The 141,752-nt window shown below is 42.3% G+C and overlaps 5 protein-coding genes, 3 long non-coding RNA genes and 1 other non-coding gene across 24 annotated transcripts in view; 5 read left to right on the forward strand and 4 right to left on the reverse strand.

Moving 5' to 3' along the window:
- Positions 1-1,148: 1,148 nt before the first annotated feature.
- CCDC160 (coiled-coil domain containing 160) lies at positions 1,149-10,738 on the forward strand. Its single transcript, XM_068697256.1, is given in 4 exon segments — positions 1,149-2,210; positions 2,212-2,553; positions 6,588-6,776; positions 7,657-10,738. Coding segments are annotated over 2 exon segments (768 nt in total). The 5' UTR covers positions 1,149-1,583; the 3' UTR covers positions 2,353-2,553; positions 6,588-6,776; positions 7,657-10,738.
- A 1,221-nt stretch (positions 10,739-11,959) lies between these two features.
- PHF6 (PHD finger protein 6) lies at positions 11,960-38,357 on the forward strand. Of its 4 annotated transcripts, none has more exons than XM_068697251.1 (11): positions 11,960-12,267; positions 17,113-17,292; positions 17,499-17,600; positions 20,995-21,128; positions 21,445-21,488; positions 30,847-31,013; positions 31,196-31,339; positions 32,558-32,662; positions 33,095-33,228; positions 33,841-33,970; positions 35,584-38,357. In XM_068697251.1, exons 2-10 carry the CDS (start codon positions 17,155-17,157, stop codon positions 33,968-33,970), a joined length of 1,098 nt encoding a protein of 365 aa, XP_068553352.1. In that variant the 5' UTR covers positions 11,960-12,267; positions 17,113-17,154; the 3' UTR covers positions 35,584-38,357. The 4 variants fall into 4 exon arrangements, with proteins under 4 accessions (XP_068553352.1, XP_068553353.1, XP_068553351.1 ...); XM_068697252.1 differs by having other exon boundaries at positions 11,961-12,267; positions 37,239-38,357; XM_068697250.1 differs by having other exon boundaries at positions 11,962-12,267; positions 34,263-38,357.
- An 8,711-nt stretch (positions 38,358-47,068) lies between these two features.
- HPRT1 (hypoxanthine phosphoribosyltransferase 1) lies at positions 47,069-67,577 on the forward strand. The gene is made up of 9 exons (XM_068697254.1): positions 47,069-47,225; positions 49,176-49,282; positions 50,743-50,926; positions 56,258-56,323; positions 57,308-57,325; positions 59,262-59,344; positions 61,492-61,538; positions 63,558-63,634; positions 64,277-67,577. The coding sequence occupies exons 1-9, from the start codon at positions 47,199-47,201 to the stop codon at positions 64,322-64,324; spliced, it is 657 nt and encodes a 218-aa protein (XP_068553355.1). The 5' UTR covers positions 47,069-47,198; the 3' UTR covers positions 64,325-67,577.
- Positions 67,578-71,881: 4,304 nt separating this feature from the next.
- LOC137863806 (uncharacterized) lies at positions 71,882-78,592 on the reverse strand. Its single transcript, XR_011101156.1, has 2 exons — positions 78,121-78,592; positions 71,882-76,609 (listed from the first exon to the last, which is right to left on the reverse strand). It is a non-coding gene; the product is annotated as an uncharacterized lncRNA (long non-coding RNA).
- A 7,639-nt stretch (positions 78,593-86,231) lies between these two features.
- Positions 86,232-89,762, forward strand: LOC137863524 (uncharacterized). The gene is made up of 2 exons (XR_011100947.1): positions 86,232-87,446; positions 87,820-89,762. It is a non-coding gene; the product is annotated as an uncharacterized lncRNA (long non-coding RNA).
- A 7,125-nt stretch (positions 89,763-96,887) lies between these two features.
- LOC137863522 (uncharacterized) lies at positions 96,888-110,689 on the reverse strand. Of its 10 annotated transcripts, none has more exons than XR_011100936.1 (5): positions 109,363-110,689; positions 108,304-108,436; positions 107,674-107,903; positions 101,456-107,190; positions 96,888-99,158 (listed from the first exon to the last, which is right to left on the reverse strand). It is a non-coding gene; the product is annotated as an uncharacterized lncRNA (long non-coding RNA). The 10 variants fall into 10 exon arrangements; XR_011100937.1 differs by having other exon boundaries at positions 101,456-106,968; positions 107,055-107,903; XR_011100939.1 differs by having other exon boundaries at positions 101,456-104,583; positions 105,800-107,903.
- A 4,253-nt stretch (positions 110,690-114,942) lies between these two features.
- LOC137863518 (P2R1A-PPP2R2A-interacting phosphatase regulator 1-like) lies at positions 114,943-126,296 on the reverse strand. 3 transcript variants are annotated; one of them, XM_068696701.1, is made up of 10 exons: positions 125,694-126,296; positions 125,422-125,500; positions 124,044-124,100; positions 123,627-123,670; positions 123,494-123,548; positions 123,167-123,268; positions 121,898-121,986; positions 121,301-121,362; positions 118,574-118,670; positions 114,943-117,484 (listed from the first exon to the last, which is right to left on the reverse strand). In XM_068696701.1, the coding sequence occupies exons 1-10, from the start codon at positions 125,807-125,809 to the stop codon at positions 117,334-117,336; spliced, it is 852 nt and encodes a 283-aa protein (XP_068552802.1). In that variant the 5' UTR covers positions 125,810-126,296; the 3' UTR covers positions 114,943-117,333. The 3 variants fall into 3 exon arrangements, with proteins under 3 accessions (XP_068552802.1, XP_068552801.1, XP_068552803.1); XM_068696700.1 differs by having other exon boundaries at positions 121,301-121,365; positions 125,694-126,287; XM_068696702.1 differs by lacking the exon at positions 114,943-117,484 and having other exon boundaries at positions 118,570-118,670; positions 121,301-121,365; positions 125,694-126,294.
- LOC137863993 (small nucleolar RNA U109) lies at positions 117,571-117,717 on the reverse strand. Its single transcript, XR_011101253.1, has one exon. It is a non-coding gene; the product is annotated as a small nucleolar RNA U109 (small nucleolar RNA).
- Positions 126,297-128,520: 2,224 nt separating the features above from the next.
- Positions 128,521-141,752, forward strand: part of LOC137863519 (P2R1A-PPP2R2A-interacting phosphatase regulator 1) — a 17,422-nt gene continuing 4,190 nt past the window's right edge. The window contains exons 1-8 of one of the 2 annotated variants that reach the window (XM_068696705.1): positions 128,521-129,027; positions 132,143-132,221; positions 137,237-137,293; positions 139,265-139,308; positions 139,388-139,442; positions 139,873-139,965; positions 140,490-140,578; positions 141,279-141,340. In XM_068696705.1, the coding sequence (XP_068552806.1) occupies positions 128,912-129,027; positions 132,143-132,221; positions 137,237-137,293; positions 139,265-139,308; positions 139,388-139,442; positions 139,873-139,965; positions 140,490-140,578; positions 141,279-141,340 (595 nt within the window). In that variant the 5' untranslated portion in view covers positions 128,521-128,911. Of the gene's footprint in view, positions 129,028-132,142; positions 132,222-137,236; positions 137,294-139,264; positions 139,309-139,387; positions 139,443-139,872; positions 139,966-140,489; positions 140,579-141,275; positions 141,341-141,752 lie in introns of both variants that reach the window. The other variant, XM_068696704.1, reaches the window with a different exon arrangement.

Here is a 141,752-nt window from a genome sequence, read left to right on the forward strand (position 1 = left end):
AGTTGCTGACCCCATCATAGCGACAAGCTCTAAGATGGTTGTTCACTGGAATCTAGACTGAAACTACTGTACTGCTGTCTAGCAGCGGCTAGATTAGGAAGATCAAAACCACATGGTAGGGGAAAATAGGTTCCATGATTATTAATCCTCACTCAATGGGGACAGAAGTTTAGGACTTCAAATTTCCTTCAATTTATGCTGACCCCCATCTAATGTCAGTGGAAAGTTTACATGGAAACCAAAGTAGAAGACATCCTCTCTGCAGCATTTGGTTTTCAATTCATTTGTACTCATAACATATTCTATTCATCCTTGACATATAATAAAGCATCTCTGAACTCATTACTGCACAATTGCTTGATTTCAGTTAAATGAAATATTACAGCTTTTATTATCATTTAATTACCTTTCTTCATCTACAAACATAAACCCTGTATCAAAGATCTTGTTCACATCTATTTTACACTGATTATAAAATTTTAAATGATGCTTAGATTATCCAATTTTGAGAACAAACTTTTACCATAATCCTTTGTCAACATATTTCACCCCATGCTGTTGTTCTTATGGGACTTTAATGTAGATCCAGATAAAATTTGCTAGATTTTTAACAGCAAGTAAACTGGGTTTCATCTTCTCGATTCAGAAGTTACGGTGCAATGAAACATAGCTGAACAAGTGGTCCTGAGTAAATGAGATACTTGAAATTTCACACAGACTTTGACACTTGTTCTGATGTTGGTGTTAGTGATACGCATTAGGAGATACCGTCAAAGTTCCTACAGATATTTGCTTCTCTTGGAAAACTTAAATGATTCTGCATAACTGTGTGTCTGCTCAGTTTGTATGCGAAGAAAGGACTATGACTGGAATATCAGGAATCTTGTAGGTCAGCATTAAAGGGCAATTGTCAGTTACCAGAAGCAGCATATATTGCCTATTTATACTATGTGTAGCTTTTTAGTAATGCACCATAATAAGGTCTGACACCTCCACAGTTTTTAAATAACACTGAGCACCTATACCACAGCAGAGTTTCAGATAGTCAGATCCCAGCACAAATGTTAAAACAAAGAGCCTTTGAAGAGGTTGAGTGGTGATGAGATTACATGAAGAAGAGAGTTTAGAGCAAACATAGTTTGTAGTCCTCTGTCCATAAATGTAAACATTTTAAATAAAGGTTGTATAAAGCTTACTTTATTCAAAAACTAAGTTTGCTTAATGCATGACTTAAATACACATTTTTGGGGTCTTAAAAACATGTAATTCTAAAATGTTTCCTCCAACAAACTAGTAACATATCAACAGCTTTAATATCACAGCAACAGCTAAAATATAGCTAAGCTCCTGTCTAGTTTAGTTAGCATGAGCTAACATTGCTAATACACTTACTAAAATTGAATACAACCACTTTGGTGGTGCGAGTTTCCTACTGCAGGCTTATATGAAAACTGCAAAGAAAGGTATTCAAATACAATAAAAATAATTATTCAAATCAGAGTGTAAAGATGGTAGGTTTTTTGTTGTTGTTGTTTGTTTGTTTTGTTTTGTTTTGTTTATTTGGTAGGAAACAAATTCCAGGAATGGACAGAAAACACAGGGAGGAGTTTATTTCTCCTAATTGCAATGCACTGGACTTTTTTAGTCGAGCCAATCAATCTGAATCACTGACGGTTGAAAAATTGGCTTTAGAGAGAGCAAAGAGAGGGGGGGAAATCTACAATATGGCAATTACAAGAATTCTAGAAGAAAGAAAAAAAAGTTTCAAAAGGAAAGAATGGTTTTCCAAACTCATTGTTCAAGAATATGAACCTCAGTTAGTAGGTGCAAAGATAAACATTTCAAAGGAGGAAACAGACAGGGATTCTGCCTGCTGTGGAGCTGGTAATTTAGATGTTGGAGCTGAAGAAAGCTTAAAAGAAACAGAGGGTCATTGTGCCTGGAATGCAAGGGAATTAGCAACAAGAAACGCAGCAGACCGGCTGGGAAGAAGTCTCCGAAACTCCTCCGTGCTGCTCAGTGTAGCGCTGTTGCAACTCAAAACTATGCGTCAAAACCTACAAATAGGCTTTGAAAATGCTGAGCAGGAACAGCTAATTGCCAAAAAAAAAAAAAAAAAAAAAAAAAAAAAAAAAAAAAAGGAGAAGAAGAAAGGTTCACTGCAAAACTGCCCAGTTAAAGCAGGGTCAAAGGACAAGCTTTGAAAAAGATCTCAAGCTTCAAGGCTGAAAACAAGACTTACGTGAAAAATCAGGAAACTTAAGAAGATTTAATGAAGAGTTGCTCCAGGCAAAAGGAGAAACTATTAATTTAAATGCAAAGAGCAAAGATTTACAACAAGACTCTAAGTAAAGTTAAAGCAGCAACATGAGCTCAGAAATAAGACCAGCACAGAAAAAGCGAAAACACAGGAAAATAAGGAGCGAGGTGGAAGTCGCTACAAGCAAACTAAAAGCCGCAAAGCTCCTGCATGCCTGGAATCCTAAAGCCTTCGAACTGCTTGCAAAACATCTGCCGGCCCCGCCGCGGGGCGATGCACTCGGTGCCTTCGGGGTAAATATTTTGGGAAGCGAGGGGCTGCGAGGGACCCCTTAGGGGCAGCCCCCACCGGTGGCGGCCCCGCGGTGCTGCGGGAGCCCGGCAGGGGGCGCTGGGGGCGCGGGGCACGGCCGGGAGCAGCCGGGCCGGGGTCCCAGCTCCGAGGGGGTTTCGTGCTGCAAAGGCGGGGGCTGCGAGTGCTGAGGAAGGGGTGGAGAAGCCGTCCGTTTGGCTCTTCAGAGACAAATTCTCTCTGCAGCACGGCCTGGGTTGTGTAGGAAAAGATTTTAAAAGGCAGCTTGTTCGAAAAGTCTCCTGTAAGAGACTTCTCTGCGGGTTTAGCAGCGAGTTAAGCGTAAGCAGCAAGCTGCTCCTCTAATAAACACCACAAGCACCCTACAAGCTACTGCTAGGCTTGTGCAGGATGGGGGGAAGTTCAGTTTATGGCTGTTCTCACGTCCAGCAGTTTGTGCATCCCCTTTGTGCAGCTGGGTGCCCAATGGAGACGCGAGGGTTTTGCAGCTTCCCTCCCCAGGTCCTGGCTCTCCCAGGGCTGCCAGCAGGACAGGCGGGGAAGCGGAGAGCTTGGGGGCTCGCTCCCTGTAACCACCCCAAGTGCAGTCATCGGGGAGTCACCGCGGCCCCATGCGCTTGAACCGCCCGTGCTGCCCCGGCCTTGCGCCCTGTGCAGAGGTGGGTGCCTTAAAACCCGCCCCGAGCCCCAGCAATTCATATTTACATGGGGGGGGGGGGGAGGGAGGGAAGCGAGGGGTGGGATACATTTAAAAATTACTCATTTCAAAGGTATTGGCTGGTCTTTGCCTGTCTGTCAGATCTGAGTGAGTGGATTTTCATGGAGGAATTTCATGGAAATTAAATCTCTACTGGAGCAATCCATTCAACTCCTAAAGCTTCAGCCCAGTTTTGTATCCTGGCTGAATGCCCTGCTGAATAGCTTGGTGGGGATGCAAAAAGCCACCTTAAACTAGGGATTTTTTTTTTCTGCTAAATTGACTTCAAAGTAGTAATTAAACAATAGCTAGCTTAAAGAAAATCAAGTTATAAGAAGCTACAGGACCAAACTACGTTATAAGTTATAAGGGTATGTTTTAGGGGAGGGGGGCGGGGGATGTGATGTTCAGACTTGCGAAGGAACTGGGAAGAGTCAAACTGAGAGAACCAAAAATGGGTACAAGAAAGTAAAATGAATCGCACATATTCAAACATTTGTTTCCAGCTGTACTACAGTCAAGTCCAGAACTGAGTAAATGGCTGCACAAGGAGACGGCCGAATGGTTTGGGATACTCTAAGCAAAAGCATCCAGTTCAGATGCCAAAGCAGCTTTCTCTGGCCTTTGTCCTGTCCTGTGTTTGAGGCTCGTCTTCCCCATGCTGCTCTGCATAGAGCTGAGCGCCGCACTGCTCAGTATTCATCACTTCTTTTGTAAAGCAAAACTGTGTTTGTGGCCAAGAGCATCCTTACAGCCAGTCTTCTCCCTTTTCCTTTGCCTCCCAAAAACGCAGTCACGACTGCAGTCATGCCTGTGTATTGTACTGATGATTTAGAAGCACATTTGACTTGAAGCTAAGACAAATGGAAACTAATCTTCTGTCTGACTTCTTTGGTAAATACTGCCGAATTCTCTCTTCCCTCTGCACTGAAACTATTTAACTTGCCTCCTTTGCTTGGCCATTTACTCATTTCAGTCCTTGGGGTCCTTGTTACCACATGCAGAATTTTTCCTGCGCTTAATGTTCTTCCATCATGCCTGCTCTGGAAGGAGAAACCTGCAAGATTGTAACCTAATTTCATTTTAAACCTCTTTGGAGTGATTGATTTGAGGGCTTTCCTTGGTTGCTTAAATACTTTTGTGGCTTTATTTCCAGCTATGTAGAGGTTGTCACCGAATTAGCTAACAGAAAAAAGTGAGATAAACACATATTTGGCACTACCACAGTTGCTAGATTGTTAGTGTTTACGGTAAAGCTCACTATTTTAAAGTGAAATGTCCAGTATTGCACTTAATCTAATAAATCTGTATTTTTCATACTTCATAGGGAATTTTCGATAATCCGTGGTCAGGTCCAGTCCCTGGGAGGATGGCAGTGTGCACTAGCAGAGAATCTGATCCATGAGTCTTTAAAATAGTGTCCATCTTTGAGTTGTGTCAAATGACACCATGTTAAATGGCACTTGAGATAATGACTTTATAGTCTTACTAACACTTACTGCAGTCCTTAGGCTAGACTATCAAATATTCTCAGTGTCCCAGATGTCATACTGTTACTGTGATAGTTACTGCTAGAAGAAAGCTCATAAAATATAATATGCAATTGTTACATTGCTTTTCAACTATCTGTCACCATTTATTTGCACTGAGAATTGCCTTTCATTTTTAAACCTGAATTTAATAGGTTGCAGAGAACTACAGCATAGCATCCCTATGAAATGATAAACTAAAAACTGGCCAAAACTGTTTGATGCCAACTGTAAAATCCTGGTGAGATTTAGCCCCCCCACAGACACTGTCATTGTTATAGGCCTTTGCTATACCTCTGTCAGAAGGCTGGTTCCTGCCATGCAGTAGTTCATGTGATAATTAAGTTTTATCCTAAGATGATACAAGAATATGAAGGCAACCCATTAGCGTTTGACAACTCTTCCTAAGTACTGAAATGGGAAAGCACTTTGGACAATACTTAGGTGCTTCCATGCTGTTGGCCATGTGTTTAATGGCAACACATAATGACTGTTCAGTAGTGCTAGTGTAATTCATAGAAAGTCCACAATTTCAGTTCAGAAAACCATAGATGCTACAATAAAACACAATAGCAGAGCATGTGTTTAGTTTACAGCTTTTCTGTCTAGCTGTTATACATCATTCAAACAGCCAATGTTGCTGGAGTGTAAAGTAATTGAGAGCTATGCAGGGTGATTTATATCAGCTGAGCTCGAGGCCAGCAGCATCAGTGACAAGATCTGGCAACAAGTCAGTCACATCTCCTTGTTGTGTGGGATACTAGCGTGTTGATCACTGTTACTTTCTGAATAATCAGGCATCTCATCTTTCTCAAGGGGAGAACTTTGGGATCTCAGAATGCTACCTTGTAGGGCCAGGTGGGTTTCCAAGCAACAGACTGTCCTGGTTTGTAAACCAACATTTTCTTACTGCACTTCAAAAAATAGCCTGAAAAAGTGCCCTCCTGCAGTCATGTCACACTCAGTTTGGACTGGCTGCTGGTGAAAGACAGTTCCCTCCTGGCAGCACGTTCATCTTTCCGTGGCTCTGGCAGTAGTTCTGTTCTGAAATGAGTCAGCTCAGGTTGATGATCTGGCTGAAAATTAAAATCTAATCTTCCCTCCCCTCTAGTTAATAAAGACACAGGTGATGGTGCAACTGCACTTCCTCTGGCAGTCAGAAGGACGTAAATTCTTTGTAGGAAATCACATTAACTATGCACATGCAAGAGCCATCTCCCAGACCTTACACACAGTACATCTACCTCTTTTGAACAAAACTGTGGACTGTTCTTTGACTGTCATAACTCTGAATGTCATTCTAACACCCACATTTTACATAAATTTTGCAGTTTTACTTGCCTAGTGCTGGTATTCACAGAAGGCAATCTTGAAAGCTGTTGCTGGTACTCACAAGCCAGTGCTTCTAGTTACCAGATGAACAGTGATTCCTAATGTGGAGACAAAATTATCAATACTTAAAATGTGAGAGGTCTAGGTAACAAGCCTATGCTAACCAAAAGAACATTCCTTTCAAGCAAAAGCTAAAATTGTGCAACTGTCTCTTAAATCCCCACCTCTGAGCCAAGGTAACACTGGGTGTCCCAATCCTATAGATTCTACCAAGAGCCATCTCTCCATATGTTCACACTATTTACTGGTTGATTCCTTCTTGGAATTGTGGCAGTTAGCAAGTTCCATGGAGCCTGTCTCTAGGATCCCTAGCAGGGATGGATACCTGATTTTGTTGACATTGTTTTTTCTCAACTTTTTTTTTTTTTTTTTTTTTTTCTGCTGAAACAATCTATAGGCTGGCTCTCTGCAATCACTTGGCAGACAACAGGGGAGCAGAGGGGAAGCTGCTGTCTGAAATGTTCTTTCACTAGGATCACAGCTGATGATGTTTCTGTCTGACCTGTCCTGAATGGTACCTGCATTACTACACACTTGGAGTCACCGGATCTCTGATACGAAGAGGTGAACTGTATTGGTTTGTCCAGTAAGTTTTGGAACGTGTGGCCTGTTATCTTTAGTGTCCAGCTGTAGAAAACATATTCTAGACAGTTCTAGCACCTCAAAAAACACTAGAGAATATTAAATCCATAGCTGCAAAATCCCTCTCTAGATGGAAAACTGAAGTCTACAGTCTAAGATTTGTTTATTTATTTTTAGGAAGTGGTGATGGTTTTAATGATATATTGAATACAAAATAAGGAGAAGATATTTTCCATCAGCCACAGATGGCTTGAAACAATAGCTCTGACAATAGCTCCAATATTCACACAGTGAACTTTGCTGGTTTAATTCATAAACTTAAAGATGGTTATTTAAATTAGAGTATCATTAGCTATTTCAATTTTAGTGTGTTTTTCGCATTTAAAAAAAAAAAAAATCTAGTTAAAATACTAGAACATAAGTGGTTCTAATGTCTTTCACTGATCATTAAATTTATCTTACCTCTAGCCTCAACAGCTTGTATGTTCCAGTTACTGATTGTAACCACAAACATCTGTTGTGTATTTAAAACAAGAGTGCAGTCTGAATTAACTACACCATAAATCAAAACAAGTATGATTTGTATTAATCCTCTTCAGATGTATTTTGTTTGAAATTGTTCTATTACTCCTGGAAATAAAATCATATCAAATCCAGCCTTCTAGATATTAGAACTGATGTCCACCTTGCTAAGCCACATGCAGGATATTTATGTTTAGTGCAGTCCTCTCCTCAAAAAGAAGAATCTGAACAATGATTTATTGTTTGATTTACTATTTATTTTTTATTACACTTCCTAAATGATGTAAAACCTTTACTACTTGATGGCCTTTTATCTTTTTAGTTGTAACATAACTGATTGGTAATGCTCATCTCCTTTTAAGAATCAGTTTGTGAATTCTATGGGAGCAGGAACATCTCAGTTTTTTGTATAATCCACAAGGCATCATAACACAGGTAAGAAATCTGGTAGTTAGTATGCAAAAATATTTTCTCTTAAATACTTGTACAACATAGCAGCTAGAGGCCCTAGAAAATATCAGGATGCTATCCTAATAGGCACTGTACAAACACATGGAAAGAAATTGCTCCAGGTATTAAACCTTTGCCGTCTGTATGGACAAGACAGAGAGAAGCAGGGAGATGAAGGGACATTCTTCTTGAAGAGATGTTTGGCAATGACTTGCAGCATGAGATTCCAAATATGGGTACAATACTACGTGAAACCTCAAGATACATAACGTTTTATTGATCCCCACAAAGACAGACCTGGACTTAGGTCAGTAGAAAGCCCCTGTTTATGTCTGAAGGGAGCACTTGCCGCTGTTTTGTCCCAGAATCACCAGAGAGCAGTACAAATGTGGCATAGAGAAAATGCATATATGGAGGTGACTGAACACAAAAATAGCATCCTTATGGATATACACCGTAGTGCACACCTCTTAGACCTCTAATGCCAGTTAGAGCTAACACACTGCTATATGGGAGTGTTGTGTAAAGCCGTGTGCTTTTAACTCAATATAAATTGAGTAAGGAACCCCTATACTTTGTAATCCTGGGAGATGAGAGCGCTACTTCAGGATTGTGGACACACTACCTTATACCTATCTTTACACTAAAATAATGAGTGGTAAAATGGTTAAGGCTTTAGTCACTGTTGGCAACATTTGCTCTTTTGAAGGGCATTTATGGGGGCTTGTTTTGTTTCACTTAAAGTTTAAAGCCTGGAACCTTTGTGGCTGTTTAGAAAATGAGAGAAAAGATTAACAACCTTGTACAAAACAAACAAACAAACAAACAAAAACCCACACAAATGCAATGAAGTATCTATCGGCTAAGACTTATTCCAGGGTTTAAAACTGTGCTGCTCTTTTATAGTAAAAGCACAGAGGAGACTTGTCTGCCTGTGGTGTTTTGGGGTAGATCTCAAGGCTTGTTAGACACCAGTCTAAAAAGACACTTGTGTCTTAGCACAGGTCTTTGAAATCCATATATGGCTACCAACTAGGGTGTATGGTCAACATTACTCATCATTTTTAAATTATATTTTAATTGCCTTTAATTTAAGAACTTTTTTTTTTTTTTTTTTTTCCTGGTAAACTAGAAATGGTGGTACCTGCAGCATGGCTAAGCAATTCGGTATTCTCTTTTACCAGGACATCTTCCATTCATTATCTTTATGCTTTATTTAGATTTCTATCCTGAATCCTTGCAATCACTTTTTGTGGATCTGCTAAAGCAAAGCTGGCAGTGTTTGTCTTGAAATCTCATCCTGTAAACACATTGCCTTTGTAATAACGTTTAAACTACTGTCCAAGTACAAAGAATATGAGGATTATTTGGACAAGTGGCTGGGGTTTTGGTTGAACTCTTGGAAGCCGTGAGCACTGAAGAGAGAATATGGGTCTCACCTTGTTTTATTTTCATTACACCTTGTACGTAAAGCCAGATGCAGAAAGAGCTAAGATTTGACTTACTGCACGTGTTCGGACTATACTTAAATCACAGAGCAGAAATACAGCAGCTCAAGACATTTTTTTTAGAGGATTCAACACGTTTCTATAAAACGACTTTTCCAAAATAGCTCCCTCCGGTATATTCTTACAGAGCTCACACAATGTTTGGGTTTTATTTTAATCAGGCGCTGCTCTGTGGGAAATAAATGAGGTTTTATTTCCCATCATTTTAACTAAAAAAATTAGCTGCACACACTGAAGTCACTGTAAAATGTACTCCACTACAGCTGGGCTATAGAAAATCAAAAAAACTGATCATGTCTTTGATGAAAGATGAATGGTTTCTATATAACTCTGAGGTCTGTAAAGCAACTGGATTAATGCTGTATCTGTGAACAAATGACAAGCTCTGTTGTGTAATTTCAGTCTTTTTAGATTCTTATTATGACATTTCTTGTTCTCTTGAAATGGAAGAAAGTAAATAATTGAGTTTGTGGGTGATGAGCCTGCCAAACACAAGGCAGTAAGAAGTTCTGTAAGCTCCTGTAGTGGTTAATGCCTGCTGGGCTCCTTGCCAACATGGTCAAAATATTTTAACATAAAGTTGAAATCTCCTTATGCTGTCATTTGGCCACTGCAATCGACTGGCTGGCGATAACCTGGCATTAGTCATTAAAAACACAACTGCAATACTGCTACACGTGACCATTATTCATGGAATCTCTGGCTGTAAAAAAACATGATGATAAAACATTAAGTCAGCTGGATACGCGGTTTCTAAAACTCATTAATTCATTTGCCTTGCTGAGCCTCTCAGTGAAACTAAGTATGTCAGAATTCAGTATTCATGTGAGATACAGCATCCCTAGAGTGCTCTTAAATGCCGTGCTATAAGAGAATAAAGCAACTGGCTATGTTAATTTTAAGTCCCTTTAGAAAGAAAAGAAAATAGACTAGTGCTTGGAAAATCAGAAATAACATTTGACTAAACATCTTTATCTGAGAATGCCCACAAAATAGAGCCTTTTCCTCCCTCGTGCACTCCACACCTTTGGTTCTCTGCCTTTCACTGGAGCACAGAATCAGTAGGGTCCTCCACAGAAAGCTTTTCTGCTTAGCTCTGCAGGTGCTGGAGCTATACAGCAACATGCTGCATTGCATATATTTCAACAGGAGCCAAATCAAACCATGATCACAGTTATCTTTATTATTGTATTTTTAAATTTTACCCTCTAAAACTCCTTCACTCAAAGACAGACAAAAAATAATGCCAGAGGGAAGCAAAAACAATTGGCCTGGGAAGGAAGTACTCACTGAAAGAATGTTTTTTCAGCCAACAAAACAGAACAATTTTTTTTCTTCCCCCAATAGCTGATTTTCAATGAACATTCACTGAAGAGTAAAAAAGAAAGAACGCAAAAGAGAAAAGAAAGCTTTTCCTCAAGACCTGCAGTGCCTCTGTTTTCTGGAACTCAATGAAGAGACAACTCCTTATTAATAAACTGCAAAATAGAACAAAATAACAAGATGGCAGAATAGTTTCTGTAGTGATAGGAGTGTAAATAATCTACGTATAATGATGTAAAATAGTGGTACCTTGAATATTTAAATGTGTGTCAGTATTTGAGTCTCCCACCAGTGTGATGCTCATTGGGTCAACACATTCAGTATGACAACGGATGCATGGGGAAACAAAGTGCCGTTTTTGTTACTTATATTTGGGAAAATGGGTGATCTCCTGCAATCTGATTCCTGCCTCATATTTTCTATTTAATTATTATAACAACTATTAGCTTTTTAAAAAACAAAACTAAAAAGACTTTCGATATTTTAGCATCAGTAAAAGTCTGTTACCAGTTTGATTTCTTACACAAGGATATTCTTGGGGTGGCTGCAACTTTTCCACTGACACTCAGCACAATAATGGTGCTTTAAGACCACTACTCTGAAAGCCCAACAAATCGTATCAGAGAGGCAGTTTTGCTGCTACAACCACCTCCAAGGTGTTTTTTTTTCCACATAGAAGTTATCATTACCACACATTATGTTTCTCTGTACAGTTGTGTAAGGTGTATATGTATACAGTGAGTGTTACTCTGTGGGATGCACTTACAGCTCGGATCTTTTGAGTGATTTTTTTTCACCTCACATCAGCTCAGAGCCAAGATGCGCTTTCCACAAGCACACTGCACGATGGGCTACCACAGCCGTGAGTTTGTCCGAGGTGAGCGGCTGGAGGCGCCCCCCCGCTGCTTTCGGCCCACCTCCCGCAGGTCCTGCGGGCAGGCACAGACCCGGGCGTTCCCTCACGGCGTCCCTGCAGCGGGCTACGACTAAAAAGCGGTGCAGAGAGCGTTATGGGGCCGTTATAGGGCTGTTATGGGCCCACCACCCCCTGAGGGGCAGCCCCGCACCGCGCCGCCCGCCGCCTCACGGCCCCTCCACCTCAGCCTCCTCAGAAGCCCCCCCACAGGCGGCTCTGCGCATGCGCAGCCCCCCGCGCGCGCTGCGGCCCCGCCGCTCTGCGCACGCGCCGCCCGCTTGCCGCGCGCCCGCGGCGCCCTTCCGCCTGCCAACGGCCGCGGGTGAGCTCTGCGCAGGCGCGGAGCGCCCGGCCCCGCCCCCTGCCGCCCGCCGCCTCGCTCGGCCCCGGGCCTGGCGCGGGAACGGGAGGAAGCGGGAAAGGAAAAGGGGGGGGGAGAGGAGGAGGAGGAGGGCGCGTGCGCAGAAGGCGCGGCGGAGCCGGCGTGCTCCCGCCTGGCGCGCCAATCGGGCGCCGCCCCGCAGCGTCGCGGCGTCGCAGCCCCAGCGCGCCGCGCGTGCGTGCGTGCGTCCGTGCGTGCGTCCTCCCGCTCGTGCGTGCGTGCGTGCGTGCTTGCGCTCGGCGGCGGCGGCGGCGGCGGCAGCGGCAGCGGCGTCCCCTGCCCCGAATGAAAGGGCCGGTCCCGGCCACGCAGCGGCCCTGAGCCACCGGCGGCCGCGGGGGGCGGGCCGCGCCCAGCCGCTGCTCTCAGCCCCGCCGCCACGCCCGCCGCACGGGTGAGTGACCGAGGGGGGCTGCCCGCCCGCCTCACGGGCTGCCCGCCCGCCTTCCTGCCCGCGCTGCCGCCGCTTTGCCGCGCTCCCCCCCCCCTCCCCTCCCCTCCCCTCCCGGCCCGCCTCACCCGGCCCTGCCCCGCCCGGCCGGGCCCCAGCCCCAGCTGCCCTTCCCGGAGAGTCCCCCCCCATCCTCATCCCCATCCCGGGGCCGTTTTCCCCATCCCGTTGGCAGCCCCCTCCTGGCCCGGCCCCGCGCTCTCCTTCCCCGGCATCCGCCCCCCCGGGCCGCGAGTCCCGTTTCCCTCAAACTTTCCCCCAAATTTTGGGGGAGGAAGGTTGGGGGCGCCCCCCTCCCCGAGGGCTGGGTCCTGCCGAGCCCCCCCAGCCGCAGGGCAGCACCCCCGGGGCAGTGGCCCCCCCCCTGGGGGGAGCAGTCCGGTGGGAGCAGCGCCCGCTCCCCGCGCAAACTTTCCCGGAGCTCGCTCGGTGCTGCCCCATCTCCCTCACCCCGGGCTGTCCCCGTGGAACTTCGGGTTCCCTGTGCTGTTAGTGTGCAGGATGTCCAGACCTGGGCCTTACCCCCTCCTCCCCCCCAACCCCTTTGGTACCCTTTTTGGAGGAAGTTTCAGGGAGGAGTTCTTAGCCTGCTTCTGGTGGTGTCCGTAGGATGCTCTGGGAACATAACTTTTGCCTAAAGATTTCCATGGGACTCGTGACTTTCGGTTCTCAACTACAGACGCCTCCAGGATGCGTCTCTCCTCCCCGTTTTCATTCCTGGCCACAAAATAATGCCCCCAGGGATGAGCGATTGACCCTAGAAAGTAGAAAGCACGTGAAAGTTTCTTCAACAGAGAATCTGGTATCCAGTGAGCATCTTGCAAAACCCTATGGCAGTGTTTTCTGCAGATTTTCCTGGCAGACAAAATCGCTTTATCGTGCCTGGTGATTTTTTTTAAGCCTATGTATTTCTCTTGTAGGTTTGCCTTGGATGTCTGATATTTTTTGGCATACAAATTCAAATCCTAAATATATATATATTTTTGTTATTTTGTAGTCATAGAGGCCATGCAGCAAAACAAAGTTTATATGAGAAAGTACAGCATCTAGATCCCGTCCTTTGGTGGAAGTACAAGCGGGGGCTTGACTTCTGAAAATGTGTGATAGCTCTTGAAGCATATTCAGGCAATAAATAGAAATTAGAATCCAGGTTACTTTCTGTTCTTTGGTATTGAGCAATGTCTCGTACACCGAGAAGCCTCCTCCTTGAACTTGCACTTTCTTTTGTGTTCCAAAACCTGTTGTTTGCAAGAACTCAGTAAAACAGTATGCGAGCTGTAAGAGTTCGTGAAACTTGCTTCCTTAAAGATTAAATAAAGATGCTATCGGGAGAAGCATCGTGTTGAATACATTAAGAAACATGAATGCAAATGAAGCAAAATTGTTGAGTGAAAAAATCAGTGAATAGGTTTCTTTTTTCTCGTGATTTTAGAGTAGGTGTAACGTCTCCTTTTTAGACCAAGTCTGTGGACAGCGTGCCTCTATGTAATAATCGATGTTCTGTGGTACTTGTCCCATTTTGGTAGAGATAATGTGTGATCTTCCCAGTCAGTGATTCCATGGTGCGTGGCTTTCTGCGAGCCAGCCTACAAAACTTTCTCTGACAAAGCTGACAACCACGATTTCTGTCAGGAGTATACGTAAGCACCATTGTAAGTCTTATTCACTAGGTTTTTGTTTGTTTGTTTGTTTGTTTTGTTTTTTAATGTAGAAAATAGAAATATTGAGGTGTTTTAAAGTTGCATTATTTTTCACGTTGCTATGAAATGCATCTTGATGGTTGACAAATTAGATCCAACAAATTGGATTAGTTGTTTTGGAGTGATTTAGCTCAGGAGATGAAAACAAAATTTTGGGTGCTTGCTTTTAGAATTCTTGGTCTGTAGTATAGCTGTGTAATTTTTAATCTTTATCAGTTTTTTTTTTTTTAATGGACAAGATAAATGCACTTTGGCACAAAGGAAGGTAACCCCAGGAGCAGTATTTTCTGATGTTTCTGAAAAAGTCCATAAATAAGCCCATAAATTAGGGAGAGATCTACAAATAAAATGCTTCTGAAATATTTCTCATACTCATTTTTTCCTGCAGTCTTTCTGAAGATCATGTTAATGTGTAGTGATCCAGAAAATACAAGTGCAAATAATGCAGTATTGTGAAGAAAACTCGTAGATACCTTTGTGAAATGCTTTCAGGTTGCTGTAATCTAATAGTGAAAAGAATGCGTGTTTCCTTTCTGGCCTATCCTGGTGCTTGTTGGTCTGCTTGTGTTTTGAATATTTTTCAAGTGTTATTTGTAATTGAGTAATTATTTCAAACCATAATATTTGTTGATTAACAAGTAAATCTTAGCATTATTTTTAACCTCACTGTGAGCCTTAAAAATCTAATTCTGCAGAAGTACTTGAAGTTTGGCTGCGTCAGGTTGTAGAAGTGCTGTAAAGATGTGTTGCCCCACGCCTGTTACTCACTGCAAGGCGTGAAGCTGGGGGCAGTTGGTTGCAGTGAGCCCTGAGAAACTTCTTTTATAATCTCATTTCATGGAAAATTTCTATTCTTATAAATTGAAGATGATGAGAGCGACTTGGAATTTTTTGAATTTGTTTTATAAATTATTTCCATTTTCTAAAATGTGATAGCTATTATTTATAGTAGTAATTCTTACTAGAAGAGAAAGTTTCTGTTAGTCAGTAGAACCCATACACGTGTTCAAGGAAATTTCTCATCTTCTTGCTAAGAACTACTACTGTCGCTGTCAATGCAGCGATAATATAATCCAAATATAAAGTGAAACAGATACAGTCGTGTAGGTCTATCAGGTTATTTATATAAAAGCAGAACTTCTTGCATTTTAAATTACTTTAATGTATTTCTAACTCATCACTGCGTGATTTATGTTGAGCTATTGAATGTGATGAGAAAACAAACGTTTTTTTGAGATAGATATTGTTTCATCCTTGTCTTCTGCGGGTCTTTTTCTTGCTTCCAAGTATTTTAAGATTTTTAAAAAAAAGGTAAAATGTTCTGAAGTCTGTGTTTCCTTCCTTCAGAAACCATTCCTTCTTTCTGCTCAAAAAGGGATTACAGAATTGTCTTGTCTTGTTTTTTTTCTTTAGAAGAATACAGTATAGTAATTCTTTTGTGTTAACACTTAAGGACTCTCTATTGCCGCTGCAGAAGGGTGTGACTAGTTTATCCAGATTGGCACATTTTTTGTGCAAATCAGCAAGATCTGAAATCTATGCATTCTTCTTATGAGTATGCGTCACCAGCTAGTAAACTGCTTTCCAATTATAAAAGAAAGCAAATGAAGCTGTTGATAAAGCAAAGGGATAGATCCAACACAGCCGCTACCTTTTGATGTATGAATTTTGTAGTAAACATTGCTTGGCAAGCACTTAAAATTCAGTCTCTGAAAATCGATGAAAATGGAAGAATGAGACTCTAAAATGATAGTCCTTTACGAATAGTACGTGCCAACAGAAACTTAATAATATTCCTCTGCTTTCAGTTGTAAAAGTAGCGAGCGCTGCTTGCATTACGAGTGTCTGACAGCACTGCGAAGCTGGCAGGTTTGGCTATGCAAATTTCAAAAAAAAAAAAAAAAGTCGCACATTTTCATGCAGATAGCCATTATAGCATTGTCCAGATGTATTGCAGATCTGCTGTTCTGGCTAGTTTTTCTTCCCCCCCCCACCAAAAAATACCAAACTATGTGACGGCTTTTCTTATTAAGATGAGAGGGATGTGGACAAAAGCCGAAGAGGAAACCTTTGCTGCAGTTGTGCCAATTCTGGCAGTAAGGCTCCAATCTCCAAAATAAAAGGGCGCAAACGAGTCTATTTGAAGAGGACACAGGATTTTATTTCTTGAAAGATGTAAAAGCAAATGAACTAATTAATCCTGGGCCGAGAAGCATGTATGTTTGTTAGGTGTTTTCACTTTTGAACTTGCAGTGCCTGCCTCGGGGGACTGGGACTGTAATGATATATTTCAAAGTACGTTGCTGGTAGCACTGTGAGAAGTTTGAGGTTCATGTTGAATTTAATCTGAAGTTGCTTTTCTTAGATGATGATAACAGCTCTCATGTGGTTACTGAGAACTAGTATGATGCTGCTAATTTAACTGCGGGTCTTGAAAAGGTTTCCATTGCAGCCTGTTAGTCATAGATCCTCTAAAATTTTGTCCTTAATGCTGTTTGATTAGCCGCAATGTGATCTATGTAATACCTAAAATGGTAACGCTTTATCATCTCATCACTACCCTTTGCTAAGGGTAGGTGTTACGCTACTTCGTGAGCTTTTAAACTCAAAACCAGTTCCGGGTGCTGAGCTGGACTCAGAGTTTTATTTTGGTTCTGTGTTTGTTTTGTGGCATGAATTTTATTGCATGTGCAGGTAGTAAGTATGTTTTCTACAAATTGCTTTACTGTAATAAATAAAAGAATGGGATTAAAAAGTTGTGGTTACTTTTTCCCCCAGAGTCCTTATGATTGGTGTTGTTATATTTTCCATTTATCTCATATTCCCCTAAGGTTTTTACATGTCCAGAATTTTATATTGATGTTCAAACTTTTTGCTTGAAGGACTAATTCTGCTTCCTGATACAGTTCTATAAAAAGTAGCCAACTACAGCATCTGCTGGGTGTATGCTTGTTTGATTATATTGTAGTAAACTGAGAGGTAAGGCAGGAAAGATCATTTTCAAACAACCAATATTGTATTTATGAAGCTGTAAGCTAAATTGCCCTTTGCTGACGTTAACATGCTGATTGCACTTTTTTTTCTGTAGCATTGATAGGAGTGAAGTGGCATTCTAAGGACATTTAAAATCATGACAAGCTCGGTTGGACAGAAAAAAGTCTCTTCAAGACAAAGGAAGTGTGGTTTTTGTAGATCTAATAAAGATAATGAATGTGGACAATTATTGATGTCAGAAAACCAGAAGGTGGCAGCACATCACAAATGTATGGTAAGTAACCCATAGGAAAAGGAAAATGAATGTAGTGAACTAGTGGAAGATGACGACCAAATATATAAAAAATAAAATAAAATAAATAACCTGTGGCATTGGTAAAATGATTAATTGTTCTAATTTGAAATTATAGTGGTTTTCAAATGGGTAAATGTTTTATATTGTATATATTTTAAAATTAACGTTTGGTTTTATAATTTTAGCTGTTTTCATCTGCACTGGTATCTTCACACACTGATAATGAGAGTCTTGGTGGATTCTCTATTGAGGATATTCAGAAAGAAATAAAGAGAGGCACTAAATTGGTAAGTCTCTGTTTTTTAGACCTTGAAAACGAAAGACAGTACTTTCTTATCTTCTAGAAAGTTTATTGTGAAAGTGTTCAGTAATATATTTTTTGTTTTTTAAAATATTACGTTTATGTGAGCTCTGAGGTAAAGGACAGAAGATGATGATGAAGAAAAGTCAGTCTTAGGTTTAACAAAAAATATAATTGGATATGATTACACTAATGAAATGAAATTTAAATGTCAGTTAACCAACCCTTGAAGCATCATGGAATTATTCAAAAATAAATCAAAAATTACTATTTTTACAATCACTTTTTTCTTACTGGCAAATGTAGATGGTTGTAGCAGATGTGTTTTTTTTCTAAGCTAATATGAAAACTTTCTTTCAGGGTATGCCTGTTTTTCCTTTTAATGGGCTGCATATAAAAATAGCACTTACTAAATTTATGCTTCTAATCCAGTAATTTCTATTTATATTTTCATTCTAGATTTCAGAATGAAAACCACGCTCTAGGGATCTGGCAAGGGTAATACTGTACCTTTACCAGTATTTGGCTTTGCTACCAAATTGTGATTTTAACTACCAAGGAGGCTATTGCTTCCTTTTATATTGATTTAAAAGTGGAGCTTGTGAATATTGATATCCTATGAGGTACATGGGTACAATAGTGATTATAGCACTACCAAATTGATGAGAATTGGGCAGAAATTACTCTTTTTATTCCCCAGAATCTAAGCTAATTCATTGCTTGTTTTTCATTTTCTATTTTCAATATGATGGGGGCCTTTTCAAAATATTTTTTAACAGATTATCAATTCACTCCTCACACTAACTATTTTCAGCTTAATTATTTGTCAGTCTTACATATTTTATAGTCTTTTGACTGAGAGTAGTCGTGTTTTTGTGGAACTACAATTAAGTAACAGCAGTCTGATATTTCATCCATTATATCATTTATATCTTTTCCAGAACCTACAACTTGATTTGCTCTAGTTAGATGAAGCATAAAGAAATAACTGTTCACAGATAATTCACTTCATGATTAGGGACTTTGAAAGAATATGGTAATAAATGGAAGTACAGATCACGAAGAAACTTTTTGATTCTTGGGTCTCCTAAATGTTTTCTTTAAGGTTATTTATTTTTATGTCATTGGTGATTTCTTTCTATGTGTTTCTGAGTCTCTCTCTGTTCTTTCACTGATGCAACATCTGAATAAGTTCTTTGAATTCACTTTTTGCAGAAAATCTGGATCTGGTTAAAGCTGAAAAACTTAGATCCTCTATTTGGAGGGAATTTACAGGATTCTTTTGTATAATAACGTGGGTGTTGAAGTAACTGTGCTTTATCTCTGTCTGTAGACATCAGTAAACTACTGCTCTGTCACTCCACCCCACAAAAAAAAAAAAAAAAAAAAAACACTTTGATTTGTATAGGAAGTTGAAAAAGCTAATTGTTTATAGCTAGCCTAAATGTGCTGCCACAGTCTGCTTTCTGTTCTAGACTTTTTTTGGTGGGGAGACTAATTGAGCAAAAATAGCCCAGTGTGTTGCACTGATTTACTAATTTATATTGGTAGCTTGCACTAAATTTGTCTGCAGACAGATTTCGTATAGTTGCCCTCCTTCAGTAGATGCTGCTGCTGACCAGGTATGCACTGAAAATTGACGCCTGTTCATTATTGAAGTGATAATGACTGATACATAGTGTTTCTATGGTAATAAATTTGTCTAAGAAAAGTTTGTAGGCTCAAACCTTAATAGGCCAGTCTTACAAACCTGTTAACATTGGGGAATACAATCCGCTGATGTTTTTATTATTTCTGCTAGCCATGCACGGACGGATTTTTTTTAGAGATTGTTTTGCAGCTTGTCAGACTTCATATATACCTGATATAAATAACTTGGGAATTAATTAATCTGTTGACGGTGACCATTTGGACAGCTGGACTTGTACCAATGCAATAAATATTTCATTACTCCCAGGAAATACAGACCAATAAATCAATATAAAAATTCCTGTGGTCTGTTTGGTTCTTACAGATACATCTTGGCATTCTTGAAAAGAAAGTTCAAATTTTGTCTATTTTCTGTTTAAAAATACTGCACTACTGACTGAAATTGATTGGATCAGTGTAACTTGAACTTGGGCTTTTTTTTTAAAAAAAAAAAAAAGCTTTGATCAACCATTATCATGTATTAAACTGAAAAGATAAAATACCCATCTATATTAGATACGAACTAGGGAGCAGTGTATGACTACGCAATTTAAGAGGTTGGAGAGGAGTAAATGGAGATAACCCAAGGCTTTGACGTATTTATTGTTCAGTTAACTTTGTTAAAATTGGAAAAATAGAATGGTGATACATACCTTTGATATATTTATTTTACATTTTTAGACTAACAAGAGCTTAGCTAGTGTGATGGACAGAAACCACATTCTACAAAAGTAGATGGTGGGAGTATCTTACATTGCACGTTTATGCTTAAGAATTTGGAATTAGCTGTAATCTAATGGGAAGGAATGGGAGGACATGCAGGATACAAGCACAAAGCTTCACTTGTCTAGGGAGAGGAGTTCAATGGGAAATTCTGACATTCTGGAGCAATATTATGTCAGTAGAAAATAATATAGAGAAAAAATTGCTATAACATCAATTATTCTTTTCGTAACATAATATGAGAAAGTTAGTGAACAATTTAGATGGTGTATTCTCAACGGTAAAAAGTCTAGTGTGAGATCTAATTACTGGGAAAGAAGAGTAAAGTATCAGGATTCCATTTAACCCTTTTTGCAATAAAAATATAGCAAAAGTTGGTATAAGTGAAAGTTTTATTGTATTTAACATTTTACTAAATTTGGTGTTTTAGAAGTAATATAAAGAAATAACTATGTAAAAACGAGGAAAAGTTAGCTGCTGCATCAGTATTTCATAGTCTGCAAAGTTCATTGCCAAAGACGTTTCCTCTTTCTACCGTTTTTCTATGCTACCTTGAGAATGTAATTCAGAATTAAACAGCTAGAATTTGTGATTTTACCTTTTCTCAAATGGTTGGTACAAACATTGGGGTTGGAGATTTAGGTGACTGTCACTTCTATGAAACACGTCGTATTCTACAAATCATTTGTTTTCCTCTTTGAATTGGTAATGAATGTATTTTGAACACTGTACTGTTGCATAATTGTAAGAAATTTCTCCTTGATTTTAAAATAAATGAAGAAAAACACCAGGGAGCAGGAGGAGCGGCAAGAACAGTTCATTACTTAGCAGTTAGCATAACAATATTCCTGTCTGTAACTGCTTTTGTTTTGTTACTGGGAGTGACACTGGAAGTATCTATATTATTTTTGAACTCGGACATATCAAGTCAACAGTAATATGAATTGTGCTTTCTTTTTTCTTTACAGATGTGTTCTTTATGCCATTGTCCTGGAGCAACCATTGGTTGTGATGTGAAAACGTGTCACAAGACATATCACTACTACTGTGCTTTGCATGATAAAGCTCAGATAAGAGAGAAACCCTCACAAGGCATTTACATGTAACTATTATTTATTTACTATGTTTACTTTTGTATATATATTTCATGTTCTTTGTTTTTTTTTAAAAAGAAAAAAAAAAACACAATACCCTTTGAATCTAACCAAAACTGTTACAAAAATTCTAATGATTGTGGCATTCAAAATAGTGATGTGCTAAAAAAAAAAAAAAAATAAGGCACGTTCTTCACTGCAAGTTCTATGTATCAGTGAGTCTTACAAGTGGGAGAAAAATGTACTGGCATTTAAATTTAAAAGATGAGTAATTAATCTGTGAATCGTAACTGACTTGACAGTTTTCAACTACTTTGTTTATAGGATTTTATGTCGAAAACACAAGAAAACTACGCATAACTCTGAAGGTAAAATTATTCAATATAAATTTTTCCCATTGTAGAAAGATATTTTGGTTAAATTTATTTTTTTCTGGAGAATATAAATGTTTTCAGTAAAAATTAGAACGATATATTTTTGAGAAATAGTGAGTTTGGAAGCCCATCTGTTTTCTGTATTTTCTCTAAAAAAAAATAAAAAATAGTGAGGTAGAGAAAAACCCTAAAACTAAATTTTAGTCTGTTCTAAAGATAGCATGTTCCGTCAAAACATATTATGGGTAGAAGTAATGCATTCTTTTCTAGGAAGAAGCTGGCTTATATTTTTAGCTAAATATTCATAGTATTTACATCTAAAATTCATGAAATTTGTCAGGTAGCAGTTGATTTTTGCCACTTCTAGCATTCCTAAGCATACACCATTTTGTTGAACAATTAAATACAGTTTAACTCTTCAAATAAGAAGGATCCAACATTAAATAAATGTGCTTATGATCAGATCGCTTAGATATATTGCTGAATAATTTTGATTAAAAAAAAAAGCTGTATGCATACATTGATTAAAAGCTATGCATCTCTGCAGAGGAGAGTAGTGAAATGCACAAGGGGTGATATGCCACAAAAGTTGGTAAATCGTGTGGTCTGACAAAATTCCAAACTAATTTTCAGTTTTGTATTTATGCATTTTTTTTTCCTTGTTAACTACCATATCTGAATCTGGGTAAGCAAGCATTTGTTAGCTTACTTTTGCATTACTTTCACTTCAAATGTTGCAGATTTGGCTAGTGAGGACTGCATTTAGCGATAATAAAGTTTCGTAAATTGTCTCTTTCTGCAACTACATGCTTATGGTAATGCATTACTTATGCTATGGGTAGTGTTAATGGTAAGGTTTGGGTGTTACTTCAGTGTTCAAAAGGATATTGAAGGCAGTAGAAAATCCCAAAGTAAATCTTTTGGTTTAGTCTATTTATATATTCTAGCATGCTTTGTATAAAACATTCTGTTGTGGTTTTGCTGTTAGTAGATTGAAGCAAGGAAAGCAGTAAGCATGTTAATATGGCCCTATCTCTTTGAAGAATTGTAGTTTGGGAATTTGTTTTAGGATTTGTTTTGCTTGTTACCAGAAACAAAAGACATTTGAGTCCAAAGACAGAGACACTGATCTCTTAAACTGATACTTAAACATGATATTTTATACTTACTGAGAAATGGCTTATGCTGGCATCTATTGAAAAATGCCACCATTTCTACAGGGAGTCCAATGCCAACAGATTTATTTTTTTCCTGCTTGGAACTCCTTGCAGGATCTGAACTTGTGCTTTTCTTTGAGTTTTCAGAAATTATTTAATTGTACAATGTTATCCTCCAAGAGTAGGGGCTTTTAAATTTTACATGGATCTATTTGTATGAGAAGACGTGGGAAAAATTGCTGCAGTAGGATATTGTTTTCTTACATGTTGATGACTGTAGCTTTTTAAGCATTAAATAAGGTTCATCCAAAGAAACTCAGACTAAGAGGAAGATGAGGAGGAAAAACCATCAATCAGATGAGGCCAGAGAACCCAATACATACTATCTTACATAGAATTCAACTTTGCGTTGCACTTATTTTTTTGCTTAAAATACCTAGTTCTGGTATGTGTTATGCTTCTAGAAATATGGGTAGCTGTACATGACATTTTTATTTTCTGTTTTCATTTAGTATTTGTCTGAGACTGTAGCCTGGCGCTCTTCTCTGAAGAGTCAACTCTCTTTTTAGATGATACAATTTCAGGAACTTACTATACTGTACCTGTAAAATATTATTACTTATGATCTGCGATTTGATAATGCCAGAATCAAGGGCTCTTTTATGCTGGACCTCCTGTAAACCACAGGAAGTAAAAATACATATTGCATCTGTCTTAAGGAAATGACTTACAGAATAGTATAGCAATGATACTGTGCTATGTTGAAAAATGATCAGCTTTTGAAGATAGAGAAATCTACAGGATGGTTTTCAGAGTTCAAGAAGAGACTTGAGAGACTTTGTTTCTCGATAATTAAATACTGAAGTTTGTTCAGTGAAGTGGTAACTGGAAGATGCAGGATGGTGAGATTAGTCAGAGATGAGCTTTGTGTATGTATTTTGTTGGTTTGTTTCTTGAAGGAAATGCGTCTCAAAAGGGAATTTAAATGTGAAAGAATGGTGGTTTGTGAAACCAGAGAAGACTTGCAGAGAAGAAACTAGCCAAGGATGCTGGATGCTAACATAGCACTTTTCAGTTTCATGAATCCTTGCTTACAGCAGAGTTTTCATAACAGAATAGTTAAAGCAAATCACTGGTTACGTCACTCAGTGTAGATGCATGGGGCATTGGAATTGTAAGTCTCTTTTAATGGAAACTTACTGCTTCTGCTTTGGAATGTTTGTGTGTTTTTCCTTGGTCAGTGTAGAATGTCTGGATTTCTGTCCTCTGCTCTGTATCTAGGTTTAATTGTTGTAGTCCAAGTATTTTTTTCTTATGTCACTTGTGTTAGTGGATGTCGGTAGAGTTTTTAGGAGTGTTTGGTTTGATGTCCTCTAGAACAGTATTGGTTTTGGATTTTTTTTTTCCTGTAGGTAGTACTACTGTCTAATAGTGGGATTTTTCCTTCCCTTCCTTCAAAAACAGGTGCTTTTTTAGCATCCTGGCTCAAGTCTGAGATGTGGTTGATCTAAGTTTTGTTAGAAGCTCTAGTTCTTCTCAGTAAATTAATAAAAATCTGCTAACAATTTAGTACCAGTTAAGGAAAAAATGGTTGAAGGACCTATGTAGGAATTAAGTTACCAATGTAAAACTTAATGAAAAAAGACCTCTTAAATGTTGTTTTTTGCTGTCATGAAGTTCAAGTGGAGCAAGAATTCATCAGACTAAGTATCTCCTGACTCATCAAGACAAAATTAATGAGCAATGGGAGTTCATTTCCCTTTAATTGACAGCAGTTGAACTACCTTCTGTTTTGTTTGAATAGGAAAAAAGGAAACACAATAACAAAGTAATCTGCTCTTAGATTCATTATCTGTCTTGACAGATTGTTGGTTTTGTCTAATTTATCTGAATGGCCTAGCCTTCAGGTGATGTAGAACAGGAAAAATGCATTTCACCTATTTTTTTTGTTATATTTCAGTGTAATTCATTTGTGCTTTGTTCCCATTAGCTGGTAAAAAGAACAGTAAAGTCAAGGTACTCACACTTTTTTTCTTGGCTTTGGCTATGATGCTGACAAATTTGAAGTAACCTGCTCAGAGGAGCAGACCAAGGTGCGGAAGTTTCATGTCTGCATTTTTGTCTTGCTGCGTATAAATGTAACTGTTTTGACCTGAACTTCAAGTAATAGTTTAAATCTTAATCTCAACAAGCCCTCGTAAGTATTCAGTACCTTACAAGTTACAGAAATTGGTACCAGTGCTTTCAGACTAGCACAGCTAACTATTAGTTGAGTTACTGTTCAGTTTGATAACAATTGCATTTATTCCTTTTGAAGAGTAAAGCATTGTTGAACTAAGGCTTTGGGCCTGTTTATTGGAATTTATTTCTATGTACTAGAAATAATCATTGAAAACTTAACAAATTTGTTATCTTCTATTCAGTTACCTACAGGTGGGCCTGCCCTGGCCCTTCTGTATTTAAAACATTCAGCTGATCCAGAACAGTTTATAATAAACTAAGATAAGAATATTTCATTCTGTTACATAGTAATAATAAAATGAAGAATAAAGATAACTGCCATGTGATTATTTAATGTCTAAAACAGAAGATGCTTGGGACTATTGAGTCAGAAAATAGTGTACATAATTCCTATCGTATCTGTACCCAAAGCCTTGGGGAATTATGTTTCAACAATAGAAATAAGGACACTTTGTGTCTCAGTATCCTTTTTATCTTATTCTACAGATCAAACCTGAAATCTGTGCGTTTCTCTTTGCTCAGTAAGTGGAGTCAGGATAAGATTCCTCTATGAGAGAATTACGGACTGCAAGCTGTAACAAACAGATCACTTTTTCAAAGCATGGTTTAAGCCAGAAGTTGATAGCAAAACCGTCCAAGACGTTTTTGGCATTATGACTAGTTAAGATTCTGATTCATTTTAAGGTGCTTCAATCTGTCTGTGTTTCATAGTTATGTTTTCTTTAACAATGTTCACAGCATAAACTTGCCTACCGTTGTATGTGCTAATGCAGTCAGGTGTGAAAGTTTCTGTAGTGTTGCAGTTCAGTCATTTCAATTTTGGTGGTGGATGGTTTCAAATTCCTTGTAAGCTCTGCTAACTCAGCCTTCTTGTCTGTATTATGGAGAAAGCTGCTCTGAGTATGGCATCAAATGTATGTATAGTGTTACAACAAGAACGGGTGCTCCAGGTAAAAGGAGAAAATCTAAAAGTAATGTGGTGAGTGATACATACCATCTGAGAAGCTGTCCTGTGATGTTTATGTTTTAATTTTGTTTTCTATCTTGGCAAGACCATATTCAAATAGGAACTTGGTCAGTTAACTAATATTTAAAAGGTTTATCAGACCAGTTGTCATAAGCCTTCTGATTATGCAGATAAGCTGAACATATTGTCTGTCTTCAGTGTCTGCCAACAATTGTTCACCCGAGAAAGTGTTTAGATTGTGTGGTTAAGGAGTATTTAATTCATTTTCTATGTTAAATGTTCTTAATTGAAGAAACAATCTTAAGTATTTCATAACGTAGATAATATTCGGTCAAAAGTATTTTTTGGACAAGAAGCATCAGTTCCTTGAAGGTATCTGGTACTTCTGAAAACAAATTATTGGCTAGACTTAAGGGATAATTTGGCTTTTTCCCCTCCACTCTTATTTCCTCCAATTTAGATACATGTAATCTAGTCTTTTTCTATTTTCAAAAAGAAAATACATAAGAATTATATTCAGTATTTTGATGCTTTATTTCACATCATTTTCTGATGTAAGCTACAGCTATTTCACAACCTGTTCACTTGAACCTGTATTTGCTTGCAAATGTTTTTAAGCAAATCTGTTTTTTATTAATACTTAAAAATGCATTTACACTTCCATTATTAACTACTAGGACAATAAGGATTTTGGATTTTGTGACATTTCTTTTTAAAATAATTATGTTGTCGCATGAGGTTCATTGTTTTCAGCCATATTTCTAAGGACATCTTACTTTAATATGCTACATTACTTTTTCTGATATTCTATTTCTCTTCTAAAATTCTGTGAAGTTGACTTTTGTTCTTTGTAATTTAAGAGCTTCTCTTTTGTTCTAAGTGCACTATGAAACTTAAAAAGCATACGCTTGTTTTCAGATTTACATAACAGCATATCTAAGACACTTTGTATTCTACATTTTGGCTACTTTTTATGTACAGTCCTACTTACAAATGTATATTTCCCATCAGTTTTGTTTATCTTTCTTGTACAGATGTATACCTTTTGCTTCTGGCTCAGTCATTGTTTAAGATAATGTAGCAAGTAGAGTAGTATTAGCTTTTACTGAACACATCCTCCTTTTATTTGTTGTTTCACAACCATTAAATCACTTAATTCTTTGCATTAGTTTGCTTTAACATAGCTTTTGGAAAAGGGTGGTTCCTGGTGTATTTCAAGCTCAAGTAATAAAGAATAGATCAGTGATATCTTAACTTCTGTGTCAAGCTTTGTTTTAAGCAGCAACATATCTTCATCCTTTTTCCTTCTAGTCATGATCAAAAGAGAATTCATAGAATTCTCTCTGAAGCCGTCTTTGTGTTAACAGTTTATAAAATACAGAATTTTGTTCGTCTTCTTTTTGTGGTACTTTGTACTGCTCATAGATTGCTAAAATGCAAATGTGGGGCTTGTTGCTCATCTTTCTGCTCATCCAAATTTACAATATCATTTTCTTAGGTGCTTTTGAAAATGTAGAATGTTTCCTCTTAATAACACTCCCCCCCCCTTCTGAGATCATATTGCATATTAAGCTTGTTTTTTTTTAGATGTATTGTTCAGGGACTTCTGCAGAAAGCTCATAAGATAACTCCTTTGAAGAGTTCAGATAAAGTTGTGTTGAGAATATTGTGATGGTTTTAAAAATCAATGCAGTAGCGGGATACGGGATGGGGGCAGTTGAAAGTATGTTTAGGGAATCTCAGGGGATTCAGAGTATGGGTGATATCCATGATAAAACTTCATCTGGTCAGGGAGGAGTTGAACAACTTTTTGTGTTTTCCTTAGTTCAAGCTGACATGAGAAGTTGGAAACACCCAACCATCAGATGCCAGGGAAACAGGGTAAGCTGGCAGTGGGCTTGAGGGGAGGGATAGGGCACGAACCAAACTGTATATTAAACAGTAAAGACCATCCAAGGCAGGTATATTTTAAAGCTGGTTACTATTCTTTCTCCTTGAACTGTTGCACTTATTCATAGTGCTTTTAAAATAGATAGAAACCTTAATGTTTTGAGGTATTCATCTTGCAGGTAGACGTGGTAGTGTAGGTTCTCACATTTCGGGCGTGTTAATCCATAGGCTCATGTGTCTTATAGTGTGGAGAAATAAATCTGCAAGGAATCTTAGTTACTTTAATGGAGGGGTCATGTAGTGTCTAGATTTCAGTGAGCTCTGAACTTTTTTGAAAGTACAAGATTTGAGGGCAGGAAAGGGGTTCTCCTTTGAGGAAAGCTGTGCAATCCTGATGCTTTTTTGTATTATACCAGAAACATCTTTAAGAAATGCAAGGTTTACATTTCATATCTTAAATATTCTGATTATAGATTAAAAATAGCACTTAATTTGCTCTAAAAGGAAGCTGTAACAAAAAATTGGCTTTGGCATGTGCTTGGTTTTTACAGTTAAGCTCCATCTCCAGTTTTGAAAGTATGACTACAGAGGGTTTGGGATATGCTTTAATGCTTAGAAAATAAGGGTGGACAAAGGTGGAAAGCAGCATGGTTGACAGGATAGGTAATGAATTGGGGGAGAAAACAGAGAATGTTTTGGTGAATGGACTTCGTTCTGCTTTATGAAATACAGCAGGAAAATCCATGGAATGATTTTGGAGGGAGTATTTGTCTTACAGACTGTTATTTAAAGGGTCATCATTTTAATAGTCACTTTTTTCTAAGACTTTTTTTCTTTTTAGTAGAAGAGCCATCTATGGTTTCTTTAAATGTAGAAGTATTTATGAAGATTGACAGGTTTTTTTTAATATATTGGGGGAAGTTCATGTATATGATGAGGGACAAGATAAAATGTAATTATTTTCTTTGAAAGAGCTTTTCAGGTTGTAATAAAACTTTCTATATGCAGTCTGAGAGGTATGATATCTAAATTGCATAATCTTGCTTTGGGAATTTAGCAACTTATGTTAAATGAGAAATAAATTTAGATAGTAAATTATGAAAAGGAAATGTAAAATGTATTGTTTCATTAGATAATCCCTGTCATCATGTGTTTTATTATACTCTGTTTTGAGTAGAGTAAATTGTGGTACTCCTGTCATCTCATTAGAAAAGCGTAGGATGCATAGTGAAGCATAAGAAAGTTGTGGTAGATACAGTTACGTAGATGTAGTTTAGTGGTGACTTGTGAATATGTGTATATAGCTGATCTGTCAATTTAAGTGAAAATAATTTGCAGATTTGTATGAATTTCTTCTCAAATTTTTGCCTCCTTACCACACATCTGTGTAGAGCTTTGGGGAGAATTAAATTTCAGTCTAATATGTTGTGATATGTTTGGATTAGTTTTTTCTTCTTTATTAATAAATGTGCAAGAAGCTGAAGTTATTTCAGGGATTAGCAGCAGATGTGATAGACTAAGTTTAATAATACACTTGTATGCAAGGCCCTCAGGCCTGTAGTTCACTTTACTGCAACTAAAAGTTTGTGGCTGTGGAATATATTCAGGGCTTTGATTTCAAACTTCTGTGTAGTTGATTCATTGTTAATCGGGAGATAGAATGAGTGATTTGATTTGTATGCAATAATGGATAAGAAAGATGAGCTCTGAGAAGCAACTCTTAGTCTCAAAGTAAGATGTCCTGTCTGAATTTGAGACAAAGATATAATGGTGATAAGTGCCCTGGTGGTATTTCATAATAATAACACAACGGTGAAGTGTCCCATTAATGTACAAGCATAGTTGTTCTGGATCGCCTATTAGGATTTTGTTCTGGTTTGGGGGCTCATTTCGATGTTTATTGCTTGGAATTTGAGACTTACGTAGCAGTATGCATGCATGTTTCATTAAACAAGTCTGCTGAAATAACTTTGCAGTTTGAGCAGGGGTAGATTTTGCATATTAGAAGAAAAAAGACTGCTCCTGTGAGCTTTGGGTGATCAGGAAAGTTGTTAGTGATCAAGTAGAGCTGGTTATTAATTATTTATAGTCATAGTGGAAATAAATTCTGCTAACTTCTTGAAGTTATCTTTATTAACTGTATGCTTTTGATTAATCGAAAGAACACTGCTATAATCATAGAATATTTAAGGTTAGAAGGGACCTCTGGAGATCATCTGGTCCAACCCCCCTGCTCAAGCAGGATCATCTAGAACGTGTTGCGCAGGATCACCTCCAGGCGGTTTTTGAGTATCTCCATAGAAGGGGCTCATACTGGACTACAGTTCTGTGTAGCAATTCAGCAGCTGGCCTGGCATTTTCAAAGGAATTTGTCAGACCTCTTCAGTATACTTGTAGTAAAAATATGCTTTCTCATATTCCTAATGGTCTATAAACGCTCCATCTGGGATTTTGTCAGTGTGAATGATTTTCTGTAAACTAGCTCCCTGCTTTTAGCTTTAGATGTAAAAATAGGCTGTAACTAAAATGAAATTTTAGGTTTCTTTCATGGAAGCAAAATACATTTCAATTGTTGTAAAACTTCTTAAAATTATAGCCAAAATGGGTGATTTCTTTTTTTTTAAAAAAGTCAAAAGACATCAATAAAGCAAGGTGAGAGGAGTTATTTAGAAAACATTGGCATAATATCAAGTGCAATTTACACCGGATGCATGCATCTTAAAAAAAATAATAATAATAATAATAATAATAATAATAATAAATTATTTTGTGGTTGAAAACATTTGTTGGGTGTATTTTAAGTGAAGGTGAATATATTTATCTGAGGCCATATTTTGGTCCTGAAAGTAGCAGTTGTAAGAAAGGTTAAACCTTCATATATTATGTTATAAAGATGCAAAGCTGTGTGATGTGTATAAAGAAGTAAATGTTTTCAGGAACTTGAATGGTTGTAACAAATGTGAAAAAGCTACCATTTTAATTTCTGACTGTTTTATTTCTGAAAAATACAGAAAATACAGGTTTTTTCTTGTTTTTGGTTTTGTTTTGCGTAAAATTTTTGAGAATGTTATTTGATGATGTTTTCTAACTCCTAAAGCAGATTTAGAAGAAAGTATCAATGAACATGAGTTGGAGCCTTCACCTCCCAAAGGAAAAAGGAGGGGTCGTAAGGGAAAGCCAAGAAAAACAAATTTAAAAGGGCAATCAGAAGACACTAGATCTACGTCCTCACATGGCACAGACGAAATAGAAAGCAGTTCCTATGTAAGCAGTAAATATGCTAAACTTCTTAGAAGACAGAATTGCATATTTCTTCTCTGCAAATATATATTTTTTTTATTAAAATCTGTGTTTGTCTGAGCCTCCAGCTGGTGGCCACAGGCTTTTAAAATTGCAACCTTATTTGTAACCCAGCAGTATGTTTTAGTAAAATGTTTTTCTTTCAGAGAGACAGGTCTCCCCACAGAAGCAGCCCCAGTGATACAAAACCTAAATGTGGATTCTGTCATGCAGGTGAAGAAGAAAATGAAGCTAGAGGAAAGCTTCATATATTTAATGCCAAAAAGGCTGCAGCACACTATAAGTGCATGGTGAGTAACAGTATTGTTGTTAATCAGTTGATTATGAATTTTGACTGAACTGCTATTTTAGGTTTTAATACGGTACCCTTATATGTAGTTATGCATGAATATTGTCTTTGAGTTGATGATCTCTTTAAGTGTTGAAGTGTTTTGAAGTGAGCAATTCATTGATTTTTTTCACTGCAGGCAATATGTGCATAAAAGTTGGTTACGTGTTAAGAGATGTAGGATGTAGTTCAGGGAGACTCTTTACCATTTAAAAAAAGTTCCCTTAGCATCTAAATGCATACACAGTGTTGAAAAATGAGTGAGAAAATAATTTTAACTGAAAGAATCCACTCCAAAAAATAAAATACAAGTACCTTTACAGGCATTGAGACAGAATCCTGGAAGCATCAATGCAATGAACTTCATTAATTTTCTGACCAGTGGATTCAGGTTGTGACACAGTTAGAGTGTGGGACATAGGAGTTCTAGAAAACCCTTGCCAACTGTCAGATTGAAAAGAATCTGCTAATTTCAATGACCTTGTGCAAATAGTACTGTCTTTATGTAACCAATTCTATGAATGAAGTAGTGCTCTGAATAGCAACCACAGTATTTTCTGCTGTACCTTGGAAGGAATAAGTAGTCCAGACAATGTATGCAATATTAATGGTCCTACTACAGCTGGCATAACTAAGCAGAGATCTGGTGTGTGCCAGCAGCCTTGAGCATTATTCTTTGCTGTTTTGTGTACCTGAGCTTCAGATTTAAGACTGTTTAAGTTGACTATACAAGAATGGTGATAGTAGGGATGATGCTTATGTATTCCATTGTCATACCTCAGGGTTTTTTGGGCACGTTGACATTCTGTGCCATGAATGTGCTGATTTACCTAAACGGCACAGAGAAGAAACTGGAATATTCCTGAGAAGTTCACTAGTATAATTAATAATATTGATAATTTATTACTTTGTATTTTCAGCATTGTAGTCATTTTTTGTCTACTCCTTTTTCATTTAAAATACCTCTCTCCAAGATAACAAATGTAATTAAAGCAGTCAGGTGGGTATCAGAAAGAACACTCATCATACTAATCTCTACGCAGCATGGTATTTCATCCTCATTTGTTGGTAGAGCTCAGTCTGAGACAACTGAATACAGAACACTCCTTTCTGTGATTCCTGCACATAACTTCTTCAATGTTGGTGATCTGAAATTATTTTGTATTTGCTTGTTTTACAGTTATTCTCTTCTGGCACTGTCCAGCTAACAACAACATCAAGGGCAGAGTTTGGTGATTTTGATATCAAAACTGTTCTTCAAGAAATCAAGAGAGGAAAAAGAATGGTATGTATCTGCAGAATGTAATGAATGTGTCACTGAGTCTACTAAGGAGTATATAGGTCTGTCTGTTTGCTTTTGTGAAACAATCTTTTCCATCTACTTATGACAAAATTTAAATGTATTGCTACTTTGGGGATAGCTAGGCAGATAGGAGTCACCTTTAAAATACCATGTGCCCAAACAAATATGTGCAATAATATGTGATATTTTACAGCAGATTTCAGTGCAAAGGATAGGAACCTGGGAGTTAATGTTTTTAATAGGTTTGTGTTAAATGGTTTCTGGTTTTACAGTATTGTTGATTAACTTTTTATTGGAAGGGTGATGTGCCAGAGAAATTACTGTATTCCAAAAAGAGAGCCATAAACATGAGGAACACCAAACTGAACAGAGACTGAAAGGTTGAACCGTGCCACTCTTCTTTCTCTTTAACAGAAATGCACGCTTTGCAGCCAGCCTGGTGCTACTATTGGGTGTGAAATTAAAGCCTGCATAAAAACATACCATTACCACTGTGGAGTAGAAGACAAAGCTAAATACATTGAGAATATGTCACGAGGAATTTATAAGTAAGAACCTATGTACATCTTGAGTCTATAATGCAAGGGAAGATATTTCATAACATCTTTTCTGCCAAGCTTGACAAAACAAGTTAACAAATACTCCATTTAAAACTAATTTTTTAAGCAATAATTGCAAAATATTTTGGTTACTCTAACTCTTCAAATTTCTGTACAACAATATGTGAGTGGAGAAAAACAATTATAACTTGCTATGTTTTCCTCTTCTGATTAATCTGTATTTTCTGTTGCAAAAGCCCTGGATAATTTATGATTGCTCCATATGGATAAGTTTTGTAGCTTATTTAGGTTCTTTTGGACCCCGTAACTTTGTCCTTGCTTGCTGAAGTGCAGCTGTTGTTGAGCTGCCAGTGTTGTTGTGCCCACAAGAGGGCATTCTGTGAGCAGTGTATTCAGCAGTTTTTTAAAATCTAGAATTGATCAAATCTAGTTGGTTCGTCTTTACCTCAGCTTTGCTTTCTTTCCGTTTAACTGCTGCTTAACTGAAAAACATGAATAAGTTACTACGAATTTTCCTGTAGCACTTACCAAAAGTAATTGAGAAGAGATTATTTTATTCTTTCAGTAAAAAAATCTTACCTGTTTCTTTTATTGTGTTAGACTCTATTGTAAAAACCATAGTGGAAATGATGAAAGAGATGAAGAGGATGAAGAAAGAGAAAGCAAAAGCCGTGGGAAATCAGGCACTGACCATAATGACATTCCTCAGCAGCAGCTCAATGGAAACTAGGTATGGAAGTTACTCCTGACAGATCTGTTACCAAGACTGAAACGCAATATACATTTAATGTAGTTTATTGCAGTGAAGTATTTAAATCTAGTGTATGCGGATAAGTAGTTTTTATTGGCATACTGTAGAAAAACGGGGAGGATATGTTGGTTTTTAAATCTGGCTGACTTCGTAACAGTATAAGAAGGGAGGCCCTCATTTCTATCGCTAAATATAGATGTGATGTCAGAGCTGCAAAATGCTTTTCTGTATGACTTTAAATTTACCATTGTTTTCATCATTTTTTAAACAGGTTCAAGGGACAGAGTTATAGAACTGGGAATGGCTAAGACATCATAACTACTAATTCTTTTAAATTGTTTTCTAAATTCAAAAAAGGGTTAGTAATTTTTTTACTACCCAACTCTGTTAGAAATTTCATTGAACTGCCTGAAACGTTCATGTGTGTGAGCCTTCAGTAAGTGGCAGAGTTTTACATGTCAATATTAATGTAGTTTGTAGTCTGCAGTGTCTGGAAAAAAAAATGAAACACTATATAAATGATATGTAATATGTACAGTGTCAAAAGTTAAGGCAGACATTGAAATGAAGCAAGATCTATATTTCTGGACTGAATAAAAACCTTAAGATTTGGAACGTGTAAGTTGTTTAGTGGATTCATGCAAAGAAGGAAGGTCTTAGCTAGTTTAATTAACAACATGGACAAATTCATGGTGGCAACAAGCTGGTACTTTGTGAATTTTGCATTTTCTTCATATACAAGTTATGGAGGCCATACATGGGAAAGCCGCTCTCTGTTTTTGCTTGCAAAGCACACAGTGAAAAAGGACTCAGTGTACACCGAAGCACGCTTGAACATTTCAGGTTGTTCCTGTTGTGATTGCTCATTCCGCCCAGCATTGTTTGCAGGAGATTTACTTGAGCAGCTGTTGGTTCTGAGCTGTGAGCTTTAGAACTCATGCCAAAGGGCTGTAGTTCATTCTTTCCCCAACAACACACCTCTTTCAGTGTCCCTGATTTACAAAGAACACTTTACTAAGTGTGATTTAAACCTTACTATATAAATGCTTGGACTCTGCAGCCCGATCTTTCTCTTCAGAGAGTTACAACTCTTAACTCACTATGGAATTTAGCCACCATATCTGACGTCCATACCTCAAGTGTTCTATGTTGTATGGAACACTTCATGTTTTGTCCAGAATATGCATAGAGGTCCCATATTCTGTAAGAAGAATGAGGAAACAACTTTGTTTTTGCTAGATTGGTATTTATTTTTTAATCTTATGACCACTATATGAGAAACTTTGCTTATCATCCTTATTGCTTTAGTGATTTTTTTTTTCCTCCTCTTTCTGTCAAGTCAACAAATCACATCATGGAATTCTACTTGCTGGAGCTTTTGATGTTCCTTTAGGGAATAATCAGATCTAAGTTATACCAAACCTAACAGATCAGTCCTCTGACTGCTTTCAAAACACCTTGTAATTTCTAATGGCTACAAGTTTCTTCAATTGGTCTGTTAAAGCACATTCTCAGACTTAAATAAAACCAAAAAGCTGAATCTAGTCCACATGTTTGTCTGTTGCTATCACATCATTGTATTGTTTGTTTAGGGTTTTGACTTGTTTCGCTCTGAACTCCCAACAAAACTTCCAGATTTGAAGGAAGGAAACAAGCAAAATACACTGATTTGACTATAAACTGCTACAGTTCTGTGATTGGTATTGCAAAAACAGTTCAGTTGTAACATGAGTTTCTGTAGCATTTTTTACTTGTATTTTTAAAAGATTTAATGTGTGTCATTGTCTTCTTATGCATTCCCTTAATGTCTTGAGGGACTCAATTACTGTATATTAGAGTTTCTAACATTTTACCTGTTAGAATTCAATCAATTCTGTTTGCTTTCCTGGAGAATAATGCAGTTTTGGAAAGAAATATTGCTGTGTACAGAAAATATTCAGTTACTGCTCTAAACATGATGCCATTGATCATTTTTATTTTGTATTTGTAACTTTCAAAATTAAAAGCGTGACTTGAATTGCAATGACAGATCGATTATTGAAATTGTCTATCAAGGTGTTTTGTTTCTTCTAGAACATGAACATTTTTCAGCCACTCAGAACAGTTTTAGAATGCGAAATAACATACTTCAGTGTCTAAATTACTTCTAGATTTGTGCCTCAGACATGGCCCTCCCATGGAATAAAGGCACTTTGTTTGCAGCTACTGTATTTTTAACCAAGGCTGGATGACAGGTGCATGGGGTAGATCTGCCAGCATACTGACTGTACTTGAGACTAAGCGCTATATGGCGTCAGTTGCTTAGTATAAAGTATAATATTCAGTCCAGTAATCCATCTGTTGTGAAATATATTACCCCATTCCATGCTTCTGAGAACCAGAACAGCACTTTACCTTTGGGTAGCAGAAAAGTAAGTGGCTGGTTACCTGTTACCTCCTTGTGCTGAGATGGCCTGACTAAACTGTCGTTAATTCAGAATTCATGGAAACAATGTCAAAAGCAAAAATCTCTTTTCTTATGAGCCTCAAATTTGTCATAACTTGACTTCAATTTATGTATGCTGGGTAAAAGTGCCTTACAATGTAAAAATTGTATTTATATGTTCCCAAGTAGCATTACCTGCTGGGGAGTAATTCTGTCGTGGTGTTAATATTTAGAAGAAATGTACCTCAGCAGTGTATTTACTGTACATCTCTTATGTCCTTAATTGTAGTTTTAAAAAGCATGACAATGTATGATAGTATACAACATTTACATATTTTTTTTAAAGACAAAATACTGCCATTACTGTCTTTTTATGTGTATTTTAGCTTGGAATTTCAGACAGTCTGTCTGAGGGGGGGTTTTGTTTGTTCGTTTGTTTTGGTAAAGCAATGTAATCTTTGCAAGCATATATTGGAAGATTATTCTGGAGCATCTACTGCCTTCCCAGAAACGTTAGAAGTAATACAAGTGCTCTGTAGGTGGGATAGGTATGTTTAAATTAGCTAGGTAAATTAATGCAGTCTATTTTTTACTGAGATGATTTTTTTTTTTGGATAGGCACCTTCTGTTTTCATCTCACAATCAGAGAACTCTTAATTTAACAAAACTTGTCTTTATGAAACTGGTGTCACTATTTTATTTTTATTTTTTGGCCTTTGGGTATTTCTTTTGCTCACAAGTGTAATGTCTGCTGTTTAAAGTCTCCTGGAACCCTCTGGGATGGAGGTTTCTCCCCAACTCACTGTATCTCTGTATTAACAGATCTGCGATCGTGCTATACCAAGAAAGGACTGTACCAAGGAAGGACAGGCATCAGAAGGGTATTGTTCAAATTACTTGAGGATACAGCTGGTGTAATGCCAGAGTCCCAAGGCATGATCAAACACCATAGCAGTAAGCTGTGCTATCACTCCATTTCAAGGAAGGGCAAAAGGCCGGTTCAATACCAACATCTGTGTAGCTAAGTAGGATGAAATAGATTAGGTGACCAAAATACCTGCTTATTCAGCAGGTGTTGATCCACAGGAGGTTCTATGATAAAGCTCCAGTAGGAGTTGTACCAGCGTAATTCCTGGAGGGCAGCAATAAGTCCACCATCTACACTCCACAAAGTCTGATCTTTAGGTACAAAGAGCTGTGCTGATCTAGAATGATGTGGTTAGACTGAATCTGGCTCGAAATTTCTGTTATTAGTGTACAATAAATGTAATATTAAGTAAGAGGCCTTGCTTCTTAACTGCTGCCTAAATGAAGAGTAACTTTACAGTGAAGCAGAGTGAGAGATGAAGGGGTGATAACGTATTTGAAATATCAGACTTATCTGGCAGGTGATAATCGGTTCATTCCAAAAACGTTAATGTGCTGAATCAGATTGACAAGAAAATGAATCCTAATTAGTTGAAATTAATCTGAAGAGAACTGAAAGTACATCATAGCAAATAGTAACTCTTCTTCCACATCACAAGGAACAGATTCCACTGTATTAGTGATGGAGGTTTATAAAAAAAAAAAAAAAAAAAGAAAAAACAGAACAGCTCTTAATTTATATACTTATTGAAGCAGATTCTATATATGCATATGTATGCACATTCATTAATCAGCAGTACATCTCAACCCTTAAAAGATCCTGGAGAACTGTTGCTTGTCAAAAAGCACTCAGGTTAGGCTAACATTTGCAGCTTTTGCTCTAGCATACATTTACATTAGGTGTAAAGACAAGGAATGTGTAAAAGAGGGTAAATGCATTCCTATCTACAATGTTATGTATATTTTGTTCCTGTTATATTGGCTTTACTTCCAAAGTTGTAGTTTGCAGTACTAGTTTCTTTTTATTGGTATCCTTGCATATATATATATTCAATAAATGAGTTATGAATTTCATATTTGCATATCTGTCCTTTTTCTGAAAGTAGAACTTTAAAACTGACACTTGAATGCATAAAAGCAGTGTTCCCTATTGATGTTAAAGTACCACGAAATTTTTACCAGAAGACAAGTGAGTGCGTACTTACAGTATGCTACTTACTTGGTGGTAATTACATATTTGTGCATTGTTCCTAACTTTGTGTAATGGGTAAGTTGCTTTGTATTTACCACTTGCTAATAATGTGAAGTGGCTGGCTCACTAAAGGTTGCCGTTCTCACCTTTTAAGGACTTCTTGAAGGCTGTGTCATAATAATTTAGAATAAGATAGATACCAAGAGCGCAAAGTGTAATATAGTTATGTTGCAGAAGAGTGGATAGATGCAGGATGCATGTTAGAACCATATAAATGTGGTGTAAAAGATCAGCAAAACGAAGAATTGCTTGGAAGATGCTTGGTTTTGTCCAAATAAATGGCTGCTGAGAGCGAGAGAGTGAGTGAGAGTAATATTCAGTATTTTTAAAGTGTCGAGAAATGTAATGGGGAAAACTTTAAAATAAATGTTTTTTGTTTGTTTTAAAAGGAGCTGTGCGCTTTTATGTTGACATGTTGATTTAATCACTGTGGTAGGTATTTACTGTGCCCTGGGAAACGGTATCCCCAGTCAACACAGACTTACTTGTCGGGAAAAAAATTGTCATAGATCATCTTCAAATAAGAGTTAACAAATAATCAGATCTTGTTGATGGAGTATAATTATTAATACTGTGATTACATATTCATCTTTGCAAGGGTTTCCTGAAAAGGTCAGTTTTAAGTCTTCTATTGTCAAATCTGATGTTTGGAGTAGTTTGCTACATGGTGTTTGATGCCATATAAATAGTTACCAGATAGATGTTTATTTTATGTGCTGTATGGTTTTGTTTTCCATTCAGTCAGCTGGAATCATTGAAAGAGGTTCAGGATATTGTTGAGGAACCTTCTCTGTTTTGTGGATGTCTTCATTGTAATAGCTGGTCACTGAAATCTTGGCATAATGGCAGAGGAATCCATAGACACAGGACCAAACACCTTTCATTGTCCTCATATAGCGTGATGTTAGAGCAGAGTAGTGAGTACTTCAGTGGCTCCTGTGTCCCCGCTTTAATGAACTTTACTTAATCTACCATATGTGAGAGACTTGCAGCACAGGCAAAACAAGAGAAGTTATCTTTGTGCCTAGATCATGTACCACATATGGTAAATGACTTTCAAGCCTTAGAGACAAAAGAAGGATGCTGTAAAGTCTCAAGTCTCAGCTTGTGTCTCTGTTTCCAGCTTTCTGTTCTGGGCCAGTAATTTAAGCTGGAAAACTAATGGAACAGAGAAACTGTTTGAAAGCCTATAAAAGAAAGATCAAATTGTGTCAGACTAATGTTGCTCCTTCTACACCCAGATAAACTTTTTGAGCAGAGGAGAAGCAGTGAACAGAGCTTTACTTTAATGACTTTTCATAAGAAAACATGGGAATGTGGTCCGAGACCAATTTAAAAATAGAGGTTTTGAAAACTTGTTTGGAAAACAAAACTTGCTTGGAAAACCCTATTCAGAGCTGTGAATCATTCACAGACTGCGAGGTTATACTGAATGGCATTCTCTATGCTTCTGCTCTGACTAGGTATTATTTGCTATTTCCATTTGTGACTTGAATGGGATATGCTGGTTAAATTGTAGGGAAGACCTATAATGTGAGCTAACTACTGGATTGTAAAATACAATTACAATTCAAAATGAACTTGATAAGTTCAAAAGAGTTAGAGTATGATTCAGTAAATCCAAAAATTGATTTTACATATGTAAATTTTTGCACTTCCAAAGCAATAATCAGCTGAACAAAGAGAATGGGACAGGACAGGCTACTAGAGTAGCAGTGGTACAGAAGAGTACTCTTAGGGTTGTAGCCACTCATCAGCTGCATATGATTCAACGATACGCTGGAAAAAAAAACACAAACATTGTGGAATGTATGAACAGGAATGTAGTCTGTAAGATGCATGTCTTGGTCCTTCTTCCTTAGGTAATAGCAGAACACCTTTCTGGGAACGTGGTATCCAGCTGTTGTAGGCACTGCACTCCATGGAAAATGTGAAGAAAGTGGAAATAATCCAGAGAAAAGCAATGAGAGGGATGACAGGATAAAAAATGAGCCTTGTTTTAAGGTGATGAGAGAAAAGTGTTTTTCAAATCTGTAAGAGAGCCACAGAGAAGAAAGAAAGAAACAGTTCTCACCATTGCAGGTAGGACAAGAAAAAAGGTTTAAGTTGTTGCAGGAAGCCTTTAGCTTAGGCATCAGAGTGGGTAATTGTCCTTGGCAGTAGGAAGAATTAAGCTGTAGCATGCACTTCCTGGAGAGATCATGGAATCTCTGGAATTCGATTTTAAAGGGAATATTTGTAGGCATCTTTTGGGGCTGGTGCAATTGTAGGTTGGAGATACTGGGGATAAGGCTAATGGAAATCCCTACCAGCCTTTTTTTTTCTTTTTTTCTCTCCTCCGCTCTAAGACCGCCTGCAAGGAGTCAGAACCGCTTTTTGGAAGTAAAACTCCATACTGGCAGAGGTCCTGTGCTTGACCTTAAGGCTCAGAGCCATGCATTTCCTTTTTCATCTCAGAGCCATGCATTTCCTTTTTCATCTTTTCACTTAAAATAGCACTTGTGGTAGTAATAACATGCTCTTGCGGAGTGGCACAGGTCTGCATGGTTATGAACTTTCCGTCACCACCCAGCAAATGGCATTATCCACTCTTCTGTTTCAGATTTTCAGGAGTACTTCATTACTCCCAAATTCCTGATTGAATATGACCAAAAACTTCAACACATGTTTTTAGTGCACGAAGTGTACTTCATACAAATGTGTGGGATTGTTGCACACAACTTACTGATTTTTCTTCACTGTGTGCACATGTGCTCTGTGATGATACAGAGTTTGGGGTGACTGAACTGTTACCCAGTCTTTACAGAATTAGGGCAGCAATCTTAAACCTTCACTTGAACTTCTGCTAGAGATTATCTTCTATTTTGTTTAGACAGAGTTCTCTGCTTGCTTGCATTTGTTCTAAAACGACAGTCTGGACAAGAAGAAACCAACCAGGGCTGGCACTGCCCTGCCTTTTATTCCCTGGATACTTTACTTGGCACATCATTTGACACACATGCAATACCCTTTTTTCACCCCGGTACCCAAAGAAAATACGTGCTCCTGCACAGACTCCAGCCAAGTTCCTGCCTGCCAGTGGAGGGTGTTACAGAGGCTTGGGGCAGAGGGAGGAAACTCACTCCCGAAGCATATACTAAAAATAGGTCAATGCATTGCAAACAGCTTTGCTGTGAGAGCTTCCTTCTGGCATGCAGCCATGCAGCTGCCTTATAGTTTTGAGCCTAGATACCTCCAAAACAAAACAAAAAGTCACTAAAGTTAAATGCAGCCAGCAGGGCTTATAGTCTTGATAATCCCTACAGCGTATCAATTTTAGTTTCTTCCAGAGTGCAGGTAGCTTGCTCAATTTAACTTCAAATGTCTGAGTTACACCATTGGCAATCCCTGAAGTCTGCCAAGTTCAAAGCAGGGAGGAGGCCTTTAATCTAAAGTTGAAATACTCGGGTGATATGTCCAAAAAGTTTTCCTGTGGCTTTCCTGTGGAGTAGGAACTGCAGTAGCTAGGTTACAAGAAGTTTTTAAACTCTCCAAATTGCTGCTAACTAAACATCCTTAAATCCTGACATGTGAGTATGAAATGAGAAAGTCAGTTCCTTAATTTAGACTAGCTTGAAAAGAGTAAACTTTTTTTACACAAGACTCCCTGGACAGTTGGGCTGAATAATAGAAGTGATTTATTCAGGTCTTGATGCCTACAAGTTTATTGGGTTTTGCCATATTTTCCAGTGATTTGTGACAACATTTTGCCCTAAAAATAAATCACATCATGTCCTGCCATATGTTTTGACTATGAAAATGGAGGTTTCAGTTTGAATACCAAGCTTCATTGTTACTTCTTTCAAAGGCTGTTGATAAAGGAAAACGTGAAGCTTTTATCTAAATGATCATGATTTCTCATTTGCATCAAGAATATTTTCCAAAATAGTAGTTAAATCCCTCCGATGATTTTCAGCTATGTCACATAAATCACTGAAAACACGGTAATTTTGCACAGGTGTTTTTCTCCCTTTTTTTATTGTCTAATACTCAGCTTATATTTGGGTCTAATACTCAGCTTATATTTGGGTCTTCTGTATCCAATTATCTGATTTGTGTGGCAATTAAACAGAAGATCAGCATCATTGTACTTCACATTCTTCTTAAACTCATCAGTAGTATGACCACACTAGTTGGTCTGTAAGTTTGTAATTTAAGATGTGCCTGGAAGGGGTTCAAAGAGACAGGAGCTGCAGCGTGTCTCACTTCCCTTTGGAAAGCCTTTCTGAAACTGTCAAGCAATATTTACATCAAAAAGGAACTGAATTCTGGTAAACTTTTCCAGACTCCAAGTAAACCAAACAACCTGAGATTTAGATAAACCTTGGTGGATTTAAAAACTTGATGGTATCACTGTCTAAGACTTGTGTTAGCCCATCAGATATTACAGACGTACATTTTGAGGAAAGGCTTTCAGTTAATAGATAAAATTAAGAGCAGAGTTTTGGCAAAACTGCTATCTCTGTTCAGTACTTCATGGCATCTTAGATTTCTGCAGTTAGAGGTACAGGTGCTCTGTTAGCAATTAACCTGTGCTGTTAATTAAAATGTACTGTTTGCTAAATATGATTAGTGTTTGGAGCCAGGTAGCTTGAAAAAGCTTCAAGATTATCTCTTTTTTACCAGGACCATCAAGTTTTTAGCCCTCTCTTTAGAGGAAGGTTCAGAGGAGGCCCTATTTTCTCTGTCCCAGAAGAAAGGCTGTTTCTCCCCTTAGAATGGGGCTTGGCAGTCCTTTTCAGAGCACTTCCCATCCTTGTCTCATAGGGATTTTTAAGGACAGATTTCTGAAAGGATTTTCCACCGGGAAAAGTGGGATCCTGAATGGGTGATAGATAATACATAGGAATTCTGGCTCCCTACTACCAGGTTGTTTATCTTGAGATCTTAAAAATGGACTTATTTCCCTTTTTAAGTGTAAACTGAGTTCTTAAGGCACCTTTTCCACTGGAGTATCTGACTTTGCCCTTACTGCCCATCTCAGTCTTGCACATTTAACTCAAGTTCAGATCCAGGGTCTGGTGTTATTCCTAGAACAGCTCTTACTGTTTGAGGATCTGACTGACTATTTTGCCAGCTTGTGCCATACAACTCGAGAGGACCTGCAAAGGGGAGGGGAGTCCTGATGGGCAGTTCCCTCCCAGCCTGGCGTGCGCTTCGTGTCTCCGCTTCCCTTATAATCTGCCCAGAAAAGATTTCTGAGATACTTGAGCAGCTGCCACAATCTGCATGGGAGGCAGCAGCCTTGGCATGTGAGCTCTGCCACCTGATGCCCGGTCTGTGCTGAGACAGTGCCAGCTGGATCTGCAAGCCTCAGCGAATACAGCCTTCGTCAGCGAGTTCTCTGATCAGATTGCTGCCTTGGAGCCTTTTGCTGGTCTTCCTCAGTTCTCCCATTGCTCAGATAGCCTTACCACCTCCTCTCAGCATCTTTTGAGTTTCTATCCTCACGTTACAGCCAGGTAAGCCCATTTATCCATGCTGATATCAACAGGTTCCAGATTTTTTAAAAAACGATCCTGTCTGGCTCACAGCTAGGGAGCCTCTAGTGACACAGCTAAGTCCTCTGCAGCCATTTAGAAATATTTCTGGAGGGATGCAGGTACGTCTTGCACTCAGGTGCCTAATGAAAGCAGATTAACCTGTTCATTCCTTCAAAAGCAACTAAGCAAAGTGGGGAATCCCATGTCTCTGCCCCACTTCTGTGTTCCTGACAGCAAGACCTCCTGCCAGCACCAACCCCCTGTGTTTGGAGTCAGCCAGCCTTCCGTTCTGACTGAAGTTGAAGGTACAGTACAAACTGTTGGCTAGAAGAAGCTGCTTGACTTTAGCAAGCGTGGTTCCCACGTATAGCCCTTCTCCCAGAAGGCCATTTACACCTGTGTGATCCTCAGAGTTTGCTGCACAAGCACGTCGTAATGTGGATGTTTGTCCACCCCGTGTTCCCCGAGATTCCTGTAACATCTAATTCCAGTTAGCTGGCAGAGAAATGTGGCTGCCATCAGTCATACTAATTTGACAGAGTGTCACATAGAAGCTGTTGGGTTCCACAGGTTTCTGGAAAAGACTCTATTGATACAAGGGCTAATGAATGAAGGGAACAGGAATTTGCCTTGTTACTGGTACAGAGAAAAAGCAACTCTCAGGAATGCTCACTGCATAGTGAAGGAAACAGTCTGGGTTTCCTAACAGATCTTGTCCCTGCTCTTTGTCCTGCTTTGCTTTTGCGAGGCAAATGTCATTTTGGTACACCTGGTTTCCTCTCCCATTTGAACAATAAGGCCAGAAAAGTAGCGTTGCGCAGTTTCAATTACAAGTAAAAGTGGAGAGATTTCTCTGTGGCCGTGATGAAGACAGAACACTTGCACGCTAAATTCATATTTTGATGAACACTATGTAACATCTAGTAAAATATTCCTTTCCGATTTTTCACTTGATTAAAAATGTCGGTGCTTATATCAGGATCACAGTTTGATATGCCTTGAGTTCTCCATTTTTGCTCATTTTGTCTGCACAGACAAATCTCAGTTGTTAATCTGCTGAAAAATCATTGTGCTCTTTGCTTTTTTAGGAGGCTTGTCTTGTGAAAAAAAAAAAGCACAGATAAATTCTGCTGATTCCTTCTGAGTCACCCAGCAGCAATGGCAAAGCTAGGAGAAAAAATGGGGTCACAGAGGGATTGATGAATGGACAGTGAGTGACCTGAAGATCTAACTCAAAGGACGCTACTTCAAGTGCAAGTGTCTCCATATGCTAAATGCTGAGTTGTTGTCTCCAGGTAGCCCACTGTTGGGGTATCATGGTTACCAAGCACGGTTTTAGTAAGTCTGTTAGAAAAGTTACATACAGCCGACACTCATACAGGCCATGATTTGCCAGGCCTGAGCTCTGAGGTATTCCTGGACGGTTAGAGAGGATAAAATAATTTAGAAATCAGGAAACCACTCAGAGACAAGCCATTATTTATTAAACTATTTTGCCTTCTAACAGCTGTGCATTCCAGAGAAATCACAACATTGGCTCTCCAACCTTTTTGCATCATCTAGCTAGAAAATGTGCAGCTTCTAGATACCGCCAGATCACCTCCCTTGACCCTGCCCTGGAAATATCAATGGCTCCCATACCAGTAAGAACAAAACTGGTCATATACTAAATCCGTTGCTGATCTCAGCTAACCAACTTCCTGTAATATCAGCAAATATTTCTGCTTTTGTAAATCTGTTCTTCCGTCCATAATGGGGTGCCAGCAGGAATGCTTGGGATCCAGAAATGCGCTGGTTGGCAGGAAGAACAAAGAAATTGCTCACCCAGAAGGGTAAAAAAGGACTAATGCTTTTGTTCGCTTGGGAGAAGTTGCACAGAACTTATGCCAATAACTTTTGCACGCAATCAGAAAGATGGCGCTGGATGTTACTTTTAATAGCAGATGTTAATATCAGTCATTAATTAGAAACGTCTTCAGTAACTAGAATAAAAGTAGATCCTGAAACACTCCTGTGGTTGAACAGTCTCTTGACAGATACTGCCCACTGTCTGGTAATGTCAGGCCCTCTCTGAACTTGACAGGGCAGCTGCTGTTTTTCCCAGCCTTCTGGAAACAGGCCAGCTGTGACATGTTTCTGATATTAGCTGGGTGTATTTCATTCTGCTGCCCTAGGCAGTTTGATAAAGGCTCCTTCCTCCCCTTCCAGAGCTAACCCACCCGAACTGTAGCTGAGCACCTCGCTGCAACAAAACTGCACTCGCTAGGGTTCCTGCCTGTTTGCTTCGTTAAGATCTGCTTAAATTGTTTCATACAAAGGAACGCTCAAACTGATTTCTGAGCCCAAAGTAGCAATGCTAGGTGTACATCAGGAGTTGTTTGGCATGAAGAAACATTGCCATGGCACTGTATGAATAAAGTTATTAAGAATCATTATCCCTTCCTCGATACCAAGTCTTTATGCGGCATAAAATAAAACTTGGTCTCCACCCTTACAGAAAGCAGAGGAATGCCTTCAGCTGATACGTTGTTAAAGCTAGAATATAAGAAACCATGAATTTCTGTGTGCACTGCTGCATTGCCCTTCAGTCCAGACCTACAGAAAAAAATGACACTTTTGCTAGCATTTTTTTTTCCTTCCCATATGAGATCAGTGGAGCTATCCAGGCACTTCCGTTCTTATAATTTTACTTCAAGATCAAATTTTCTCCAGGCAGTTAAAGGCAGTAGCACCTGGAGACCTCGCTCAGCCTCCCCTTGCATCCCACGGAGCTGCGTTTCGTGAGAAACCTCCCCTACCCCCCCCGAGGTGACGGGCTGCAGGGGACCCCTTCCCACACGTGTCCCCGTCCCTTTTCTCAGTGCAAAGGCAGCCACGGCCGCCTAAACCCTCCTCCAGGGTCTGTGGGTTCCCAGCTGCCGTAGGCGGGCAGCAGGAGGGGGCCGTGCCCGCCGGCCTGGGGGCTCCTCACAGGGACCGGGCCCGGGGCGGAGCGGGCGGCGGCGCCGCGGCCATGTTGAGGGCGGGGAGCGCGGAAGGCGGCGCCGGGGCCGCTGCGGGGCGCGGCGCCTCCCCGCTCCCCGCCGCTCCTCGCCGCCCGCAGCCGCACCGGCCCCGGCCCCGGCCCCGGCGGGCCGCGCCATGGCGACCCCCAGCCCCTGCATCGTGGTGAGTGCGGGCCCGGCGCTGCCTCCTCGGCTTCCCGCTGGGCCCGGCGTGCGGGAACGGGGAGGGGGGAGGCGGCTGCGGGGAGCCGGCGGGGGCCGCCCGTCCCCGTGGGGCGCCCCGCGTGGAGTCACCTTGAGGGGCTCGGGCTCCCGCTGCCCTGCACGGCCCTGCCCGGCCCCCAGCGCCCCTCCTCGGCTGCCGGCTCGGTCTCGCCTCCTGCCCGGTGTCCTGCCACGGGGCGAGGGGCCGGCGGGGTGTTGGCAATGCCGGGGCGCTGCTTGGGCGGCTCGCGGTTGGGAGAGCCGGGGGTGCTGCCTCAGAAAGCGCCCAGAAATAACTTCCACCAGAAATAACTTCCACCAGGCACCGACCCGGCGTGGCACAACTTCCTATTCCTGTTGCTCCTCAGAGCGCGCTCAGGAGATCGTGCTCCGTGCACCAAAACCCGAACTGGGATGCCTTCTGGAGGAAGAACCCGCTGAGGGTGTATTTTTCACCATCGCTGTGCTCTGCTAAGAATCCTTTTTTTTATTATTATTTTTTTTAAACCCAGCTCCGGGTGCTGTGAGCGACAGCAGTAGCGTGACACGCATGTGGCGCCTCGCGGCCCACGGCCATGCCTGCCGTCAGGCTGTGCCTGCGCGCCTGCCTTTACTTCCTCGCTAAAAATCCATCCGTAGAAGCCACCGAACAGCCCGCTCCGTACCAAACGTAGCCTGCAAGGCTTAGTGGATGTGCTAGATGTAATTATGGGGCTGAACCGTAGGAAATTTCCGTAGCTGCTGAGAGGGACCCAGCTCCTGACGCGCAGCAGATCACGGGCTCGGTGCCTGGCCTGCTGCGAGCACGGGCTGTGCAGGGGCTGCTGTGGCTGGGAGGGCAGGCCTGGCTCCTGGCCGAAATCCTCATTACCGCTTGCGCAACCAAAAAACATGTAAACAGCTGGCTGATCACAGGCAAGGTAAGTGCTTCCTTGGGCACTGAAATGGAAGAGTGATCTGCACAGGCAGCGTGGCTGAGGTGGATGCTTACCATGCCTGCCCCGCTGCGCTGCCAGCAGCAGGCTTCAGTGTTCCCCAAAAAGTTCTTTTTACACCGAGCAGCCGTCAGCTGCGTAACCAACAAGTGAAGCGATTCAAAATATATTGTCATTTTCAAATGGCAGCGGGGCTAAGCTTCAGGGAAAGTTTTTCTTGGTGCTTTTGTGACAATATGCCCCGAACTGCAGCAGTAGTTGTATAATTACATACAAAGGCAAACCCCTTGTCCTAATTAATACACTCCTGCTAATGTTGCAAGCTGTTTCATGTGGAGAATCTGCCCGTGCGGAACAGGTTGCTGAAGCAGGGCTTTAATTTCTGGTTCTGAAGATCTTGAACCTCCACTGTTTCCAGATTGTGGTCAGAGAAGGCTTGTTTCATAGGCACATAACTTGTCCCGTTAATATAGCTGTCTTGTCTTGTATTGACAGCTGGCTCGTGTGTTTTGTTGTGATTCGGTGTTGTGGAGATCTGGAAGATGTCCCTGTTACAAGGTCTGCTTGCTTAGTTGCAAAGGCAGGTTTTGCATTACACTGCTGAAATCAGAGATGTTGAAAAGCAGAAAGCTGCTTGATTCTTGTTTATTTATTTATTTTCAAATGAAATAAGATTATTTGAGGTGTAGTAATTTCATTTTCCCCCCTCTCCAATGGGGGGAAATGTTGTTAGGGCTTGAAATTATTTCCCCTCCACATCGTGCTGAGTGACAGCTCATGTAGCATTTCAGACAACTCTTGTGAGCTGTGGGTTCTGCAAGCTTCCACTTTGTGCTCTGTTCAGAAGGAAAATAAGGTGATCCCAACGAGTGTAATGGATTTGGTAGTTTATCGGGTAAAGCAAAGGATTGGCAGTTTCTCACTACAGGCTTTCTATAAGACTTTGTAGAAATCTCACCTTATTTCCTTTTCAGATTGGCGATGATGAACAAGGTTACGACCTGGACTTGTTCTGCATACCTAAACATTATGCAGATGATTTGGAAAAAGTCTATATTCCTCATGGGCTCATCATGGACAGGTTTGTTTGACTTCAGACAGTACACTGCTCCAGCTGATTCCATGACACTGGAAAAAACAATCTTCCAGTGATAGTTTTGCTGCCTGGTGACTGTCTAAACAGATTACATTTAATTAGAGACTAAGAAATACACGTGTTAATTAACTCTTTCTTGTTTGGCTTCAAAGAGTTTGTACGTTTGCAGTTACGCTATTGTTTGGAAATTTGTCAATTCTCAAAGAAATTTGTGGTACTTAGCAGTCTGCGACTTTCTTTACAGTGTTTCTTTGATGTTTTACTTAAAGTAATTAGAACACATTACTTGTTGTGCTAGTTCAATCTAAAAACAGTTACAGTCTCTCAAATATCTTTAGGATGTTAATAAGAGTAGATTATTAATCACATTATGATAAGACTTTTTCACGTTCATGTGGTAGATAACTAACACCCGATTTTCCCCCTACTGTCTGCTAAAGACATTAGCCTTTGCAAACACCAATCTGTCACTTGTGGTTGCTGAAATGTATGATTTTCTCTGGAAGTTTTATCTCATATGATGAGAAATGGGTACATGAACCTGTAAGGTGTTTTTGTTTTACTTTGTGTTTGATACTTGCCTAATTCCTTTTAACAGAATGAGCAACAAATTCAGTGGAGGAGTTGCTGGAGACACAGAACCACTGAAAAGCGGTTCTGAGTAGATCTTGTGAATAGGAATGCTTCTAGATTTTGCATGGTGCTGTTTGATCAGATTATTACAGTATTTATAATAAAATGTTTTTTAACTACACTGAAAGACCCTATATAGGAAAAAATTGGACAAAGTACGGGTCATTAAGTAGCTGATGTAAAGTTTCTAATGGCAGGCATTCTCTGAGAAACCTGCTGTCAGCTGCTATACTGTAAATACATACCATGCTTTCTGAAATAAATTGAAAGATAAATTTAGAAACAATGATCACTGAAAAACTGTTTAGTGTTCTCTTGCTCTGCTTTATTGGCATTATATTTTGCAATCAGGACAAATTTATTCAGCAAAACATAAAGCTATAGTTGATAATTTGAGAGTTTTCTTGCTCCTCAGTTAGTGAGAGCTGCTGTCTTTTTGGTTGTGCTGATTTATTTTGCTCTTTGCATGGAAGCTGAACCTATCTTTGAAAGAAGAAAACACCCTTATGTCTCTTATCTGACGGTAAAACAATTCAGGGTGTTCAGATTTGCTTTGGCTGAGTATGATGTATGAAAACAAAGAAGTTTGGCAGTGTTACTGTTAGATTAACCTTGGAAAGCAAAACTTTGTTGACCAATAGTGGGTTAAAGTGACTGAAGTGGTAGGCAAATATTTCCGAGCAAAATATGCTTCTGAGTTTGCATGTGTTTGCTGTTGTTGTTTGCAATATAAAATACTGCTGCTATAGTAAGCAAACTAAATGTGTTACGACAGCTAACTCTCTTTTTTTTTTTTTTTTTTTTTTGTATAGGACAGAGAGACTGGCACGAGAAATTATGAAGGGCATGGGAGGACATCACATTGTAGCTCTCTGTGTACTCAAGGGTGGCTATAAATTTTTTGCTGATTTATTAGACTACATCAAAGCACTGAACAGAAACAGTGACAAATCAATCCCCATGACTGTAGACTTCATTAGGTTGAAGAGTTACTGTGTAAGTATCTCTGCAATACCGTGCAATTTTTCTGTAAATTTGACTAACTTCAAATTAACAACAGGGATGATTGAGTATTGTCACTAAATATTGCAAAAGCTTTGCCTAACTACTGCCTAAATTGTGTTAATTTTATATAAATAGTTAAGACAATTAAGAGGAAAAAAGCAGTCACAAGCTAACTTGTTCTTTGTCTATCTTATATGATCTGGTTTCTTTCAGACTTTATCTCCCTCGGCCCAGTAAAATCCAGAACAAAGAGACCCTTTCCGTGTCCTTTACTTCTTAAACAATTTCCTCTCTGCCCCCTATCCCACCTCTAAAACTGTGGTTCTAGAATAATACAGAGGATAGTCCTACAAATCTTATTACAAAAACTTCATTCTAGGAATTTTCATGTGGCTTAGACATCACTCACCAGCTAGGAAGACTTGAAAACTGCGAACATGGTTACACTTGGGTTCCCTACCTCATCTTTTGTTTGGCTCAACTGAACAGTGAACGAAATGAATTGCATTTGGCCATGAGGAAATACTAGATTCATAAAAACAGATTTATGGTTAGCAGCCACTGAATATGGTGCTACCTTTTAAAGCCTAGGTCTAGGTTGCCTTGGCTTTATGATTTTGGAAAAGAATTTATTTTCATTTTGAACACAAGTATTTAACTTTATAGGGAAACGGAGTATGAGGTTGTATGTAAGATTTTTATAAGGGAAGCATTAGATTACATTGTGCAGGTCAAAGGAGGAAGCAGATGTATGTTAGTACTGCATGCTTCCCGACTCAGCAACAGCCTAGTCTCGTGTTTTCAAGACAGTATTTGTGGGTAATTTAGATTTCTTCCATAAGATCACTTGTAGTGTGGAAATAATTAATTTTTTTTATTTCAATTTGTGGTGTCAAAATAAATTGCTTCTTAAGGTCCTGCTGTTAATTCTGTGTCTCAATGACCATGTTTTCCAGTCAGTAGTATAAGCTACTTGTTGTGGTTGTGGAGGAGTGCCTGCTGCAGTAGAAAAAAATAGATTACTAAGTTGGAAACTCAACTGCATTGTTCATTTAATTAAACCAGAGATAGGGTTACTTGCAGATTTAGGTTGGACTGTAGAAGAGCTTCATAAATGCGCTGTTGCTGCTGAGCGATCTGTAAAAACTTCACCTCGTAGTGTGGCAGAGCTCAGACCAGTCAGAGTTTGGCCAGGCCTGTTTGCAGAAGAGCCATGCCAGCTCCCGAGGTGTGTGCACAGTGATGTCCTGGGGCTACCTGGAAACCACCGTCATGTCTGCAGAGCGTGCTGCAGTGACTCAGCTGCACTCTTTTAAGAGAAGGCAAGGCCAGGCAGAAAGGGACATGCCAGCCTTTCGTTACATCTTGCAAGGGGAGAGCTGCTTGACACACTTTCTTTCTGCTCCCCACAAAAGATTCAAGCTCCCTCTACCAGTCCATTCAACCACAAAGCCACTACGTGCCCACATACGCTGTCTGTAAAAGCCACAACAGAAAGGTGAATGCCTCTATTAGAGGATAATATTTGAAAGAATAGGAAATAACTCCCACCTTTTTTGGCGAGGAAATTTGTATTTTCTGCTTTCTTCAAGGAACATATCCAATAACTTTGTTGATTTATTTAAAATATAAGGACTACACCCTTTTGCTCTCTCCACCTTCCAAGTAACTTGGAACAAACTATGGGATAAGTGTTGTGAAACACCTGGAAAAAACAATAGGTTGCAAAGCAAGGCTTATTGTACAGCATGTTTTCATTGTTCATCTTTATGCATTAGGCATGTATTGGTTCTGCTGCTTTTATTTTTTACACCGCCCCCCCCCAAACTATAGTGCTTTTATATTAATAGGAAAATGAACAGCAAAATAATTACGGAAGTTTTAATTCTCTTTTTGTAGTAAGAAGGAGTAAACAAAGAGAAAAGCAGAGAAATTTAGACAGAAAGGAGTGTAAGCAGAATTTTTTCCATGAGGTGTTGGCTTCAGGGTTTTAGTTTTGTCAGCCAATTCTGTAAAGGAATGTTTTCTTGTTCTATATGACCGAGGAGCTCCAGTTACTTGATGGCCCCACTAGCAGATTATTACGAGCATTTCATTTCTGTCAACTCTCTTAGGTAGTTATTAATATCCAGACTTACGTTCTTTAGATTGCATAACTTGATAGACTGGGTAAGACTGTCCTAACACAAACATGCGTGTAATTGATTCACTTAGTTTTCCATTATTAATGGTGCTGGAATGTTAAATCTGCTCTGTAGTTTTCATTCGTGCTTTACTAAATGGAGGAGTCAGCATTCTTAGTGATGGGAAAACCATCACAAACCGTAATGGACAGTTGAAAGTAGAGCTAGCTCTCTTGTGATTGTTTTTGGATGCAATTACTAGATCACGCTGCCTGCCTTTACAGACTGGGTAAAAGATGTTAAAAATACCACTGTTGCATAAACAAAGCAGCTGAACTCGTATAATGGTTCTAAAATTGATGCGATTGATGTTCTATTCCTATTTGAAATTGGTCATTTAATATTTTCAAGCTTATGGGTTATTTGTTTCATAATGCAAAGTTCATACTATGATTGCACCCAAAAATAATTCTCTAAGAATACTGAGATGATGAAGCTGTGATTAAATGTTGCTTATAATTCCTGCTTTCGGAGTCCTTACAAATGAGTTCTAATGATCTGGCAAGCTGTTAAGAAATTGAAAGATAGTGTTTGTGAACAGAACCAGATCTCTGTATTCTTGACAAATAGTTTATTTTTCTTGTGCTGGAAGAATGGCTTTTCACCAGTTTCCTGCATGTAAAGTTAGAGTTAAGCAAAAGTTGCTTATGTAGTCACAAAGGGCAGCCAAAACACAATGGACGTGTTGCATTGTCACTCAGGAAAATAGGGCTTTTCGGAGGAGTACTGCAGCTTTAAGGCAAAATCTAGTTAGGCTGGTTGAGACAGTATTCTGAAAGATCTCATGTTAACTGAGCCTTATAGCAAATACCATGAGGAACTTAAAATGCCTTGTCAGGGGTTACAATCTTGCAGCACGTTATTGTTTTCCAGCAATGACAATGAGGCAGTGAAAACAGATCTAAACAGTAAATCTCTAATGTGTTAAATCACAAAGCATTAAAGTCTTACCAGTACTGAAATCAGAAATAATGCTCCTGAAGATAATTAAAGTGTTGCTTAATTATTAAACAAAGTTCTTTCCAATGGAAATCTGGTTAAAACCAGTGTTGGAAATTCGTTAACCATTTTTGATCCTTTAATTGCTCAGAAACTCAGTACCTGCATAGGAATGTAGGTTTATATGCCAGTGAAGGTTTATGTTTTGTGTTAAAAAATTTAGCAATTTGTAGGGTGCTTGGTGGGAAGGAGAAGGGCAGATTTTGTTGGTTAGATTGTTTTTCTCTGCTGATCAGTATACTTGAGTATGCATAACCCACAGGGTTCTGTAGTGATCTGTAGTTCTGTGTTGTTATTGTTTGATTATAGTGTGTTGCTTTGTAGCCAGAGAGATCACCAGGAAACTGATCTGCATGCATGTACTGAGAGGACTGGTCTATCATCTGTGCATGTTGTTTTAATGGAACAAATATCTGTAACATCTTTCTCCGTCTTCCTTCTGTAAGAAATGGTGCTTTTTACATCCTTCCATGGAAAAAGGATGAAATTCTTATTCGTGTAGGAATAGATAAGAGAGAATCCTGCAACATGAACAAGGAAAAGCTTAAAGCTGTCATTTAAGATAATTTTAAGATATGATGAACACAGGAAATGCCCCTCAGCATTACAAACATGGTGCTTAACTGAATCCCATTTTCGTGATTAATCTAACCAGTATCTCTGGCATTCAGTATAAGTCTGCTATTTACTGGGTCAAGCAGCAGACATTTTGGACATCCTATTTTTGGACTTTTTCAACACAGTGGTATTGGTTCTGTTCACTATAGTTTTCTTTAAAACATGGGGTAAAACTGTAAAGGTGCTTTTTCTAATGCTTTGTGCTTGCCTTTTTTTTTTCAATGTTTTGTCATGGGAATCTAAAATAGAAAGTATCTGTTAGTCTCGTTATCTGCTTTTACATACCTAGAGCTGTCAGCACTTCTTTATCCTAGAGCATTGACGTCACTGTCCAAGGGATTTTAATACATTTTCTCTTTACTGTAATCCCAGTGTTGCTTATGGTGTGCTCAGTGTGTGTTTCTCTCTAAACCATTTACCCCTTTTTTGTGTGTGATAACACTTCTACTTTTTGTCTACAACTGGTACAGTATGAATATGTGTGTCAGTGAAAACAGGAAGCTGTATGTGGCTGTCTGTTCCCCTGTGGTCTCCTCTCTATTGTATCTGCCATTTTGGGGCATGGGGAAGGAACTGCTCTTTTGCTGCTTGTCTGCATGGTCCTGCAGTAAGGTTGGGCTTCAGACTGAAGCGGCAAAATAATAAAGGTTTTCTAAAGGGAAGATATGCAGTAAAGAGCTGTGAGAATGAAGTTTGAAAAGTGGTATGACCCTTCAAATAAATGATTAAATTGTAGGATAATGACATCATCTGTAAGTAGCACAGTAATGAGTATAGCACGATTAATAAGAACTATGAGACAATGTCAAGGTTTAAAGTCAGCTGAATGACTTTAAATAAACTGCAGAGATCTGGAGGTACCCCAGGAGTTGTTTTTAACTTTCTTATATAACAAACAGTTCACTGATGCTTACATCAAAGCCTAGTTTTACTAAAGCAAAATGCTGTACTTTAGTGATAGGATTGTGTAGCTGTGTCGCTGTTTAATTACCACAATGAGAAATTTATCACTATTTGTAAAATAGGCAAACCCAAGCTTTTCTGGCTATTGTAGCTTATATTTCTTGTTCTTAATCTGTGCCTTGTTTGCTGGATATTTCATTGTTGTTATGATTGCTTATTTTTATTCAGAGTAAGGCTTTCTAAGGCATCAAAGTTTAAAATGTAAATTACCAGCTATATAGCAGCGTACAGCTTGGAAACTTTTTTTTTTCTTGTTTTCCATACCTTTAATGAATATGTAGGAAATAATATTTTTTTATATACATGTGTGTATATAATGGTCACAGATGAGAAGTGGTGCCTGTATTTATGTAAATATTTTTTTCAAACAATCTTTTATCTGAAATACAATCTTTCAGTTTGATTACTTGTAATTTCTTAGTTAACAGATGTTGCTGGTGCAATGTTTCTGAAAGCTTTGGTATTTGTGGGTTATGTACTTTGCAGTTTTGATATTTATTAGAAGAAAAATTACTTTAATTCTGGTGATACTAATGCTTACCCTGCTCTTTCTTACTAGAATGATCAGTCAACTGGAGATATAAAAGTCATTGGTGGGGATGACCTTTCAACCTTGACTGGAAAGGTATGGCACATTATATGTTTAAAGCAACCCCTTCCCCCCCAAAAAAACAATCCTAAAAAAAAAAAAAAAAAAAAAAACCAACAAACCAAAAATAACAAACCCCACCGAAGAAACAAATAATTAGAGTTTTAGAAAGGAAGAAAAAAAAAAACAAAAAAAAACTAATGTTTCATTTAAAATATTCACCATTGTAGAGTGGTGGGGTGCATAAGCCCCACCAGAGCCATCTTTGTGAAGCATCTTTTATGAAGCATTATGAACTTCATAACATATGTGTGTATATTCACTGTCTTCAGTATAAGGAAGTGTTAGATTTGTTTTTCTGCATTGCCTAAGAATAGTCTTGTCTTGGTTGTTGTTAACAAAGTACCTTTAAAAGAGAGTAGCGTTACTTATTTACTGTGTTGGTGTTTCATTGCAATAGTGAACGGAGTTGGTACTGTCTAGACATGTAACTTGCAGGTTAGGGAATAAGGGTCCTGTTACAGACAATGAAGAGACAGAAATGCAGAGAATGTAAATTGGGAATCTGCTTTTCTTCAGTGGCTGTGTAGAGATCATTGAGCTAGATATCTGTGGGTAAAACACTGATGCCTCCTGTTCTGTCAGAACACATGGCTTTCCCCTTCTGATTACACATAAACAGTCTCTGTCCCATTTCAGTGTAAATGACGTAGGTGTGACAAAACAGTACATAACTTTATAGTATGACATTCTCTGCATTGTAAGAATTTAAAGGCCACTTTGTACTCAGCATGAGATGTTGAGGCAAGTCTCATTGTCAACTAATTGTCATTAGAGCATCAGAAATGTTAACTAAATAGAATTCACTGTTACATGTCCTAACATACGTAAATCATGATACAAATATTTAACTGCATTGAAAAATAAATTATTAAGTTATAGAAGACAATATATGTAAGAAATGCTTTATTCTTTAAATGCTAATTGATTCTTCTTGTCTTTTTTTTTTCTTTCCACCAGAATGTTTTAATTGTAGAAGTAAGTATTATGTTTCACTTTGAAGTTCTAACGTGTGACTGGCAAAAGACCTCAAACAGAAGTTGATTTTAAGTCAGAAATCCTACAGTTTCTGGTTTCAAGATTTTTAGTTTCTGACTCTGGGCCTGAATTATGCAAGTGGTCTCTGAATTTGAAATGACCTGTGTTTTGAATTCTCACATAGCATTCAACTATACCAAATTTGACAAGGAAAATATCTGTGTAAAATTGCTTGCTGTTTGCATTTGATTTCAGTTTTCTGTGATTCTGTCAATTCTTAAATGTCTTTAAAAAAAATAATAATAATAATTCTTATTAAGAAGTAACCTGAGCAAAGTGGTACTAAGTGTGTTATTGTTCTGAGTTTATAACAGCAAACTAGGAAATTAAACTGGAGGGGTAGAAAGAAGTTCCTAGTAGGAATATCCTAAAATACATGGGAAAACAGAGCTAAGGCCAACATCTCTGTGTACAGTTTCTTTAGCGGCATGGAGAATATTGATTCCTAATTTGCATTTTGATAGTGCTAAATTCCCATTTCTCTATCTTGTCATGGTTCTTTGATACTAGGTACAATACACTTCAGTCTGATTTCCTAGTAGGTACTGTTGCTTAAATCTTGCTTCCATACCTCTTTGATGAATGATGTTGCTTACATTCAGTAAGTATGACTTTTACAAAAGATGATCTAGAATAAGATCGCTAACTTGAGGATGGCAAAGCAGAAGTACTAAACAGGAAAAATGAACGTATAGAAGTAATAATGTCTTCAGACTCCAAATAGTGGAAATGGCTTTGTTCATAAGCTATGGCAACTGATTCAGCCACCAAATGAAAGGATGTTTCCTTCTGTCATTAAATGTGTTTTTTTATGTACGTCTTTTTTTAATTTGAGAAGGTTATATTATTCCACAGGAAACACTTTTGAACTAAACTGTTTTAGTTCAGCTCTAAAACTCCTACCAAACTAGTATGTATACAGCAGTCATCTGTGTGACCGGTGGCGTCCTTTGAAGTGTATTTGCTTCAGATAGGCAGATGCATTTAATTATGTATCTGCTCCATTTCAGATGAATGTATGTCTTCAAAGTCCCAGGCAGCTAAGTAGGTTAGTTTCTCATCTGTTCAGTGAATCATCTCTCCAGTGCCTTATATTGTGCCTTATATATAATTATACATTGTCAAATATGAACCCTTTGACCAATCACCATTTTAACTGTCAAACAGTGGGGGAAAACAAACAAACAAACAAACAAAAACAAAAAACATTATTATAGGCACCAAAGCACTTAGGTTTTCCATACAGAATCCCTTTGATGTATAAAAACAAACAAACAAAAAAGAAGAAAAGAATCCCATCCCTTTCTGTGCAGGGGATGGGATTAAAATGGTGTGTCAAACATCATTTTAGTGTATATAAATAGAAACTTTAGAACTGCACCCAGATATTGCCAGTGCAGCTTCTTTGTCTTTGGATCTTTTTGGGTCTGTAATGTAAGTTGCACTTCTTTTTCCTTTAATTGCATTGATGTGTTGTTCTGAATATTTTCCCTTCTTATTTTCTTTCTGTTATATACATCTCTCTCTGAGTTCAACTGCAAGACTAATGTTACATTTATAATACTGGAATTAAACAATGTTTGTCAAATAGCTACAAGGAACACAAGCCATAAACTCTTCAGAGGGAGCCTAGAAGGTCATAGTTCAGTAACTGCTTTCAAAGTAGTAGTTATCCACAGTTTTGACTGTTGTGATCACTTTACTGAGCATCATTGCTTAAGCACAATATAGCGTTATATATCACCTGTATTTGATTATGAACGTTATTTTGTCATACTTTTGTGCTATTACGGATGAGCAATTTCTGCAGTAAAAACTTGAAAATGCTACTCTGAAATTTTTAATATTCTCACTTACATGACACTTTTATTTTCAGGATATAATTGATACTGGTAAAACAATGAAAACATTGCTGTCTCTACTCAAGCAGTACAATCCAAAGATGGTGAAAGTAGCCAGGTAAACTTCTAAATGTGATTATTTGTGCTGTATTTCAACTTCAGAATGACACACAGTGGAATAAAAAGATAATATAAAATATATTCCCATAGAGGAGAAACAGGAAGGAGCATTTCTGCAGGAGTCATATATGATGGAGTTAGAGTTCAGTATTTGTTTAAACTCAACTTCTGCTTGTTGTGGGAGCATACGTTCATTAAGGCTAACAGAAATGCTCTTCTTTCCAGTCCTATTGCTTGAAAAATATCAGTGCATCAGAAAGGGATAGCTTGTGCGTGTTCAGTACATGTGTTGCCTTATATTCTAGTAATATTTGTGGGGTTTTACCACTGATCTTTAACTTAGGTTTAAAAGTATATGGAAGAATTTAAATATTTTGGGCATAAAAAAAAAAACAACAACCTCTCAAGGTGGCAGGGGTATTTTCAACACAAATTTAGTTCATAAATATAAACTTTTACTAGAGATTGGGATAAAAAAAAAAGTCAGTGGTTGACATCTATGGTCACACAGTATCTGAACGTGTTTCTGTTTGCAACTTCATTTTTTTTCAGTGGTGTATCTGTGCAATGGAGACCTTTGGTCTGCCAGCTTTAATTGTAGAATTAAATTAGTTTGCACTAAACATTACTGTTTATATAGAGTATATAGTGTAGCTGAGCCTCAGAGGTCATTCTGTGAGTCACCCAGCCATATGCTCTTTTAGGCTTTTCTACTTAGTTGCATCTTTAATCAGTTAGTTATGAAACGTCTTCTAATTAAATAACTTACAGTTAGTAAGAAATGTTGAGGGTAATATTAACCAATATCAACATTCCTCCTACTTCTTTTTAAATTGCATCTTTTACGCTCCTATGCTGTGATTGTGTATTTTACAATAAAAGCATAATGATTGCTGGGGATTAGAGATAAACCAGAGCTGTGTGTAAAATCTAATCAGTTGTGTTGCCATAACAATGTCAAGGCGGTTGTTAGATGTACTAGAGCAGCTCTTCTTGATGATAATGTGGGGATGACCTGCTGAAGGTGATTTTTTTTTTTTTTTTTTCTCCGTGGCCTGCTTAAATGTACCAGATTTTAAATATTTGTCACTGAATAGTACCTTAATGCTACAGTGTACATCAGAAGTAGAATACAGCATGAACAAAGCCTAACTTCCGATTGTTTAAACCTGTTGCGGTTCAGGTCTGCCAAAGACCTGAGCAAGTAAACGTGATCATGCTGGATAGGTTTAAGTGTTATGCTCTTATATAGTTCACTTGCCTTTCTTTTCTTAATTTTGTTTTCTTTCTCTCTGACAATCAAGTAGTTGTAGCAGGGAGATGTGAATTAATGCTAATGTGATTTTGGGTTGGTTTGATCAAGTCTTATGCCTCTACTCAAATTAAGACTCTCAACTAGAAGTTTCAGAAACTGAATGTCTAAAGACAGACAAATGTCAGGATGATGGGGTCATCTTCTGAAAGTGCGCAACTGAATAATGAGTGAGTCAAATTAAACTAGCAAGGTATTTCATTCTGCTACAGTACCCCCAACTCTGTATGTCTGTGTTTTTTACACCTCTGACTATTAATTCTGTGAAAGTGGAGCTGGTTTATATCAGCTTATGATCATCAAAACCAATTACATTTTCTGTATGGGGGTAATTAGTACTACCAATGGAAAAACAGCTGAGGACATGTTGCACAAGTGCAATTGAGGTTACATTTAACCAGCTGAACTTTTGCTTCATAACACTAACGCTTTTGAAAAGATCTCAGCTGGTCTGGCTAGATCCCAAGTTGTCACCTCTTTACCTGCAAGCTAAACCAATTGCACCTGAGGTTTCTAAAAACACATAAAACCTAATTAAGTCACTTCTGGCAATGAAAATCCTTCCAGTAAAGTATCTCACAGCCTCTTTCCTGCAAATATTTTGTTTATCCCTTAGGCTGTAAACCATTCATGATTCTAGGAAGTTTTGAGTTTGTCTATATGATCAGCTGCACCTGCAAATGAATAATATGTTTAAAATGTATATAGTTATGCTGTCAATTATGCACATGTAGTCTCATTGAAGTGGAATTCAGCTAATCTTCATAACTGTTTCGTATAATTGAACCTGGTGTTTTTCCATGTTTCAGTTTTACATTGTTTTTATTTGACAGTTTGTTGGTAAAAAGAACTCCTCGAAGCGTGGGATATCGGCCAGACTGTAAGTGACTTTTTGACACCCATTATCAGTTTTTTAAAATATGTTGTATATATGTTGATGTATTGTGTACTCTTTGGTCAAAGTCCAAGGGTGTTCCAAGTAAGTTTTCATGAATGGTTTTTGATTTATTTTGCTCTTATTTGGGAAGTTTAAATATTTGGAATGTATTTTGACAGAGTTAATACAGATTTGGTCTAGTCTTTTTTTTCTTAACTTTTTGTGGCATTTTATTATACAGAAAGGAAACTTTGATATTTTGGTCCAAGTTAATCCCTCTTCATATGGAAATTCTCCTAGCTTGCACGTTAATCAAACGGTTTGTTCAGCAGAATCTGCTGGATTCATCCTTGACACTTTTGGGAGTGTTCCAGGTGCCTAAACATAGCCACCCAGTGCCACTTGGATGTCCCCAGAAATGTAATGGGACCACACAGGGTAACAGATCTGATCAAAGTTTACAGATGTTCAAAATAGCACAACCCCAATCTTGTTTAAGCATCTGGATTACTCTTGTCATGTCTTGTCTGTCCCAAGACCGTAAAGGAAGGAATAGCATCCAAAGCACACGAGGGTGTCAGTGATAGCCCCTCTTGGCTTGAAAAGGGCTACGTGTGCTATCCCTGTGCCAGAGGTTGATTTCCTGTTCATGTGGACTGTGCACTTTTACAATGGAAGTTTAGCAGAATTGCATCTTCTTCCCCCTCCTTTCCAAGTTTGCACAGTATTCTTAGATTGAAATTTCTCAGTGCCTTGAAAGCTTAATTCAGGTGTTTCCCTCACTCCAGGATGCCTCTCTTTCCTGAGATCTTATTATGGGTTTAGCTGGGTTAACAGTCTGCCTTTCTGAGCATCTTGCAGCAGATGACTTGTTTTGCCATCTGTCCAGAGACGACCTGTTCAGTGCAGAACCCGTGAGCTCTGAAGGCAAGAGACAACGCAGGAGTAGTGCTTGGGCCTGCCTTCTATCCTTGTATCACGAGGCCAAATAGACTCTAAACATTGCCTTATTTTTTCCAGAAGCATACACAGTCTTTCACTGGAATTGTGTGATTTATCTCCGTTTTTTTCATTACTGAGCCTTGCTGTAACCAGGGAGAGAGAAACAGCACGGCTCGGGAGTCTTTCATTTTTAGCATGAGGGGAGAAAGCATTCTGGAAACATCCCTAGGTTGTCTTACAGTGTATGTGGATGGCTTGGACTGATAACTTCTTGACTATCCAAGGACTGTCCTGCTAGAGCCATGTCCACTTGGACAATCTATGGAACAGCTGATGTGTTTTTTTTAGGCAGCGTCTATAGGAAAAAAACGGAAACAAAACACAACAACAAAAAACCCACCGGTTTCTGAAAAGTGCAAGTGACACCATAAATAAGAGAGCACCTTTTACCCTGTGGTCTTCACTATTCTCTATACCAAGGGCTTGGCACTTACAGCATGCTGCTCTGCAGAGCTGTCCCGCAGTCAGAGTATGTCCTGGTACACCAGGTGGTTGTCCACGAGCAGCCAGAGGGGAGTGAGTTTTGTTTGGGCACTGCCTCAAAGACGAAGGACTGGTTCCCCTGCAGTAACTCTGGTTCCTCCTGGTGTTGACGTGTTCCATGCTTACTCTCCCAGCTCTTCACTAAGAGCCCAGTTGGACTTGCACATCTGTAGTTTTGAGGGAGCTGAGAGCTGAACCTACCTGCTCATTATCCCAGAGGTGACCTTACTTATAGCTGTGCCCAAGGCGAGGGCACACTCACACAGGTGCTGCCTTTTGAATGATACTGTGAGGGTGACAACTAAAACAAAATAAAATGCTACTGTTTGGGAACCAGTAAGTAAATCTATTTAATTTTGTTTTAGTTGAATTAAATCAACAAATAAAGTTAGACCATTAACTAGCTTGAATATTAATCTCGGGATACTTGAATGGAAGAAATGAAATGTTATGCTTATATGTCTATAAAATTCTAGATTCTCTCTGTAAAAAGGTCTAGTGAACTCTAGGAAGTTCTTTTCTTATGTTCTTTTTCAGTTGTTGGATTTGAAGTGCCAGACAAATTTGTTGTGGGATACGCCCTAGATTACAATGAATACTTCAGAGATTTGAATGTAAGTAACTTTTCCCGTATGTTTTTGTCCATTTAAAACTAGGGAGGAGGAAGGAAGGGAAGTCTCCTTGCATCACTCTTTCTCCTCTGTGTAAATCACAGCTCACGTGCAAGCCTGTTCCGTTAGTGATGCAACGACGAGAGCAAAGGCTAGAGCAGCACAACAGTGTTTCGGAGCTCATATGAAACTAACTTTTGTTTTGCTTCATGCAGAATGGAGGCTACGCATCTCCTGTCAGCTTTGAAATAATGTGGCAGTTTGTATGAAGTTTCTTATCTTACCAGATATATCTGCAAGAAATAAGTGCATTTCCTTAGTTACATCAAAATTAGAGAGGAGAGACCTTGGATGTTGAGATGTTTGCATTTTATGCTAGGTCATTATTAATTTTTCATCTGGGTCTCACTAACCTTATAACAGACGTTGGGTAGGAGAGAGAGGAAGTCCAGTGCTGAGATCTGTAGACAAAAAAAAAAAAAAAGAAGCTGAAGTTTTTCTGCATAAACAATATCACAAGGCTCTTCGGTACTGAAATGTGTATAGCATGCTTTTATTGTTTTCAGAAGTGCATTATTGAATACATCTGTAAACATCATCCTACATTACTTTCTAACAGGAGCTTTTTATTTTGTTTTGTTTCAGCATATCTGTGTGATCAGTGAGACGGGGAAGCAGAAATACAAAGCATGAAAGCATAGTTCAAGTGCTCTGATAGCAGAGCTTTGAAATGTTTTGTTTACTGAGTCCTATCTTTCACAGGCTTCAACTCTGGTACACCAGCTAAAATTGTAGAATTATCCACCCCCATTGTCATATGCTTACTATAACTTATTGCATGTACAATATACAAATCTTGTCTTGTTCATTTATATTTTAGAAATGTAAACAATTAGTGCAATTCTGCACTCCTTATTTTGATTTGCACTATGACTCTACCGACTATTGCTGCCCCTGGTTGGGTTGTGCTGTTTGTGAGCTCCGGAGTCTAACTCTTGCAGTGGTAAATTGCTTAAACCTCATCAACCCAGAACTGAAATAGTTCAAGTACTGTAAATGTAAAACACTTTATGATAGGGAAGTCTATTAGTAATATTTTTAAAATCTGTAATTTAAGTTTTATATTTTCATGCACAAATAATGTGATTGTGATTAATGGATAGTTGCACCTTTGGGTGTTATAAAACATGAGGAGCAGCCAGTTACAGTATCTGTAATCTCCAAGGAGCTGATTCAAGTCTCCTGGAGTTGCCTTATCGCTGTAAAAGTCCGGGTAAAAAAAATCTTTTTTTTTTATTTTTTTATTTTTTGAGCGAAAAGGAGATGGAATGACAAAGCAGAATGTTTAAAATCTAGTTTAAGTTGAGCTGTTCATTTCTTTTGGATTTTTTCTTTAAAAATACCCATCAGACAGTGAAATTGCCTTTTAAATTTAAACAATTTTAATATATTTTTGAAAAAGTATTGTAATGTTTACTTTATAAGATCTACAAAACAAAGTACTTTAAATAAAGGCTGTCTCTTTAAAATAAGCCCCATACATCTATGCCACTCATTCTGTATATTAAAGTGCTCTTGAAATTTTCTTAGTAATATTTTTCATAAGTGTTTCTGACAGTGAAGGCAGACTCTACATTTGTTATCTTTGTAGAGCCTTTAGTCAGTATTGTGCCATCTACAAGAGATGATAAAGGCCTGAGGGAAAGCTATCGAAATACTTGCATATTCTATAACCAAACTGGATTTCAGAGAAAATGCACTGAGTAGTGTCCCATGTTCTGTTTTGGCAAAAATGAAGAGTGAAGAATATGGTCATTTAAATAATATACAGGGGTGGGAGGGAACACACAACCATTTTGTAAGTAATTGTTTGGGTTTGTTTTATTAACATCTTGTTCATGCTGAGTTTAATTCTAAACATGGCAGCCCACCTTGCACATTTTCCTTCTGCCGTGGTGTTCCATCCCTTAGCTTACACAGTACCTGTACTTCTGCACGTGGGTTCTTCCACTGCGTGCTAGGATTCAGTGCTGGTCAGTGCTTAATGCATAACGATCTTTTTGACAGCCTGTTTTTAAGATGTTTTCTGGTTTTGAAGTTTGGGTTGTGCTTTTGTACTTTTCCAAGTACTGCACATCATTCTCTCTCCATGGCGTATTCAGTTACAACTGTAGTAGTTTGCAGCAGACCTGAAATATGAATAATTTACATAATGTAATTGAGACCAAATGACCGTGATGTGTTGGAGATGTAAATTTGTATTTGTAACTCAAAGTTCTCATTAACAAATATGATAACACTGGTTGTGATTATACTATACTTCTGCAATGATCCAGGTTAAGGTTAAATGTTCCAAAGAGCTTTTCTGAAAGCACTATGAAGACTGTATTTCTCAATGTTTGTGTGTATGCTTATCAACCTGCGCTGTACCTGGGAATCCCTTTTGGAAAATACATGGTGCATGTCTAAGAAGAGGAAGCACCAAAGCAACACAAAAAAATATAAATCCACTTAAGAATTCTTACATCCATTAAGTTTTCATTAGGTGGGGTTGAACTTAAGGTCTAATTATAAAAAAGTACTGTTTTCTCCTGCCTTCTTAATGGTTCCTACTTCACAGTGGATTTCAAAATTGATTGATGCCATCTAGACATTACACCAGAGAGGTGGCATCAACGTACCTATTCACATGTGAAACGGTAAGAATCGATGATGTTCAATATCTTTTAAGACTAAACCCTTACGCGAGTTTGTCCTGTAAGTTTTCCTATCTTGGTTAAGAGCAATTCAAACTCTGTGATTTGGGAACAGCAGGAGAGGTTGAGTTAGTCATAACAAGGGGTTTATCTTCCAAAACATAACTGGACGAGAGAAAATACCAGCCCTTTGGGGTAAGAGTTCAAACTGCATGAACTTGCAGATGGCATAGTCACAGCTTGAACGCTGGCAAGATATTCCAGTGGGACCTCTTGAGCCACACTAACAACAGGACTGAGACTGCAGGATACAGGATTGTCTTCTAACAACCTTGGCTGTGTCTGATAGAAAAGTTAGATACTCCAGAAAAAAAAAAAAAAAAAACTATCACCCCAGAGGGTTTCCTTATTCAACAGCTTTTATTGTTGCCTATGAAGATTATTCGGAAAAGAAATGTCCCCCTCTCCTGCCCTTGCTAGAACAGTCCTAACCTGTTGCAGTCTTTTACAGAAAATGTCTGTGTACTACATGAAGATGAATTTTCACATGAAAAAAAGTTGAAAATGCAATCGTTACTTCTTATTAGGTAATTTTGGTTAAAAGACTGGGGTTTTGGTCACACCTTTGCAAGTTAAATGCAAGCTTTTTGCAGCCCAGATGTGTATTGTTAAAACATTATGAAAGCACGGAGAAAATCTTGTATTTGAATATTTTTGTGGCATTTGAAGTTCATTATAGTTCCACATTTTATGAATCACAAATGTACACTGGAAAAGTAATTTTGATTATTTATAGGCTTTAATATACTGTTTTACCCTGTGGCATCTGGAATTTCTGCATGTTTTGATTCTAGTCCGTCACAGACCATTAACGCTGACTGACGCGGCACCAAAGTGTGTAGCTTTGGTTAGAGCATTCATCCTCCTTGCTGTACATTTGCACAGATCCAAATCTAAGGGACTCGAGGCAGATCTTGGAGATGTGGGAAAAAGGTTTTTATGCAAACTGTGCTGACAGTTCGCTTTTGGGCGGGTTGTTTTGGGTTAAAGAGAAATCCCATTGTGGAAAATGTAGACAAATGAGGATCTTTGCATTGCCTTGTAAACGTATGTCGTGGCTGATGGTGTGTTGGTGGTGTCCCGTTGTCTATTACGCTCTGGAAATCCTGTCAAGCATGCCTTGATCCAGCAGTGAGGACCTGGCACTACATACGGGGAGCTGGTTACATTAAAGGACTGCTTTTGCTGTGTCCGACTGCTTTTAATTCCCATTCAGGTTGCACCTTGCAAGATCAGATCTCACCTGTATACGAGTACCTTATAGCAGATGAGATGTCATGGTATGTTTTTTTTTCTTCTTGTAGTGTTTGAGCGCTTGAAATCTTTAATTTTCACAAGCAGCTTTAGTTCAGGAACTATTCTGATGGGGAAACAGTAGCTTAACTCTGTAACGTGCCAGTCCCCAGCAGGTTATCTGTGCAGACACAAAGTGAAGAGGCCAGGGCAAAAAAAAGCACAAAGGTTCAGCATGGCCTTGGCCTAGAAAGGGTCCATAGTAGCAACTGCCAGGTGATAAAAGCTGGTGCAAGGTCTGGGGAGGGGAAGGGGGTACATTTGAATGGCTGCAAGCACTACTTCTGAAAACGCTTCCCTCCCATCTGTTCTGCTCTTAAAACACCAACTGGTGGATGGAAACAGAAGGTGAAAATGATTACAGAGCCGCTAGGAGAGGCAGGCCTGTTATGGTGAGTAAAACAAGGCAGGTATTTATCTAACGTGATTATTGGGGGTGTCTTGTTTCTAGAGACTTAATTTAGAGCTTAGTTCTCCCACAATATTTTGCTATACATGGCAGCAAAGGAAGCCTATTGCACTGGTTCCAGCCCTGCCTCACCTTCTGAGGCTGCCGATGCTGGCCTGGCTCTGGGTTTGCTCCCTGAGCCCCGGGACCCAGCAGGGAAAGTGGCCACGAGCCCTGGTGTGGTGTTTGCATGAGCACCAGGTGTTGGCTGGACTTCCCTGCAGTGCTGAGGGCTAACACCCTTCTCCCTAAGAATGGGGTTTCTGGGTACTGGTGAAGCTGGGTGCTGGCACTGCCTCACCTGCTCTGCCATCGGGGTGGCCGCCAGGTCTGGGAAGTATCGGAGCAGCGATGCCGATGCTGCTTGTTCCTTTGGCTGCTGCCTACCGGAGGAGCTGGGATGTGATAAAACCAATCTTATGGTGAGGGGGAGGTGGGGCAGGGTGTCTGTGTGTACGTGTACAGCTCCTTTCCCTTAAATGCCTTGCCCATTTTCTCTTCCATTCACAAACTGTTGACACACCAAGCAGATGATAAACTGCAGCAGAAATACACTTTTCAGTGTAAATTTGTTATGCTTGCAATTAGAAAGCCAGATTGTGCTTTCTAGTAAAGGAATAACCACCAAAAAAAAAACACTTTGCTTGTGGCAGCTGTGTCTGTCTGCCATACAACCTAGTCTCCTCCTTGCCATCGCTTATTTCCTAGCAGTTGGGCACACTCAGATAAATTTTTTCAGTATGAGGAAACTGTTTCCTCTCATCAAGCATAAGCCGTGAGAACTCCCGCTCTGCAGTTTATAAATGAATGTGTGCTTGATGTGAATTGTATTTTGAGTAATCGTCGGTAGTCTGTTACTTGAAGAGAACATAAGAATGGTTTTACGTGAGAAATTCCAGCAAGCAGTGTAGTGTTATACTTTGCTTCAGAAATGAATGGATTGGAAATAGCATTTGTCTTCCATTTGGTGAGCTTGTTGCCAAGAGCCCCTGAGTCATCAGGGCACCAGAGCCATCGTTTGCTCTGCTCGTTGCACTCCTGCTTCAGCAACCTCACCGCAGAGCACGTGAGCAGGGCTTGGTTTGCCAGATGCTTGGGACCTTTCTTGTTTAATTTAACCTGAGATTTTGTCCTTCTTGTGCCTTTGAATCACAGGTACTGGATACTTCCCACTGCATGACATACGCTGTGTACATGGTTAGCATCACCTTAGTCAGTTACTCTTGATAAAGGAGACGCATAAAGTGTTTCCTCCCTCGTGGTGCAAAGAGCAAGACCTGAACTTATTAACATTTAGCACTGGGAGTTGCTGTTGTGCAAGGCACTGCACAAACACGTACTGAAGCCAGTCCTGGCTCAAAGCACGCTGGAGGAAAGATGAGGAAAAGCAGATGAGGTGGGTGGGCAAGAAGTGCAAGGAAAGCAAGATAATACTGGATACCACAATGAGCTGCTAACCTCTGCCAAAATTCCTTTTGCATCAAAGGAGGTGAGCAGGAAAACGCTGAAGGTAGATAAGGTGGCTTTTCGGGTTGCTTTTTCAGTGTTTACAGGAATCTGCAACACCTCATTTGGCTCCCACCATGCTGCCTCTCTAACGGCAGTACCTGGTACTGAGTACCCTCACCCTGACTGTGTGGGAGGGTTTCGGTCTGGGGGAAATTAAAGAGACTGGTGTAGAGGCGTGTGATTAATGAGCTTTTTTAGCATCTGCCTTCTAAACCCAGCAGCCACACAGAGGTGCGACGTGCTGCATAGATTTACCTACCACAAGGAGCTGCAGCCTTTCAGCTTGCTTGTAAAAATCCCACCAAAACCAGTAAGGAAACCCAAAAGCTTTTCCTTAGCAGTGGTCACAGATGGTCCTGCTGCAGCAGAGTTCACGTTTTAAAAATCCTACATCTGGCTTTGCCCAGTGCAAACAGAGGAGCTGCTGAGCGGGCTGCTGCACCACGGCGTGTCCGCACGCCTGTACCTGAGCTGCCCGCGGTGGGACAAGGGCCTCGTTGCCTCAGCTCAGGCTGGTGACGCTCTGCGAGGGGTTTCTGGGGCTCACCGGCAAGTGGGTTGTGCTCAGCTGCAGCTTCACGTCGACCTGCGAACACCTGGAAGACAAGCTTTTACATCAGGAGGAATTAAATCGCAGGGGCTCCCCTAGCCCTGGGCTGTCCACATCCACAACCAGCACCATTCCGAGGCTCCCAGCGCAGAGCAGCCAGGGGCTCCCGAAGCACCGCCGGGAGCCGCTTTCACCACCACTGGGAGCATCCCCAGCCCCTTCCCCGCCACCCCGGCAGACGCCCCGTTGGCTCAGCGTGGCCGCTCGTTTCGCTGCTCGCCCGCTGCGCCGCGCTTCTGCTCTCCTGGGGCTGCTGCTCAGCTCCTGGCGAGCCTGAAAGCGACGTTTGAGCAGGAGCCCTCCCCCCGGCAATGGGGTGGAAGCCTCTTTTTGCAGCCGAGTAAAAGCAATCCGGACATGACAGAGGTCTAAAAAGGAGTAAACCTGATTTTAAACTCTTGCAGTCCGCACAGAAAATGCTAACGATGTGAAACTTTTTTAAGCACGTTAAAAATCGGATGTAAAATTAATAGAAGTAGAGAGACACAAAGTAATCACTTCACTGACCAGTCGCCCTGCAGAACCAGTTACTCATTAAGTTGTTAGCCATTGCTCCTGAGGGAACGCAGTATTTTACACAGTGATTAAGGGCTCGACTTGTAGAAAGCGGGAACCAAGTGTTTTATGGATGCAAGTGAGGGAACACAGACACCCGACGTGAAGCGGGCTACTTGTGCGTGCAACCGTTCTGACTCCCACCCGCTTGATGCACCCAGCACCAGGGGAACAGGTCCCACAGAGGGTTTTGAAGGCTGCCCCGACCCCGCTCCCCTCACACCTTCACTGCACCAGGAGCGGTATTTACGTGGTGGTGGAGAGCTTGTGCCGATCTCCCAGAGGTGTCAGCGCCCACTGCACAGAGCAGGAGCCACCGTTAAGCTGTAAATCAGCCAGCGTACATTCCCCTGCCCTCAACTGTGATTTATTAATTCCTAAAAATAGTTGAAAAAACGATGTTCTGGGATACGCAGGCACCAGCACTCCTGATAGCACAGAATTGGAGCTATTTGCTCCACCATCACCTGTGGGATGTGCAACTCCATTCCCACTGCAGATGGATGCCCCAGCAGGAGGGGACAATCCCAGGAGAACCCCGCAGAGCTCACCCCGACTGCCCCTTGCTGCCACGAGGGCTAGGGAGCTCAGGGTGTTAACTGCCAAGGGCAGAGCTGGGGAAAACCCCTTTTTCCTGGGGCTCGGCTCCCTCCAGAAGAGCTCTCTGCTACAGGAACACGTCTGTGCCACCCACCAAACACTTTCCCCAGTGGTCCAAGTGCCACCAGGCACCGCAGGGAGCACTGAGCCCAGCTTTCTGCACAGCAGGTTCAGCTCCCCCCAGCTGGGACTGCCCCCACTGGGAGCCCTGATGCTGGGGAAGGCATTGCAGGGGGCTGAGTGGCTTCCCCGGGAGCACCTTTGTTCCCCCCCTTGTCAAACCTTCAGCTTCCCTCCACCCCGAGGTAGTTGCCAGCCCCTGTATCCCTCCCCCAGCTGCCAGAGGCAAGCACCCAGGCCCAGCATTATCCCTTGTCCCTCTCCAGCCACCCCCAGGCCTCCCTTACTCCCCCTGTGAGCAGAGGGGTGCCAGGCGTGGCCCCCTCCCCCTGCACAGCCCCAGTAACGACACCAAGCCCTCGTTCGTCGCTGCCTCCGCAGTGGTTTATTGGTGTGGGAGATGGGAGCCCCCCCAGCAGCAGGGTGGAGGCACGGGGAGCGGTGCCAGGGAGGCACCCCAGGAGCCAGGGACCGATTTCCAGCCTCACTAAAGCAGCAATGCAATACTGGAGAGCAACAGGCAATCCCAAACTCCAGTATTTACGTGCTGCTAGAGCACTGCTGACAGCTTTTCCATCCTAGCACCTCTCCACGGCCTCCAGATCCACCCCCTCCCTCCCAGGACCCCCAAAAACTATGGGGGAGAGTACCTGGCCAATCCTTTTGCCGGGGCAAAGGCTGAAGAGCAGGAGCATTACCTTGAGCAGGGCTTGAGGGGTAACACGCCAGCCGGAGGCATTATGCTCAAGCCAAGATCAAGCCATCCCCGCCCTGAAGAACAAAAGGAGCTGCAAGTCCTTCTGCCTGCAGGGCCAGCCCCACTGAGACACACAAATGCAGACTCACACAGCAGGTATTTGTAGCTGCAAAGATGTGCACGTCAGCACCGAGGAGACTTATCTACACATACCTGTTCAACTGAACTAAAGAGATACATGGGAATGCGTTAGCTTCCACATCTATGATAACCAGAAGCTCACTTTCTTGTCTTATCCTTGAGGTAATGAGGCAGCCCAGAATGGTCTGTATCTCCTTGTCCCTACAAACCATGATGTGCTGCTACATCTCCTCAAAGCCCACTGAATGTTGACATTCCAAATGGTATTTTGATTTTTTTTTTTTAAAAACCATGATATAAGGTACTGAAGAACACTCTACAATGAAGACATTTAACGTGCATGCATTACCACCACGGGACTTTTTTTTTTTTTCCTTCACAGGTGCTACCATAAAGTCTGTAACTATAAAGAACAAGCAGTTACACAGTGCAAACAAACAAACAGAAATCAGCCATCCCTCCCACCCCCCAACAACACAACACTTGGGTCTTGGCAAATCTACACTTTCAGATCTAGATCTGCTGCTTTTGGTGCCGTAAAGATCCTGCAGACCTTCCCGGCCCTTCCAAACACTCTCTCTGGAGATGTCACACTGTACCTTCCTCTTAGCAGCTGCTGAACATCGTGTGTTTTCCAGGAATTGCAATGCTGGTATTCAAATACACGTTCCAACAGGGCAAACCTGTTAAAATCTCCTTAAACTACTTTGACTTTTGGGAAATACCACCCCCCCTTATTTTTTTTTGTAATTAAAAAACCACTACATTATGCTAATTTACTATTTGAATGCATAAATCGTATGCAGCCAGAAATTAAAGATACTCTGAAACTTCATCACCTCCCCTCCCTGTACCTGAGCAGAAACCTGACAGCGCAGGGCAGAGAGCAGCTGTAACTCTGAAGCACGGAGCCGCCAGAGGCCCTTGCAAGTACCCATACAGAAGCCGTGCAGATAGCCTGACATTTTTGTGTTTCCTTTTGACTTTTTTTCCAGTTATGTGACAACTTCCTTCAATTCATTTTCTTAAAAAGCAGCATCACAAAAAAAGAGAACAATGTCAGAAATGACGCAATTAGTTCAAATCCTCGTGCCGTCCCTTGCAGTAAGCACGCTGGTTATCTGAGTTCCAGTTTGTCCACCTCTCAGTAGTCCCTGCCTTTTTAGCAAACTTAAAAATAGGAATTTCAAAAGGTTTCAGGACCTGTGCCAAATTATTTCAAATTTTAAATTAAATATTTGCCAATGCAATTTTTTGCCAACAACTCTTTTTTCACCCACTTCAGTGTCCTCAATACTGATAGCACTAGGTCCAACTCTATAAAGAGCAACCACTATTTACTGCAAAGCAGCTAACAAGTACCCAAAGTCAGACCTGTACAAGCCAATACAAAACAACCCCCCACATAATTTTACCTTTTTTTCTTTAACACTTTGACATGACCGTACCTGTGTAGTCTTATTTCTTTCATCTCTTCAAGGGGCTCAAAGAAACAAAAAGCAATAGTAAACAAGTTCAGTTTTAGAATCTCTTTTGACTGTGTTTGGGGTTCACCTTTTAACAAATTTCTATTTATATGTATATATACACACACGCAAAATAAAATACACGTGTATACATACACATGTATACATATATAGATAAAAATAAGAAAGTTTCTAGTCTAGTTTGACAAGATGGTGCAAGAGCTCTTCAAGTAAAGATGACTTTCCCCAGGTGAGGTTTCAATACATGCCTAAAGACGAGCAACACTCACGCTGAGCACCTGGAAATTTGGGACAGGCAATGAAATATGTATCTGAGAAAATGTGTGCGTTTTTGCCATGACAAAATAATGACATGAAGCAATACTAAGCTCCGTGTTTGAATCACCTCATCTCACGCTTGAGCTTTTTTTCAGAATGTTTCAAGCTTGCTTTGTGTTCTGGGTTCTCACTATTAAGTCAGAAGGACGGCAGCCGACTGGAGTTTCACCTTGACCTCTCCCAGAGGACCTGCACTGACCCAGAGGGAGGCAGATGCTGCGAGTGCCTCGCAGCGGGCCTGGCATGGGTGCTGGCACTTACCTTCCCTACTCACCTGTGAGTGCTGACACCTCAACTCCTTCTGCAGGGCAGTCACTGCTCCAGCGGGAGCTGGAAAGCAACACAAAAGGTTTACGAAACGCTCATGCAAGTGCTGTGCGTCGGGTGGGGGCACCAGGCTGTGGCTGTCATCTCACTGAGGTCACTTCGCCACATGAACGCAGCAAAGGTTTGGGTGGGCACAAAATCAGGGGGAAAAACAAACAAACAAACAGACACCAAACAAACAGCTTTCCACCTCCAGAGTTGCAAGGAGCGTTCTTCTTGGAGACTGCACACAAAGTGCACTGACCCCGATGCTGCAGGGACATGTGGGTGACACCAGTCCTTCCCTGCTGTGCTGGCAGCCCCAAACACCAAGGGAATCATCCCCAAACGCTGCATCTCAATGCAAAGCCATCGCAACACCTCTGCGCCTGCAGTTCACGCGCCAGCTATTTCTAGAAATCAAGACTTCTACCTGTCAAATATGTAAGCCTGCCACCTACGGAGGTTTAATTAAATCTTCCAAATAACTGGGAAAATTGAACATGCAGAAATCTATTAACGCAGTTCACAAAACAATGCAATTTCTGCTTGCCAAAATATATTGGGCAACTAAGTAAAAACCCCCCCCCCCAAAAAAAAAAAAATCCTAAGCTCAAACACAAAGAGATTCACCCTGAAATACAGGGATCCCTTAAAATGTAGTTTAAACCTTCCTTACACCACTCTAACAAGAAAAACAAAAAAAAAAGAAAAAAGTAAGAAAAAAAGTGCGAAAGAGCACCAGGGGAAAGGAAAGGAAATAAATATATGAGCCCACGACAGGACAGATTTGCATACATGCCCTCACTGACTCACACCCTCTCCAGGGCTAGGTAAGCTCAGAGACACGTAAATGTTAAATATTTCCTATATATACATTAAGGACGGAAAAAAATAAAATAATAAAAAAAATGCTATTCAACAATTTTTTTTTTTAGGAGACATGCACAAATAAATACTGAAATCATTGTTCTCACTTAAAAAAAAATTAAAAAAAGCATTTACTATTTTACAAAAAAAATAAAATAAATCATCTCGTTACAGCTGAAGGTCCCAAACATTGATAAGTGAGATGCTCACAATTATAGTAACAAGATGAAAACAAGGCGGCGAGTAGCACCACTGAAACACTTCATATCTGACTGGATCTGAAAAATCACACCACTTTCATTCCTGCCTTCGTTTGAACAATGAAATTTAAACAAAGTCACGTCTTAATATTTACAGATGTGGCTAATAGCTGGAATCGGACCCGCCGTTTGACCGACAGCCACCACATGTTTCCAGCTATTACGTTTCCGATACAACCCGACTCACAGAGCAGCCGAAGCGGAGCTAAGGCTGCGTGAAGAGCGACGACGACCAGGCAGCACGAGCAGCCAGACGCGGGAGCTGCACGCAGTGAGGTTACTTTCATTTGTACGAGTGCCTACAGCGCATCTCCTCTCCCGGGTGTGCAAATGCCACATGTAAATCCCTGCTACAGGTGTTTTGCTCAGCTAAGACTTCTTACTGGGCCACGAAAAAAAAATAATGCATAAAATATATACATTTTAACTAATGTTCACGTGTCAAACCTGGATGAGAGCGGGTGATTTCTCATGCACTTTATTTAAATTATTTTTCCCCTCACTAATCTGCTCAGAAAAAGGGTCAGAGAAGCAGCTTGCATTTCATCTGAATTACAGCCTAGGAGAGCCACACGTGGGTTCCAGCAGCACGTACCTCTGCGTGTCAGCCCGCGCCGCTTCAACGCGCCCTTGCTCAGGGCAGAACACCCGGAGCCACGCTGCAGCTACACCGGGTGAATTCAGTCCATGCAAAAAACAAATTCGTTAATTTTACTCGACTCGAAACTTGACCCAAACTCTGCTCCTAGCAGGACTGACCGCATTTACCAAGACGGGCCTGGTAACAGGAGGGAAAGCTCCTGGTGCTCGCAAAGGCCTGCAGGATCCGACTTCAACTTACAGTGCTCCAGAAAACCAGTAAAATCCACAGTAAAATTCCAGGATCCACAGTTTTTTCTCAGCACTGCTGAGGAGAAGAAAAGTATGATGCTTCTTGTTACTTCCAGTTTTTGCATTGTCATCTCATCCAGTTTTAAACAACAAGGGACAGATCTGGAAGCACGATTCCTATAAAGTTTATTTGTTAAGAACAGAAAAAAAAAATAAAATTGTTTTGTCAGATGGACATTAATTCAAAACATAACAAGCACACAGTAAGTTAACTTTTTTTTTTTGAAAAAAAAAAAAAAAAAATTTGGTTCATTTTGCCTGAAGCATTAGCTAAACCTTCCCTCTCATACTTCATGAACGTTTACTGCCTCAGCAGCTCAGTTTTGCTGTATTTTCCCCCAAAATGGATTAGCCAAGCACAGGCTTCCGCAGCTGACGGCGAGCCGTGGAGCTCTTTGGGTTCCTTCAGCGCACGAGCTGATGAAACTTGGCAGAGGGTCCCTCACCTACCTACAGCCGCGCGCGGCACGCGAGCATGACTTCTCATTGAGTTTTTGAGCCGCTGATGTTTTAGCCTCAGAAAAATTGAAACAAAAAATAATAAAAAAAAACAACAGCAAAAAAGCCCAAAGCCATCTCTCAGCCCGCCCAAACGGCGCGGGGCGGCTGAGGGAGCAACGGCCGGGACATCCCAACGGCCGGACAAAGCCGGGTGCAAGAAGGGAAAAAGTTATAAAAAAAAAAAAAAAATGAGAGAAAAAGGAAAAGCTGGGTCCTATTTTTTGGGCTCATTTCACATCGGTTCGATGAATTCCTTTCAACTCGTGTCACGGGTATTTTAACCGTTTCTCCGTGTTTTATCACTTCAGGCTGCTCCTCACGTGCGGCCGCTCGCGCTTCAGCCCCCACCCGAGCCCCGACGGGGAGAACCGGGGAGGGGGGGTGTGAGGAGCTTTTCCCTCACCCCCCCAGCCCCGAGCAGCCCCCACCGGGCACACACCTGAGGCGGGGCGGCCCCGGAGGGGGATTTTGGTGCCCGGAGGGGGGAATTTGGGTACCGGGGGGTAGAATTTGGGTGCCGGGGGGGGGCTGTCAGGGCCGGCCGGGGCGGGCCGGGCGCGCTCCCGCCCTAACGGTCCTGAGGCGGAGTGGGGGGGGGGGGGGGGGGGGGGGGGGGGGGCGCCGCCCCGCCCCCCGCTGTCACTGCCCCGCTGCGTCACGGCCCCCCCCAACCCCCCCCCCTCCTCCCGTGACCCCCCCCCCCCTCCCTTCCCCAGCGCCTTTGTGCGGCGCCGCCCGCGGGATGATGGCTCCGGGAGGGGGGGGGGGGGGGGGGGGGGCGCTATTCGGTGCCGTTAAAAAAAATAAATAAAAAGTTTTTTTCCGCCCCCCCCGCCTCAAAGTGTCGCGGCCCCCGGTGCCACATGGGGGGTGGGAGCGAGGGGGGGCAGCGCCCCGTTGTTGCAAACCCCCCCCCGGGTTTCTGCCCGCTGCCCCCCCCCCCACTCCGCCCCGCAGCCAACGCGCCCCGGTCCCCCCCCCCCGCTGTGTCCCCCCCCCCACCAGGCTGAGCCGTCGAGGGGGGGGGGGGGGGAGCGGGCGGTGGCGGGGAGGAGGAGGAAGGGGGGTGCAGGGGCTCCCCCCGCGGCGCCCCGTCCCCGCACGCCCTGCCCGCCCTCCCTCCTCACCTCCGAGTCCACTCGAAAATGGCGCCGAAACCGAAAAAACTTCGCAAATTTCATTGTAGGCGTTTGCAAGGGCTGCTGGGAGCGGGGGCGGCGGCAGGCACCGCCCGACGGGGCGGCACCGGGCGGGACGGGGCGGTGCGGCCACGGCACCCGGAGCCGCTCGGGGAGGGGGGAAACCGACAGAAACCCCCCCAAAAACCTCCCCAAAGACCCCCTCAGAGCCCCCCCTTGGCCGGCCGGGAGCTGCATCCCGCAGGGCTCGGGGGCTGCGGGCGGAGCCCCGCGGTGCTCGCCCCGCTGCCTCAGGTGAAGGCGGAGGAAGGGGAAGCTTGGTGAAGGAAACGCCATCGCCGCCAAGGAGCCTTTAAACAACCCGTGTTTGTCTTGTGGGGCGTGCGCTGTTATTTTCTTAATTATTCCTGGAGTTCTGCCTGCTCCGTCCACCAAGGGTTTTCTCAGATGGCAGAAACAATTGGTCCCTTTTTTTTTTATTTATTATTATTATTATGCTACTAGCAGAAAGCATCCCTCATAAAAAGGCTCCGTGCATCCCATAAACCCAAACGGGACGTGTCCCGCCAACAATCGCACCTCTTCAGCCAGGCATCCTCGCTGCTGTGCTCTCTGCCCCTCTCCCCGGTGTCACTGTTCACTACCACCGCTCGGCCTTGCTGCCTGACCACGCTTCGGTGTCAAAGCGAGAGGGATCGAGGCAGTTTTTTAGCACCGAAGCCCTCCCACTCACCCCCAGCGAGTACGCAGAGATCTGAGCAGATGTGGCAGGGAATGAATGAGCGGGGAGATTCACCTACCTCTCACATCTGCTTGTGGGTGGCCTCTAATTAATTTGGCTTCCAGGCTCAGCCGCGAGGTAGATGAGTTAGGAAGTCTGGCCAGGAGTTGTCTGTTTGAATCACACCTATTCTGCAGAGAGCTTCAATGTGCAGCTTTGTCTGACCCGCACCCTTGCAAGAATTAATTAAAAAAAAAAAAAAGAGCCCCACACTTATTGGAATGTCAAATATAAATGTCAGCATTTCAAATGAAATGGTATCTTGGGAGGCTCCTGCACATTTAATCAGCCAGTTGCACCATCTATATCGGGGACTAAAAAGCAACAGCGAGAACCACGAAAGGCACTGGCTTAACATCAGCAAAAGTGTTTGCCAAGCTTGGATTATGTCACTGCTTTATGATCTTGCTTTGTAAAGGGAGAATACTCTTGGGGAGAAAGGACTCGGCATGCCGGATCTACAGCAAGAGCAAAGAATGAACGCTGCTTGCAGGGACCGGGGGGAGGGAGAGGGATTGCGTTTGCTGTGGTATTTCTGCAGATGGATGCTCTGCGCCCGCCTTCGTGAAGCAGAGATGCACCCTGCAGATCACTCAGGTTGAGAGCAGAGCCCGAATTACCCGGCAAGGCTGTGAGCTGCTTCCCCCAGCTGCCCTCCTATGGGCGCACCTGCCCGGGTGCTGCCGCCGTCAGCCCCGCGGTGGTTTTGCTCAGCAGAAGGTGACAACCCGCCAGCAGGCCCGGTGGCTTCCCCTCGCCCGCAGGGTACACGTACCCAGCCGGGCTGCGGCTTGCCGAGCAGTCAGGGATCACCGCAGTGCCTTTGTGGAGGTGGCAGCTATGGAAAGTGAGCGTCCGGCGCTGCAACGCAGCAGGACTTGTGCTCCTAGCAGTGGGATGAGCCATGGGCACCTCTGCTGTGCTGCCACGGGCTCGTGGCAAAGGCAAGAAGCTTTCTTTGGAGAGACCAGCTCTGTGTCTCTGGTACCAGCCTGAATAACAGGCTCACCTTTGCTGTTTTACAAATGGGAGAAAAATAAAGCGGAAAATTCAGATGTTACACACCCTTCAAGGACTGCTGGTGTTGCGTGCAAAAAAATACACTGCCTACCTTGAGCTCTCTGCTTCCTTCTTCCATAAGCCTCTTCCTCCAGTGTTTTGGTTCCTTGCAGACAGACTGAGGGGTTTCTTTGCGCATCTCCTCCAAAGGTTGTTTTCCTCTGGCTGGTGGCCTTTTGCACCAGCCTTGGCGTTTTGCAATTGCCCAGCTTCGTGCATGGTGTGGCATCCTAACCCCAGCCTTCCGTGCGCTGTCAGTGTTTGTGGCGGCCTCGGCTGCGAGCAGCAGTGTGCAAAATGGGTGTGGTGGCTGTGCCGACGGCTTTTTGGCAGCAACTCCTTCCTTTGCTTGGCTCTGAGGGTGCCCGGAGCGCAGCCCTGTCTGGACAGGGATTTCGTTACCCGCCATGCAGACTGCCAGCACAACCTTGTCATTGCAATTTGTCACACATACTTGCTATGTGTTTAGTATCTCGCTGAGGGCTCGTTCATCTAATCGCTACTTGTCTGGTGCAAGGAGCGGCTTCGCGTTCGCTGGGTCCTCAGCCACCTGGCCCCGTGCCATCCTGTCACCTCGCCCCGTGCTGTGCAGTGCCATGCCGTGCCATGCCGCCGGGCCATACTGCACTCTTGAAGGCAGTGCTGGCCTTGCATAGCAGTGAGGTGTGACCCGGCAGAACAAGGTTTGCTACCATCACCCTCCCTTTTTCCACTAGAGGGGGTTTAATTTTTGTAGAAAATGCCTATTTTTGTCAAAGCAGTAATTTTAAGAGTTTTTTTGTTGTTCAGGGACAGCCTCTGGAAACCTTTTGCGAAGGCACCAACTCCTCATTCCTTCCCCCCATGTCATTTTAGTTATTTGCTCTATTTATTTACTGCAAAATTTGCTGTTTTGCCTGACATTTTTCGGTTATCAAAATATTTTGATTATGTGCAGGGGAGGGGGCGGGTTGATGGTGCAGCCGACATTTCGGTAGAAAATTGCCTGTAGCTAATAGCTAAACTCAGGACAGGGAAGAGTGAGAAACTCCAGCCTGCCCTGGACAAACCCGCAGCATCACAGCTCCAGCCTGGGCCCACACAGAGCCCCAGGGAAGCCTGGACCCATTTCCCTCAATATTTGCCCCTTTTGGGTCCGAGTGCCCAGCAGGAGCGGGAACATCAAGTACAGTGAGCACGAGGAGAGGCTCAGCAGAGGACACGGCGCTGCGTGCGACGAGACCCGAAACTGCTGCGGAGGCTTTGCGGCAGCGCGAGACGGGACAGAGGCAGGATACAAAAAGCAGAGCTCGGCGGGGCGGGAGGGGAGCTGCGCGTCAAGGTCGCTCTGAAAAGGGCTGGCGTTCTTTCTGCTTTGTTTCCTCTCTCTGTGAGAAGCAGAAGTGCTTCTCCGGAGGGCAGATGTGCCAGCACGTTGGCTGTGGAAATGGCTCCTGCCTGCACTTAGTGCCAGGCAGCTTTCTGCCCTGCCAGGGGAGACCAGGCTGGGGCTTTGCCTGCCCTGAGGCAGAACGGGTGCTCGCTGCAGCGCTGTGGGTCCTGCTCCACGAGCACCCGGCCGTACGCCCAGATCCTTCCCCTGCAGGTCTGGGTCTGCCCTGCTCAATCCCCTCGCCGCTGCCAAACCTGCACCATCTGGGCAAATTCCAGCAGCTTGGGCACAAAAATAAAATAGATCGAGAAGAACTTGGCAAGTGCCGTCAGCGGAAGATGGGCTGACCATGAATGAAGTGCAACCTGAAAGCAAAGCGATTCTCACACAGCCCAAATAGCACTGTGAGATTATCTACTACAGCATCTCAGGCTTCTGGATACAAAGCTGTTAACGGTTTTGAAGATCAATATTTATTCAACTGGCCTGCGATAACTTTGTCTGCTATTGCAATTTTCCTGTGTCTAAACATTCTCGTGTTATTTCCCTAAAGCCGGCAGGTTTAAAACTATTTCTGACTTGTGTTACCAAACTTGTAATTTGTCATTAATATGGCATTCTGTCAGAAAAGCAGTACTGTGGGCATGTGTGTGTAAATATTGTGCTCTCCTGGCAAAGCAAAACGTTGTGATAGCATGATATGTTATTTAATACAGAGCTGTAGATTAGGCAGGAACATTTGCAATACAAATCAGTCCTGACATCAGGCATTTGCAAAAGTCCTTGTTATGCTGATACAGTAGGAAAACTGATATTTTCAGTTGAATATTTTTTTTTGTCGTGCTCCTTGACCATCCCATGGACCACTGCCATATGACACATACTATTAAATTATACCATCCAAGAGTTATGTTGTACAACTCAAGGCACTAGCCCCAGGAGGCAGCCCTTAGACACGTAAAGAGTCTGTGAAATGGTAAGTTAGTGGTTGTCTTTTGATGCCTTGGCTCTCCTCACAGGAAAGACAGCCTGGCTCCTGGCTTTTTACCTGGAAGACATTAATTCCTAAACACCAGGTCCGAGGACTTGTGAAAAGAAAACCCAAGCAGCAAAGCCGTGCACCTCTGGTAGCTGGCATCCAACCAGCTATTAGGAAAACACGTTTCTCTGAGATGCCGCTCACCCCATGGACTGCTCCTGGCCAGGTGCTTCCAGGAGATCCAGCTCCATTTCCAAAGCAAACAGGTCCGTGGCCAACCCAGGAGCACCAGGAGGGAGCTGAGGAGGCCCCTGGGCAGGCCCTGCCCCCCAACATTAGCTAGCATTTGTGGAGACCAAAACCTCCGTGTGGCTTGGAGAGAGGCCGCACTACATACTGCCTTGTGAACGCACTTACAGCAACATTGTTTGGGACAGAAGACCAGACACTTGCCTGCCACATCTGGCCTATCTCCAGTGAAATCTAATAGCAGCTTCATGCTTTCCATCAAAACTGCAAACAGCAGCATTATTTGTAGAGGAAGAAGTAGCATGAGGAAGCAGTTGCTTAACACCATCCCTGGGTGTCTATCCTTGAAAGCCGTGGTCATTTCTGGGACCTGCCAGGGCAGCTGCTGCCGAGCCCCCCGGCAGAGACGGCTGTAGGTGCCGGGGAAGGAGAGCTGGGAGGGAATGCAGCAAAGAGGGAAGCGGCAGTAAAACCCGTCTCACCCAAAAGGCAGGGCGCCAAAACGAGACCACCCAGAACATGTTTAATTAGTGCTTTTCCTAAATGAGTGCTGCTCCCTGCTCTCAGCACAACATCAAGTCGAATGGGTGCGGTAACGTTGCTCTTGCTGCGAGTGTGAGAAAGAAATAAATGCAGGCAGCCGGGAAAGGACGCGGGCAGCGGCTGTGCGCTGTGTCCAGGGTATAGGGTCGATCCAGCACTGCAGAAACAAGGCCACATGTGCATTGACAGCCATGCTCGACACCTGGGTCCTGGGGGTGGCAGGGCAGGCAAGGTGACGTCCTCTCTGTCTTACAGCCTGTAATGAGGGAGAGGTGGCAATGGGATGGTCAGCCTGAGCCACCACGTTTTGTTTGGTCCTTTTGCAAGACTGCGTCTGGTAAAATATTTCAATTTAAAAACAACAACAACAACAAAAAGACTTCAGAATCTGGCTTCTGGAAACAGGGTCTACATTTCTGCACTCCTTATAGAAAAGAAATCCAGTTTTGTTTTAAAGAAAGAGTAGTTTTAGCCTCTTGGGGAAACTACCTAACTGTAAAAAGGCAGAAGAGAAAGCCCAAATTAGTTTCATGATGTCAGTAAATGATACCATGAATTGAGAAATCCATGAGTTTCGCTGAAACCAGTCACGGTTTCCACCTCCCCCTGCCTCTCATCTGCTCAGCAACACTTTGCTCAGGCCTGGGGGGGTGGAGGGAGCCAGAGGAGTGCAGGGGTAGCTAAATATTTCCACATCTGGTTTGGGGAAGATTTGGAAAAATAATTTCACCATAGAATTAGCTGCAGTAATGAAGTTTATTTGTTTCTCTCGCTGTACTGCAACATCTCACAGCTTAGCTGTAGCCACACTCCTGCTGCGGAAGGCAGAGTGCCAGGGGCTGCCAGGCCTGATGCTGCAAACTCACCTGCACCTCGGAGAGGAACAGGGTTTGCTTCCCGAAGAGATAACGGGGCTATTCACAGCCATGGAAAAACTTCTGCTGTTCCGTTTTATCAGCCTCTCACTGGGAAGGTTTTGCCATCCAAGCCCGAGTTCTTCTGCACTTTCACTTACTGCAACACTGTGGTTTCTTGTGCTGAAAGGAAAGCAGCTGTTGGTGATACCAAAGAAAGTTAACATGGGAGACAACTGCATGTGTTTAACCATTTATTTGCATCTACAAAAATGCTCCAAGAAAGCAGAGAGATCTGTTCTCGAACAATGAGGGATTTATCTCAGGAGTGTACTTTGCCTAATGAGCTGTGCAAAGCCAAGGGGCATATGACGACTCTTCACCTCCAAAAAGTCCCATGATGCGGGTTGCCAGCTGCACCCATATCGTCTGCTAAGACTCTACAGAGGTCACTCAGATGCAGCATTTTATCTCTGCAGGGGCATTGGCCAGTTTGCAAAATGCATAAGCAACGGGTTCCTGCGGCTGTGATGCTCAGGGGCCGAGGGGTGAATGCTGCTGGGTGCCTCTTCCCAGCCTCCTGCGGGCTTTTCCCTGGGAAAGGCCGTGCCGAGGGAAGGCATCAGCACACTACGAGACTTCTGGGCAGGTTTTGTTTTTTTCCAGCAGTTGCCGTCTGCAAGCTGGAGCCAGAGCTCACCTCCTCGCTGCCGCCTCTGCGTCCCCCGGGGAGGGCGGTGGGCAGGGAGCCACCGCGCTCAGGAAGAGGCTTTGTTGCGGACGGAGCTCGGCCATTGAATTCAGCTGCTCACAGAGAACCCCACACTTGTTTTCAAGATTTATTGTTTGCTCTGGAAAGCAGCTCTGAGCCTGTGCACCCCGGGCTGGACCCAGACCCGAGGTGGAGGTGTCCAGATGTTGGGGTGGTGGCGGAGAGGCCTGGTGTAGTGTGGGGCGTACTGAGGTGCCGTGGTGGTGGCAGGAAGCAGGAGGAGGCTGCATGCAAAGAGCGACAGCATCTTTTTTTTTCTGTTGCTACACCTCTTCGTGTCCTCTCCCCCTTCCCCTGCCTCCAAAGTGCCCATTGCTTCAGGCTGCTCTCTCTGAGCCCCAGGCGCGTTGTGTGCATGGCCTACTGGCACCAGTGAGCAGGGCAGCCTGTGGGGACAGGGATGGGGACGGGACCTGGGGCTCTGAGCTGGGGCAGGGGCTGCGTGGCCCCGTCCTGAACCAGGTCCCCTCCTGGGATGTCTGGGGGAGGAGGCCTGCGCCATAAGCAGGCTTTACAGGGCCTCCGAGAGGTGCCTTGGCAGCTGTCATGTGCTCGGCGTGGAGCGCAGCTCTCCCACCTCCCTCCCTGGCTGGCAATAACTGCTAGAAAGCAGCCTTGAAACAGCAAACGGCTTTCTAATAAAGCTGGCAAGTACTGCGAAGACAGAAAGCGTCAGAGAACCGCATGTGATCACGGAGAGCAGCCTGAGCTGCCCTCACACCAGGCCTTGCACTGCAATACTTCGGTGGCACGTCGCCGCTGGTGGTGGTGGCCTGTTGCATGGGTACTGTGGAGGTGTTGGTGCAAAGAGCTGCACTTTGCCTTCTTAAAAAGGAGTTAACCTGTTAGAGTTAACTCCATAGAGTGGCCTGTCTGTGCCCATGTGTGACTATTTAATAAAGTGATCCATGCAGCACCACTCCTGTTTGCTCACTCTTCATCATTGTTTTGTTGTCAGCATCACTCTCAGTAGCGTTATTTTAAGCTTTTATTTTGGAGGGAAGTTTCTGAGGCTGCTCCTGAGAACGTGTGGATCCCATCTGGATCTGGCCCTGCTCTGCCCAGTGCAAGCCCAGCAGCACTCCTCTGTCTGGCCAGCAACGGGGACCTCTCCCTCACTGCAGGTGGGCTCTGAGATGTGCTCTGGGGTGCTGCTGCCCCCGGGGAGCAGGGGTGGCCCGAGGTTTTGGCAGCACCGGAGCGGTGCTGGAGCAGTGCGGGTGCGATGCTGGAGCGGTGCCGAAGTGGTGCTGGCCGTGCCAGGCTGAGGACCAGCAGAGGGAGCACAAGAGTGCAAAAATCCCACCTGGGAGCTGGGGGGAGAGAAGGGCTCAAGCTGCACTGGTGTGCACTGGTCCACTGCTCTGCCCTGAGGGTGGCAAATCGCTGCTCCCCGGGTCAGCGGGCACAGTGGGACCTACAGGGACAGCACCTAGCAGCAGCAGTGATGCTGCAGGCTCGTTAGGGCACATTTCAGGTCAGATTTTCTGCCCCCCTGAAATTCCAGCTCGCTCTTCTGCAAGTCACTGCAGCAAGCAAACCCAAAGCTGTGCCAGGTGCTGGGGTGGTGGCAGGGCAGCTGGTGCCCCCCGGGCTGTGCACAGAAGCTTTCAGCATCGCTGAACCTACTTGCTGTTGGAGCCCGCTCTGTGAAAAAGACACCGTGGTGAAGTTCACAGGGTTATTTTTGATAGAAAAATGTATTTGAATGAAAACAGAGCAGCTGTCCAATTGCAGTCAAAGGACATGGCAATAGCTGTGCTGTGGGCTGGTGCTGCCTTTCTTGCTGCAATTCTCTTTCTCACGGAGCCAAAGATACCACGAGGCTATGGTTTACACCGGGGCATATGCTCTCAGTTAGTATTTGCATCCTTCCTGCCGTCATGCAATAGAAGTCTCTGGCTGCATTCACAACACAATTCCTGCTTCTTCAGTATTTCTATGTGGTGAATCCACCTGGGAGTGGAAGCAGGAAGAGGGCAGCAATGGAAACAGGCCATCACAGGAGCTCAGGAAGGAAAAAGGCAAGTAACGTCTAATGCATCGCTGCTGGGGTACGGCTCTGAGGACTTGTTTCAATTGCTTACTGAAGGAGAGTGTGCTGGGCAGAGCTGCCCTGAGCCAGCGCCACAATCCCAGCTGGGAGAATTCACCCCTCGTCTGTGCTAATATTAAAAACATGCTGGATGGTTCAGTTTTAAGCCCGGTTATCTTTCTCACTGCATAGTTTGACACAATTGCGTGGCAGGATGTCTGCAGAGGTCAGATGGGAATAATAGAGGTGTTAGTCACTCCAGAAAAGGAATTAAATTGTGCCAGCGTGCTTGCATGGTTACTTCTGGTGCTGCTGTAGGGCAAGCTGCTAGGTCTTGTCTTGCGAAAGTTTCTGCATTTTTACAGGAAAGGATAGCTGACATTTTTTACATTTTCATCTGCCTTTCATAGCGGGGCAGCACGCCTGGGCCGCAGCTGCTGTGAGAAGGGCAATGCCCCCTTGCACAGATGGAAAATAGGAGCACAGTCCCTGGGCTGTGTGTGCAGGTGACACCATGCAGGCAAAGAAAGAGGGACCGAGGATGTCCTCAGCATGAAACAAGCTGCAGAGCAGGGCACGCAGGCTCACCCTCACACGTCCACCCGAAGCTGCTATGGAAGGAAGGGACCGAGCTGACGCCGGCAGAAGGGAATGGCAGTTCTGGAAATGTGTGAGTCATGCTCGGGTTTGACATTCAGGATAGAAAGGCTGTGATGCGCAGGCTGGGCTGGTTTCCTCCGTGGCTCCTCGGCGGGCGAGGGGGCTCCAGTGGGTGCATCCTCGGGGGCCCGGCCCCACCACCCCGGGGCAGCCACACACACAAGAGCAATTGTGGTTTTCTTGCTGTTGGGCAATGAACGGGGCCTGAATATTGTTGTGGATTTCAATAGAAAATGCTTTCAGATTGAAATGACCTTGATTACAGCTGGTTGTATAATTTGTTGTGAATAAGGTTCTGTGCAAAGTTTGCCATTTTTTGTTTTCATTGCATAATAATTAGTGATTACATTTTTCCAGTATTTATCCCGTGCTAATCTTGATAGGAGCCTGAAATGCCAGCAGTGAGATGACATGAGCCAGCATCCACGCAAACCAAGCCATTATTTGCTTTCGATAGGCCAGGAACAGCAAGCAACCTAGAATTGTTTCCCTCTCATAAACATACATCTCACTCATGTCCAGTTGGCTATTTTTAATTTTATTAAGGGATCTGCAAGTCCCCCTTGGGGGACAGAAGCAAATGGAGAGATGAATTAAACTTAGCTGTGCACTCTGTGAACAAAAACTTTCAGCAAACATGTATTTCCTTGTAAACCAGTTCATTCTCACAGTGTTCCTTGCCCTCACTATGGGATCATGGTGTTAGTAATGAAAATAAAGATGCGTTGTCCTTGGTGTTTATACCGACCACTTCTAGAACCAACCAGAATGCAGAATGTCTTTCCTTCTATGCAATTTCTGGAAGAAAAATAAAATAAAATAAAATAAAATAAAATAAAATAAAATAAAAAAATAAAGTCAACAGAATTATTTAACAGAATAATAATAAAATACATTTTGTAGAAATTTCTTTTAGATTCAGTGCATCTTTCTGCACTGAAGCATGACTCTAAGGGCACATCTGGAATTGCACTGATTAACAATGCAAGCTCTAAACTGGAACAAAAACCGAGATGAGCCCCACTAGGCCTTGTATTAAGCTGGAATATACCTAAGTTAAATTGTTTGGGAGGGGGGTTTAAATAAGCCACAAGAAAGCCTACTTTAAACCAACATGGTCGTGTCTGTACAGGAAGTTGCACCAGTGTATTTGAGCCAATGCAAATTTGTACGCAGACAAATCCTGCGGGGAGGGAACGGCTGCGTGTGGCGCGTCCTCACAGAGGTTCACACTTCTGGCTTGCAGCATGCTCCACCTTTTGTGCCAACTGCAAGCCAGGTGAGCAATGACAGCTACAGCAGGAGCTTGAAAAAATTGGAGGTCATAAAGATTTGCCTGTGGAGATCAGTGGATGCAGGACAAAGAAGTTACTCCAATAAGTCAGCTGCAGTGAATTCACTGGCATTTGTGTGCTGTTCTGCCTCCTGCGCTGGGTCTCACTGAACAGCAGGATTTGTGGGAACGTTATTATTTTACGTTTATAGGAACTTTATTTTTTAGGTGAAACATGATTTCTTTGAAGGATAACTCTGAGCTGCTGTAGATAACGCCAGTAACTTCAATTCCTTGCTCATGCTGGCAGGTTGGCTGACACACAGCTGAGCCTGCTGGGCTCTGTATGTGATCAGTCTGTTTTAAGGCACCAACAGGGCTCTGCCTCCTGCTGCTGCTCCGAACCCAGCAATGCAGAGGGCTCCAAGTAGACTTAGGAATGGAGCGCGGAGACATTGGAGCATCTCCAAGGGGTTTCTCCAACGGGGCATCTCCAGCGGGGCATTTCCCAGGGGCTGTGCTGGGTGCTGTGCTCCTGCTGTCCCAGCACATGCACGCACAAATACACATTCAGAGCTGGACAGAGGGCTTGCAGCAGCCCAAGAGGAGGGCTCGTCCCACGCAGGGCTGGGGGACCAGACCCAGCCGGCTTCTCCAGCCCAGGGCCCAGGGGAGTGCAGGCCTCTCATCTGTAAATGTTATTGTATATTTATAAACAAGACCAGACTGGAGGGATGACATGGCTCTATTTACCCCAGTGGCATGTAAAAGTAAACAGCCCGATGAGTTGATCATTAACTCGCCTCCCCTGCTTTGCTTTCATGCCTTCTTATATGAATAGAAACATCTCTCCCCCCCCATCTCCTTTTGCTCTGTCTTTGTTTGCCCTATCTTCATGAGCGCTAGTTTAATAGCCCTCCTTGAACTTGGAGAAGGCTATCGTTTGCTTGCAGATCAAAACAATGCTGCAATGCTGGCTGCCTTATATCTGAATCCCCCCTAAATTCTGCTTTACAACTGAGATTAAAAAAAAAAAAAAAAAAAAAAAAGAAACACAACTTGCTCTCAGTTTCAGCAAACAAACAAGCAGTGAAACTTTGTGTGGTTCGGGACAGTCCCATGAAAACAGAGACTTTACTGAGAGCTTGGCAGCAAGCCAATTTGATGCATTAATCTAAAGAAATAAATCACATGAATTGGAGATAAGCACATGTTTCCCCCAAGCAAATAGAGGCCACTTGGCTGTGAAAGGCATGTCTTGCTCAAATAATGAGTGGGAGACTCTAATTTCTTGCTTGCAGTTGGTGTTTCTTAAGGGGCTTGCAGGCTGCGAGCAGAGGAGTAGCTGAGCGTTATCAGCCATCTACTGAAAGGCTGTGTGTCTCACACAGCTCACATAGCTAGCAGAAAAGTCAGCGTAGACTATTTTCCCACCCACACACTTTCACAAGGAGTGAACGGCGCCACTACTGCACAGGTCTTGTAAAGGGTCAAGGATTTATTTTTCTTGAGTGAGCAACAGGCTGCTTTTCCACCAGCAATAATATTTTGTGACAGCGAGGCACCATCCCGAGGAAACAGTAGTCTCCAATGCAACGGGTGCCAGAAGTGCAGGCGTGCAGCTGCTCGAGGTCCTGGACCTCCGTGGCACGCACAGACCTCTCCTTTGCACTAGGTTAGGTTTCGAGGACGCGCTTGTAAGGTAGCAACCACCTGAACTTCTGCTTGTGAAGGTGTAACCTGCCTCCCTCATGTCTCACCGCATGAGCCTGTGAGCTAGAGCCTGGGCAACTGCTGGCTCTGCAGGCAGCTGCGGGGATGCTGCATGGGATGAGGGACAGGGACAGAGAGGAGCAGGAGGGCAAATTAAGCTATCAGTGTTACTTTACATCCACCTTCAGTTGCTTTTCTCCTTTGGGCAGTGAAAACCCGCAGGTTTGGAGAAGTCACACGGGTGAGGTCTGCTGCAGACTTCATCCACAGGCCTGAGCATCAAAACCTGGCATCAGCAGCTGCAGCAGTGTGCTGTGGTTAATCTGGAGTTTGGCTCTTGTGGCTCAGGAATTAGTTTCATGAAAACCTGAAGCAGCCCAACCAAACCTGTGTAAGTTCCATAAGCGCCTGGTTGGGTACCCACAAGCTTTCTAGCTTAACTGAGGCAGCATGAAGTGCCCTGAGATGAGCACCTCTTCTCTTTGCCCATGCACCAGCAGCTGGCAGTGCTGCCACCACACACCTTCCTTGGATGCTGAGAGCAGCACAGGGATGTCCCTGGCCGCTTCATGGGTACCTGCACGGCTGTGGGGTTTGGGAGAGGAGACAAGTGGGAGCCAGCTGCTGCGTGGTGCCTGGGGAGCCATTAATTTGGCAGAGAAGAAGCCGCTCAGCCCCGCTGCCTCGCCTCTCCTTCCCCCAGCTCTCTTCTTCGAGGCCACATTGGCAGCTGGCTCGACTCTTGCAGAGCTACCAAACCACATTTCATGAAGATTGATCACAGAAGCCATTGTTGTCCCGTGTTAAGCCATTTATTTGCTGGTGAGTCCCCAGGGTCCCTCCGGAGGGAGAGGGGGAAAGTGGACAATAACGAGAGCAGAGGGACCCTGCCCGGCGCAGGCTTTCTCAGAGATGCGAGCCCCCGGCTAACCGCAGAGTGCTTCCACCCAGACACCCAGCTATTTTTAGCCTAACATCCAGGCTGGGTTGCTGCTCGCAGCCCCAGTGTGCTCTTGGCAGCTGGCTGAGCCGCGCAGCGATGGCGAGCAGCCTGAGGATGCGAAATCGGGGTAACGGGGCAGGCAGGGGGCAGGTCCCACGGCCTCACACACAGAGCGCTCTTCAGGGCATCCTCTGGTAAGGCTGCCGTGCTGCACGTTGTTCTTGTGCACAGATCACGCCTGCTTTGTGTGGATATCAAGGGCAAACCAAGGATATACGGGGAAAAACAAGGGCCTGAAGAACGACGTGGCTTCACTTTGCTCTGCATGGCCTCTCCTCCTGCTCTTCACAGGACGATGCTTTGACCTCCTGCTCAGCGGAGCAGGCCCAGCCCCAAACCCAGTGCTGCTGGTGGTCATGCCCCAGAAATTATTGGCTGCTCGTCCCGGGACACAATCACATCCTCCAGGGTAAACGGAAGAAGATAGAGAATAAATGCTCCATTATAGTGATTGTCAATGGAGACAGAGGTAATAACCATAACGAATGGAGTCTCCTCGGGGGGAAGAGGAGAGTTTCTGGGCAGAGCTGGGTTTCCTTCAGATGCTGGCTATCCACCGAGTGGGCTGGGCAGTGCTCCCAGCCAGGGCACTGCTGGTGGACTTTGCTGCGGGTGCTCGCTGCACTGTTTGTGTGCCTGGCTGTCTGGGCACATGGCATTTGTTTCTGCTCCTGGACTGGGAACATATTAAACAGGAGACTGGAGAGCAGCAAATAATGAATACCACACTCTGGTCTGAGCTCTTGGATGAATAATCATTGGTGTTGAAATATATGAGACTCTGTGAGTCCAGGATCCAAGTATTTTCACCAATACCCAGCAGTTGTCCAAATACACACAATGAATAAAATGAACCACAGCAAACTCAGACTGGGGAAGGGGAGTGCTGGTTTTGCTCTCTCTCCCCTCTCTGTCACCAAGCGATGGCACAAAATGGGCAAAAGTCAGCCCTTCCAGCCTTGCTGAGGCCATGGTATGTCCGAGCCATGCAATGGACTTTTTGTGCCAGGCACCTCTCCCCGTGCTGCTCACGGGCTGTGAATGTGCCAGCTGATGCCAAGGGCTGCTCCTCCCTGGGCTGGCCAGCAGGTACGGGGACGGTTTGTCCCTGCCACCACCTGGGGCCACCACAGTAAGTGAGCTCTGCCCCACAGTGCCCACTCCCTCTCTCAAGCCTATCTGCAGCAGAAAAGGCACACAAGCAGAAATGCCCGGGGTCAGGAGTCACTGGCATGTCGTTTTTAAATAGTTTGGCTATTTTAAATGCTGACAGTGTTTGTTTGTGAGGCCACAAGCTTTTCACAGCCTCCCCCTAAAGCCACCTGAAGCAGAGCAGCTGGATGCTGGCATGGGCAGCTCTGCTGTGGCCCAGCAGTGTCCCTTGGCTGCCGGGGACAGGAGCCATCCCCATCCACAGTGAGGAGCAAGCAGAGGCACGGAGAGATCTCAGCCAGAGATCTCCGTGAACTGCTGCCAGGTAGGAGCCTCTGTGCAAGAAGTTGCTATTTTATACGGTCCAGGGTGACTCCTGGCTGTGTTTTTCTTGCCTGTGCTCGAACTAATGTTTTGTGCCAGTCGATATTTCTCTAGGTAGCTGTTCTGTGTGATTTCAGCTTATCCAGCAAACTTTTTGTTCAAACATCAGCTGTACTAAATTTGTGCAAAGCAATTCTCATGCTGTCCAGATGCCACTGCTTCTAAAAATAGTCCGGTCTAGTCCATTTTCCCAGCTTCTTGCCTTTTATCAGTAATACTTTTAATAGTCTTTGCCATATTTCAAGAAGAGGAGTCATTTGTCCATGTCAGGCCAGCAATTACTGGGAACAAGAGTCCTTCCCAGTTCCCCCATACTCCCATTCATGCTCTTACACACACACAAAAAAAGACCAAGACAAAACTGGGAGTTTCAGAAGCTGTTTTTGCACTGGAAAACAGAAGCTTTTGGTGTACACTGGGTGGGAGCTGCACCACGTTGGGCTGAGCCCAGGCCTTCTTTGCAGAGTTCCAAAACTGCTGTGGGTCCCTTTCTTGGGGCTGAGGCAGCATCTGGAGTGGGTGTGGGACACCCCCAAGGTGCCCTGGCATGGTGGGATGCTGTCCGAGTGTGGCCGTGGAGAACCGTGGGGTGGGATTGGGATGGGGCGAGGTGGGATGGGGTGGGGTGTCAGGGCAGCGGCAGCTCCCTCCTGCTGCCAGCTCAGTGGAAAGGCTGCAGTGCACGCCCGTGCCTCAGTTTCCCCATCTCCCAGCGGTGGGACTGCACCGTTTGAGAGCACGGAAGCTTTGTGGCCAGAGGTCACTGCATCAGCAACGCTTTTCTGAGTGCCAGAGACAGATACTGTCTGTGATGTTATCTTGCTTGCTGATATTTTATTTCATGAAAAATTTATGCCATTTCAGAAACATTTCTGCAAACACAAGCAGCTTTTAAGGACATTGGCATCTTTTAACTATCCAGCAACGTTCTTGAACGTTGTGGCTTTTCCTGTGTTTATTTTTCCTCCTCCTGGACATTTTGCTCAACAGACGGGCTGTTTTTTTTTTTCCTTTTGGCTCTGCCTGCCCACAGCCAGTGTCCCAGGAGGTGCAGCACTGGTGGAGCCTGCGTGGGGCTGTGTTGAAAGCCCCAGGGTGGTCATGGGGGTGCTGCAGGGACTGGGAGGAGACACGTGTGCTGAGGCAGCCAGCAGCCCTGCTCACACCAGCAGCAGAAACAGAAACGCAGTTTTCCTTGGCGTTGAAGCCCCTGTGGCAGTGTCAGGGTCTGCCCTTTTCCAGGGCTGCTTTGCACTTTGGGGTCTCTGTGTGCCCTGCAGCCCTCCCGGCAGGCAGCCGGGGTGAAACAGCCCCAGGAAATTACAGACAGTCAGCCTGGAAAATCCCAGGGAGCTTGATTTACTCACAGAACATGTTTGTGTAACAATACAATGGGGGAGCCCTATTTTTGGTACAATGCCTCGCTCTGCATGCCAAGACGTGCTGATGCTCCCTGGTGCTGGCAGGCACCGGTGCAGCAGCGCTGGGGCTGTGCTCGGCTGCCCCTGCTTGCCCTGCAGCCCCTGGATGAAGAGCAGAGCCCAGCGGGCTGGGGGTGCAGAGGGGTGCCCCTGCCCTGAAAGCACCAATGCTGCTGCCTGCAGGGCTGCTCACTGCCCCTGTTCGGGCTGAGAAACCTCGCAAGCAAAAGTTACTGGCAGCCAAGGTATGGGGCATGTTTCTGAGCCAGCCTTTTGGGGGCAAGTCTGAAGAGATCTTTAAAAAAACATCAAATAGTTCTTTGCTAGCAAACAGAGGGAAGTGGTGTGAAATATTGCTCAGTCTGCAGGGAGGACTCTGTTGGGCTCTGCCTTGTAGGGAACTCCATGGGGTTTGAAATGCTCCACGTGGCTACACTATTTGCACCTACTTTTGCTTGAATCACGTTTGGAGATGAAGCAGAAAAGAGTTTTGCAGCACCCAGCATGGGTTTGTGAGGCAGTACCACGGGGAGATGGCGGGGAGCACAGTGGGTGTCCCACTCCAGCTGCCACCCAGCTCCTCTGCAGCTGTCCCAAGGCAAGGCTCCTTCCCGGAGATGCTGAGGCTAACCGCAGGGCTAATTTCAAGGACAGGTGGCTAACGAGCGTGCAGATCTGCCCCCACCACCTCTGGGATGATCCCATAATGTCCTCAGCCAGGGGACACAGCCAGCTTCAGCCCCTTGGCATTCCAAAGCATGACAGACCAGAGCAGTGCCCGGTCCATGCTCACGGGCTGTGGCATGCACTAGCAGCCTGTCCATGGCTGCTGCTGCCTGGGGACATGGCAGGAGACCTGTCCTCCTGCACTGGCTGCCTCGGGCTTATTTGGGCTTATTTGGAACATTTCTGGGAGATGCAGCATAGGTGCACCCAGAGAGGTGAGCTGGGAGAGGAACACTGGCACTCCTCTGAATGTGGCCACCTTGCTTTGGCTTTGCAGCTGCACTGGGCTTGCCATGGGGCCAATGGATGCCACCACCCACCCAACTGCCTGCCACCCAGGTTAAAAACCAACCACCTTCCCCTGCACCAAGCCGGGATGTGCCCCTGCCTGCCCCCTCTGCACCCACAGTATCCCGGCCCTGGCACCGGTGGCACCAGTGCTGTGCCATGGCCATGCTCTGGGCCATTTTGGGGATGTGGACAGGGCTCTCCAAGCCCCGTCCAGACACAGTCTGCTGGGTCAGCTCGTGTGTGCACCAGCAGTGCCTCTCCATGGGGAGATGTGCAGCTCCCCTGCTGGTGCTCGTCCTGCGGGACCCCTGCTGTGCCGCGGGAGCCGGCTCCCGCACGCTGCCCTTTATTCTGCTTCTTCTCGGCGGCTGCTGGGAAGACACGGAACAAACAAACTGGTCGAACAATGCTTTCCAGGAACCGCTCGCTTCCTCCCAGAGTGCCGAGGTCGGGGTTATGAGCGCCAGAGGAGCACCCGCGCTCCAAGTGCCGCCGTGCTGGAGAGGTGAGCAGCACCCTGAGCTGTCCTGCAGGCATCTTTGTGGAAAAGCAACGAGTTGTGCCTCAGCCCCCATCCCCCCGAAGGAGCATTTCTGATTTCCAGCAGCCCGCGGGGGGGTGCCGGCTGCGAGGAACAGAGCACTTGCACTTTTGCACGTTGGCGTTTCGGGGAAAGCTCAGGAAGTGCTGATGAAGCATTTGTGCGCTGGGTCTTACAAGCTGGAGGGGAACATGCGTGGTGAGAGGCTTGTTCCCATAGCTCCTCCAAAAAATCTTTGCAAGGGTGCGTTTGTGAAGTGGGCTGCATGTAAATTACCCATAAATAAGCTTAACGTTACTGAGCAGGTGGAACAGGGCAGGGTTCAGGAAATTATGCAAAGAGAGGAGACAAAGGGCCGGGCTGCAATTGCCCTTTGTTTAGGGGACCCAGGCTCACTTTCTGCAGTCACAATGCGTTAGCGCAGGGCACAAAGGCAGGCAATTTCAGATTTGATTAAACTGTTTGACAGCATTCATATGTTAAATGATTATGTGCTGCTATCTACTGCTACAGTGTGCATATCTCAGGAGAATCACAAATGAACCCATTGAGGCCAGAGTGTGGTGTAACAGGAGATGTAATTAATAAACTAAACAAGAGGGGGAAAAAAGCAAATTTGTTGTGGTTTTACCCAGTGACCAGGCATGACAAGTCAGGAACAAATGAGTAATACAGACGAACACAGATGCATGTCCTGGCATTTCAGAGCCTAATCCGGATGCAAATATTTTAGGCAGGATCCCGTCTCCCATCTCCAAACCTTTAGACACACATGGGGGCTGTGTGGCATCCCCTGTGCTGGCAGATGCCTGCGGAGTCAGGTCATGGCTGTTCAAAGGCATTCCCAGCAGAAGGATTATTTTGCTTTTATGCTTGCTGCCCATTCAGCCTTTTATGAGATGCCACGAGGAATCGAATGAAATTCAAAGCAGGAGTGAGGATTAGAAACCCCCCTGTCAGCCGCACAATGTCCGGGCGGAGGAGCCGGGCGGGCTCTGTGGGCAGAGGCGATGGGCACCTGGACATCCCCTTCTCCTCAGGATGGGGACAGGAGGGATATCGCAGCCCAGGTGCGCTGCCTCCAACCCCACTTTTCCCCAGCCCTGAAGAGTGAGCTCTGAAACATGCTCCTTCCCTGTGCAACTTCTGGTCAGCAGCCCCAGCCTATGGGAGAGGTGCTCAGAGACGGCTCCTGCAAACACCACCAGTCAGTGCATTTCCTGCTCTCGTTAGGCTGATTGGCAGCTGCCAGACTTAAGTTGCCTGCAGAGGCATTATATCATTATATGCATCCCCAGCTGGCTTAGAAATACCTGTGCACAGAGTAGTGTCCTGCGGTGTCACTGTGCCCAGCTCCAGGCAGCCTGTTATGCTGCTGCAGCGCATCGGCATGCTCAGGACAATATTCTCCCCATATCTTTTAATACCCACTCTGCTGTTGCCAGCAAGCATTTCCACTTCCCTCCAAAATATTAAAAAAAAAAAAAAAAAAAAGAAGCCAAAAGTGGTGTAACGATGTTTCTCTGGAGGTGAGGGCCCTCGGAGGGCAGCTGGGCGGCAAAGGGAGCTCGCAGCACTCCCAGTGCACCAGATTGCAATGAAAGCTTTTATTGCCCACTCATCTAGCCTGTATCAGTCAACTATTTGGCTGAGGGAGAGGCGTCCATTCAAAGCCAGTTTACAGCACAGTCTTTATTTTTATTTTAAAAGCATCTGGAAATTAAAAATCCCCTTTGGCACTTGTCCACTTTGGAGAGAGAGCCAGCCCTGTCGTCTGGCCAAGCAGCCCAGCTCTGGCTGCATTGGGTGGATCCAGCGCTGGGACGTTTTTCTAACTGGAGCAGACACGGGTTGCTGGCTTCCTTCCAGCAGCTCAACAAACTTCCCACGCCGAGCGCCGGGTCGGTCCTCACGCCGTGAGCGCGACACCGCGGGCATGTCACTCAGAGCCACTCAGGGCGTGCTGTGCCCAGCCGCGGGCTCTCCCAGCCCAGGGACATCCGTCAGGAGATGCTTTCACCCAGACAAAGAGCTACAATCTGGCTGGTGCACATAGGGTTTGCCCCAGGTGAACCGACACCAAGCATGCACTATTTGTTCCCATTTTGTTGTGGCTGCAGGTCTGGCAGGTATTGGCCATCCCCAGAAAACTGTCCCCATCAGGGGGACACATCGTCGCTGCCTGCTCAGCAGCGTGGCAGGAGGTGACGGTACCTAGGGCTGTCCGAACCTGGTGGCACAGCTGTGCTGGGTTCACAGCAGAGCCCTGGGAAGTTCTCCATGAGCAGCGTTCTGCCCCGAGATGCAGCACATTTCGATGAAGGCCTTCCTCGGCAGGCTGGTAAAGCCCAGCTGGGTCAGCCCTGGGGTACCGGTGTGTTTTGGAAAAAGGAAGAAAGCAAAAACACGGTTATGTGCAGGTGTGGTTATGTGGACCTGGTTTTCATCCTGCAGGAAGCTGCAGGCACTGGAAATCCCCAGCCAGCACCTCTGGCTGCACGGCCCCAGACATCCCCTCACTGTGTCTCTGCAGTGGGAAGGCAGAGGACAGAGCAACAACAAGGATTCATCTTCTCTGTGCTACAGAAGGGAAATTGAGCAGCCCCTGCCCAGCAGCTTGAGATTGCCACTGCAGAGCATTGAACCTGCCGGGCACATCAGCTGCAACTCAAGACAGCATCTTTTATCCAAAAAGGGCATTCAGGCACCGTGCCGACATTTGGCTCCTTGTTACCTTTTGCAAGGTCTACAGAGCCTGGGGCTGCCCTCATCCTCTCCTCCCCTCATGGCTGGCAGACCTCAACCCAGGATGGCCGCAGCAGCAGCCTGTTATCCTGCCTGCATCCGTGCCTGGAGGAAATAGGGATTATTGCTCACAAGTGTTTGCTGGGGGGAGAGGGAGGCAACGCACCATCAAGCTGGGGAGAGGGAGGAAAGCCCAATTACACCCCTCACGAGGGCCAGGCATCAGGAGATGCGAGCAGAGGCTCTCTTCTAATCTTAGCTAAGCTCTCGCAAAGCCCTGCTGCACATGCACAAACTAGAATTTTTCAAAGGCTCGTAAAACCGAAACAACCGTGGTCAGATCCTTATGGCAATGGCAATGCGCCCGTCTTTAGCACAAAGCTGATCTTCCCCCGCTGGAATTCAAGTCCTTCTTTCAAAGTATGGAAGCATTAGATCTCTCCAAAGAAAGGATTTCCTGAATTATTTTAACACTGAAATAAATAAATAAAAATAAATAAATAAATAAATAAATAAATAAATATAGTGTATTCTTCTCTGGACTGGCTCTTGCAGGCAGTTGAACTACTTGGCTGAAATTTTCTCAAAAAAAAAAAAAGAAAAAGCCAGAGTCATGACATCAGAACAGGATCCTGCACTCAGAAGGGACAAGCAACCTCCAGTGCAGGCTGTGCTACCAACTCTGCCTCCAGTAATATCTGCCAACTTTGTGTGCATCATGCATTGTTTAAATAACCTAATCAAGTTATATATTCCTTTTGAAGTCAGACAACTTTGATTTAAACATGGCTTCAGAGCTTTGAAAACCCAAATCTTTTCTAGTTTGTCTTCCATGATGGTTCCTTACCTGTCTCCCATCATTGAATAAATCATTATAAACATAAACCAGATGCTTGATGCTAACAATAACTTTAGAGGGCCCTGCTTCCCCTACGCACTATGGGCAATGACTAACACACTTTTAGCCTCCAGACTTAATTTAAAGCATTCTGAAATTGTGCACTGGTGAGACGAAGGCTGCCTGAGACAATAACTTTTACATTAAAAATAATCTGTCTGTAACAGCAACAAAGTGAAGGTTGTCCTCCTTCAGCTCCAGCGTGCCTGCTATGGGCACTGCAAGCCATGGATTGCACTTACATGAATTCGTGCATGAAGACATTGGGAAGGGAAGACTTTGCAAGCACCTTAAAGAAAATGAGGTGTCTGTGGTTACATGCACATGAGCAGGGGCTTGCAGTGAGCGTGCAGCAGCCAAGCAGCTCCTTGCAGCAACGCCTGCAGTATTTTCCTCTGGGACGTGACAAGGGAAAGTGCTGAGTCTCCAGGTTATGGGCATGATGGCACTCTGGCAGGAGCAGCAAGTGGTTGAGTTGACCTCAGCCTCTGCACTGCAACCAGACACTGAGCTAAAGCACTTTGAAAGCTGGAATTCACCTTGCCTGGAGATAAATTATCAATTCATGGAGTGGCGGGGCGGTGTGGTGGTGCAAGATAGAGCATTTCTGACCCAGAGACGTCAGCCTGCAGAAAGTCTGGAGCTAACAGCTGCTCCAGAGCTGCTCTGTAGGGAATATATTGCTTAGCAGAGGAACACTCTTAAATGCATTACTAGTACAGCTAAATCAGTGTCTGGAGATTGAGCTCTGGCAATGAAACAAAGTTTTGAAAGCTTAGTTCAATATTCTTTCACTTTTCTAAGCCTGCACACATTTAGCCCACAGGTCAGTTAATCCTGAGATTTAATTTACACATTTTTGTCATCCCTTATTTACATACTTTGCTGTCTTATTCACTAGAAGCAATAACCCAAAAGCGGAGAGAAGAAGGAAATTTCATTATTTTAATGAAGCATTTTCAGTTCTCACTGCAACACACCAGGAGCACGGGTTCACAGTGATGGGATGGTGCAGCCATGTGTGATGGCCACAGCTATGCTGGGGTCACAGTGGGGGACCGGGGGCCATCTTCTGTCCTCCTGCCCCCCATCAGTCCCTGTGCTGCTCTCTCCTGGCCCTCTCCACACTCTGTGCAGGTTTGTCTCATCCAAGTGGTGGTCAATGAGGGTGAGGAGCAATCCTGACCAGGAGAACAAGTGCTTTGTTCCTGGTTGTCCCCAAGGAGAAGGCCCCCAGACCTGCCCTCCCATGAAATCTGGCCAGAGAACTACGTACTCCAGAACTTATTCATCCTGCAGGTTTTGGGGGCTGCTTCTGTGCCAGGTGCCCCTTGTGTGAGGCTGGTGTTACCTTTGCACCACAGACTGGCTTTTCCCGATTGCCAGCTGCCTGCACACACCTTCATCCTCCTCCCTGGCTCTCCCCTCACTGTGCCCTGCCTGCTCCTCTGCTGCAGATGGCACCAGATCTAACCCTGGATTTTTTTCCATTCCAATTTCTGAATGAGAGAACTCACCAAACTCTATGATATAGTGAATGAGAAGAAGCACAGAGTGGCGTGAAGGTGGTACAGGCTCTGGTCCCAGCCTCTCCCAGGAAGCCTTTGCCACCTGCTTCACTTTCCAGCTACAGTGCAACAGCCAGGGTGCTCCTTGCCAAAGCAGCCCCTGCTGGCTATCCAGCCATGCTTGCAGCAGTGCCAAATCCATCTCCAGAAGATGTTGCTAGAGCACTAGCATATAAAAATCCATAATTTATGCATTTCAAGCCGTGTTTTTGATTATGTCAAATGGTAAGCAAAACCTGAAAAGTCTCTTTTATAGAAAACGTTAATTCCTTATGACTTTTTTTCCTTATAAAGAATGATTTACCTGTCCCTTGGGTTATGGTCTTTGTACAACACAGCATGTGTCTGTTCTGGTTCCTCACATCTGAGATACAGATCCCAGGCAAGCAGCTGTCCCATGGTATGGTGGGTTTTTCATGATGAATGGGAATCCTTTACAGGCAGCTTTCATTTTCTCATCTGAAAGTCTCAATACATTAGGAGTTGCCAGAGTCTTCTGAACTTTCATATCTATTATGCCATCACCACTATAAATGCTTTCAAATTAACAACCAGACAGATTTCCTTTCCTTGACCAAGCAGGGAAATAAAGGGAAAAGACAGAAATCATTACATTACAGACTACCTTCTCCTCCATCCTCCTTAGCCATTGCTTTGCAAAGTGATATGAAAGGTTATTTACATTTGGACACATCTAAGGGGATGGATAGGACCAAATGCTCCAGAAAGGATCACAGCTCTTTCCTTTCTTGTCCTTGCCTGTCTCTGGCACCGAGCAATCAGCTATGCTCAGATGAGATCCTGACGAAGGATGAAATACAAATAAAAATATTTGGGAGAAACTGGTGGCAAATGGGCAGTTAAATAGCCTCATACATTCATTGCCTGTTTCATTTCCTTTTTAGCTCACTATTTTTTTCTATTCCTGTTTGGTTCTGGAGAGGGGCATTTTCAGTCTCTGTGCAGGCGTGCAGTGGACAGCAGTTCTGCTGTTGTGTGGGCAATGGCACTTCCCAGGCCAGCATTGCCAGCAGACTTCCAAACACACAAACACGGTGGGTTGTACAGCCAAAGACTGGAACTGCAGCCCAAGGCCTCTTCAGGGTAAGACGTGAGGATCCCAGGTGTCCATTTTGTGTGTCTGGCAAAAACATTGTACATCTAAAAATAATGAGTGAAGGTAAAAAAAAATGAGAAAATCGTCCTTCATGTGAAATCTCTTTTTCAATCTCTTCTCATGACTCTGAGTTTTTCCTGTTAGTTACTGTGTCTTTTAAATGTGCCCTTTCAAGCCCTTCCCAATGGCCCCATCTGCCTGGCCACCAGCAGTGGAGGCAGAGCTTTGCATGAGGACCTGCAGGGCTCTGAGACCTTCACTGGCTCCTGGTGGGAGATCACACTCAGACAACCCCGAGCACCCCCCTGCACTGGCAGCCTATGGATAAAATCTGGGTGGGTGACTTAAGAGCCTCAAAAATTGCCATGGTGAGTAATCCTCCAAGATTTGAAGTTACTCGTGTAAACACGGGCTTGACAAATACTGTCTTTTACAAAAAATAAAAATAAAAAATAATAAAAAAAATCAAAGGTTCACACTTGCTTTTAAAGTGATGTTTGGTCACAATACTATGTTCTTCAGGTCAGCTGCATTGCAGAGAGTACACAACCACTTCAAAATAATTGATGCAGTATCTGTTCTGCTAGCTGATGTGTTTTAAAAACTGTACATCCAACAAATGCCAATACGTGGTTCATGTGTACTAGGTTCTATCCTGGAAACACGCACACATGCTTTATTTCTATCTTCACGGAGAATAGGACAGGATTTTGCATTCCTGTACTTTTCATAACTCTCTCCTCACCCTGCTATGGGTAGTGGCAAAACTTTCACAGCACATAGTCTCAAACAACTGTGGTGAAGGAGCTTTTATTGAGGGGACTCCAGGGGCTGCTGCTGTCTCCTTTATGCCACAGGCTGAGCAAAAAGGGACTGCCAGGGAGGAGGTTCACCCCCAGTTAATGCAGAAAAGTGGCAATGCACAGATCAGAAACATAGCAAATTCCTTTATCCTGGTGCTTCTTGGGCAGACTGAGCATCTCGACATTTGATGCCTTGGGGACAAGACTGGCAGAGCTGTTTCTTCTTGTCATTCTTTCCCGAGTAGCTTTTAGTGTTGCACGTAGGGAGATCTCGGCAGAGGGAAAGGGAGACACAAACCCTCTTTTCTCAGACTCTTGGCTAAAACCCAAATATGTTAAACATTTCTGCTAGGAATTGATTCCTCACAGCAAATCTCCAAGCTCTTGTCTCTGACAGCTATAAACCCAGTGCTGTTTACATGAGATCAGCACATGCCCATGCTGCTGTACACTTCACAGCGTGTGCATTTTGTGTATCTATAGAAATAGGGAATCCATCCTAGCAAGCCCTCTAGCGGTCTCAGCTGGGGAGATGGGGCCAGATCCAGGCACTAAGGCTCCACACGGTGCAGGAGGACCAGCAAAACCTTCCCTAAAGCCTGAAGACCTCAGAAGATATGAACCGGCACTTGTGGGCAACCAAACAGTGCAGCCAAAGACCCGTGTGACATTTCAGCTGTGCATAAGGCACCGAATAAACAGAAAATATTGGAAGCACATTTCTAGAGAGTTTGCAGAAATATTGTTTGGGTAGGGGAAAGGGAAGAGCTATGTTTTGCATCGCATCCCATCACACTGTGGTACTAGTCACAATTTTGTGATGGCTTTCCTTTTTATTTAGGGGAAAGGGATAAAAAGCATGATGGAAGTCATGGAAGTGGTTAAATGGAAAGATCTGTTGATCTTGCAAGACCACTGGTAAATAATTTAACAAAGATCTTTAACGAGTATCACTCTACAGGGAAAAAATAGGTCCATTTTAAACACTGCTTTTCCAATTTGGATGTCTAAATCAGTATTGCAGTCCTTTAAAACAGTCAAACTCTGTAGGAATTGCCATGGAGAGTCAGACGCGGAGCTCTGGCTGCCAAGTGTAAAAGAGAAAAATGTGAGAAACTTCAGAACAGGCAAGCATGGGGCAATCTCCCTTCCCCCAGAAGAGCTCATCCGAGCCCTGGAGACTATCTGAAGCATCAAAGCAATAGGTTTTGCCCTACCCAAACCATGGCTGGCATGAACTCTCCAGTGATGGCTCTTCTCCAGAGGAAGATTCTGCAAAGCTTTCGATAATTTTATGGAAACACCTCATTGCATATTTTAAGTATTCCTGTTACCATCTCTCTCCCAGAAGGATTTTAACCTCTCCAATAAACCACGACTAGACACATAACATCCTGTGGTCACTCTGGATACCTGCACACATGGAGAAGCCTTCACCGGCAGGGCTGCTTCACAGCCGCAGGAGAAGCTCGTGCGAGGAGCGTGGGTTCCCCACTGGGAGACACCTGATTCCTAGGGAAGGGAGCGCAGGGCAATTAGTCACTGTAAAACAGCCTAATGAGGCTAAAGAATTAGGAATTGCCTAGGCCCCAATAAAACCCAGTGCTTTATATGACTCGAGATGCAGTTGGAGGAATCTGGCTAATCTTTTACTCTCCTAGTAAATCATTCATTGAGGCCATCTGTGAAACATGAGAAGAGCAGCTTCAACCCAAGATTCCCGCTTAGCAAAGCTCTCACTGGCTTGGCCGGAAAGAAGCTTTCCTGATAAAGCTGATAGCTGGTCCAAGCCCTCATGATTTCCAGCAGCACTAATCCTTCTGGGGAGATTAGAGGAGCAGCCCTCGACGGTCCTGGAGCATGGGTGTGCATGTTAGCACAGTTTAAGGGAAAAAAATCCACAGCACTTGCCAGGGGAGGGCCTGGCCCAGAGGTGCACCACTGGCCGCTTGCTTCTCCAGCAGCCTCTGCAGATGGGTCTGACATGTGGCCCCAGAACAGCTGATCGCAGCACCCCGGGGACAGAGAGCATCCATGGGACACAGGAGAGCATCCAGGGAGAAACCTGGTGCCTCAGTGGCACAGACTGATCCACAGTTTGGTTCAAGGAGAGGCACAGATGCCCATCTGGAAAGTGATGTTCAGCTGAACTCAGAACCCAAACTTCCCTGTGTCAGGAAAGTTTGTGTCTGGATCAAGTGAGTATGGTGTAGGGTTGTCTCTCCTGAGGAGGCATAAGTCATCCAAAACATCCCCCCACTTTCCACGCCAGGCTGCTTGTGCATATCTGTGTCCTCCACCCAGATCTGATTCTGTTTTTTAAGGAGCAATTAGCCTCTCTCCACAGGCATTACTGCTAATCTGGGAATAGAAGAAAGTCCTCAGGCAAATACTTCATAGGGCAAAACAAATAAAATTTTAGCTTACAGGAGAAAAGGGCTGAACACCTAACCACAGCATTTGAGAACATGAGTTACAATCCACTTCCTCCATGAATTAAGACAATACGTTTTTTTACTTTTTTTTTTTTTTTAACCTTCTAGTTTCTGATGTTTTAGGAGCTGCAGTTCACTGGTGGCTCAATTGCCAGAAGGAACAGAGTTTCAAAGTGAAAGATGAGATGCTCCAACTCCGGGAACCAAATGCTTAAAGGGAAGTGAAGGAAAAACCCAAAGAAAAGACAAAATGAGAGCAGAACAGGGCTGGAGGCACAAGCCTGAAGTCTTACCTGGTGCTGGGCTCCCAGAGAAGGCAAGGTGTGCAGGCTCTCCATATGATTTTACCCTCCTCCAACACGCAGAGCACAAGCACCAACTTTCCTGCCTAATGCATAGTGTTGGCACCAGCCGTCCCAGCTCAGAGCAGAAAGCAGAGCACAAGGAGACTGGCATGGTGGCCTGTTTCAGCCAGGGTGCCCAGGAGGCTGAGCAGGTCCCACCTTTAAGATCCATCAAACACATGTGCAAACCCGGATAGTTATACTGGTTTCGGGTGCCTTGCAGAAACACAGCTGGCGATGGGAAAATACAGCCTCTCCTTCCCCGTGCTTAAGCTAAGCAGTAACACGCTTGATTTAGCACTGAAGTGTTCTGAAAGCCTTGGCCCAAAGTATAGTGCTCTTGATGACCAAGAGACGTTTGGGAAGTGATTATGTCTTGGAGCAGCACATCTGACAAACAGTAGGAGCTGTAGTTCCTAGGAAGCCAGAGATCCTCTTTGCTATGTGAACTTTAACCAAGGTTTGGTGTGATAATCCCTCCGTGCTGTGGTTTGTAAGATTTAACTATTCCTACTGTTTTCCTTGGCTTTCTGGCATTTTCTCCACTGAGCCTTGAGGTCAGTAACTGTATGGAATGCATCATTTTTTCTGCCTTCTCCCTAAAACCTCCTCAGATCTAAGCAGAGCAGCATCTCATCAATTTTTTGCACCGACCAGCTTATTAAGTAGGATTGGAAATTGCTTTACTTTATTTGTAAAAGCTAAGGGTCCTCCCTCCCTGCTCACTAAATGTATAACTGTATGAAGAAAACATGGAGAAGTGCTTCCTCCATCTCCAGCCACCCGTCACAAGCACTGTGAATGCCCCTTCTGCAGCGCTGCTTCCTTTCCTGGCGTGTTCTGCACCACCCTTTGCCTGCCCAAAAGAGATTTCCCCTCTGTTGGGCAGGACTCAGGTTGCTCAGCAGCAGGCTGCTCTGGCCTCCCAACCATGGCAATCGTGGTGCATCTTCCACCCTCCAAGTCACACACAGCGGAGACTGCAGAAGCATCTGGTATAAATCCTCCTCTCTGGGCAAAAGCAGGAAGCACAACTTTCACAAGACTCTCTTAAATGGAGAAAATCATCCAGGCCTTTTCTTTGCAAGCAGTGCACCCCTCCTGGAGCCCTGTGTGATCTAAGTTGTTTAAGAAGTAAATGAAATAGAGTGAGCCAGAGAGATGTTAATGGTTATTTCTCCAGGAAAGAAAAGCTTAATTTTACCATGGGGATCTTGTCTCTGCTATGATCCTTTCAGCGGCTCACAGGAATGCAGGAGGAATTAACCGGCAGCAAGGACTGGTTTGCCCTTGCAGATCTGTGAGGAGTTTCATCCTTTCAAAAGAAATGCCCCCCACTCCTGAAAAAACAAACAAACAAACAAAAAAAAAAAACACAAACCCAGACAAAGAACACTGACTCCAGTTGGTAACATGCAGTTTCACCATGGTCTGTAGCACTCTCTTTTTTTCCAACTAACCAAAACAGACCTAGAGCTTGTAAGTTCTTTGGAGACTTGGGCTGTGGCTGAGATGGTTGATGCACAAAGAGCAGGCAGCATTACATGAGTGGCAATGCTGGAGGAGCTGGCTCCAGGCAAGGTGAGAGGAAAGGGAAGCGGGAGGAGGATTTCCAGGCTCAGAGCCATTTGTCGCTTGCTCGTGGTTAGTATCTGTTAAGCTAACTGGCAATTGAGATCAACAGCTAGGATTTTTCCATCCAATCTAAGCGAGCCAGCAGTTGGGTTTCATTCAAGTAATTGTTCTAATGGATAATAATGTATTATTATGACTAGAGGGCTTATTACTAGAATGTTGCACTAAATTCAATAACCCAAACTCACCATATATTGTCCCTCTTGTGGGGGCTTCAGTTGTTTCAGAAGGAGCCTTAGAGTTGCGTGATCATCCCTAAAACCTTCTCCCCTAAGTTCCAGCTTTGGAGAACAAGTTGTTCATCATATGCTGAATTCAGCCTTGGAGTAACTCCAGTGAAAACAAAAGGAGTAACAACAGGAATGGATTAGGCCCAATTGCTTTCACATTTCTCCAACTTGAATTTCCAATTCCAATCCTAAAGGAGGAGTGAAAAAAAAAAAAAAAAAAAAAAACACCACCATATGGCACAATGACAAATATACTTCAAAACGTAAATCTGCCTATGCCGTGAGCTCATGCCCTTTGAAAAATGCACCAAGGTGAGCTTGCAGGAGCCATAAACAAAATCCTGCTGTTATCTAGTAGAAGCAATATATATTCCTACTTTTGCCAAAGTGTTGTAGCGATTTTTTTCACAAAATGGTCAAATCCATGACACAGTTCTAGGTGGCTACACTTGAGACTACTGACTTTACATATATATATGTGAACCAACAGACAGTATGTGGAATAAGGACTGAGATACAGGACTGCATGCTCCCCTGCTGGCTGTTGAACCATGCTTTCTCTTGACGTTTTCTGCACCACTCACTCACCATCTTTAAAGTAAGTTACATCTAACTGTGACCTGCTGCTTCCTGCCCAGCCTGGTGAGCCACCAGCGTGGAGGAACTTCCTCTGGGCACGTTCTTCAGCGCACGCTTTCAGTGGCTGCTGTGTGAAGTTAACCTGAGAAAAGACATGTTGCCCTTTTGTTTTCACTCGAGTTATTCCCAGGCTAGATTCAGTGCATTACAAAGGGGGTAACAGAGTTATCCAGTGGTCAGGGAAGTGGGGAGTAGCTCTTGTTAAACCAGTTCTGACCATCTGCTCCCTTTGTGCCTCCACACACTCAGTTGAGAGTTTTGTTAATAATGATGACACTCATTTAAAATTATTCCCTGACAAATAAGAAATGTATGAAACACCAGAGAAGCACAAAACATTAAGTCTGAGATCGGGTTTGACCCACCGGCTTTACAGAATAAATGCAGAGCTTCATTCAGCTGCCACGCTGGAAACTGAGGAGTCCAGCTCAGCTGCTATCTAGCTCAGAAATCACTGCACATTGTTTGCAAACTTATCAGGAGTGACTTGAATTGTGAATTAGCTTCAGCAAGGCAGCTGGCAAGCTGCTGAAGCATACAATGCCTGCTGAATCTGCACTTCCTGTTGGAGACGTGCGAAGGAGAAGGCAAACTATGAAAGAGCAGAGAAACCGCTCCCAACTCAAGTCAAAGCTACGTGCAGCACAGGCACAACAGGGCCAGGCGCTGAGCCGGGGGAAAACCAGAACCCCCAGCAACAACGGTTCTGATGGTACTCAGCCCTCGCATGGCACTTGTTAGGGAGAGATTTCAAAGCACTTTGTGAAAATCAGGACCATCATCTCCCCCCACCTCCTCACCCGGCTGGGTTAGGCTGCCGAGCCGGGAGGGCAGCGGCAGGACCTTTCCAGCCCGGTGCTGCAATCCTGTCGGCAGCTCTCCAGCACGCAGCCCAAGGCTGCTGCATGCTTATTCTCACATCTTGTTTTTCAGTAAAGAACCCAAGCTATGACAAAAGCAGCAGCAGACACCAAGACGTGCTCCAGCCAGCCTCAGCCAAGCACTCACCTGGACACAGCACCAGAGCACAGCTGTGCGGTCGGACGCTTGCTCCGTGCAGGCAGGCATTCCCCTTGCACTGTAGGTTACAAAGCTGAAGCTGCTGTAAATTCTCCAAGACCCAGGTCTGTATGTGCCCACATAGAGAAATAGCAGAAAGATGCTTGCTGCCTGCGGTCTGACGGGAATGCTGCAGCATCAGCACTTCAGGAGAAAGAACCCAGCTTGTACACTGCAATTCACTAAAACTAACCGAAATGTGCCACAGCATGCTTCTGAAAGACTTCCCAGGGCTGGGAAAACAGCCAATATGCAATATACTCCTAGAAAAGCTCTCTTGCTGTGAGTAGGGTCTTTCATTCATTTCAGGTTGTCAGTAAATTTGATCAAAGTCTCTCCTCTAGTATGAGAATGTGTCTTTCTTATAATCAGAGCTCCATCTCTTCATTTTTATCAGTTTTAATGTTATTAGTACAATGAAGTCCAAACCTGACTCTGGAAAGCTATCATTTATTTACACTGAAAGGAGGAGGTTACATTTGAGTGAAAAAGAAAGAAAACAATAGAAGCTTCTAGCAACAGGGGTTGCAGGGTGAACTCAACTTAGACGCACTTCAGCTAAAATAACTGCTGCTCATTAAATACCATCCCGTGCTTTGCAAGCCACGATACGCCATCCTGTGGTCATACAATAACCATTAGCTTCTCACGTCTTCTGGTCCAAAGTGCCCAGCGCAGTCAGATGCACAGTGCGTGTGCTGGCACTTCTGCTTCAGTATCATTCACACTAGGTTTCTTGTTGCTAATGCAAAGCAAGGATGAAAAACTTCAGATACTCTCCAAAAAATAAGCCCCGATGTGCACAAGTTGCAAGATGCCTGCATACAGGTGTAACACAGCCCTTCAGCACGAGCCTTCTGCTGGCCAGGAGCGTAGCCAGGACAGCCCACAGGAGAGCCACCGCTTCCCCCATGCCACACAGGCGTACCAGCTCCTGCCCTACTCTCTTCTTCCTGCTGGGTGGCATTCTTCTTTCTGCTCCACTGGGCTGCTCTCTCTGCACTGCCTGGTCCTGCCAGGTCCCCCCTGCTTTCCAGTCTGCTCTTTGGGTATCTCTGTCCCACTGAGATGTAGGAACACCCTCGGTCTCCCTCTCATCTTCCCCCCCGCCCCCAAATTTTGCCCACTAACACCTAGGACGTACCCTCTCCTGTTGGAAGCTGGCAGTCCCATTTGGTAACTGCTCCTAGACAAGTTGAACATCCAGCTTTGCTTCAGCCAGCCAACAAACACAACTGCAACCTTCAAGGCTGGTGCAAACTCAGCGTGAAGCGGGGTGGTGGGGAGCTGTGGCAGCACACAAACCCAGAGCTCCCTCTGTACCCCTCTTGGTGCCCACCTGGCCCAACCTACTCAGGCTGCTCCTTGCTCGTGTTGCCAGGTTTTAACAGGAAAAAAAGTGACCAGCAGCAGTAAGAGTCCTCAAAAGGCAACTGTTTCCCATTACAGTACTAGTTCTTTCAAGCTCTTTGATGTTGCTTCTCCCACACAAACAAAGCTGTTTCTTTCACAGTCTGTTCTTGCACACGAACAAGATGTTACACGTACTATACGTAGCACATCCTCGACTTATTTAAAGCACATTTGTCCCAACTCACTGTACTTTGTTCTCTATCATTTTTCAAACCAGTGCTCATGCATCAGAGGCACAGAGACATTTTATTTTACTTCTCCCTGTCACAGTGATTTGTCTTCCAAATTCTGGGAAGTTCTGATCATAGTAGAGAAATTTCAGCCCTTAGATAGGGTTGAGACCAAGCTGTTAAGTTCATGGCATTAGCCGATTTTTTCCCTAAATTTTAGGTGTTCAGAGAGCAGAGTTTGCTTTGCGAGAGGCCTTTTACAAAATTTCAATTTGGATTCTGGACTAGTTAACTTTGGTTGCATTCTTAATCATACTCCTGCCCACAGTTTGTGATATCATCCGTTTCTTACCTGTGCATTGCAGGTTCCAGCTTTTCCACACTGGGAGAATTGTTGGTCATGCACTGCATTGATAAATTATTACAGTTCTCATGACAAATTTAAATTGTAAATTATTTGGGGCAAGGAAAGTCTTTTTGTTCTAGCACAATAGGATTTTCGTAATCTGCATTATAAACTACCCCAATACAAATAATAGCCTGGCACTTCTGCCAGCTCATTTTATTTTGGGGAAAGTTCACAAGTGGTGGAGACTGCCACAGAATGCAGGAGATTTGATTAGGTGATGCAAGGGTTAATCCAGTCAATTTCTGACAAAACAAATGCGTGTCATTGTCTCCACGATTCATTTGACTCATGTTGTTAAATATGAGTTACTTTTATACAGACTTCTGCATAAACTATAACCAAATGCCTTGCAAAATTAAAACACAATGGATAATTCTTCCAGAAGACACACATTTCATTATCTGAAAAATAATCAAAAATCCCAAACTCTGTTATACCCCAAAATGAGGGACAAACAAGCACCCACAAAGTCCACCAGGAATTTTACCACAGCTATTTGGTAAGAAAGTCAACGTATGGCAATTAACAGCAAATGATAATTGTGTTTGTATGAGAGGTAAAATCTGATGCTCCTCAGAAATAAAATAAGGGAGACTGAGGATGTCAGACTCATTATTAGAGCTGAATGTGATGCTTTTTTTGGATGGTTCAGACAGGAACGCTAGACAGCCTGGTGTCAGCAATGGGCCTGCTGAATCATAGGGGATTGTTACCACAGCGCTATTCAGAGACCTGAGGCAGGCCATGCCCTCCGTCTGTTGTAAATGAACAAAACTTGTGGTCTTTCAGCACTCAGTTCCTCTTCACAGGACAGAGAAGCATTTGGGGGTGAAAGCATGCTGGATGTTGTTGCTGTGTTACTAAGGATATGTTCAAAACACTACTTCCTACGTTTAAAGAGAGACTGCTATCAAACCAGCCAAATTGGTTTACTAAAAATAGGTATTTCTTTGTTCTGTGTTTTTAGCTTTTATTTCTTTTAAAACACCAGTCTTTCGTGATCGCTAAAGCTAACATGCATTCCTTGTTAATAGCAAGTGCCTACCTACCTACTCTGCATTTCCAGACTTGACAATGTAAGAACAAAACAAATTGCTCCATGTTTAAAAAGGAAACGCGGGCCCTGGCACACTTGTCACAGTCAAGACTCAAAACCGAGGCCCAATAGGCCCCATATCAAAAGGCTTTCAGATCTAAAAGCAAGTAATAAAAAGCAGCTTTAATGCAAAATGGTTTGGACTGAAACAAGAGACTTCCGCTAAGTGCCCAGCACACTAATAAAAGGATAGCCTTGAGGTACATGTCCAAGTTAAAAGTGGAAGTTGTGTGCCTTTGTATTTATGGGAATGGTAGTGCCCAGCCAGCAGCCCCGGTCATTATAACCTGCTTACATGAAGACTCTTCATTTGTAGCAGGAAATAAGTACTGGCTCTCATGCTTCAACCAGCTCTGCAGCCTATTTACTTCCTCAGAAAACAGGCAGTTATTTTAGGGCAGCTAAAATAACATCTACTTTTGGTTTAACCTTGATGACAAAGGTCTTAGTCATGAATTAGATAACCAGTCCTTAAAGAAGCTCGATCACCAATCCCACGTCCTCTCCAAAGATGGCCATAAAAGTAGAAGCGCTAACTGAATTTTGATGGGCAGGCATAGCTTTCTTTTGGGGATGGAATGAACAAAAAAGTCCTAGATTTGACAAGGAATCTTTTCCTTTAAGTTTGAATAGCCTGTACCCTCATAGATGTTTCAGCTGCTTGCAACACTTTTTATTCGAAAATTAGTTGGATAAACCAGGTCTAAGTTTGTGGCTAAGATTCTGATTTATGGTCAAAGGAGTTGGTACATCCTTCGGCAGCTCACTGGATCATCTGGTACTTTAAATAATCCATTTCACAATAATCACCAAATTTGCTAAGAATTATTTATTAAAGCTCAAGACTGAAATGTTGAATAGTAGACAAATCCCTTCGCTCTTATTAAGGACTGTTGCCATTTATATAATAACCTTGGAATACAAGAGGCAGTCTGTATAGCTCCGAAAATATTTCTTGGCCTTTAGTCCAAAAAAGCAAATGAAACTGTCCAATGACTTCATGAAGTATTTGAACAAATATTAACGCAAAGCTTTTTGTTGTTGTTATGAAACTACCAGGAATATTTTATGCAGATGAAATTCCTCCATGAAAAAGAAGTTTTCATCTTTGTTGTCACACAGTATATTATTCAGATCTGCAGATAAGAATGTGGATATTTGCAAAAAATAATTTCCCAAGAGTTATCTATTCCAATACACACAGAGTCCTGAATCTGCCTAAGCCTGTTCAAGTTAACCTCTGCATACAGTCCCCAACACGGTTCCGCCTAGAGTTGTAGTCTTATATTTAAAATGCCTTCAGCATTTCCAGTCATTAAAATTAGTATTTTTATGAAATCTAAAAAAATTCCACTTTACCAATTTTATATAGTATAGCTTTCCTTGTGCATTTAAAGATGACTTTTCCAATAAAGTCTGCAGGACTCAGATTTACATCCTCACCCACTGACAGTTTAATTAATTTAATTGTAGGAGAAAGTATTTAATCACATACAATCAGAAAAACAGCCCCTTAAACACAGGCTTTTGGGCCCAATATGAAATTCAATGAATTAGAATGAAACATGCATACTGCAATCCATTTCCTGATTCAGAACACTTGATATTATCAAAACACAATTCCACAGTTGACTTTTTTTTTTTTTAACCTCTCTAAACAACTTGTAAAATCCTTTCAGCATTTTAAGCCTGGTAAAAGAGGAGTCAGTATACTTCAGGTATAAAGGCAGTGCTAGTCTAGTTGTAATGAACTGTACAAACACCAACATCATAATGCTGTGCTAGTTAACATATCAAAAATATGCCATCTAAAATGCTGCTTGAATGACACAGATATCTGCTAGTATCCTAACTTTCTTTCCAATAGTTACAACATTAGAAGGAATCATCACTGGTGATTCTCAGCAGTACATACATATTAATGACTTATTTCAAAAAAGAAAAAAAAGAAGGTGAAGAAAGACAGGAATTCTCATATTCCTGTTTAACTCATTATGGCAATTCAGCGCAAGTAAGTCTGATGAAGTAAAAAAAAAAAAAAAAAAAAAAAAAAAAAAAAAACAGTGCTGTGTCAGTGTTTATCTGTTGAAGCTGACTACCAGCACCAGCTGGTGTTCTTCCCCAAAGTGATATCTAATTAGTTACAGACAATACAGTTAATAAGTTAATAAATCCAGAAATGCAACTTTTCAGTTTTAGTCAGATTGTGCTGTACTAGCCTTTACACTGCAATAAAGATCAATTCTGTAAGCAGCAGAAACTCACATGCAGTTAGGTGCAAATATCAACTATTAGAGTATTAGAAGACTTCATCTGTTTAGTTTTAAAATAAGCGAGTGGTATTACAGTTGTGAGTGTTAAATACGGTCCTAGATGGGACCTATTACGATTACAAAAAAAAAGACATTTAATCCTGAAACAACAGAAAAAGCATGTGTGTATTATATATATACATATATTTTATAAAAGAGCAACGCTTTCTGAAGAGTGGAGAATAGCCAGAACACTAAACCAATGCTGTAACAAGAGCCATTATTTGTGCGTTTGCTTTATGAAGCTTACATTCTAATGTTTACAAAGGGCAGCACTTATATAAGACTCTCCACTAACAAACAAATCTGGGATACATCAATTGTACAGGTAAGTCAGCCAAAAATAAGCGATAGCTATGTTCTTCTCAGTTTTAAGAAAGCATGCAATAGGTTTGCCCCTTCTGCCACCCCTTGTTCAGATTTGTAGATCACAGAACCAGTAAAAGGACAGTATAATGAAACCGGGGCACAGATAACAGATTGAATTTTATCACAGACTGTTTATCAATATTTTTACAAATGTAAAAGCAGCCTTCTTTCACCATCAGAAAGGCAGAGAAGATACAAGCATGAATAAAAAAATAATTAAGCAATTTAAGACATCAAAAGTTCAAGAAATAGCACTGTGCATATACAAATAAAATTAACATTCAATACTGTAGAGCTCGTTTAAAAATGGCACCAAAGGACAATATTTTACAATATGCACATTTATTTGAGGTGGGGAACTAATGCTCCACAGGTGAAGATGATAATACAAATGATAGTGCCACTGTTGGCCCATTATGGTACTTCTTACAATTTAATGAAAACACTTTAGAAAATAATCTGGTATGTACATGTCTTCTGGAAACTCAATGGCTTCTTCAGAACAGAAAAAACTATGGTTCTCCCCCTCCCCTTTTTAGCCAGACAATATTGCCAGAGATTGTGCTCACTCTTAAAGCACATAATCTTACTTTAAATTCAGTGCTATTTTCTTTCAAAAAGATCAGAAGTTGTACTTTCAGATAACAAAAGCAATTATGTTACAAACATTCAAAAATGGAAGCTTATGATTCTGGCAGACAATGTTGCGTATTAAATACAAACCAGCCAGCAATTACCGAACATAAAAAACTTATACAATCATAAAAAAATACTATAATTCATCACCACAGACTTTTTACATAGTTATAAATAATAAATAGCATAACACAGTAGATTACAAACGGATTTATTTTGCCCCGTTAAAGTCTTTTAAAAGTAAAATCTCTATTGTCTTTCCTCAGACTGACCAAAGTACTGTATCAAGACTAGTCATAGTCCAAATATAACTCCTTAGCCAAACAAATTTGCAGAGCTTATATTCAAATCTAAATTTTAAGGTCTCTCCTTACAAATCGAATGTTCGCTCTGCCATTTGCCCTGCTTATTACGAAGGCATAAACGCTGTATATAGCAGCTTCAAAAGTCACTATGTAGGCTGCCATCTCACAGCGTGGTTGGACTGCCCACAGCACCTTGTAACGGAGCACACACCTTGGAAAGGAACGCTAAGGAAAGCAGCATTGACGACAGAATCTGGTAAGCACTCTATAAACAAGCTGTACACAAAGGACTTCCCTCCCCCCCACCCCGGTTTACATTCCATAATTCTGTAACAATGTCCCCTAAGGCACAAAAATACCTGTGACCTCAATGCCACAGGAGACATTGATGGTGCCATACATGTTCTCCTACACAGTAGTTTAAATAACTTAGTTATCTGCACTGTATGTCTTAGATCGAGGCATGGATTAATTTTCCTTGGCCAAATGTTTCTGATTATTGACCGTATTTTCATATAGTCCGTAGGACGAAGGATCTGGGGAGAAAACTATGCAGCTATTTCAATCATGTTCATTCGTAGAATATTATTTCTTCACCAACGGCAAAAGTGGCAGTCATTAGTTGTTTGTTTTTTTTTTGTAATGTAATAGAGTGAGATTTCCAGACCCATTGTGGTCTCCTGTAACAAAAGTGACTAGCAGCACTAAGAAAAATTTGTTTTCTCCCTTCTGCAAAAAGGATTTGAGGCTAGTGACTAAAGAAAAAAAAAAAGCAGGAATAGTTTCACTTAATGGTTGAAGTGCCAGACAATAAATTAGTATTTTCAAATCCTTGCGAACCAAATTATTTCCCTAGACATAGTGACCACGATAATAATAGAAGTATTTTCCTAAAAATTGCAACACTAATAGGTAGATACCTATCTTGGAATCAAAAAGTGTATGCAAGTTCTTGAAAGCAAGAAGTTAGTATAATCTGAGCAGACATCTTGTTTAAAAAATAAATCCGCAAAACCAGACATTAATATGGTCTACAATGTCCATTAAATGGATAAATCAAAATCACTGGAAAGTTGCCAAGGATTACAGTTACACTAATTTTCCATGTAACAATCCTCATGTTAACGGTTCAAGGATCAGAGTTCATTTCTCTGTACGAGTGTACAGTAAGGGAACAGCACAGCCAAACACCGACTCGGAACTCATTAAGTCACTTAGGTGAGAGATCATCCATCAAAATGAATGAAGAGCATGAATTTGAACACGTTACTGGAGACTCTGTGGTTATGCTGCCTTTAGTCAGTGAATCAGATGAAGAGCCAACACTGCTGCTACTCCCATCAAGTATGTCTGAAGACAGGCTGAGGAAAAAGAAAATGGTTATTTAGTAACACAGGCATCATGAATTTGTCTACAAAGCTAATGTACTTTTTCTCCTTCATAGGAAAGATGTAGGAGACATATACTACCACTCAGTCTTTACTCCAAGACTGGCAGCCCTGAAGACTCCTTGTTTGCTGTAGCATGTTATATGTATATTCATGCTCCTTAAGGGAACGAGGAGCAGAATTTTTTTTTTTTTTTTAACATGCAGAATAAATTACTACTCTGATTTTAATCAGTTGTAGAAAGGAGATGACAACTAACAAGTAAAATCTTAAAAAGATTACAGGAAAGAAAGAATAAGAATCTCATCAGCAATGCAGCATAGACGTCGTTAATTAGCTATTATGTTTTTAAAATGTTACACTACTCAAAGCAAGATTTTGAAATGCGTTTTTCCTTCTTAAGTAAGGAATTACTCTGTTTGGATTCTGAAGTCTTGATACATGATTCCAGACAGCTTGTAAAAAAGATGCTTTTGTAATTTAGCTGGAAGTAAAATGAACGAAATATTTCTAGGTCCCAATTCCATAGGTATATTGAAATCACAGTAATACGGAGTTGATATTTTAGAATACTTAGTATCTGACTTCTGACTATATATTCAGCTTTTTATGATCATAATCATAAAGGAGACATAAATCAGAATGGAGACAAACTTGACAAGTTCAAGATTTTTAGTGTTAATATCAACTATGTGACTGCAGCAACTATTCACATACACATTATCTAGGTATTCAGGTAAGTGCCACAGATACTACACAGTCACTGCCTACAAAATACTGAAATGATGAAGCATCTTCAGATGAAGGAACGTTGCTAATGAACTAATCATGACTTGTAACGACTATATTCAGAATGACAGTTTTGATATACAAAGTCTAGGCTAGTGTCTGCTCAGGAAGAACTGATCAAATGGACAGGAACATTATCATACTACACTATCACAGAATTCCCAGTAATACGTATATGCAAGCTATAAGCAAAATATTTTTTTCTGAAGAACGGAAAGATTTGTATGGATGCACATTCCCTGGTTTGGCAATTTAGGGCACGCAATATTTTACCATGAACTGAGATCTGTCAGATGTGTAACATCTGGAGAAAGCATGTTGGTTGTTCCTTGAAAAAGTCTCTTTGGCTGACTTTCAGTTTCCATTTCACCTGAAGAAAATAGTGCAAATAATCAAACTTACTCGAGTCTCTGGAATGTCCATTTAATATTTGTTTATAGTAAGAGAGAAGTTTGTCCCATAATAGAGCAAGCTGGCATTTATGACGTGGTAAATCTTCTAATCCAGTCAACCAAGCACTTAGATAAGACATTAATTTTATGCTAGCTGTTGTTTAATCATCTAGTCCATTCTTTAACTAATGCTCTGGCAGTATCTGACAGGCTACAGTGAAAGATCTCAAAGACACAAAAACAGACACTTCCTAAGTTCAGCCTACAATCAAACAAAATAATCTAAAGCAAACTAATTACCGTGGCTTAATTTTAAGTGAGCAGTTGAGATAAGGCAACCGACGTATCCCAAAATCTCAAGATTAAAGTTCTTAGTGATTACAGAAATAGAAATGCCAGCTTGGTACACGGTTTCACTCTCCTGAGTACAACAAATACTTAAACATATGTACACTTTTACATAAAAGCTGAATAGAAAAAAGTGAGCATGTGTATGCATTTCCAATTACTCATCATGGATCAGACTTTGTACCTGTAATCATCTACTGACATTAAAAGATTAAATGTGATGGGGAGAATTCATAAGGTCTGTTTAGTATAATCCACCCTGAGAATGAGCTAGCTCATTAATAGCTTCTGTATAATAGACATTTTGAAATACCAAGAACTTGCAGATAACAAGCTTAAAAGAAAACCCTCTTAGCTACAATATAGTTCAATTTTCAGCTTGGCAGCAAAAACATAGGAAACGGAAATAACTTTGTCTTTTTACCTACCAGCAGCTGCAGTGTCAGTTTGAAAATCTGACAGAAGCTAAGCATTTCAGTTAAACAGTATATATTTATGATAGACAACAGAATCCTACTACCATTCATTTTATGCAAGACTGATAACACCCCAAGTTTATTTCCTTTAGCTAACAATCCCCCACCCCCTCTTTTTTTTTTTTTTTTTTAAGGGAAAGAATGACAACTTCCATCAAGCAAAATGGGGAAAAAAAAAAAAGATATTCAATACTTGGTCTTACATGTAAGTGAAAAAAATGCAAAACAACAATTAAAGTAACACTTGCAACACTTGAAATTTCACAAAGCTGCACTGCACAGTGCAATTAGTATTAATTCCCTATTGCAGTGAAATGTTCTCAAATGCATGACACATTTAGGAAAATAAATTAGGTTCATTTATATGGATTAGATATTTTAAAATTAGGTAACATTTTGAACTATTTCTTGATATTTCCAGTAAAAACCTTGTATCTCCACTTTGTAGAAGATGCTCCACCAGAGCACATAGACAGGTTGAGGAAAGCCTGCCCTTTTTGTTCTGTTTTTAATACATTTTACAATTGTACACAAGTTATTTTAAGTAAAACATCACAGCATGAATACCTATTCCCTGTTTATCACTGAGCTTCATACAGTTTTGTACATTTTTTAATGATTCTAAAATTCACAGAAATTCATAATTGTTCTAGGATGTAGTTTGAATATCCTTAATGCAGACTACTTTCAATAAAGAATGCAGTTTTCCTCATTCAGGAGGAAACCTCTTGAAATTCAACAAAGGCAAGTAAATGCAGCATCCTGCACCTGGGAAGAATACTCCCTCCCCCACCCCCAAAGCACCAGTACAAGCTGGGGGCTGACCTGCTGGAAAGCAGCTCCGCAGAGAGGGATCTGGGAGTCCTGGCAGCCAGCAGGCGGACCACGAGCCAGCAATGGGCCCTTGTGGCCAAGAGTATCCTGGAGGGCATTGGGAAGAGCACTGCCAGCAGGTCAAGAGAGGTGTTTCTCCCCCTCTACTCAGCAACTGGTGAGGCCTCTGCTGGAGTACTCTGTCCAGTTCTAGGTTCCCCAGTACAAGAGGGACGTGGAGCTCCTGATGCAAGTCCAGCTAAGGGCTACTAAAATTATATGGGACTGAAGCATCTATAAGGAAAGACTGAGGGAGCCAGGTCTGTTCAGCCTGGAGAAGGCTTTACATTTTTACTGTGAGGGTGACTGAGCACTGGAACAGGATGTCCAGGGAAGGTGTGGAGTCTCCTGCCCTAGAGATCATACAAAAGCCATCTGGACACACCACAGGGTAATGTGCTCTAGGGGATCCTGCTTCAGCACAGGGGTTAGCCTATACCATCTCCAGCGGTCCCTTCCAACCTCAACCATCCTGTGATTCTGTAAAATAACACTGATCTTCCCTGCACTCATCTCTCTCTCACCTTCTGAACTTTCCTAGTAAAAACAAACATTCAGTACTAAGTTTAGAAGATACTGCATGATAAGCAACATTCCTTGGATGATCTGAAGGGTGTGCACCGCACAGTGGTAACTCTTAGGAATGCCAAGGCTCACAAATATTCACAAACATTTAATTTGATGTGGAATAAAGTTTGCCTCTTTCAAGCAGTAGCTGTTCTAATGTTTTTCATTCTTGTATTTTAGACTAGCTACTTTACATTATATGTGTAAATTACAATTGGTAAATTCCAGTTCACCATGGATACAAGCACATTATATATACAGGAAAACAACAGAAAGAAAAAATGTATCTTCCTGCTGCAAACCTACATCCATACTAAAGCATCTGACAATGTAAATACACGTACCTTTTCTTTTAATGGGGCCAAGAACACTAGGCCTGATACAGTTGATTGGACTTTGACTCCTCCTGCTAGAGAAAATATTGATAGTAAAAGTTCCAAGTTTGAACACCACCATACTTAGCATCAAATCAACACAACCATATATCAAATGTTTGTTAAAGCTATTCCTGTACAATTGGAATGCTTAGGGAATCTGAACACACAAAGAAGTGCTGCCTATTAGAGCAAATTATCTGCCACAGAAAATTTGTTAAGTTTTCTAGGGTCTTCTCCTTCTCTTAGTACATGCTCACTTCAAGCCATTTCTATCTTCAGTATAATATTTATATGAAATTGATACAGTGACAAATTAATCGAGTTCACTGGAAGGACCAAGGAATTTCCTCACAAGAAACAGTCTAGTTTAAAGATTCTTGTAAGAACACTCATGTAAAGCTACCATTGGTAAAAAATAAACCTGCAAAGCATTTTTACATGGCAATGCTTCAGCTATTCTAAAAATGAAGCCTCTTTTAATGCTTTGGCATCAGCTTTAACTATCTTTATGCTAGCCTTGGAATTTAAGCCAACGTATACCTGTTGCTTTCAGAAGTTACTTACTTGGAGAATCGCCTTGTTGGACTGGGAATAGGACTTGGAGGTAATCCATTACTGCTCACAAACATTTGCAATGATGGTGAAAAACACTGCTGCAGAATGAATGACATAAAGATGATTCAGAATTCCCTTTTAAATACTGAAGTGTCACGCCCCCAATCAAAATACCCCCAATTAAAGAAAACTTAGTAACAGAATAAGGCAGAAATGATTAAACAGAATATTGGAGAAATTAAAACTCAACTTGCAAAAAATACACTGGCTAATGCAATACTGCTCAGATTAATCTGAAATTCAAAACTGTATGAAATCCAAAATTTAAATAGACTGTTTTCTAAATAAAACTGTTGTTTCTGTTCTTCCCATTACAGTTAGAAATACCAGTACAGTACTCAGGACTTACTTTTTTTCCAATACATTTGTTATGCAAACCAGCTGAGTTTACTCAAAATACCTGAAAATTTAATACAGTCTGCCAGAGCAGAAGAGACTATTTAGCTCTGTGATACTGTAGCTCATTTGATCTTAGCCTGTGAATACCCAAAGCTAAGCACACAAATATTTCTCTCAAGCTCACTGCAATAAAACATTAGCAGTACAAAAGCAGAACCACAAAAAAAGGCTAAGAACAAGGTCAGGCAGCCCACCTTTAAACACAGTTACCATTTTTTCTGTGCTAACATTTCAGTTTTCCCATCCTTACTGAAAAAAAAGTAGTTTACCCAAGATTCACCTTTTTCCTTTTCCAGCATTTGCTATCAGTCTTCAGTGCAAATTAAGCATGCCCAATTTTGAGCTGAGTCCTTCAGTGAGTTTATGCCTTCCTTTCCATAACTGATGGACATAAATTACTCCTCCTCGCCACACAGATCTGCAGCTTCTGCTGTTTGCCTAATCTCTTCCTCTCCACATACAATACATTCAGATTTTGGTGCTTCTTCCCCAGCACGCCCCAATTATGCGGTTGAAGATCAAGTCTGTATACGATTACTACAATGACCTCTTCTAACTTCCCTGTAACCAGAATCCTAACCACCCAAACATTACACAAATAGAAGCAAGTGAAAACATGCAGTGTGAAAGAATTAGCACACTGCTTAAACTCTGCAGGCTCTAAGGTAAGCATCTGATTATTAGAAAACAGTAATACGTGGATTTGGGTTGGGTTTTGTCATTGCTGGTTTTTAAATCTGTGAAGTTTCACATTTTAGAATTTTCAGTGAAGGTGAACTGTAAAGACGTGTTTTCTGTTTGGTGTTTCACTTATCCTACCTTTCCTATTCCTCTTGTAGGTGAAGGTGCCGGCGAAACTGGAATGAAGTCTATTCTCTTTGGGGAGGAAGATTTCTCAGACTTGTCCAAGTCATTGTCGCTCTATAAATACAAAAGTTTCAAACTTCACAGTTGCACAAGACACTACCTTAGAATCCAAGCTACAACCTTCCATGAAAAGTTGTTAGGCCAAGTACGCAAAAGAGCTAAAACAGATGAACTTCGGTTTATCTGAGATTATTTCCACAGTTACTCCTCTCTTTCCCTTAAATTCATCAGTTGAGCGTAGAAGTGGAATTAAATATGAAACATCTATAAAGAGATTACCAGGCTCAAGCTTTCCTCCCATGATTGGCTTATCTGCATTGCTGTTTGCACTTCCCTAGAATACAAAAAATCCCATCAGTAGCTACAAAGAGGATAACTGACTATTTTATCATCTTGTTTCCATAACACTCACCTTTCGTGTGCTGTTTCTCTGTTCATTAAATCCACTCCTTCTTCCTGCAGGAGATAAACATTTTAAGTTTTTATGTAACATCTGTTCATCACAGGTACTTATAATACTACTCCTGATTCAGTAATTTGCTTTTAGAATTGAAATATGGACAATAGAAGCTCTCCAGAAAGAAAAACTGCTATAAGCCTACCTCAGCATTTCTCTTAAGGAAACAGCACTCCAAAAATGCAAGGTAGTTGAAACATGACAACAATAAGCCTTGCAATCACACTTCCGTGTTGAAATTAAATCTTTTTTAGCTCTGTTTCCTCTAATACTTGAAAAATTCAATAGGAAAGAAACTCACATTATGTATTTCAGTATTATATAAATGCTTTTCATTCTGTTACTAAATATATAGTTAAAAACCTCACTTACCCTTCTGATCTGATGAAGTCGACTACTAGGAATACGAATGGGAGATGATGACAGCAACTGAAAAAAAGTGACAGCCACCATGATTAAATCGCAAACCAACAGCCTGCATCCACCCATACACCTACATTTTTGTTGAATTAAAAATGAGCTGTACAACTTCATGTGGATGACTCAAATAATGTTGCAAAATGAAAACACTGACCTTCAAAAGACTAGTTTTACTACTTACAAATTCATTCTGTCACTCTGCAAGCAGTGCTGATCTCAGAGTTGCATGCTCTTAGTATCTCAAGTGCACAAACAGCTGTATGTGCCATTTAAGCAAGAGAAGGATTATAAATGAAACTGAGAATATTATCTAACTCCCTACTGTCTAGAATAAGACGACAGACCCCTGTACTAACTTACTCAACCAGCTTACTTTTATAGAGTATTTCAGCTCCATCTTGAAGAGCATTCTGTAAACCTTTACTTTTGCAGTTGCGAAGTACCTTATACATCTAATCCCTCTGAACCTTTGGCTAGTGCCACATACAGCCAACAGTTCTCACTCAGGATGCCCACGTGTCTGTCTACATGACACCTACTATTTGAGTTCCAAAGATTTGCAGTCTGTCTTTAAACATACCTCATAACAAAAGACTTTGAACTAGAACTCCACTGCATTTTTTCTGAACAAGATAAAAAACACAGAAGTAACACATATTTTAGGACTTCACGTTCCACAGGTTTTGAGAAAAACAATTTAATCTTCACTACCCTTGGATGAGAGAGGAAAAATAGCAGAAAAGAGCACATAGCTCAGCATAAGCTGACAATAAAGAAAGAGAGAAAAATGAAACATAACATCTTTGAAAAATCAAGTAAGTGCACTACTGTATGCTAACAGATTTATATAACAAGAGGCAGAATATCAACCAGGATATAAAACTCTTCTCCATATGATTCTCTGATGTCTAGTGTTCAGCCTTTGCAAAAAAAAAAAAAAAAAAAAAAGGCCCCGTGAAAAAAAAAGGTCAATGGAGCATTGCAAATCCCTCTCTTCCGTTTTTACAACAAATTAAAAGAACCATTGAAGACTTTCAATTGTGATAGCAGTTTTTTCTTCCCATCTGTGTTCAGGTCCAAATTAACATTAAGATAGTACTTAATACCAGAAATCAATCATGGTTCCTGATACTGTTCCGTTCTTGGGGATATGCAACTAATGCACAAGCATTGTTTTATTGTAGGCAGCAGCTGCAGGTGAAAAATGCATATTCTGCAGTCTGGAATCTCGCTCTGACACTTAGTGCAAGCACAAATCAAGTTTAACTTCATTTCTCCAGCCCAATTACTTCTTGTTAGGTGTAAACAAAACATGCTTGAGATTCCTTACCATACTGTGACGGCTCATAACTGTTGTACTGTTCCTGCGAGTTCGCAACACATAAGGCTGAAAAACCTGCGAGTTGTCACTGCAGGGAGAAAAAAACAAAAAGGCTTTGTGAGCAGCCTTCTGAGGGATGCTTAGAACCACACTTTCCTTAGAACCACACGGTGCTACCGCACGTACATCCATCTCCAGCGCATGGCAAGCACCCATTTCACTTCCACAGCTTTACCGCAGGCCCCGGCCGAGGGCTCCGGGCCGGGCCGGGCCGCGCTCACCTGAGCCCGTGGATGAGGGGGGCGCTGTTGGATCTCCTCAGGCCGCCCCCGTCGCTCGGGGCCGCGGCGCTCCCCGGCGGCAGCTCCAGGTCCAGCTCCATTTTCTCCTGAGCCATCGCGGCCCCGGCCCCGCCTGCGCCTGCGGCTCGGCCCGCTCCGCCGCGACGCCCATTCACTGCCGCCGGCCGCCGCGGCTCCTCCTCATCCCGCGCCGCCGCCGCCGCCGCTCCCCAGGGCGCGGGGCGCTGCGGCCGCCCCTACAGGCCCCGCGGGCGGCGCCGCGGGCAGGGGCCGGGGGCGCGCCGGGCCCGCCGAGGGGGGCGGCCCCAGCAGCGCCCCATGCCCCTACAGCAGCCCCTACAGGCCCCTGCCCGGCCCCGCGCCTCCCGGGGCCGCCGCCTGCGCGCGGGGCGGGGCGGGACGGGACGGGACGGGACGGGACGGGACGGGACGGGCGCGGAGGCCGCGGGACGGGACGGGAGCGGAGCGAGCGCCTCAGGCCCGACGCCCCCCGCCGCCGCCGCCAGCCCCGGCGCCGCCACCCAGCGCGCATGCGCGGGAGGCAAGGCGGAGGCGCGGCCCGCAGCTTACCGCCCGCCGCGGCGCACGCGCCCTGCCGCCGCCCGGCCGCTACCGCGCATGCCCGCGGGAGCCGCGTCGGGCCCGAGCGCCGGCTTCGGCTCCGCTCGGGCTCCCGAGAGCCTCCGAGGCGGGGGCGCGCGCCGATTGGGCGCCGCGGCGGGGCGTGTGTTTGAAATGGACCAATGGGAGGCGGGGGGGCGGCTGCGGCACGCGGGAACGCGGTGTGAGGGGGGCCGCGGGTTCGAGTCCGGCGCTGCCGTTGGGTTCGGTCCGCTCAATGCCAAGCGATCAAAATACTGCAGTTTGTGTCTTCTCGTTGTTTTTTATTTTTTACATATCCATCTATAGTAACAGCTGCAATATACACGCTTGTCTCTTACATTCAGGGGTTCTTCAGGGTCCTTAACAGCATCGCATTTCAAACAGTTTTTATTTTCCTCTGGGAAATGGCCGTTGTTTTCTCAAGAGTGTTAAGCACAGAAAAAGTTGGCATGGGAAACTTTAACTTCTTGCTATTTCAACTTTTTTTAAGTGGAAATATAGCTGCATAAACTATTCCACTACTTGAAAAAGACTGAATGTAGATGACCTTAGATAACGGAGTAGAACTGCCCATAGCGTTGCCTTTTTTGTTAATCAAGACTGAATCAAATGTTTTCCGCTGTTCTATGCTCAATGTAGGACTCTAATCAACTCTTTTGTTGAAGTTCAGTATTTCTTGCATTATACTGATGCTATTGAAGAACTTTGTGCCTACTGTGTATCTAAGATGACTTAACAGGGCCCACACGTAATACATTTAAAGTATTTTCAAGCTTTATCAATATGTGTTTATACTGAAAAACCTGGAGACAAACTTCCCTGCCTTGTATTATTGCAGAAGGAAAACCTTTTACAACCTTATGCCATTGCTTACACCATGATATATTGTAGCCAGTAATGATGCCTTTGAGATGATACAGAATCCCTATCTATTCTGGGAAACACAAAACAAAAACACTAAAGCATTATTGTGCTTGATTTCTGGAAATTATGGTCAGTCTGTTTAACTGGAAAAATAGGATCTAGTACTTCAAGAGGAAAAAAAAAAAGCTATTAATCACGTCTTACTGCCACCATTCACTAAAAGCAACACCATATTTTTAAGCTTTAATAAAAGATCTTGCCCCATTCTCCTTGTCTAGTGCTTCAGCACAAGCACTTTGTCAGCTGAAGAGTGCCAAAAAGCCAATTTGAGTGAAAACATCTAGCCTGGAATGGAAATATATTCACACATAGGTTGGCTCTGTTAATATAAAAAACACCTGCAAAATGTGACTGCATCACGCAACTATGTGGATTTTACTAGACAAAAAGCTTCAAATGCTACGTACCTGGAAAAAGTCAACAGCATCCAAAATGTGGCTGAGAGCTCAAAAACACCTGCTTCAAGGACTCAGATTTTGTTGGTGCCTGGCACTTACACAACAACCTGCTACCTGACCGGGGCTTTACTATAACCCAGAGAACCGCAATGGGAACATACATGTATATGAAGGAAAGTGGTGACTGTCCAGGAGGCCAGCTGAGGCCTGGGAAGAGGAGGGTAACGAGGCAGAGGAAAGGGGATGTGGCTGTGGAGGAGCTGTGCTATGGAACAGAATGAGATCAAAGACTGAAATGAGGAAATCGCAAAGATCTGAGTAAGAGAAACAGGGCAAATTACCATGGGAACAGGGATTAAGAAGGGAAAGGGTATGTTAAACAGAGCCTGGGGAGGATGCAGGTGAATGATGGAAGCAGGGACTGGGGGAAAGAGTGCAATGATGCAGAGGGACGAGCGGGCATGAAGAGTTATGGCACGGGTGATAAAATGGGAATACTTCAAAATACCAGGGAAATATCCCAGTGGGTGGAATACACCCAGCCGGCTGACGTTACAAAATGCTATCTTAGGCATGGGATTTATGGAAAAAATATTGCTTATGTATAATCTGCCTTTCTTCTCTGGTTACTTTTGTTGGGAAAGGCTGCCTGAGAACCCCACCGGCAATACAAACCCCAGCAGAGACAGCTGAGCTTGCAAAGACCAGCAAAAAGTCAAAACCACGACCCCAAATCCTAACCCCTAAACCCTCGATCCTAAACCCAGCCCCGCTCCCCGCGGCCCCCCCGGGGGGCTCGGCGCAGGCGCGGGCCCCGGGCTCGGGGCTCCGTGCGGGGCTCCCGGCGGCGCATGCGCGGGGCTGGCGGCGGCGGCGGGGGGCGTCGGGCCTGAGGCGCTCGCTCCGCTCCCGTCCCGTCCCGTCCCGTCCCGTCCCGAGGCCTCCGCGCCCGTCCCGTCCCGTCCCGTCCCGCCCCGCCCCGCGCGCAGGCGGCGGCCCCGGGAGGCGCGGGGCCGGGCAGGGGCCTGTAGGGGCTGCTGTAGGGGCATGGGGCGCTGCTGGGGCCGCCCCCCTCGGCGGGCCCGGCGCGCCCCCGGCCCCTGCCCGCGGCGCCGCCCGCGGGGCCTGTAGGGGCGGCCGCAGCGCCCCGCGCCCTGGGGAGCGGCGGCGGCGGCGGCGCGGGATGAGGAGGAGCCGCGGCGGCCGGCGGCAGTGAATGGGCGTCGCGGCGGAGCGGGCCGAGCCGCAGGCGCAGGCGGGGCCGGGGCCGCGATGGCTCAGGAGAAAATGGAGCTGGACCTGGAGCTGCCGCCGGGGAGCGCCGCGGCCCCGAGCGACGGGGGCGGCCTGAGGAGATCCAACAGCGCCCCCCTCATCCACGGGCTCAGGTGAGCGCGGCCCGGCCCGGCCCGGAGCCCTCGGCCGGGGCCTGAGGGGGACCCTGAGCGTTACACGAGGTGCTCTGCTTAGTGTTAAGCAGTGCCGGGTGTCCTGTGGCTGCTCCTGGTTTTGTTATTGTGCAATGCTGGGAGAAGCACACGGAGCTGGGTGGGTGGTTTTGTCTGGGCATTGCCATTAGCCTAACAGCAGCTGGCATTTGCAGGGGGGGGTGAGTTTTTGCAGGGTATTCTCTGCCAAGCTCTCCTCGGTTGATACACAGGCAAGGGCTAAGAGCAAAGCTCTCAGGTGTGCAGGTCTGTGGGGTGCTTTTTTTGACGCTGGACCGGGTTGCCTTAGAGAAGCTGTGGATGCCCCATCCCTGGAAGTGTTCAAGGCCAGGTTGGATAGGGCTTTGAGCAACCTGGCCTGGTAGAACTGGGTGATCTCTGGTCTCTTCTGACCTGACCCAGTCTATGATTATATAATTTTGTGTTTGGGTAACTTTATAACTCAAAGTACCGTTTCCTGCCTCTCTGGGGCAGTTTGTGAAGTTGGGGGATGCCCCAATGTCTCTTAGATGATGTCAGTAACATCTAACTTCAGGGTGGGCTATGTGCATCTACTAGCAGTATGTCCGCAGATGGGAGAGCATACTGACACTAAGCTTTTGTAAAAGATAGCATAATATATAAGTACTTTGTTTTTTCTCCCTCCCCTTAAACTTCATGTTTCTGTAAAGAAATAAATATCAGTTGATGAATAAATCTCTCATAAACGTTACACCAAAACAACTGACTCTGCACAACAATTCAGAGAAAATGTTAGTGCTTTTATTACTCAGTCGTGATTTAATTTTAAGTAAACACTGCATTTCTTTTATGTAATTGCAATGAAGCCGCTATCATTTTACAGTTTGATGCGGTACAGAGGTATTGTGAATGGTAGTTGTTCCTCGGGCAGATTTCTGAGCAGGTAAACTAATTATGTAACCGAGACATAGGTGTTCTTATAAGCTTAGCCTTATAAGTTGTTCCTTATGAACTCTGAGATGCTCTGCTTTTTAAAAATACAAAGCAGCCAAGTGAAAGAAACAGCCCAGCATCTGATAATCATGCTGCAAACAAACTGTTTAGGTCAAGTTCTGGGCATATAGCCTGAGCTTTTGCCTTAAAACGGCGTGTGTACTACACTAGGTGTTTATAGAGATTAAATTGAAATCCTGCTGAACTAATTTCAGGTGGTTGCAGTGGTTTGCCTGCTAGTTAGGAATTTTCCAGCAGAAAACTGTTTTTGCAAGATTACAGCTCTTGGCAAGAAACTTCATTTTTTTCCCAGAACGGCTTTGTTGGGTAAACTGAAACAAAAGCTCTTGCTCTTGGACAGATTGCTCTTTCTGCTCCGTCACTGCCTACCGACTTGATTTCCTCGTTAACAGATCTAGTAAGAAGCTTAGAGAAAAAGGTACTGTAAAGCCAGAGAACATCTCCAGGTGAATGTTTTAGATCAAAGAATGTACCTTTCACAGAACTTTTGATTCTTGTTCTCATGCTAAATCAATATTATTATTTTTTTATTGGGAACTATAAGAATTTTCTGTGAAAGGTAAGTCTGAGATCTGACCAGTTCTCTAGTGTTTTTGCAAGGGAAAATAAAGGTAAGGATATTTATATTTCCTTCCTCTCCCTTTCTTCTCTTCTAGTCAGCACCGAGTATTGGATTCAGCCTCTGATAATGTATTGCAGAATCCTTCAAATCTGTTTTTTTCCATTCAAAACCTAGATTTCAGCATGCAGCATTTATGCTCTGCTGTGCATTGGTGTACCAGCCAGTACGCTTACACTAAAGAGAAGTTGTAGTTGTTGGCCTCGGCCAGTAAATCTCATCTCTAAATGTCAAATCACGACCTCTTTGAATTCCTCCTGTTCTACTTCCTGTCAAAGAGCAAATGTTTGATTTCTTGTGGGTGTAAATTGAGTGAAATGTCTTTGACTGGACATCAGTTACTTTTTTCAGTGTTGTATTTGATGTTTTAGAGGCAACACATTCTTCTTGGTGAAAGCACAGTGCTTATAACAGTTGCTATTGACTCTTACTTCCGAGTAAAGCTTTGTTAGCATTCATCTAGCTCAGAATAAAAATGATCTAAAACTTGTGTCCTACTGGTGTATTTCATAGTGGAGGATTCTGTCTGACATGTCTTTAAAGTGCATTATGATTATCAGCCTTTAGAACACACTAATACTCTTGGTCAGATTAGTTTTAAGAGACCGTATTTTTGTCGTAGCTGAGACAAAAAGATACAACCCAGTGAATTCCTGTTACTTGGATCTTATTACAACCTGACATATGGATCTGTTGGCTTATGCAATTCCTCAGTGATTTTTAGGCATGAGGATTACAGGGTCGTGGCTCTAAATTTTATATTCTAGTGATCGTTATTTCTTTTCTTCAGTCTCATTCATTAAGTACACTGTTGATAACATTAGTGATGACCAGAGAAACTTACTTTAGGAATCAATAGCAACAAAGTTGCCTTGAGAAAGGAACACAGGTTATGGCAAATAATGAACCCTGTGCTATTAAATTGATGTGCTGTTTCCTGATTACAGACATGACTGGGGTCAAAAGTCTTAGGACTTTTTAAACTGCTTTCACGGTATGCTTAATTTAACCTCTACTGAAAAAGAGTTGAGAACTTATTAAATGGTCACAGTGATAAGTGTTATCAATATGCTGGATTTTTTGCTCTGCTGGCATTCAAGCTAGTTTCCAGTAACTGTTTATATGCTATTACAAATTTGTTCTGCTGAATGATGTCCGAAGCCTGTAGCTGTTCCAAACACAACAAATTCCCACAGAAATGATCAGTCTTAATTTTTCAGTAGTTCTGCAGTCTCAGTGTGATTAATTAAAATCATTAATTAAAGTAGCTGAGATTTGGGTGGAAGAGCAATTTGGTTTCCATTCAGCCAACATGCCAGTAGTGTTCTTACATACGTGTCTCTCAGGCGCTTTGTCTTGAAACAATTGCTGTCATAGCATTTGAAACTGAGCTTACAATAAGAGGTACTGTTTGATGGGAAGGAAATGGCTTTTGCATTTGACAAGTGTTTCTTTTCACAGTGATAATTCACAGGTGTTCCAGGCTAACGTGTTGCGAACCCGCAGGAACAGTACCACGGTTATGAATCGTCACAGCCTGGTAAGAGAACTATTAGACAACCATATTAGGCCCAAAGCAGAAGTGTGCAAACAGGAGGAAAGAATAAAATGAGGCTGTAATGTGTGAAACTAATACCACATATTTTCAGAAACAAGGCTCTACACTGACAGTAATATGCTGTAGCTATAGGGAAATGTTATTTATAGGCCATTTGACCATGGAGAGTACTTGCATTTCATTGTCATCATAACTTTGTTTATAAAATACAAGCTGATTTTCTAAGATGGAGTAAGAAAGGTAGTTAGCAAAGAAAAGCAATTGTATAGATGTATTATTATTACTGAAGTTTAAGAAATAAATGCAGTGATGTTCCAATTTTAAATTACTTATTATATAAAAGTCAGAACAGAGTGTTGTAATCAACAGCTGATATAACAAAATACAATGGCTGATAGAAAATGGAGCTTGAGACCCCCAGAATGAATAATTCCTCCTATTAGAAACATTCGTTTGTGATTTCAAATTTTATCACGCTTCTGTTACTACAGCTCCCCAAAATCTGAATCTTTAAACTATTAATCTGAAAATACAGAGCTTCAACCCAGAGAAAATGTAGTATATCTTGTGGTTTTTGCACCTTATAAATTGTGATAGGAGGATGTGATTTTGGCCAATTGAGAACACCTGCACAGGATTTCATAGATTGGTTTGGTAACCCTTATCGAAAGGACCAGGGTACATTGGGTAGTTATTTCCTCTTACTAAAAGGAATTTTTTGTCAAAGTTTCATGCAACTTTTCCTCTAAGACAGCCTTAGGAAACAGGTAGACTTGGGATAACATCTAGCTGCATTCAGCAAGTTTTGGAAAAAATAAGCTATGTTCAGGCAGGAGTGGAGTAGCATTATTTTTTTAATTAAAATTATTTCACAAAATAATTCTACCATATTGGTTTCTGTGCATTTTGATTTGTGGATATCCATAATTTTTTTTTATTTTTTAAAAGCTGTAGTCCCCTGTAAACCTGATGGCAGTTATCCTGTTTCTTTAGATACTTTTTGACAATGCTTTAGAAATAATCTGTTAGCCCCATGTTAATGGGTGAAGAATGCTACTCTCATATTTTCCTGATTGCTGCCTCTTCAGTAAATTTCTGCTTTAAAGTCAGGCCAGACAAGTACCTCAGCAAGGGCTTGTGTCTGTAACAAAACCAGGATACTTATTTAAAGCTTCAGAAAGATTATTAGAACTCACTTTTTCCTGCTAAGAAATAAAGTGTTATAGACTGTATTGTGGTCAAGAATTCTTAAACAACAGTCTGTTTTTTCATGTATTTTCTAGGGTTGCAGCTCAGGGTAAGTTTGTTTATGCTTGTGGACAGACTAAAGGAGAAACAAAGGTGAAAGCTCAGTTTACTAGGTTTACTTCTTGAATATCTTCAGTTGTTGGGGGGAAAAAAATATGCTAATTTGGGAAGCATTGCCTGTAAGTTGTCGTGAAGCAGTACTAGTTCTCGTATGGCTGTACCAGAAACAGATATTGCAGTCTTCTGGATTTTGTAACTATTCTGGTTTCAGTAGTAGATGAGAAGTAGTTCTGACTCAATGGCCAAGGAATGAAATGAGAATGGATTCCTTAAAAATGAACAAAAAGTTAAATGTCAAAGAGAACTAATACTTGTCAATGGACAGTTTTTCTAGCATTAAGAATAAAAATATTCTAGAAAATGAGATATGCTCTTCTGTTAAGAGAGGAAAGCTGAATGCGGTACTTAAGAACAAAAATTGTCTTAGAGCTAACAAAGGAATTTTCAGGAACAATTTTCAGTTTGCATTTTTGGGTTGTCATGCCTGAAGTAGAAAAGCTTTTCAGGGAAGAGAGTGTGGGTTCCAAAACTGGCAAGCAGCATCTCAAGGCCGAGAGGTGAAAGGTAGGTTAGGTCTCTTCCCTGTCTTTTCCCTACCATACATTCTCCTGTATACGAAGAGCTTTTTCTCTGTTTTTTCTTGCACCTGGAGCTATATAGGATCCTGTCCTTCCAACCCCTTCTGGGGGGCGCATCAGAGACTGGAAGTAAATACTAGCACCCATGAAGATGTATCCCTGTGGTCTTGTGGATTTCTTAGGGTTGTAATTTGTCTTCATTCCCTGCTGCGCAGGTGCTGACAAAATACAGTTGAAACTTATGCTCAAAATCAGATGCTTCATTGGCTGCTATATCAATGCCTTGTCTGCTTTGAAACAGTTCTTTGAGTTGGGCTGTTTTATGTTTCTGTTGAGGATGGCAAGCAGCATGGAAATGAAAAGGAATTTAGAGATTATCCTATACTTCTCTTGTCTTAAACCAGGATCAACTATAGCTAAGCAATTTTCAGAAAATTGATCTTCAGCATTAAGGACTCTAAGCAACTTCACCTGGTACTCTTTTTAGAGGAAGTGTAAATTTCTGACCTTAGAGAATATCCCAAGATGCTGGATGACATCTGCTTAGATAAATTTAATTTTGTAGTAGGTAAGTGATACAGTATACTTCAAAACATTTTTTCATTTTCAGAAAAACTAATCTAAGTTTTACTATAGTGTAAGCAGTAATAAGGAGGTTTAAAAGGTTCAGTAACTGAATCAAACTGTTAACGTAAACAGTTTGTTTAAACAGTTACGAGTTCACCTAACATTTTACGTTAAACTTGTGAAAAAATGATCATCATTTTTCTGATCTGTTGTTACCTCTCATGGAAACAATGGGAGTTGTTAAAAATGCTTCAGTAACTGAAGGTCATATTCTAGCACCATCTTCAGGGCTGTTGTGGTGGTTGTCCTAGTTCCTCAACTACATTCTAAAATTTTTATTTATTTATTTATTTATTTTAAATAATGTTTCCAAGTCTCAGACTCCAGCTCTTTTCTAATGGCAACTACAGGGGCTGCTATGCAATGCTGTGTGGTTCTTAATCTGTGGTTTTCTGGTAAATACATGTAATTGCCAAGAAAGGATCATCTATACTCAGAATCTGTTTATTTCCTTCCAGAACCTCAGTGGCACCTAGTGAGTAATTTTTTTTTTTTTTTCTTTTAAGGCAAAACATTTTTAGGCTGTGGTTAGATGTTCAGCTGCTATTTCAGCAAAGGTTTTGTTTTGGTTTGTCTCTTTTTCTTCTTTTTTGTTAGGTAAGTTCCCTGTTACGGTTCACTGCGTGGCCTCATAGTTGCTTGTGTTGGCAGAAGAGAGGTGGCAGTGCAGGGCCAGAAATGGAAGGGTAGTGGCACCAGGGGCAGCTGACTGCTTATTTTGGGAGTGCTGCCTGCCAAACTGGTGCTAGTGAAACTTTACCTTCAGTGAAAAAAATTATAAAACATTGGAAAAGGAAAAAAGCAGAAGGTGTTTCTTTTCCATGTTGGTAATTTAGTCTTAATAGTTGGTTATTTGTTTATTTATTAAGCTTTGTGCTGACTTATCATAATTTTAACAGATGGATTCAGGCTGCTTTAGCAAGTATCATTTTAAAGTGACTTGGGCTTCTGATAGTCTCTTTTCATAAGAAGTAAAGTACTACAAACAGGGAAAAAGTGGATTTTGAGCACAGAGTGAAGATCATGACTTGTTAGAGATGGGATGTAGGATTAGTCAAATCTGCATCAGATCCTGTTGAGGAGCGCTTAGCTGAGTTTTTTTCTCTCTCTCTCTCTCTATATATATATTTACTATACACTGGGACCCACTGATTTGATATACATGTATGTTCTATTAATGTTAAACCTTAAAATACTTGGATCAAAGTAATAAAACCAGAATGTAATGAGTGGAACAAATGCATTTCTACTAGGGAGTGACCGAGTGAACAGGCAGGAATGCACTATTGTCCAGATCCTTTTCTGTGCCACAATCAAGGTCAACTCAAGGTCAACGTTGGTTCATCACATTTGGAGGAAATTTTAGTAGGTATATAGGATTTTTGGGAGCCTGGTATGAGAGTAAAGTTGACTTAAACTAGACTGAAGAAGTAGCTAATTGTAAGCACAGGACATCAGTAGTGTGTGTTGTGGTGACTACATTCTGCTATGAGCATTAAACATCCTCTGTGTTTGTGTGAGACTAAAATCTTCTGCAAGAAAAAGGGCTTGATGTTTGTTTAGAGGGAGGATTCTGGATATATGAAGCCTTAGTAATCTGTCATAACTTACCATAGCTTTTTGTTTAGGACAGCAAAATCTTTGCATTCTTCATGACACTGATCAGAAGATGTTGCAGTACCTGGTTAACAGAATGAGTATTAGTTCTCTGACCAGTTTTGTGTAGCTGATGAGGCCTCATACTGCATGAAATATGACAAACACTTAGTGATAATACAAACCTTACTTATTGAAGACATCCATTTTAAAAAAGATGCCTTGTATTTTGAAGGGGTTTGAAGGTAAACCTCTCTGACTAAAGCTTTGGGGTTTTGATCCCTAGTTCAGTTACGACAAAAGCCAACTGATGGTCGAATGTTTGAGGGACAGGAAATATATGAAAGGAAATGATATTTTGAGAAAACAAGTGCTTTAATTACTTTGTTTTTGAGTATGCAGTTTTAGATCATAGTGTTCCAGGGAGATCTTGATGCAAAGCTTGATAGAATTAAGAGCATTTTTAGTGACATCCTCTCCAATTTCAATTTTTGTCACCCATATATGTGAAGATCTTGAGAAACCTGAAAGGAACTATTTAACTCTTTGATAGTCCTCCAGTAGATGATTTTATTTTCATCTGTCAAAGTACTTATTTGTAGGTAGGCAACAATCCAGAAGTTTTTTTTCACCATGTGTAGTTTTGGCTTTATATTTTTAAGGATCTACTGGGGAGCCTGCTGGATGAAAATATTTATGCAACCATATATACATGTATGAAAGGTAGCAGTGTTCTAGTTAAAAGCAGCATCATTCTGTAGAGAAGACAGTAGAGAGAGTTTAGGATAGTGCTATAAAGTAGTTATTAACATTTTTGCACCTTTCCCTCCCTTCTCCCCTGTTTGTTTTTCTTTAAGTGTTTCAGTTGTATGTTGTTTTGTTCTGCAGTTTGTGCCATCATCTCCTATACGTATTCCTAGCAGCCGTCTTCATCAAATCAAACAGGTAAGAACAGATTGCAATTCTTTTCAAATATTGTTTATACGGGGTTAGCTTTTTTGCAGTCAGTGTGCGATGGCCTTCAAATAACTATAAATTTTGCTATGAAACAGTAGACTGCTGCATACTGTATATCACTGCTTCAAGGTATATTCAAAACTAAAGGCTGTATCTTGTTTGCAGAGTTCCAAATTTTATTTAAAAAAACAACAACAACAACAACAACAAAAAACACAATTCTTATAGTAAAGAGAAGATTTGAGAAAGAAGAAAAAATCTTAAAATGAACATTTTAGAAGAGACCTTTAAGTGTAAACCCTTAGGGTAAAGTTTCACCGAGTTTTTGGCAGTAGAGCCAGCATAAATATTCAGGGGCAGTGACAAAGTATTCCTCAACTTGTGCTGGCACAAGACTGTGCAGCCATAAAAAGAACTGGATAAGGAAGCAATTTTGGAAAAAAAATAAAAAAATAGTTCAAATGCATTTGGCTGGGCTGTTTCTCATCTGTATAATATTCTTATCCAGATCATTACTTGTGCTGTTACGGCATGAGGGGAAGGACGTAAGAGCAAATACTTAGGAAAGGAGAGGGGTGTGGTGAATATCTGAAGCCTAAATAGCACTGTCACCAGACAACAGACCACAGTCTAAAGGCACAAATTTTAAAATCAACAAGCTGAAACTCTTGTGGCTCTTCCATTTTAAATTCTACGTTTTGACAGTAGAATGATAAACTGGCCTTAAGATGTTTGATTTTTTTTTTTCCTGTAAAATTGCAAGCTTGCAATGGATAGACTTGTTTTCTCTCTTTTCTGTAAAACTAATTGAATGCTTCAGACAGCATTTTTTGGGATATGATTTCTGAAGTGGTGTAAGGTGCTTCTGCTTCCTGCCTTGGATATTTAAGGTGCATGCATAGTAACCCTGAAGAAAATAACTGCTTGTGCTTACTAAGCAAACAATGTACTGGCTTGAACAGATTCTGAAGCACTCAAGACAGTTTTAGAGCTGAGAACATGAATAACTCTTGTTTTGTTGCTATTAGTACATGAAATAAAGTTTGATAATTCAAATTGTTTGAATATACTTTTGTATTCACACTTATTCCATACATTTATTAAGCTGAACACTGACACTTCCTAATCTGCATTTGATAGCTGAATTCAGAAATTGAAATTCTCAGCACTCTATTCTTACCAGCACAAATGGGAACAGTGTGCTCTAATTTTGAGGTCTTTCAAATCTTAGCAAACCACACAATTGAACTAAGTTAGACTCTCCCTACGTATAATGATGGTTGTGAAGATATTTAGTTACACTTTTATTCTTGAACTGAATTATGGAATCTCTTCATTCACTCAACAGACTGATAGTATTCAGTTGAGCGTTTTAAGGAATGGTTCATAGTCAAGAGGAGAATGGATCAACTTTTTACTTGGTGTGAAAGTTTATTTAATTACACTTCTGATCCATTTTAATAGTATTTTATGATTGTTTTAGAAAAAATACCTTATCCCAGATGCTGACAATGTCTAGCTAGTTACACAGAGTAAGGTGTATTCCTTATTCTGTGGATCCATAATTTCAAGCATATTACTTATGCTAGAAACTACTTTAAAAAATAATGTTATGCAAGAGTGCATAAAGATACTCTATCATGGGCAGAAATCTTAATTTGTATGAACATTATTCAGTTCTGTAACTACCTCTTGGATAACAGTGAATGTGAAAAGAAAAAGCTTCTTGAGAAACAGCCACCTCCCATTAACACTTATTATGGGATGGTCTGTCTTGAAATGTTGCTTTTCTTTTCTCTCCCATTCTCTTCTCTTCACCTAGGGAGAGCTCAAGGTTACTGTTAGTCAACAGAGCTGAATAAAACCTCCATACTGAAGTGAAATGGAACTAGTTTTTTTTTTCTGACTTGCTGTAGCAGATCTTTTTTTATCTTAATTTTTAATTTCCTACTCTTATAGGAAGAAGGAATGAATTTGATGAACAGAGAAACAGTACATGAAAGGTAAACATTAAGGCCAACAAAAATACTTAATGCAATTTTTTGTGGGTGTAGGACAATACATTTGTTTTCTTCTTTGTAGAGAAGTGCAAGTAGCAATGCAGATGAGCCAGTCATGGGAGGAGAGCTTGAGCCTGGTAATGAATTCATGCTTTTATTTGTATTTCTATTATCAGCATCAAGACACTCGCATGTCAACATTTTCTTTTATATTTTGACCTCCTGTTAAGGTGTTGATATATTGCTGGTTTTGATCAGCAATTTTTCACACAGTAAGGCATAGAATTACCAGTTTTTCATGGATACATGTCAGTTCCTTGGACTGGTGTGTCACGAAAAATAACATGAATGTTTGCATGTCCAAATATTCTTCCATGTTTTGGTATTCCACAAGTAATGTTTAAGGCTTTTTTTTTTTTTACATAGCTATGTAAATGTGTGTGTGTATATATGTATATATATGAATAAGAAGGGGGTAACTTTGGAGTCTTACTCAATTCCACATGAAGCAGTCCTTTTCATGTTAAGATAGTTGCTCATAAGGTTAATTGTGCATCCTATTTACAGAGTGACAATGATTTTGAAAAATCATCATCACCAAAGCAAGTAGACTTTATCCCAGTCTCTCCAGCTCCTTCACCTACCAGAGGAATAGGGAAGGTGAGCAAAATGCAGTAATGAAGCTTTTCTATTAAGTAGTGCTAACTAAATTCAATCAACTTAGCAGCAAAAGATTTAACCACCTGCTCCTTTCTACCTCAGCTGCAAACCAGAAACTAGAGTAAACAAACAAACAAAAAAACCACTTACCCTGAAACTCCAAAACAGAAACCACCATCTGAATTTTTATGGAGTGTTCTGCTGCTAATCTGTGGTCGATAAAACTTATTTTTCATTTGCTTTCAATGTAAATTAAGAAGAGGGGGCATACATTCTTATTTTATGAACTGTTTAACCAGACTATGGTGAAATAAATGCTTGCCAACTTGCATGTGTTTTATGTAACAATTGAAGCTGTCCAATTTTTTTTTCCTCAGTAACCAAAAGTGATATCTTAGTATACCCAGTCAGATTGGTTGCTTGAAATTAATATTGGATTACTCATTTACCTGTGATAAGGATCAGTTTTTACCATGTGTGGTACAGTATTTATATGTAAATAACTCAAACTGTTTTGCTCTCAGCAATGTTTCTCACCGTCTTTGCAAAGTTTGGTTAGTAGCAGTGGATTACCTCCAAGTCCTAGCCCAAGTCCAACAAGGAGATTTTCAAGGTAAGTATCGGATCACATCAGTAATAGGAAATTGGCATAACTAGTTTGCAGTAAGCTTTTGAAATACAAGAACTTATTATATAAATAATTAAAATTGATACCTGATTACAAATGAACTTCATGCATTCATCCTGACATTAGATTTTACAGTGCCTTAAAATGTTGGTTAAATTTTTTGTGTCAGAACATCAGGAAAGTGGGCTGCACTTCAGCATGTCTTTGCAGTATTATCTTTATATTGCTCTTAATCACTTTTTAAGTAATTCTGATAAGAGAAAACACACACATCAGAGTTTTACAGATTCTGGTTTTAGTTTTATTGGATGTTGTTTTGAGCTATGTGGGAATAAAGCAATTAAACTTCATTGGGCTATAACACTTCAGCAAAGTGTTGCCTGTCAGCTGAGCAATAGTCACTACCTAGAACGTGAGCTTTTAGTCTGCCCCAGTTGTGAAATAGTGTGACCTAACCTTTTCTGTTAAGGTCTATGCTTCCTGGTACTTCTTTTAAAAATTTTAATAAATGAAAATAAAACAACAGAAATATTTTTGATAGGCTGTTTTAATGGCTATTTTCTTAGTGTTTTCTGAAACACTGTTTTGTTTTCTTTGTTATCTGAATATCTTTTGATTCTTTACATGTTTTCAGGCTTCCTCTGTTAATGGTGATATCAGTATAGCATCTGCCTTCTTTTAGCAGGAGAAGCCAGAGTCCAATTAACTGCATTCGACCAAGTGTTCTTGGGTCAATAAAAAGAAAAGGTATAGTATTTGTTTTTGGCTAACATAATAAATTGTTACTTTTAAAATAATTCATATAACTTTCTTCCTAATTCTATCCAGCTGTCTGATGCTTTGAGAGACTAGAAATAGTTGACCAAAATAGAGAGACTAGAAATAGTGCTACAGTTGACCAAATAAATTGAACTGTTTGTAGTGATAAAACAGTCAAATTGATAAATATATACTTGATTTCACAAAAATCTTTTAAAGTCCTGACTAATTGAAGTACGCGAATACTGTATATTTAAAGTCACTCTTCAAAAACAAACTGATCCAGAGACCTAGTAGATACCTTACAGCTTTTTATTCTCTCATCCTATGTTTTTTTTTTTTTCTCGAGTTTAGCATAACGTTATTTTATTGCATCTGTTTTTAAATATATCTTCTGCTT

The sequence above is a fragment of the Anas acuta genome, chromosome 13 (genome assembly GCF_963932015.1).
Source record: "Anas acuta chromosome 13, bAnaAcu1.1, whole genome shotgun sequence".
NCBI lineage: Eukaryota > Metazoa > Chordata > Aves > Anseriformes > Anatidae > Anas > Anas acuta.

Coding starts and splice junctions, on each gene's coding strand:
- PHF6 (XM_068697251.1), top strand. CDS start 17,155: ATGACAAGCTCGGTTGGACAGAAAAAAGTCTCTTCAAGACAAAGGAAG. Junction 17,293..17,498: donor CAGCACATCACAAATGTATG/GTAAGTAACCCA, acceptor TTATAATTTTAG/CTGTTTTCATCTGCACTGGT. Junction 33,229..33,840: donor ATGTCACGAGGAATTTATAA/GTAAGAACCTAT, acceptor TTATTGTGTTAG/ACTCTATTGTAAAAACCATA.
- LOC137863518 (XM_068696700.1), bottom strand. CDS start 125,809: ATGGCTCAGGAGAAAATGGAGCTGGACCTGGAGCTGCCGCCGGGGAGC. Junction 124,101..125,421: donor TTATGAGCCGTCACAGTATG/GTAAGGAATCTC, acceptor ACTTTTTTTCAG/TTGCTGTCATCATCTCCCAT. Junction 123,671..124,043: donor GACTTCATCAGATCAGAAGG/GTAAGTGAGGTT, acceptor TATCTCCTGCAG/GAAGAAGGAGTGGATTTAAT.
- HPRT1 (XM_068697254.1), top strand. CDS start 47,199: ATGGCGACCCCCAGCCCCTGCATCGTG. Junction 47,226..49,175: donor CCCCCAGCCCCTGCATCGTG/GTGAGTGCGGGC, acceptor TTTCCTTTTCAG/ATTGGCGATGATGAACAAGG. Junction 61,539..63,557: donor CGTGGGATATCGGCCAGACT/GTAAGTGACTTT, acceptor GTTCTTTTTCAG/TTGTTGGATTTGAAGTGCCA.